Source organism: Gymnogyps californianus, unplaced genomic scaffold (genome assembly GCF_018139145.2).
Source record: "Gymnogyps californianus isolate 813 unplaced genomic scaffold, ASM1813914v2 HiC_scaffold_79, whole genome shotgun sequence".
Taxonomy (NCBI): Eukaryota; Metazoa; Chordata; class Aves; order Accipitriformes; family Cathartidae; genus Gymnogyps; species Gymnogyps californianus.
The window spans coordinates 17,910-162,088 of record NW_026114472.1 but is presented as its reverse complement, the minus strand read 5'-3'; the positions used below and the strand labels follow the sequence as shown (position 1 = coordinate 162,088).

At 43.3% G+C, this 144,179-nt stretch overlaps 1 protein-coding gene across 1 annotated transcript; it reads left to right on the top strand.

Moving 5' to 3' along the window:
- Positions 1–33,891: 33,891 nt before the first annotated feature.
- On the top strand, positions 33,892–107,975 carry LOC127029119 (CUGBP Elav-like family member 4; the record flags this gene model as incomplete). The annotated part of the gene is given in 11 exon segments (XM_050914765.1): positions 33,892–34,020; positions 40,179–40,258; positions 52,457–52,600; positions 63,403–63,550; positions 70,457–70,606; positions 81,467–81,513; positions 81,515–81,548; positions 82,564–82,629; positions 84,268–84,348; positions 90,431–90,574; positions 107,848–107,975. Coding segments are annotated over 11 exon segments (1,151 nt in total), but the record flags the coding sequence as incomplete, so codon positions are not given.
- Positions 107,976–144,179: the final 36,204 nt, after the last annotated feature.

Genomic DNA, 144,179 nt, shown 5'->3' with positions numbered 1-144,179 from the left:
ATACGTGAGCATCATAGCAAGGGGGCAGGTTTTGGAGAAATTTCAGGGAATATTCTGAACTAGGATTGCAGTTCTCTTTAAGGCGTTCCTACCATGCATGAAGGTGCAGCATGAGACAAAACAATGAGATACTTGTCTGAAAAATTCAATTACTGAGTGATAGAGGATGTTATCACAGGATAACCAAAGATGGGAGCTGGCATTTCAATAGTGTAGGGTCCCGATCTGTTTTCTGGCTCGGGAGAGGTTCGTAATGATCCCAAGAGTGAGATTAAGACACAAACAAGGTCAAATGCCACCAATCAGGCTGTTTTTTATTGAATGAGTACAGAAGAATGGAGCGACAGGAAAGGCAGGAAATATTAGGAGGAAACTAAGCAAGCATTCGGAGAGATAGGCAAAGGATAGTCACCACCATGGATCCAGCAGCGTCCCGTTGGTCCTCGGTCTTCAGTTTTTCGGTGGTGGGTGCACACCGCGGCTTTGTTCCCACGGTCTTTTATAGAGCACAGCCCGGTACATGCGCATACATCCCATGCACTGTTCACGCGCTTTAGGTCTCGCTTATCATGCGACCTTCACATGGCCATCGGCGGGAAACAGTGCACATTCCTGGCGGGCAGTCGGCCCAGCCCGGGTATCTTGTTTCAGTGGTGCCTGATAAGCAAAAGAATGGTCTGTTGTTTCAGACAAGTTTTCTTGAAGGCTGGAATGTTGCCGGGTTTGCTTCAGACAAGTTTCCTCGAAAGCTGGAATGTGCCGGGTTTCGCAATTCCGCCGTGTTTTATCAGGCAAGCATACACAAGCAAGCTTTGAGACAGTTAACAGATATCTCAGTTCCTCACAAATAGCAAATGAGAGATGTTAGGTAAGGGGGTAATGGGCTGTGAAGAGCCTTTCAGAGGTCCCTGTATGGACACTGAACCATAAAAGCCAGTCATCAGCATTATAAAACTACCAGGAGCAGTGTCCCCAAGCTGGGAAAACTCTTCTTGGCAAGGTAGTGTTGACACTGTGCTATCGGGGAGAGCCCGTCCTATTGAATACTGAATCCCTTTGAGTTCCCTGGAACCCAGCAGCTGGAGGGGAAATAACATTAAAATTCTATGGCCATAATAAAACACATTAGCCATCTGAACACTCATTTCAATCAAATAATGCAGCCTATTCATACTGAAAGAGGAAATATTTTTTAATGTTTATGGTAATGATCAAATCAAATTTTAAAAGTTAAACATTAAAGTGAGGTTCCAACATTTGGCATTTGGGACACTATTTCCAACCGACAGCTGATGGCTGCAATCAGCAGGGTCTACCCTCTTAACTTTGCTTAGTACAACTTCTTGAGGAGAATGCTAGAAGGAGGCTTTGGTGTCACACAAATGACCACAGCTGGTGTAGGGTAGCTGATCTGGAGTTGATCGTTGCAGCACCCCCTTCCATCCAATGACAGTTAATGGCTGTTGTGGGGGAAGTGGAAACCCAAAGGAAAAGTACTTTCATCTGGAAGAAGCTAAGTGTTGTTTTTCATCCAAGTGGAAAGTAGTCATGTGTTCCTATTGAAATATTTTGAACTCTAACTTTTTCCCCCAAAAAAAGGGAGAAGAAAAGTTACAGAGGCTTTTCCAAAGCACCATTGCAACAGTAGTAGAAAATGCCACTGTGAAACAGCAAGTCCTCAGACGTACATAATGGTCATAGGAGATAAAAATGCAAAATAACACCCAGTTGCTCTTTAAATACAGTCCCTTTAGGGTAGAACACAGAAACTGTTACACACCAGTAATATGCAGCCATTTCTGTAGTGGCAGTAACTGGTGTAGAGCTCCTGATTTTGAAAAAAAAAATGCTACTTTACACCAGTGGAGGCATCAGCTCAGCTGATTAATTTAAGGTTTTGACGGTGCTGGCCATGTTTGTGTTTAATGAAGACCTCGGAGTGATGGTTAGTAGTTAGGATATTGCTTTTAGACTATATCTTGTGTTACAGTAAACTCAGAGCCAGGAAACAACTTTCTCCCGCACCGAATCTGGAGTGATTTTATTGATACTAAGCCTAGCAGTTCTTTCCCAACTCTCTCCACTTGAAGTCAGCAGAAAACTAAAGTGTGAAAAAAAAAAAAGTTTGAAACAAACCCATTGTCTGTAGTAACCCTATGCATTTCGGCCATGGACCTTATCTGTGTTGTGAGCCTGTGTTTTGGTTTCTTGAGCTGTGCCGCGAGGTTAACCTTTTGCTCTAACATTTTCATCTTTCAAGGGAGTATATCCTCAGTGTAAATTAATATCAAACTACCAGCGAATTGCATGTTGTTCCTTGGAGTAAAAAAAGCTCATCGCAAAAGGTAGAATCAATTTGTCAATCCCCATTCTTATGTCGACTGCTTGCTCAAATTCATTATGGAAAGAGTATGCACAGAAATTTCCATAGTATGAAAAATAACTAAAAAGACTGAATAAATTATCTGGGAAAGTACAACAAAATGGCAAGATTTATGTTAACCTGTGTCTACTGCTCTCATCCCTGTACCATGCACTTTAAATTGGATTGGTATCCTATAAGAGATGTCAAGCATTTCATTTTTTCTGCTTGACATACAGATGTACTATTGGTAAAACTGCATCTTATCTTAGTAATTGTCTTTGCAGGTCCGTGATCCAACATCAGTCCAACCACCTCCAGCTCTATCTGTTCATCTTTCAGCTCACCTTCTTGAGTTAAACCAGCTTCCTCTTTGCAAATGCTGGGTTTCAGCTTTTCGTAATCAATCAAGACTGGGTTTTGAGGGTAGAGGAGTGAACAGGCTAGTTCCTTGTTTCTAGTAGCATCTTTGTATCCACTGTGTCTAAAAAAATTAATTGTGACCTGGTGCTTGAGAACTTGGTGAATATTTTCAGAGCTTTTAAAGCAAGAAGTGTTTTTCTAGATTTTTGGGGCGGGGTTGTTACTTTAGCTCCAATAACATTTCCGTTTACTAATGAAACTGTAGAGTTTAGTGTTTACATAGAGAAATTTCTGTCTGTCTGATGGTTTTTGAGCACATTGTACATATCCAGATTAGCATGGTCACACTAATCATTCTACAATGTGCTTTTTCGAACTTGCAGCAACCTTTCCTGTTCACAGACACATGCTGCAAGTAGACCTCCTTGTAAAACTGGCTATTTTTTCCAGTGCATCCAAAGAATTACTGTAGAAGTAGTTATTTATTTTCTACTGCCACCTGAAAAGAGCTTTGGCTTTTGAATTTTCATTTTTTTAAAAAACAAATAAACTGCCAGAATTTTTCTGGGAAGCAGACACTTTTGTGACATATTGTGTGTTAGTCTAAATACCTGGTGCTTTCTCTGCAAATATTCTTCATGGAAACTTTTTGAGCAACTTTTGGGAGGAGAATGACAGAAAAAAACCCAAACCCTGTTTTATCCACTTCTACCTCCCCCGATACATAGCAGTGCCATCCTGGGGACTGGCCTTGTCTTGCACCTGACAGCCCAAAAAGTGGATGGCTCATTCCCATGCCCTTTTCCTGGCAATGTGACCAAGAACTGTCATGGGAGGTGGCTACAAATTTGCCATTGTGAAACAGTCTGCTGGGGACAGGTCTCCACAGGGAGCTACAGTAATCCCCCATTCCTAACAGCACTGATTCACTCTTCCCAGGGAACATAGGACTATAATATAAGAACAATTATAGTTGGTCAGACCAACAGTTATTCTCACACATATCCCATCTCCTAGAGTAGTCAATGATAAACCGGAGGGAAAATTACAAGAGCAATACTTTCCTAGCTTCGTGCAATTGGCAGCTCAGGGATTTCCTGAGTCAGAGGTACTTTCTTTGTATCATTACTTTTCAATGGATTTTTCTTCCATGAATCGTCCTGTTGTTTCTGAGTTCATGGCAATGTTTTAGATGCTGGTTTTGCATCACTGGAATTTGTCATTGTTTAAGCAGGACCATTTGTCCCTGGAGAAGGCAGAAGTTAGTCAAAAAATCTCGAGACTGGCTACTTGTGCAATCATAAAATAATGCATTGAAGACTTTTCAGTTTCCAAAATGCTGCCAGCTAAAGGGTAGATGCATAGCATGGCAGTTTGATAGAGAACAGTCATGGGTCTTGGCTGTACAGGGTGATGAAGATTACCAGATGTCATTACCCAAGGTGGAATTCCAAATCAGTGGTGGTTTAATCTTTGTAGAAGAGCTGTAAAGCACAGGAGTTCAGCAGCTGTTGTATGAAAAACTGTAATAGCCCTGCAGCGGGGGGGACCTCCAAGGCAAAATTGGGTGGATGTAGAAGTGAACTAGTTTCATCCTCCAGAGTTAAAGCCACCTCCAGTCACAAGTGAGATCCACAAGACAAAGAGCACGAGGTTTTCAGCAAGTCCTGTGGCACCTTTGCCATGTGCAAATGATCTAGAAGCAGCATTTTCTAACAGTTGGTGAGCAATGCCAGTTATACGGATCGCAGGCTGTGCTCATGCCTCCTGAACAGCATGCCAGCTCAAAGCGAGGAAATTGTTCTGCTCTTTAGAAGGGGTGGATAGTTGTCATGTTTTGTTGGGAGATGACATGGGTTTTTTGTTTGTTTTTTTTTTCCCTATTTCTTTTCCATTGTTCACTTTTCAAACTGCTTTAGATGATCGGTATTTGCAGTAAAAATTAAACAATGCTAAACTAGTTGGAAGGATCCATACAAGGAGATACACTTGTAAACAAAGATGGTAATTAGAATAGGATGCAAGTGTGAAGTGGTGTGTTACATCAAGAGCTGTGTTTGTGTATCAGCTTTACTCCTCTGCCTTCTCTCTGAGGCATGCTTATTTCACAGCTTCCTGGGAAATGCAATATGGCTTTTGTTGTTTGCAATTTTTTAAATTATATTTTTTCTTCGCTTTTTCTTTACGGACTCCCCAGGTACCCACAACAATGTGGCAATCAACAGGGATATGCGCAGTAGCAGAATTTTCCCTTTACCAGTGAATCTATGCAAATATGGCAACTTACATCAGGGCATCTTTCAAACCTGGGGAAGAAATGGCAGGGAAGGAATAACATGATGCTTCAGACAAAGCTTGCAGCCAGGTCGCACCTGACTTTGAAGGCTTCTATTGCTTTTTCTCTTCTCTCTTACCCTCTCCCCTAAATATATTTCCAGAAAGATAAGTGAGTAAAAAGGGCATGTGCTCTCTTCACGGAGGCTGTGTGATGCCTAGCAGTAGAGGTCCATCCCCAGCGGGATGGTGTATGGGAGGGAGCTCAAGGACACGTCCTGCTTTCAGATGTGCCCACACATATATTACTGGCCGCAGCTGGAAACGCCCTGCAGGCACAGCTGACAGCTGGATTTGAAACTAAGTCTATATTAAAATAAAAAAGGAAGCATGGCATCTTTGGAAGAACAGAGAGCCCGGGACTGCATATGTTCAAGACGGTGGCATGGTGCAGAGCCCAAGGCAGAATTTGGCTTTGAATGACTCTTAGAATGTTCTGTCCTCAGGGCTTGCCACCCACACAACCGATTTCCTCAGGCAAGATTTTGCAAGGAAGGAAGACAAATCGTAACCTTCACAGCAAAACCGACTGGCTCTGCTGTCAGACTTAGGTGCCCAGGAGGAAATGCAGGCGGACAGATTCTGCCTCACTGACTTCCACTGTAAAGGGCCAAGTGTCTGCATGGGGTGAGCGGCGGGGGGGGTCGTCAGAGACTGCTGCAGAAGTGGCCTTGGAGAACATTTCACATCCAGCCGTCTCAGCTGCAGGGGAGATGCCTTCCTGGAGTGAAGTGGGAACTAGCTGTGGCCTTTGACGTTAGCTCAAAATGCCCCTATGTGATGATCGTTACAAGATCCAATTACGTTCTCAGAGGCTTGGGGAATGCTTTCTTTTCTTGTTCTCTGCCACAACAGAAAGGAGACTATTAAAACATTCTTATGGAGGTTAAGCTACCATGTACTGAGGGAAATGGGTGAAGTCTAGTATTATTTTGCATGAATATACTGGGAATAGTCTGAAAGAGTATGAACCTTCAGGATTCTCAGACAGATACCCAGACCCAGCATGGCTCTGCAGGGACACAGCTGGGATCTTACCAGGTGAAAATACTTTTCCAAATCCCAGGGCAGTAGAACATAATATTATAATGTATAAATATAGATAATTTTCAGCAAAAATAAAAATCAAGACACGCTGTTGGAGCACAGATTATCATAAACAAAGGTAGCCCATGGAGATGAGCTCCATATAAGGAACAGAGCAAAATGGAATCAAATAGAGCAATCTGAAGGAATTTAGATGAAAACAGCAAAGTTTTTCCTCTTTAAATGTTTTCAAAATACATTGCCCACCCTATGCAGTACCTTTATTACTTTAAGGAGAAAGCAGACCACCAGGCACCTCTGCAGAAGCCCCTCGGCTCTGACAGCCCGAGCACCTACACCATTCACAAGCTTACCACTGACTACCTACACTGACTGCAGCCTTTTTGTTCACTGCCATTTACATGCTGGCAGGTTGACTTTTTATTAGGGTAAGAGCAGGTTGAGGACTTCAGATATGGGCAGTTGAGAGACCTTCTCCTTCACAGTAAGCTCAATTTTCTCTGTTTCAGCTCAGGCTGACATTATATCAAACTGTGTTTCTCCCCAGTGAGGACAACCACATATTATTTACAAGATACAACAGGAATGTCACAATAATTGAAGATGAAACATGAACAGGAAGCGTGAGTGCTCTATGAACCTTCTTAAGAATTGCTTATTAAGGAAATCATCCTTTTAAGTAGCAAACAGCCACCAGAATTGGCCATGTTCGATACTGTGCATAGGATCTCACTTGCTAACCAACACCATCTATTGATAATATTCCAGTAGTAATGATGCAGATGCTAATGATTGTATTAATAATAAATAAGACTGCATGCATTTACGATGCAAAGGGTGGAAAATGCTTTACCAACAAGAAAGTGTGAAGTCCCAGAGCAGCTCTTTTCTCCGTCTGGAGCCTATTGTTACTGTAAGCAAATGGACTTTTGTCATTCGGGTTAGAAAAGAGAAGTGGCAGTGGACCTGCTGGATTCCAGTCACTACAGTGCTGCTGATTCATGGTGTGAACTTGGGGAAGTTATTTCAGTGCTCTGAGTCTCAAGTTTACCATCTGTAAAATCAAGATAATAATATTTTACCTCATAGAACTGCTGTGAAGATTAATTAATGCATATATATTTACAAAGTGCATTGAGATCTTCAGTTGAAACCTGCTGCATATGTGCAAAATATTACTTATCTAAAAAATCTTGAAACCTCAGGAGCTGCAAAGTCTTATTGGCTATCGCCACGTTTCTGAATGCTTTTATTCTTTGTTTAAGCAAGTTGTTTTGAAGGTAGCAGTTATATATTGTGTTAATGGTGGCGTACGTTGCAAATAATAGTTTTTCCCAATTCCTTTTGACTTGTTTTTCTCCTCATGCACTACGTGCAAGCAGATTATGGGTTCATCAAACAGTAATTTTAGATCGTTGGTAAGACACGATATTTTGAGCATTATTTTTTTTTTACTTCTGTAGATTTTATCACAAAGAAAATCCTTGTGTTTATTTCATATCGACCATTCCAGCTGTGTTGGTTGTTTGTGATCAGTCAGATAAGTTATGATACATATCTGTACCTCTTCCAGGAAGAACATACCTGGAGGAACATTTAGGGACAGAAGATTATGTGTGTTTAATTTATGTGCTATCAGCAGAATTGATCTTGCCTAAATTTGGCCATCTGAATATTAACTGTCAAGTCTAAAGTACTTGTTTGAACTTACGTCATACTTAGTTGAAAGACATAGGCACTTGCCCATACCACTTTGCCTGACCTTTCTTAGATAAGAGTGTTGATAGGATGAATCAGCCTTTGGAGGCACAAATACCTCTGTTGAGTCTGAAGGGACGTGGGAGTGATGTACTCAGATTTAGATGTCTGATGTGATATTAAAAGGCTGAATCCTGTTCTGTAGACCCTAGCGATGCTCCTTGCCCTGGCAGAAGAAGCAGCATTACATTGAAATACAGGATGGCTTGTTTGAGCAATAACACAGTGCCACATTAAGACACCTACCTGTAGGTTTGCAGATGTGAGTGTCTACATGACAGTGAGGCGCCTACGTTCCCATTGCAGTCTTGACACTGCAGCACGGGGTCTAGAGATCAATGCTGCTGACCAAATATAGATGTCTACCACTGGGTAAGTAAGTGGAATAGCATAATGAGCTCCACTAACTGTTCAACTATCTCTCCACTGGCTACGGCAATCTAAATGGCCAGTCTATCTGTAGATACAAAATGTGGGTATATTAATCTGCAATTTATATCTCACTCCAGAAGTATGGCTTCATTAAGAGGAGGAATACTGAGTTATTTGATGCAGGCATATATGCTGAGTGCCATACTTCTTACAGCTAAACAACAATGGCTTCTGCAATACTGAGTAGTCTGTAAGCATCTCAGTCTTTGTAAATCACTACAAAGAACAGTGGGCTTTGGTAATATTAAACCCATATACATTCATCTCTGCCTATTTCAGCTATTCCACAATTGTTCATTTTAGTTTTATTGTGTCTAAAGTGCTCGGACAGTGGTATTTCCACCTCCTTTCTTTTAAGACAATTCTTGAATTTTAGGAATTCCATGTCAGCAAGTCATTCAGTGGAAGTTTTCTTCCTTAATTTCTCTCTCTTACATGCAGTCAAAGCCCTATGAATCATTCAATTCTTCCATCTCTTGATGCTTATAGATATGTCTCCAGATAGCTGCCACATCCATACACACAAGCTTTCTTCTTAATCTTTGCCCATTCTAGTCACCTTTGAAAAATTTGTGTATCCAAGCTCTCTGAGAGAGAGAGTGTGAAAAGACTATATACACATTCACACACCTATATATACACATGACTTTGACTAAAAGTTTTCAACTCAGACATGCAGGAAGCAAAGAAGTGATGAATTTTTAAGCATGTTCATATACCTTCCCTACTTAAGTGGACCTTTACCATTGAGTACCAGCTGACAATCTGCCTTTATAGACAGATGCATACACAGATGTACAGATATATGTTTAGCTATAGATATATATATAAAAACTTACATTGCAGTCTTTGGGAGAAGAATTCTTTTGATTTTCTCTGGACATCTAGTGTTCCTTAAGGTAATTGTCATCCTATATTAATTTGTCTTGTTCTGCTGCAGCTCACTCTTTTTTGTCTTAAATGCCATATTAGAAAAATGTTACAAGCCCTCTGCCTCCTTTGGCTTACCCACAATCCACCTGCACATGTAGGGAAGCATGCCATGATCCTTCCTGACACATGTCAACAAATATCTCATCAGGGGCTCACCTGTGTCATCGCAATGATATTGCGTGGCAAGATCTGTCCTTGGATACATTACACCCTATCGTGCCCCCAGGGGAGGTAGGAAGGACTATGCTAATTGGTTCTGACCCTGCAAGATCGAGGGGGGGATTTCCTTTATCTGGTGCAACGTGCCAGATCTGTTTAATAGAAAGCAGGGTGCTGCAATGCGCATAAACCCTTCCAGTGCCTTTACAAGATGGCAGGAGCCCGTGTCTGTGCATGTGGTGAGATGGTACAGTACGAGAGTTACATGAGCAACTCACCTGAATTTCTTCCCAATACAAGAACATCTTCCCCCTCATAGTACAGGAGCATTTCTCAGCCTGGCTGAGGGGTTATAAAAACATGTGCTTGGACCCTGCTGCATAGCTGTTGCCTCTGTGCAATTCAAGGCCCCCTCAAAAGGCCTGCCTTCTCTGCAGACTCCTACTCTCCAGGCATCTCAGCAGTCAGTGGGGGTGACTATGAAATTGAGGAAAACCACAGAAAATCATTACATTTCAAAATACCCTGCCTATTCTTTACTTTCTTGAAAGAAGGGAGGTTTTCTAGAAGGTATCACCTATTCTGCACAGCCAACAGAATACTAAATATATGGAGACCCAGGAGTTCCTGGACTTGCCCTCAGCCTTTGCAGAGTTTGACTGTGAATCAGTTGACCAGCAGAACAGGAACAGAATTAAAGAAGCAGTTGTTCTCTGTCCTGGCTCTGTATGTCCACTTTAATCAGACACAGACACCTTCAAGCTGCTTGTCACTATACTAAAAGAAAATGCAGGACTGAGCACTGCAAGCTTTCCCCATCATGACTATCAAATGTTGGGAACAAGAGGGGAAAATATGCTAATGGTGCAGATTTCCAAGGGAAATTAGGAGAAGGATTTCCAAACAAAAAGAAAAAGAAACATGCTTCTAAGTGGCTGTCGCTCTCCTGAAGATTATCATTGCAGCTGATGAAAAAAGGGGGTGACACTCGACTCTGAGACTGCAATCAATATTACATAACAACAATAATAGAAATCATCTGAGATTTCCCACACAGCCTGAGAGAGTTCGTACTCAACTATTCCTGAAATAGGACCACATTCCACATAGACTCCTTTGCAAATACCCTATAAGGAGATTACTTGTCTGCCTTGCATTTAACCACTTCCCTCTCCAGAAGAGGTGTGGACTTGTTCCATCCATGCCTCATTTTAGCATGGATCTGTAATATCTAATGAGCTGGGATCTGTGGTCCTCTTGTCCAGCACCACTTTGCTAAGAAGAGACTGCATCAAACTTTCTAGAAGATGCAGGAAACCTCACAAATTTCACAGACATGGAAGAATATGCCCCCTTAAAATTCTCATTGGTTCATTGAACCTGAAGCTGAGACATCATCATGACACATGTGCTGCAAATACCTAAATAGATGAGCCCGCTGCTCAAAAATCACACCTTCTGACCTTCGTTATTTAAATGTTTCTATGCCTGAAAATAATTATGCCAGACAACTGCAATGGAAACATCTTCTGAGCCAGGAGACAGTCTAATGGGCAGCAGTAAATTAGCGGCTGTCACTCTTAGCTCCCAACTCTAGTTGTGAGGTTCCTGCGTAGTTGTTGCTTTAACTATTACTATTTCCAAACGAGAGTGGGGTGGTTCATATATGCTACTTGGTCTTCAGCAACATCAGGACAAGGTTTGCCAGCTAATGATGCCTTTGCCAGGGGAATACAGGTGCAGCTCAACAGCGCATGGCTTAATGTAGACTCTGACCCATTGAGTGTGATTAAATGAGTCTCGTTTGGCTGCAGCATAATATTAGACACACTTTTTTGCACTTTGGAAAGCAAAATATTCAATTAAGAAAAGACAAACAGTAAATGAATAAATATTATATTTCTGTGTTTTTCTTCTATCAGGTCATTCAATTGGGTCTTCCCAATAAACAAGATCCATCAAGGATCAACAGGTCTCAGAACCGGTGTTCTCTTATTATTATCAAGGGGAGACGGCTTTGTTGTTAACATTTCCATTTATTTAAAATGCCCTGGATTTCATATTCAATTTTGATGCTCCATGTTTCTTATTGTTTCCTTGAAATGGGAAATTGAAGGACTTTGATAAATTGATTGAAATGTTGCCTTATTTTTCTGTCACTTCTGCCTTTGTGTCCTCTGCAAAATGCTGTTTTGCAAATCATAAATCTGGGGATTGTAGTAAGTATTCATCAGAGTAAGGCACAGAGGGCTGAAGGGGCATAACAGATTAGATAGTCCCAGTGAGGGATCAGGAACAAGAAGTGATGCGAAAGAGTTTTGAGCTGAAATTAAGACAAAAGGCCATAGGCTGCATATCAGTGCCATGTTTCTGGTGGTGGTATCTATTAGCTGAAATTTGTTTCTACTGTTGTGGTTTGTGGTGGTCTGGAAGCAATGGAAAAGCAGCAGCTTTGTAAAGCTGCTGAAAAATTCATTTACTTAGCTGGAAGTCATTTACAGTGTTTTTATATTAACTCCAATAGTAAGTGTGCTGATACAGGTACGTGGGAGGCTGTGACAGAGGCTGATATTTTTCCATCGCTGCACAAATTGCCATCTAAAATGCAAATGACAACTCCTCACACCCCTCCCCCTCAAGATAAGATCACCATTGCTGGGGTATTCCTTTGAAGGATACATTGCAAATAAGTGTCTTCCCCAGAATAGATTTTTCCTGACATGAGTCACAGCTAACAGATTTAAGCACCTAGAGCCCCTAGCTCTATGCACCAAGTCAGCGGGAGTCCTGTTTTGGAATATGCTTTTCTAACAGCCCCGGATAAAACCTGTGTAGCCTGCAGCTGTGTGTCTGCTGCACCGCTCAGCGCAGCCGCCAGGAGGGTTTCACCCTTTGTCAGAGCTGGCATAACACTCACACTCTGATCATTCTCCTGATACTTGCCCCATTCAAGACACCAGCATACCCAAATTGCACCTCTCTCTAAACAGTCAAACTCAGGGCTTAGGTAACTGCAGACTGAGAAGCCTTAAGCGCTAAATAGGCTATTTCTCTCATGGATTAGCTGAAATTGGGTTTCTGTCCTGCATCTTTGCAGTCATTGCACTGGAGCCCAAACCAGGAGTACCTGGAGATCTTGTTGAATGGCACAGTAGCAGGCCATTTCGTAACGGAGTCAGTCGATGAGAAACATCCCTGTGTCAGCGCACAGGAGGGCTCCCTGCATGGCAAACACCTGAGACTGCTAGCTCTCCTGTCATTCTCGCGCTCAGCTTGAGCAAGAACCCCAGAGCCCCTCGCTCCCCTTTGCACCTTCTGAACTCTCAACAGCATAGCGAAGGGCATCTCACAGGGATCGCTGAGCGTGACTAAACAGGTGACTAATTCCAAAGCCCGTGGCACTTCACAAGGAGCTGCTTTCTCAGAGGAACGTGACTACCCTTCATCACCAGCGCTAACGCAGCTAGTAGTGACAGTGCAAAGATCTTTCAAATGATTCAAATGTTTGATTGTCGCACTTGTCCCTTCACACACCTCCATAATAGCAACGAGGACCCATGTTACTTATGGTTCTGTGCTTTTCACTCTCTTTTGCTGTGTTACTATGGCAAAAGAGGGAAATGTTCAGCTCCCAGCTCTGAATCATTGCTCTCCTCCCAAAAACAAAAGTGTCCTGGACTGCTCTTTCACAGGAGCTGCCAAGCACGCAGCCCAATATTCACCCTAGCTTCTTAAGTGGCTAGAGACTACAACTTGCAGCAGGAACCATTAATACTATTAATAACTCCTTTTTACATGAGACCTTTTCAGACTGCAGGACCCAAAAGCACTTGATGCATTTTACTACCTAAGTGTTGCAAATCCACAGCCTCCTAGGAATTTCACAGCTGTCACTGATGCAGGCTGAGCTCGTAACTGCAGAGCAACAGCACAGACAGACCTCAGGCTGTCCTGCCCCAAAGTCATAAATGCGTCACCATACAAAAGAATGACAGGTCTTCTTCAGCACACCAGCTACCTACCATGCTTTGATGGACCACCAAACAACTCCAGATGGGGCGGTGCTGAGCATTCCTGTTCACTAGCACATTGCAAGTAGTGTGCAAAATTCCATCTTCTCGGAACATTTGTCCTAGCAGCAAAATGCTGGTAGCTGTTCAGCTGAGACTGGCAGACTCACCGTGCAGGCTAACATTGCATCCAAATGGAAGTATCTGCAAGAGATTTCAGGCAAGCAGAATGTAAGAATATGACTACCTTCTGGAACTATGATCTCCTGTCTAGTCTGTTTAGCATTATATGCATCTATCTATCCATTTATCCATCCATTCACATAATCACCTTTATTCTCACTATAGGTGAGCACCTACAGTTTCACGGAAAGGGCAATGCACATTTGTTCATCGGTGGCCATGTCATCTCATTTTGATTTACTTAGAAGGCAGGCCTATTCTTTTCACTTGCTTTCACTTCAGATGCCGCAGCCATCAGTGACTTACCTAAGCATCTCTGACTTTTACTTGCCTATGATCATTTTCTGCCAAATACCTCCTCTGAAAGAGCTTGATTTTTTTAAAGACACCATTTGCTATAGGCAACAGTAAATTTCTTTGACTTTGCTTTCCCCACTTGTGTGCTGCAGAGAGGGGGTGTCGGGAGGAGCGTTCTGCCACACCCTGGGGTTTGAGAGCGAGTTGAGCTGATCTGCACTGGGGCAAGACTGCTTGTAAGGGAGGGAGGGCGGAAAGGGGGAGACGGAGATGCGAGAAACTGCGTCACTGCCACAACTGCTACTCCTCAGGAGAAAGGAACAGAAGAAATATATATCTGCCTGCCTATTAATTTAAATCTAGACCCAGGAAGAAGTCAACGAACTGTAATTTATGAGCAATCAAAGCCTGAAAAATTCCTTTTGACACTGTTTTCAGTTATTACGTGCTTTCCTGCAAGACAACAGTGTAATTCTGTAGGGAGCTTTCTAGTGAACAGCACAATGACAGAGGGAGGGAGGATTTATTATCTTTTCTTCTGCCTTTCTTCTTCTCTCCCCTCTCCTTTCAATCATCCCCCTATCCTACCTTGCCACTCACCCAATGAGTAGTGAGGAAGTAAATGAGCAGCACTCTCCATCCTGCCAGCCCTTCTGCACCTCCAATACAGCTGTCAGTGCCAGGCTGGATCTGGCACCATGCAGACATTTCTGAGGCTTTACTGGGTGATGGGAATAGAGATGAGTCAGTGACATCAACTCCACCAAAGACAAGGAAAAAATACTCTCACTCTCTCTGGCATTTTAAATAATTCAGTTGGTTTTCCTCTGCCCATGCTAGACACCCACCAATCTTGGTGGTGCACCTTTCGGTTGAGTCTTGCTCATTTGTATTAACATTGATTGACAGCTGTCAGCCACCTCAGATCCCCAGAAGTTGTCAGCACTGCCTGCCTGGCTCCCTGGTCCTCCATAAAGTGAACCAGAGCAGTGGAGAGGCCTGGCAGACTCCTGGGTCACACATACTCTTCTGGGGAGGGCGGTTTCTCCTCTTTCCCAAATCCTCCAGCATGTTTGCTCCATGGAAAGCAGTGCCAGGCTCTCAGGATGGAGATGCCATCACACACAGGGACCTCATGTAAAGCAGAAGGTGGAGGTGGCATTTTAGTGGTAGTGTTTGCTGGAGGAGAAACCACAAAGGGGCAGCGTGCCGACATCTCCCTCGAGCTGTTGTGGGGATACAAGTGGCTAGAGAGTGATGGCAGTGGCACAATTGACCAGTGGCAGTTAATGGGGGAACTCAAGCTAACACCAAATGAAGCTTTACCTGAAAATGTTTCTGTTGTCTGAATCCAATCTGAAGTTCCTCTGGCATCCCGCTCATTTCCTTATCACTTGATGACAGGAGTGGAGCAGGCATTTCACGACAAATATCATTTATGCCTGTATTTCCAAAGCTTTCTTTTTCTTACACACACAATTGCTTTTAATTTGAGTTTCTGGTGGTAGGAAGGTTGCCTTTTTTGCTTTATTTTTTCTTCCCAGATTTGGTTTCTCACTTACAGCTCAGAAAGCCCTTTTAAGGTCTATTCTCTGTGATAGCACTTCGCCTTGTATTTAGGGAATCACATCCACATGCTGCATGGATACATATGCAAACACACAGACACACAGGCATTTTTCTGAGTGAACTGAACTCCAAATCTTGTGCTTTAATATAATTTAAGCAGCCTGTGTAGAATTCTCTGGAATCAGGATTATGGATTAGGGCTCTGAAACAACTGTAGAAAAGTCCAGACCCAGAGGAAAGGACCGTGCTTTCTGCTGGGTTGTGCTGCAAGGCAGAGACACAACTCCCAGCGTCTCTGCCAGGCTGTGTTCCTCTTTAACTTCACTGTGCCTCAGTTTCCGCAAACCTGAATCAGGGCCAATACCACCACCTACTATTATTTGGGCAATATTTGAATGAATATGTTAGAGCAGCATTATGGCTCTGCTATCAATCATGACTGTGATAGCATGTTCTTTCAGAATTGAATATCAAAAGAACCAAGGCCAAAATTCCCCTGGATTGCAGATAGAGAGATGAAAAGATGAAAAAAAAGAGATTTGCCCAGAACTACTCTCACATTTAATAGCAGAAACAGAGAGATAAAAGCCTTCTCTTGAATGTAAGGTCACTACCTAGGGAGCTGGGGACAAATTGTTGTATCTTAGCCATGACTGGATTACTGATGGGCAAATTTTCAGGTTTTTTTGTTAAAATTCGGGAAAGCCTGCACCAAATCGTTCAAGACCCTCTTCTCTGGGTCCTAGCTTCCACTCAGACAAGGTGCGTGCTGCTACGTGAAAGAAAGATAAGACCAGTAGCTGCCTGTAAGACCAAGGACCACAATATCACCCAGGGCTAGACTTTCCTCAGTCTGGGAAAAAGTGAACAGGCCAAAAATGAGTCAGGGCAAGCCAGTAGTTAAACAGTGTAAGAGTCAAAGCAGGGTTCAGTGCATGTTCCCTGACTTTCTTTTGGTTAATATTACCTATGCAAAATAAATGTCATCCCAACTGGGACCTGGGCTTTCCTTCTAGCTCAGAGATGATGGTTGATAAGAATCCTAATGCCTTACATTGCTTCACTGTGCTGGAAAATCTCTGAGTGCATTCAATACAATTTCTTCTGCTCCCAGGAAAATGATGTTGTGGTGGGGAAAGGAAAAAAACTGTCCTATGTTTCCCCTTGCATGAAACACTCTTCAGAATTGTGACTTTGTTTTCCTTTAGTTGCTTGTCTCTCCAGCTCTCACACTCTCTGTAGATGTAATTTGTAGAGGTTATTTCATCCCAGGGTCCTGCAGACATAATAATGGCAGGGGCATAATAAAGAAGAACAGGGTTCTTCTTGTGGTAGTTGAGTCACCGTATTTGCAAAGATAATGTCTACACCTGCATAGCAAACATAAGCTGTGAATAAACCAGCCATTAGCCCAGTTTTTGTGACCATATCTGGAGAATGTGGCCCATACTTAGGAAAATACAATATTACTGAAATGCCAGTGTTAGAGAATGGTGCTGCAACAGAGGTGAAGGCCTGCTGTTCAAGCCTGCAAGAAGGAACAATGCCAGAGGCAACACAAGGGAGGAGAGGGGTGATGTGTGTTTGAGATCCTATCTTCCCCTTGGCAAAACCGACTGAGTTTTCCGTATCAGTAGAAGCAATTGTGAGCTGCAAAGGTTGGATCTCTAGAATTGGAACTTCCTTGTATTTCCTTCTGAGTATAGCATTTAAGAGGGCGGACATTAAATAGATTAAGAAGTGGGTAATGGACAATTCTCAAAATGCAGTTGTCAAAGAGAAAGTATGATAGACTGAGGGTATTTGTAGCAGGGTTCTGCACAGATCAGTACCAGCTCTGATGCTAGTCAGTATTGTCATGAATGATATGGAATTAAATATCCCGGCTGAGAAAAAACTGTGGATAAAACAAAATGGAAAGGACAGGACTGATACAGAGTCATCTGAGTCACTCTGAACAAGCTTTGGCTGGCTGAGGCATTATATGCCTCTTTCTGCAGAACAAAATCTTAGCTGACTCATGGAGGAATAAGGCTAAAAACCAGGCCTAAAGAACGAGGGGTTATATTTCATAAGACAGTGACCTAGAAATGGCAATGACCTAGAAAAGTAGTTAGCATGGCTGAAGAAGTCAACATTAGCTCCCAGCGTGGTGGTGGGCAAAACCATCTAATGGGACCTCTTGCAGTATAAACAAGGAAACTGGAGGACAAAGATGATTTTTTTAGTAGGTAGCGTTGGTGGAGAGTACTCTGGCAAACTGATCCCAGCCTGGCATTCACCTTTTAAAAATTGGAAAAGATTTTGAAGAGACCTGTATAAATGAAACAGTTGCCTCAAAGTGTAAGGCTTAAAGGGTTGTGCTCATCCTTGTCCGAGACAGCTCCAAGAGACTTGACTCTTTATGGAAGTAGCTTTTCTGGGAAAAAAGGCTATATACTAAAGAGTGCTTTAATCAGCTGGAGAGAGGATGAACTTTTCTCCAAAACTTTTCTAATTTGAATGTGACGCCAAAAACATTAAAGTGAGAAGTCGGAGACGGGCTGTTTTCAGAATAGGCTACGCATCAAAGCAGACCATGATGCTGACGGTTGCTCTGCCTGGTGTAGTAAGAATTGACCCCTCTCCAGGACACACATTTTAGCCAAAACACAACCTATGGGGATAGCTGTGGAGCACCAGCAGAATGGCTTCGGCATGGTGGTTTGGCCATAGGACGGGAGACTCCTGGGGGCAGCTCTGTGGACATCTCCAGTACAGAGGGGGAGAGACCAGACCACTGAAAATCTGTCTTTGACGATAAGCCCTGTGAACCTCTGACTAGCCTGGGGTTAAGGGGGTTTTGGGAGGAAGAAGGGGTCGTTGCTACTAGTTTTTTCTCCTGCACGATGCCCATCTGTGCTTACTGAGTGTTGTGGCAGATCACTGGAGAGGGTCTTTAGCATGGGGAGTATGCTGAGACCAAGCGCTGGCTCACAGTGTCAATGTTATCACTCACTGTCACATTTCAAAAGAGGAAGCGAGTCTGTGCTACACACACAGAGAACAAAGCCCTTGCAGAGATGAGTGAGAGTTACAACTTGTCAGCATGTCTCTCAGCCTGCGGAGAGCCAAACATGAAACACAAAAAAGTCCTGAAATGAGGGGAGAAAGGGGGAAAAACAGCACAGTGATCTCTCAATTTCAGAAAAGGCTTGCTATAAAACAGCACCTTTGCTCTCTGTCTCTGTGTCTCTGAGTGCTGGCTACTGATGAAGGGAAGAGATGACTCCCCTTAGCACAGTTACAGTATAGTTGCAGTAATAGTGACAGGAGTCAGGTTCGGATTTGGCTTTCACAGCCCTGCTTTCTCCACACAACCCAAAAAGCATTGTTAGCCAAAAAGCATTATTAGTGGTGACGAAATCTGAGGTGGAAAGAGCCTACTGGGCCTTATGTTTTCCTACATGGGCAGTGAATTTCTAGTGGCTGTAAATTCACTTTTCTGAGACTCAGATTTTACCCTGAATCAGGGAATGAATTTCTCCAGGTACTAACCTCATGTAGGAATGGGATAACTACTTTTTATATTTGCTGATCTGGCCATAGCTGTGTTGATGGGAGAAATAATTCTATCATTGCACTGTGTATGTCTGTATTGTTTATTTACACCTGCTAAAGAGCTTGTTTCAGGAAACTTTGCAGATTTATGCTTACTGATTATTTGGTCCAGGTGTATAATTTTCTGTTTCAAGTACTTTTGGCATGGATAATATACCATGGCAAGAGAAAGACAATATTATGATCAGCACTGTGCGGGGGTAAGACAAAGGACCAACCTCAGTCCACTGCTGTAAAAATAGAGATGCATCTATATAAAGTGAGTGGAGAAATTGACTGAAAACAAGAGAACAACATCCCCACTCGTACGGACTCAGTCCTATACTGCCAGTTGTTGTTAATAAATACAGTTGGCAGTAGATGCATCCTTCAGGCTCTCTGATCTAATTAAAATTAGATTAAGCAGAGTACTGACAATAGAAAATTACTTAACAAATATGTCTTGTTCCCATCATGGAATTGTGCTGCATCTCCTTCTTTTTGTATTTAAACTGGTAAGGTATTGAGTTCTCTTTTGTAAAATTCACTTGCTGTTAATCTTCTGTGTAGACTAAGACATGCCCCTCCTCTTGCAGTTGTTGTATGGAAGTGCACAGTCTCTGGTCCCCAGCTTGCCCTATTCCCTCTCCTTCATGAGTTGCATAGCACAGAGTCTCAGGTATGAGTGTGGGAATAGCAAATGTAGGACCAAGTTCTGTTTTAAAGCAAAGATTTTATCTAACTCCTGGATGAGCAAGGAGACTATTCATTAAGCCTGAAAGATGCCAGAAGGACAACAATGGTCCTTCAGAGATTTCAGGACCACCTAGCAATACCACTTTTACAAAAGCAGCGCCCTAAGCCAGTCAATAAGAGTTAATAGGTAGTATTGGGCTGAGCTGTGAAGGATTTCAAAAGACCACTGGAAAGAAGGACCTCAGAAAGGCGACAGGCAAGACAGGATTTGGCCGTGAGCACTCCCTGCATCTTGTGGAAGAAAAAGGTGGAGAAAAGGTCTGGTGGTATAAGACACTGATATGTCGTAAACATCTGCTACAGCCAATACATGTTTTCTGTGAGTTCAGATGACAGCAGCCAAGATCAGAATTGTGGGACTGTCCCTATGGGCCTGTCAGGCAAGGGCTGACTAAACTGTGTGACCGGAGAGGTCGTGTACCTTCTCCTGCCAAGCTCACCCCTGAAACTCACCTGCAAACTGAGCTACCAGTCATGCCAGCGCCTGGAGTAAACTGCCTCTGCAGCAGGAGCCTGTTTATGAACTATTCTTTACTGCTGGCATAGCACCCGACTTGTTTTCACCTTTCTTAAAGGTTAACCTCATTTCCCCTCTAATAGTTGGTTTTAGAGAATGCCATTTGGCATAGCAGTTAAAGAGCTCTGTCAGTGGATAGAAATGACAGTGGCATTTAAAGCCAGTCGGAGTTGGGGGGGGGTGTGTGTGGAAGAAATAATCTTCAATAAAACATTTATAGGAGATGCTAAGTGACATCAAAGGATTCTCACTTTCCCCACCAAGAGGAGAGATCTTCAGCTCAATGCGCTCAGTGGGATGGTTCTCTCCTCAGTTTGAAATGAGCCGAAATCCAGGGAGACAAAGTGTCTGGGGGGCTTCAGACCAGGGCACAGGGCATCCTACATCTATGGGTATCGTCTTTCTCGGTCCAGTAGGCCTTGCTTCCAGCCAGGTGTGTGCTGATTATAGATTTCACTAAGAGAAGGTTCCTCTGCGTCTGTGGGTCTGTTGGTTATAAATTTTATTGCAATCCCTGTGTCGTGTACTACTACTGCTGCCTGGCATTTCAGGCTACACTGCCTGGTCGCAGTTTCCTGCGTTCTCTCACTGCTCTGCACTGCTGTTTTAATACCTGCTGTCAGGAAAGTCTTCCACTCAGAGGATGAGTTTTGCCTGTGCTGGAGATTTCAAAGGGTTTTGATTTTCTTTTGCTTATTGCAACAGAGTCGTGAAAGGAGCCTAAGAAAAGAGGCTGAATCAGGGAAATACAGACTCTCAAACCCTTGCACACAAAAGGTGTGATTGGCATTGCTCAGGCTTTGCTGTCATTCTGCTCTGTCCTTACTAGATCTCCCCTGGCACGGGTGCAATATGCCTTTGTGCATCAGGGAGAGTCTGCAATACCCAGCAGTGGTAGGAACATACTGAGCAGCAGTTCAGCAAATTGGGGGTCTGATCCAAAGCCTTTGGATCTGTGGCACTGTTTTTCATTATCTTCAATAAGCTTCAGCTCTAACCCTGAATCCTCGATGTTTATTTCAAGTACTGGTGTAGCATCACTGGAATATAATGTTACTTGGCATTCACACCTTAGGGTAATGTCTAAATGAGTATGTGGATAAGTCAAGACAGATCCTGCTAAGGCGATATCCTGAAGCAGATCCATTCATTTCCTGGGTCATTTGTTGAGCTGGCGAAAGCATTTCAAGGGAACGGTGATCTAGCCGAACGAGTAGTTTTGTGAAAGGCAAAGCATTCCCCTGGAACAGGTCCATTTCAATGGGATTTTTGCCAGGGGACAGATTTTTAAGTTAATTCATCGAGTTCTCATTTCATGAGGTACAAACCTGTCATTTTAACAGAATCTCTTTAATTTTGTTTCAAACCTGTATTGTATTAAGTCATTAAGAACATAAGTGCTTCCGTTTTGGATTAGACCAAAGGTTTGTCTAGTCTAGCATCCTCTGCTCCAGCAGTGCCCATTAGAAAGAGTAAGAATAGGAGTTTTATAAAGACTGAGCTTTGTGTTATTATCCTTCGGCTTCCACCAGACACAGTTTTAGTGACTAAGATACATTTTGCGTCTGGCTCTTCATGTTTAATAGCTGTGAGTGGACACAACTATACCAATCTGTCTCATTCTCCTTGGAGCTAATTTATGACTTTTCCATTCAAAAATATCCCATGGCAAAAACGTCTTTCCTTTATTCATATACTTGAAAATGTACTCTCTTTTGTCTGGCTGGTAACCACAGCCATTCTGCTTTACATATTTTATGTTTTGAGGTTATTAAGACAAAGTGTTTTTATTCCTCTGAGACAATACCCTGTAACACTTCACAACTGAAGAATTTCCATTTCACAACAACTCTGGCCTCTCCAATTCAAAGTGGAAGCACATTTTTTGAGACATCAGTATTTCCCATAGAAAGAAAATTCTGTTTTTCATCCAGTTTCAGTCATTTCATTATATCAGTGAGGGTGACTGCAACAAAACTAATAATAAAAAAAAAGAAACAAAAAACCTACTTAGGCACCCTGGGAAGAACTGGAGAGCATGAATGAAAGTTTCACAACAGCAGCTTCTTCCTCCCAGTTGGGCTAGGTGCATCACAAGGACAGGTTGGGGGGGGGTGTCAGTCACCCGAGCCTCATCACACTGGCACAGTGTCATGCTCCCACCCTATAGTTTAAATGCCTAGAAGGCACATGGTAGTCCATATAGGGAAGGAGTCTGATTCTCACCTTCATTTTTATCTATAAAATTCCCAGACTGGGACTTCCACCCAGATAAAGTGGCACTGACTTAAGCAAAGATACACCTTCTTTTTAGGTGATCTGCCTTGTGGGGGGAAAAAATAATGTCACTTTTAAGGTCTCCTTGCAGTCAGTGGATGTCTGAAGCATTAAATGGGTGAATCCCATTTAAGTTCAGATCTTGAACTAATCACCTGCAACTGGGCATATGCACTGCTTGCCCAGCTCTCCTGCTCACATCCATAAATCCTTATAGAATTTCAGCTCTTGCTCTGTAAAGCATTGTGAAATTATATTTCTGTTTCCCACCTCCTTATTTTTCTGCTTATAGTTACAGGCAAGATGGTCTCTTTCCATGCTTAATACACAGCCTGGCACACTCCACTTTTGATTTTAGCTGCAGATTCCAGGTACAAGCGCCAAACAAATAATACACAAAACCTCTATGAAATACTGCTTCATAACTAAAGTGAGCATTAGGCCTGGAGCTGTATGATATAGGAAAGCTGTTATTGAGACCTATGAGACATGCTGCTTTGATTCCTTTATTATTATCATATTCTTTTGCCTCTCCTTCATTTTCTTTGTTTGTAGATGAGGGGATGGAGAGGAAGAAAGACAGCAAGTTTATAAAAGCAAGAGAGAAAGGAGTTGAGGCATTTTGTAGAGATCTTTAATGACATTCTGTATAACTTGAAAGTGGGGGAGGGAGAAAAAGGGAATTAGGAAAAAACCTGGTTAAAAAAAAGTGGAATGTAGAGAGAAGTGTGTGGATGAATTTTAATGCAATCAGAAAGCTGTAATAATGGTAATAAAGGAATATATTCAGACGTCAAGAGAGGGAGATGGGAACAGGACCCGCGATGCCAGAATTTAAATTAGACATAGGCGTATAATTCTCTTTTCTCCCCCCTTCTTCAAATGAAGGAAATGGAATTTTTAAGCACAGTGAAAGGGGCATTAAAAATTGGCAGGTTTTCAGCCCTTTGTCTTTTGGCGCATCCCATTTAATCACTCTCTTTAATATTAAGGAGGCTGTGGCCATGCAGGGCTGTCGCAGGCTTGGAGGAAAAGGGAAGATATACAGAGAAAAAGAGAGAGAATACTTAGGTTAAGGCAATTCTGAGGAAGTGTTTCTATTACCTCACTGAAGTCTTTAAAAAAACTGAAGTTTAATTTGATCTGAAATGTCATCACAGCTCCTGCAACAGAAAATATGTCCTTCCCACCCCACCCCCACCCCGCCCATGTCTTTGCTGTTCCAACAGTCCTCGGTGCTCAAGGCTGGAGTGCTACCACAGAATAATGTCCTGGCCTTCTAGGCTTCTGGAAAGGGTTTCAAAGCCCTGACAGGTCACCAGTGAGATGAGTTTAGGAAGTGAAACTTATTTTCCTGACATACAACCCTTGACACCACTGACCCTGTGGAGTTTGTCAAGAAGCTTCTAAGCTTTGCTCTGAATGAGCAAGAAAACCAAACAGCCCTTCAGGCTCAGCCTCAGAGTGAAAAGGGGATGTTACATGTAGGAATTAAGATGTGTTAAATTCCCCAGAAGCAAAGGCTGTAAGAGTTGTGTTCAAATTTGAGCTGTCTCTGAAAGATGAATGTAAAAGTGTGATGTAATTCAGTATTCGAGTTGTCATTTGGTAGTACAAGACAGTCTTCTCCTTCACCTCCTTCTTCTTCGGGAAATGCATCAAGCTCAGCCAGGGAGACATCCGTAGATTTGCAGGAGGAAGAAGCCCAGTCATGGAAAAATCCTGCAAAGTTTAGTTACAGCACAGCTGCGCGCCTCCGCAATTCGATGCCGGGTCTCCTTAGGGGCTTTTCTCCTATGAACATTTCCAGTGGTGTTCCTGGGAAATGAGAAATGTAACCACAGGCTCCTAATATCTAGGGAAAGAGGCATGATTTTTTTTTTTCATCATTGGAATACTGCTTTGAATTCAGACATTCTTCCTATTGTGGAGGGATGGTGAAGAGAAAGTGAGTGTTTGGGATTCAACGTATACGTTGAATTTAGAAAGATCAGATTTTGACTCCTGAGTCTTTTCCTAAAAAGCATCGCCTCATGAATCGTTCTCAGAAATATTCCAGTTGGGTGTTTCAGATAATGAATAAACTTGGAAGAATTATCATCTGCCAGGCACAAATCAGGCAGAGTCTTTGTGCTTTGCATGACACCAGGTTTTAGACTGCTCTTACCACCAGCTTTCCTAAGCAAGGGCTGCTAATAAAGTGAGTCATTGCAAGATGTTTTCCCAGCAAAATATCAAACACCATAAAACCTCTCATTTAAGATCTTCACAGAGAATAGCATCTCTTGACAATGGACAGTTGTGACGCCGCTGTTCAGCAAGTCAGAACTACTGATATTTGTCTTGGGGTTATAATATTCTCAGCTGTACAAGAAGAGTCTGCTGTTAAAAGAATCATTTAGGCTATGTCTTCATGGCAGGATTTGCTAGGCCTGTTGCCCAAGTTTTGTCCATAACCTACCTTGTATCTGCATAGAGGAAGGCTGAGTGTGCTTCCATCTGAACTGTCCAGATGAGGCTGTAGGTTTAAGTTTGGATTTTACCTCAATGCAGGTAGACAGCAGGTCTTGCCACAGGAGCACAGACCAGCCAAGCCCAGACAGCATTCATCCTCCTGGTCTGAACTTTCTTCTCCATCTTCTTTCATTTTTTTTGTCCTAACTCTACACTTTAGCCATGCCTGCTTTCCCAATTTCTGGACATGGTTTAGCAGCTGGTGCAGGCAGTTCCCTGTCAAGTAGGTCTCTCTGGTCAGGAGGATAGGACTGTAGTATGGATGAGGAGCCCAAAAAGTAGAGAATACACCCACAAACATTTAATTTAAAAACATAATCTTAGACTTTGTGTTCACCAGATGGCAAAATGTTAAATTTCTTTCCAGTTGCTCATGGGGCCAACAGCAGCCAACATCTGTGTTCTCTTGGACACATCCACCTAGATCACTGTGGTACTGTCTTTAGGGATCACACTGCTACAGGACATGAAAAATCTCTCCCTGTAAGACCACACCAAGGTCCACACTCATTGTCATTTGCAAAAGCAGGGCATGCCTTTCAGAACTAAACCCTGCCTTGACTTACCCCTATGATTTTGCCTTCCATAATATCCAGAGCACAGCTTGAGATGGGGCCCAGGAGTCCCAAATACCAGTGTGAAATGTACAGAGAAGAGCTTTGGCCAAATTCTTGCATATCCTTATGGGTCCACTCTTCCATAGCTGGATCAGGACTGATTTCCACTCTTTTCCAAAACAAGATCTAGGGCCTGTCTATTGAAAATAGTTTGTGTCATGTTCAAAATAAACAAAAGGAAGAGGTTCCCAACACAACACATGATTAAGCTGCAGAACGTCTTGCTGCAGGATGTGGTTGATGCTCACAGTTCGCATGGGTTCAAAAGTCCACTGAAAAATTACATCGAAGAAAGACACTTCAAAAACTACTACATATGAAAAAAAATGCTTCAGCTGTCCCTAAACTGCAGAGCACTGGAGTCTAGGAGAATATTTTTGGGAATTAAGAAAATGGTTTACCCTGTTCTTATACTCTTTCCTAGATATCTGCAACTGGCCATTGCCATAGGCAGCACATCGAGTCAGACAGACCCACTGTCTCTCATACAGCTGTTCTTTCACTCTGTATACAGGATAGCTCTCCAAGTCAAGGCCCAGAGTGCAGCCAAGCAATTAAATAGGAGAAATCCTTCAAACTAAGTTCTTCAGATGCAACAGTGGAGAGGAACACACCTGTGGGCTTAAGCATCCTTCTTTGTGAAGGAGAATTATGTGCCCACACCTGGGTTTATATTCCTCTGCCCTTCTCCCCATCACACAGCTGTTCATATTAGCTGTTATTCTCTCTCTCTAGCCCAGGTGTCTCAAACCTGCTCTCTCCAGCAGTCAGAGACCTGCAGCTGTGCAATCATATCTGCTAATGTATGGGATATAAAGAATCTATTCAGTAAAACCAAACTGGGGATGGAGGAGGCACAAAGCAATTGTTCATGCTAAGATGTGATTAGGGATGCCCCACAACACCCAGCTGCAAGGAACAGGTGAACTCAGCAAACATTTTTAAAGCCTGCAGCAGGATTAGCCCCTTGTGGGGGTTGTTGATATGGGATGGGGATGGGGATGGGGATGGGGATGGGGATGGGGATGGGGATGGGGATGGGGATGGGGATGGGGATGGGGATGGGGATGGGGATAGAAGTCAGTGCAGGTGAAAGGAGGATTCGGTTGCTATTGTTTGGACTTAAGTAGCGGTAGGTTTCTGTTGTTTCCTGGTTGGGCTGGGTTTTTGGTTGTTGTTCCCCCCCCCAATTTTTGAAACACCTCAATTTTTCAAAGTTCATGCATTTTTCCAGCAAGGTACCACGGAGAAGATAATTAGCCCATTTACAATTAGCTACAACAGAATTCGTAATCGCTTCCCCTGTGGAAAGGGCTGTAATCATCATCATGGAGCTGTAGGACTGCTGTGAAAATGGCAATAGGAGTGTGCAGCCCAGGCACCAGGAAATGCCCTGCTTTTAGCCTATTGATCCACCTGATTAGCACCAGTTGAGGGGAGTAGCAGGGCACTCTGGCTCAAGAGGGCAGCCGGTTTGAGCTTGCAGATTTGATTTCAGAGCTCAACCCAAACTTTCATAATGTTCGGGTCACTTGCGACTCACCTCTGTTCTATAGCTCCTCCTTTCTTCTTTGGCCTGAGGAGGATACCTTGTCCATGATTGTCCAAAAAAAAACCCCCCAGGTTTATAGCTCTTTTTCCCCACTGTGGCTTTGGAAGATTCCTGATCCCACTGCGCGGACTTGGGGTGGATGAAAAGCTGGACATGAGCTGGCAATGTGCGCTTGCAGCCCAGAAAGCCAACCGTATCTTGGGCTGCATCAAAAGAAGCGTGACCAGCAGGTCAAGGGAGGTGATTCTGTCCCTCTACTCCACTCTGGTGAGACCCCACCTGGAGTACTGCATCCAGCTCTTGGGCCCCCAACATAAGAAGGACATGGACCTGTTGGAGTGAGTCCAGAGGAGGGCCACGAAGATGATCAGAGGGCTGGAGCACCTCTCCTATGAAGAAAGGCTGAGAGAGTTGGGGTTGTTCAGCCTGGAGAAGAGAAGGCTCCAGGGAGACCTTATTGCAGCCTTTCAAGTCTTAAAGGGGAGCTTATAAGAAAGATGGGGACAGACTTTTTAATAGGGCCTGTAGCAATAGGACAAGGGGCAATGGTTTTAAACTGAAAGAGGGTAGATTCAGACTAGATATAAGGAAGAAATTTTTTACGATGAGAGTGGTGAACCACTGGAACAGGTTGCCCAGAGAGGTGGTAGATGCCCCATCCCTGGAAACATTCAAGGTCAGGTTGGATGGGGCTCTGAGCAACCTTATCTAGCAGAAGATGTCCCTGCTCATTGCGGGGGTGGGGGGGTGGGTGTTGGACTAGATGACCTTTGAAGGTCCCTTCCAACCCAAACTATTCTATGATTCTATATGATTCTATGGTGGACACCCTGAGCGCCGTCTCCTCTCCCCTCTCTGCCAAGGACCAGTCAGGAGAGCAGGCAAGGAAGATCTGCTCTGCCTCTTGCATCCTCTCTGGTAGATGTACCACTTGGTCCTATGCACCTGCATTTTTTTCATTCCCACACCTGCACAGAAAAATTCTCTAAGCTGCTCATTTGTTCTGTCATGGTGCCAAGGAGATAAGCTTAAAGGCCTTCCTGGTGCCTGGACCGAGGCTCTGCAGCTGATCCCTCACTGTGTGTGCAAGCAAAGTTTGAGGAGGAGGGAAATAGCAGCAGGGACAAATAATTATTAGCTACATAAATAATGAAATTAATTAGCATCTGGTTTCTGAAAAGAAGCCATACAGCAACCGGGTCCTGATGCTTAGAAAGCCAAAGGCATCAAGTAACATCAGAGAGCTGCTCTGGTGAATACCATGTGCGTACAGAAGATGCTTGTTCCCATACAGAAATATGCAAATGCCAGTTTTGTTCTTGCATGAACAAGCACACACACTATCTGTGTGTGATGCCCTGCAATAAACTTGGGATGAAATAGGGAGGCTCATAGGTTTTAGAGTAAGAGGTTTCATGGCTAGAAGGGACTGTAGTGATCTTCTGGTTCGCCCTCCTGATTAGTCTGGGCCACAAAGGTGGTAGATCTGTCCCTTTTTATTTCCAAGGCCTTGGATGCGACATTCTAGATGGTAAATCTGGCTTACACGTTCCTGAGAGAAGGATTCAACCTTTTTGTTTTGCATGAGGAATACGAGAACACAAGTGTATTTATATACTCTTAGCTAAATGTACCCCCACACATATACATTAGTGAGAGCTATCTGGATAAACACAAACATGTGTCGGCTCTCTGTGAGTGACCCTATTTTTCCCCCAGTCCCTCCAGAATTCCTGTGATTCTTGTTTTTGTCCTCTTGCTCTGCAGAGGGTCAAACATCCTGCATCTCATTGTCCCTTCTGTGTCTTTAAAATTAGTGCCCGTCCTCCCGCTCGCTCCTGTGTCCCCCTTCCCATCTCCTCTCGCCACTTGGTTTGGAACACTATTATTTCATCCTTCACATGTGCCACCTCCTTCACCCAGGCCCATCTGACACCTCTGCCTTATGCTTATCATAGAAACATAACACTTAAATACAAATAGAAAAGGGAATAATTTAACCCCTATTTGCACTGGGGAAGGTGCAGAGGCTTCATATAAACACAGCTGGGGAGATTTATAGGCACTGTATATTTATCTGACAAGTTACATTTCTTCACCACTGTGCCTTGCAGCCAACTTTTCCTGATGGGAGCAAGCCTCTTTGGCTGGCAGAGTGGCCAAGAAGAGGGGAGCCTGGTTTCATACATCACCAAGGGAACATCTCTGGGGAGTCTGGTTTGCCATTGCTGTGGCCTTTTTTTCCCTACCCATCTTCCTGGGAGGAACGGGGAGTGCTTATTTATGTTGTTGCTGCTGTTTGTTTATGGCAAAACAAGGTAGACTTGGGATGAACTTAATTTTCAATGATGGGAGTGCGTCAGGTCACTCATGGTGAGGGCATTGTGGTGCACCAGAAAAAACTCCTTGGGTCTTCTGGGCACCGCAGCACAGAGAAATAGCCATCCACGGTTATTTCCATGGGCCAAGCAGGCATGATGGACTCAGATTGTGGGTAAACAGTGATAACGGGGTGAACACTAATGAGGAAAAACAAAAATGTGGGGAGAAAAGATTTACATGGACACTGCACTCAGCCCCCCATACTGCGGGACAGTGTCACTGCTCAGACTGCTGCTGTTAATGGCTGCCTCTACAGCGAGGCTAGCGATCTTTCTTCACTAACATGTGAAATTTGGGATTGAGATAAAAATTGAAACTGTCACTTTGTTGTGTGTAATAGACAGAATTTTGGACAGGCCCTTCCTGAGAAATGCAAACGGGAGCAGCTCAAATGTGGATCAATACCTGACATGTGGTCAGCCTTGAAGAAGCTGCATAGAATATGTTTTCATCATACCTGTGCTTAGACATGCTAAGTAAGCTCACTGTCTCAATTTCCCTGGTATGGAGGAGATAGAGGCTACTCCTCATGGCTGCCCACCTATGTTGTGGAAGACAGAATGGTACTGTGAGGTCCCACTCCTCCCTTGGCCATGGGCCAGCTTAGGCTGGAGCACACGGTCATGCCCCCAGCTCACGTTGTGGGCATCCCAGATTATGGGCTCATGCTCAGCCTCTTTTTGTCCTTCTCTTCTGCTCCTGGACAATGATATTTCTGTTCTCCTTGACTGTGTGTTCACTTTACCCTGGGGCCCAGGTCTTAGAGGGTCTGGTCTGAAAGTTTTTTACCCCTCAGTCCCACAATCTGAAATGAGGATGATATAGCATCAAGCTTGGCCATGGGTGGCACGGAAGACAGAGTCTGCCCAGTACTCTGAAATTCAGATGTCGGTCCTGAGACGCATAGATTTGGGATGGTCCCTCGCTGAAAGAGGAGGAAGCATGGGACTCAGGGATGTGGTACAGGTGGACCTTGGGTGGTAGGGGTGGACCCTACAGCGTACAGACAGGCAGAGCTCAGGGACAGCTTCATCCGAGGACTGCTCCAGGCTTGTGTGCAGCCTAAAACTCTGGTTTCTGTAGGATATAGAGTGGCCTGAGTGACGGTACAGCAATGTACTGACCTCCATTCTCATTCGAGGACACTGGAAAAGTCTGGTGGGGAGTGCCTGTGGTGTATACACACTCAGACGTGTCCCACTGACACCAGCACATCCTCTCTTCATTTTATTCTGACAGTCTCAAGGCCTTATTCAGACATATTTACAAAGCAGAAGCAGTTGCCCCACTGTGTGGCTTTTTGTTTGGGACCTAGCAGAGCAGCATTCAGGGGCACTCAGGGTGTGAGAGGCTCATACAAGCCGATTAGAGGATAAACTCATTAGCCAAGATTGGGAATGTACTGAATGGTCCCAGCTGCTGGACCCTTCCCTCTCTCTTCCCACCCAAGATGTGTGAGTGTGTGAGGGGCGTTGTTAAAAGTGCTGCTGAGCTCCCTGGCAGCACCGGAACGTGAAAGGTAAATGCAGCACTTTTTGTTAGAAGAATCTCTCAGAGAAAAAAGGTTGTTAAACTGACTCTTTTTTTTTATCAGCTGAGTGTGTGATTGTGTAGATTTCAGAGATGGCAGATATGATAAATGATTCCCCTGACAACCCAAGGCACAGTTTTTAAGGAGGGAGAGAGGGCACTGACTTGAACACGGGGCTGGAGGTTATGTCCAGGCAGTGCTGGACCCTGGCTAACCGGGGGGGGGGGGGCCTTCTTGCCACCTCCCCTGGAGCAGCTGGACCAGCAAACCCTGGGGAAGGTCGTCCTCACCCTTGGCAGAGCCTGTTCCTGGTAGTCTGATGGCCACTTTGTGGGCAGCTCACAAAACACCACATCTTCTGCCAGCCAGCTCTAGGGACAGGTGTCACCCCTCCCAGTGTCCTGCAGAGATGCAGAAAAGGGGGCTAAAATAAAAATAAAATATAATATAATATGAAATAAAATTAAGTGGTTCCTAAAATACCTGCTTTAAGCTTTTCATAAACTAAACCAGACAAGGCAGTTCCAGGCCAGTTCCACACTAGAGTTTTGCTGACAGAGGAGGGATGGGAATTTTTTTAATGATACGTATATATTAGCAAAAATCCTGGTGAAAATACAGTTACACAGCCATAGGAGTGCTTTTGCTGATGCAGCTTATTTCAAATGGGGAAACTGTATAAAGTACAATATAACAGATGTGCTGGAAGTATTTACTAGACACAAACTTTCTAGGCAAAGCCTTTTGCTGGTGGTGTTCCCAGTTCTTTCCCACCACTCTGTCCCCTTCCTAAACTATATCCTGTCTTCCAGGACTGCTGGTCTCATTCTCCGGGTGGATTTTCCTCAGATATCTGGAGAACCATTGGAGTTTGGACTGGACTCTTTCTCCAAGGCTATGTCTAGCCCTAGACTGAAAGACATCCCACAGAGCACACATTCAACTTCAGTAGCTGCCTCTCTAAGGCTTATACATCACCTCCGAGAGTCTCTTTTGTACATCAGTTTGGCCATAAGAAAACAAACCTTTCAGATGTCCCTTGAGGTGGGGACAATCTATACAGTGTTAGTTAGGGCTTTGTGCACCATTAAAGCCTGAACTTCGTGTTGCCAGCAAAAACCTCAAAAAGTCCCTTTGTTTAATCAATTCCAACATGAAGTAGGCATATTTCTTGATTTAATGTGTCTATTGGAAGGCTATGCCTGTTTTTTTCTGCTCTATCAGAAATGCACACGTATCCTCCTCAACCTATTTTTCCTACCCTTTCAGCCGCCTAACTCAAGGCAACATAACTCATCATTATCTTTGGGCAGTACACCTTTCTTTCATGTGAATAACTTGACGGCAGGATTGAAAGCTCCTTATAGCCTCACTTGATATCCACTGCATGAAAAATTAGCCTCATCCAAGGCTATAAAGTAATTTGCCAATTTGCAGGTACATCTTGGAGAGGGGAATTTTGATCAAGCACTGGTTGAGCAGAACAGATTGCCTACACCAATGATTTCTTGGTGAACAAAATTGATATAAATTGCCCAACTAGTCAGCCAGAAAAGGGTTGTTGCAAACCAATGTTTTGTTCAACTTTAGGTTAACATGTGCATAAAAAATAAATAAATTTAAAAAATCAAACTATTTATTTACATATATTTATTCAAATTAGTTACAACTGCTCTGTAATTTGCTCTGAAAAAACTCTTAGTTCACACATTTACATAATGTTTAATGAATGATAATTTATGAATCATGTGCAAATGGCCTCTTTACATACACGATGTAAACTATGTAAATTTATTTTTTCTTGGTGTAATGGTACTAGTCTCTGAACATAAACCTGATCTAGAGGCATTGCTCGGTGCCCTTTGAGATCTTTCTACCAACTCAGCAATCATTAGTTTGGTCTGTTTTCACCAACATATTCTGAATGTGTTTCATTCTGGACTGAAGATCTTCACACTTGGTATAAGTCCAAGTATAGTCTTCCTCATTTGAAATACAATTATCTACTAGTAGACCACACCCTGCTTTGACATGAAATACCACCTGCTTGAGCTATCATCTCAGATATTACTAATCATATGTTAACTTTATGTTTCAAAAACCAATATATGTTTCAAAAACTTTGAGCTTATTTCAAATGAACTTTAAAAATATATTATAAACCTCATCCAAAGTTGTAGGTATGTGTCTGTGAGTGGTTATGAATGAGAAATCTCCATTCACAGGCTGTGGATTTAAAACAACTTATGTTAAACATTTTTTCCTGCAACTTATTTAGTATTGCGAGCAGTACTAACATGTTATTTTTCATTTGGACTTTATTTCTATATGCTATCTTTATCCACATTCCTCTTAGATCACAGTCTGAGCAATGTTGTCATTTCTATTACTGCTAGCTGACTGCAAAAAATGATCAGAAAAAGCTGATTTGGAAGACTTCGGTGCCTAGATTTTGAGAAGCAGTTAAAGATTTTGTATATTTCTGGGGTTTTGGACCTTTTTGGTTCATTTTTTTTTTTTAAATTGCCAAATTATTTTCAGATACTCCTTGAAAGTCAGATGCTATTAAGGTTTTTCGAGCCAGCCACCTGAAATGACTAGCAGTTTCTGAAATATGTCACCTCAATGAAATCATCATTTGTTTTGCACGTGATACTGAGCCATCGTGGCTTTCACATCCCTCCTGAAATATGGTAAGCATCTCCTTATTTTGTTCCAGAAGACAGAAAACTCTTTGTGGGCATGCTCAATAAGCAGCAGTCAGAAGACGACGTGCGCAGGCTATTCGAGGCATTTGGCAACATCGAGGAGTGCACAATCCTTCGGGGACCTGATGGCAATAGCAAAGGTAAGGTGATGGCTTCTGTCAAGCTAGACCCAGTCTCAGCATATATATCATTTTCTGGTGTGACAAAGTCACTAGGTAGCCTCCAGGACAGCAGCTCTTACATTAGGAGGGGGTCACATTTGCCAAGGGAGGCCATTGCTTTGCTGCTTGCTGTCTGCTTGTGCATGAGAAGAAAAAGCTGATTACACTTAAAAACACATGCCCAGGTGTCGTGGCTTAACCCCAGCCAGCAACTAAGCACCACACAGCTGCTTCCCCCTCCCCCCTCCCCCCCCCAGTGGGATGGGGAGGAGGAAAAAAAAAAGTAAAACTCATGGGTTGAGATAAGAACAGTTTAATAAATAAAGTAAAATAAAATACACTACTAACTAAGAATAATAATAACTGTAATGAAAAGGAATATAACAAAAAAAAAACACACTAGAAAAGACAAGTGATGCACAATGCAATTGCTCACCACCCGCTGACCGATGCCCAGTTAGTTCCCGAGCCGCGATCCATGCCTCCTGGCCAACTCCCCCCTGTTTATATACTGGGCATGACGTTCCATGGTATGGAATACCCCTTTGGCTAGTTCAGGTCAGCTGTCCCGGCTCTGCTCCCTCCCAGCTTCTTGCACACCTGCTTGCTGGCAGAGCATGGGAAACTGAAAAATCCTTGGCTTAAGATAAGCCCTACTTAGCAACAACTAAAACATCAGAGTGTTATCAACATCATTCTCACACTAAATCCAAAACACAGCACTGTACCAGCTACTAAGAAGAAAATTAACTCTGTCCCAGCTGAAACCAGGACACCAGGATGAGCCGCATGCAAAATGATGCCTATTATGGTTTGCTTGCAGGGCAGAGCCTCCCCTCTGAACTCAAGGCCTTTACATTTGCTCAAGATGTGCTCTCCCCACCCCGTTGAATAGGCCAATTCATTCTTTAAATAAAGCCAAGGGTGCTACTTTACATCTTGACTCACTGGCTCCACCACCATCTCTGCTTATTTGTCACCCACCAGCCTCAGGTCTTCCCCTTCTTCACTTGGTCTTTGCATAGATACACACTGGTCAGTGATCATAATTGCAAGGGTACAGGTGCTGATTTAAATATTACACTCTGTAGAACTTTACCGTTTGAAACACAGAAATGCTTCATTGCAAGACTAGGTGCCTTACTTCCTTTTGTCAGTTTTTGGTATCACTTGTTACCTGGATTACACAAAGGATCTTTTGCTACAGCCCAGGTGTAAGAATGAGGCTTCTCTCTTGAATAGGAGGGTCATTTTTTTTCCCATCACTCCCTAGACAAAGTAACTTCAATTTGAATAGGAAGCACTCTTCTCTTGACAGTATAATGTGTCCATTAAATATTGATCTGCGTATAATATATCATAAACTGTCCTGGAATGTGCAGCACTAGGGAAGAGACCAGTCCTGCTAATGCAGTTCATATCTCTCTAGGTATTTTGACATGTGACAACATCAACCAGCATATTGTTGCAACAGGGAGGCAAAAAAAATCCAAATCACAGTGACATACTGGAGAAAGATATTGCTATTCCATAAAATCACTGGCGGCCAAAAAAAAGACTTTACACCAGCATTATAGGGCAGCTGTTTGATATAAGTCAGCAAAGCTCAGCCTTCCTGATATAAATTGCTGAAAATAAACTGTGGGCAGCTTCCTTCAATTTTATGACTAGTTCAGTTTCATGGCAACCAAAGATGGGGGCTGCCCCACTGGAAAGTGGTAGGCTAGGTTGGCCTAGAAGAGCTCCAAACATCATAATGGTAGGCAGTTAAGCACTCCATTCACTGAACAAATGAGTAAATTGGGGAAAAGCAACAAAAATATATCTGTTTGTACAGAACAAAATCTAATGACAAAGGAGTTAGAGCAATAATAAAGGCAATAATGTCTGAGATCTATAAGAAATAGGTTCCAAAGGAGATCCAACCCACAGACTTTTATTCATACTTGCTTTTTTTTTTTTCTTAATTTCATTATGACTCTGAATGGCAGCTCCATATTATTAATCAGTTTAATTATTAGTGCTAGCAGGCTGCAATCTCAGGCTTGCATTTCACTGAGCTGATAGGATCAATACTGAGCCTTGCCAGAGTTAATATTACCAGCTTCCATTCTCTGGTGCTATTTACTGAAAATGTGAAGCTCCTAATTTACACACACACAGTTACATAGACGCATACAGAGGAGTTAATCCAACAGGAAACTTAAGGGTAGTGCCCTTATCTTAGGAGACAGTCAGGAGAGCCAAAGCTCCTACAAAGTTATTCCCAGTCTGTAACGTTTTCCATCTGCTAGAAACCAATGATGTGACACACATTGCTTGTGAGCTAGTTATTTTGGGTAAAACCCATAAGGCTTAAATTCCGCCTAAACTGAGATTTAAGCAGATTGTCTAAGTGCTAAATAGCAATCAGATCCCATAGACTTCAGTCCTACCCAACCCATTACGTGAAGTCCCACCAGGCATCCCTGTGGTGAGCCTCTAAGTCCTCCAGGTACCTTGATGCAAGCACTGCTCTCAGAAAGTACATCACAGCTTCCCACCTGAACACCACCACAGTCCAGTCACAGCCTGAACCTTGCGTGAAGCCATGGGTGACAGCCTATGCCATGACACATACCCTTCATGGGGCTACAGATAGATCTCCTGCATGAGCCACTCAGGGGCAACAGGATGGCTGGAGCACGCAACCAGGTGGCAGAAGAGCTGGGACTCAGGCATTTCTCTGCCCAAAGGGGAATGCAGAGCCTGTCTCTCCTGGGAGAGAATGGAGCGTTCCTGCACCCCTCTGGATAAAGCTCACCAGTATGCAGCCAGGAGTCCTCAGAAGAGGCCTCAGATGAGAAAGCTGAAGTGGATCCAGTTCAGCAAGTCAGCAGGAACCACAGGGTCTGCACTGCTGCTCTCTGGACAGCCTTTTTTTTTTTTTTTCTCCATTCAGCAGTTTTCTACTTCAGAAAGTAAAGATTTCACACAGCACCAGAATTTCCACAAGAGGAGTCTTAACACCCTCTGCAATTATAACCTTAGGCCCTGACTCTGCAGTCGCCTCTAAACTGACAAGACAATCCATTCAAACTCCAGATCTGCTCCTGCCAAATGGACACCATTGTTCTGAGGAGGGTGGCATGACTCACATCTTCAGCTCATGATGTTCTGGAGTCAGGTCTGTTGAAAACGGGAGGGAAGATGATTATGTGCACATTTGGTGTTGTGTACAAAAGCCATCCCATTGAACACACAAACAAAAGGGCCAAAAAGTTGGGATCTCTGCTAGTGCCTCGCTACCATACGCCAGTGAAAGCTGAGTTTTCACTTGCCCTGCTACCTCAAAACCTACTGGAAGCAGTAGGAGGAATTCCATTACCATCTTGGGCATTAAACAAGATAAATGCCTGCTGCTCCCTTCATTCCTACCTTTATCCAGCTCCACTGATCCATCAGGTTCCTCAGCATGGGGTGAATTTCACCTGAAGACAGTGATGCCTTCAACACGACAGCAACACTGCAGCCAAAAATCCTGCTCTAAATGCAATGGGTGACTGAAGCTGAAAAGCATTTGTATATTTGCTAATCAGCATCTTCTTTATAGAGGCAGAAAGTACAAAAGAATCTCTGCAAATAATTAAACACACTAATTCTTGATTATATCTGATTAATGAAGAGGAAGGTGCAGTATCTCAGGAGCCTGGGAATGCTGGGCTGTGATTATGTCATAATTGATCCCTATTGTTTGCAGCTGAAGTTTATCTAACTCATTTTCTCATAATTGTCTCCTCTCAGCTCCTTATTGTGTTGGGTTTGTGTAGCAGGGGAGGGGCTACAGGGGTGGCTCCTGTGAGAAGCTGCTAGAAGCTTCCCTGGCTCCAAGTTGGACCCACCTCTGGCCAAGGCTGAGCTAATCAGTGATGGTGGTAGCACCTCTGTGATAGCGTATTTAAGAAGGGGAAAGACTGCTAAATTGGAGTTGTAGTGAAGAGAGGAGTGGGATGAACAGCCATGTACACATTGAGGTCAATGAAGAAGGAGAGGGAGGAGGTGCACCAGAGCAGGGATTCCCCTGCAGCCTGTGGTGAGATGGCAAGCTGTCCCCCTGCAGCCCATGGAGGTTTAACGGTGGAGCAGAGATTCTCCTGCAGCCTGTGGAGGACCCCATGCCGGAGCAGGTGGCTGGGCCTGGAGAAGGAGCAGTTCATGGAGGACTGCAGTGTGTGGAAAAGGACTCATGTTGGAAAAGCTTGTGGAGGGCTGACCCCTGTGAGAGGGACCCCATACTAGAGCAGGGGAAGAGTGTGAGGAGTCCTCCCCCTGAGGAGGAAGGAGTGGCAGAAACAGTGTGTGATGAACTGACTGCAACCCCTATTCCCATCCCCCTGCACTGCTGGTGGGGGAGGAGGTAGAGGAATTGGGAGCAAAGCTGAGCCTGGGAAGAAGGGAGGGGTGGGGGGAAGGTGTGTTTCTAAGATATGGTTCTATTTCTCATTGTCCTACTCTGATTTGATTGGTAACAAGTGAAATTGATTTCTCTTTGCCCCAAGTTGAGTCTGTTTTTTGCCTGTGACCATAAGTGGTGAGTGATCCCTCCCTGTCCTTGTCTTGACCCATGAGTCTCTTGTATTTTCTCCTCCCTATTCTGCTGGTGGGGAGGAGTGAGTGTGTGGCTGTGTGGTGCTTTGTTGCCAGCTGGGCCTAAACTATGACACCTAGAAATTAGGTCCAATAATTAGCAACAATCATTGTGCTTTTCCTGAAATACAGTCTGAGCATGGTGGTGAGGGGATAATGCAAAGTGAAGGGCTCCTAACTGTAAGCTAATTTCATATGTGTGTATTATTTTTAGAAGGGGCTATCACTGCTTTCTTCAATGTCACTTCTATCAGCCTGCAGTGATGGTTTTGGGGATCTTTGAGGCTCATTCTTCTAGTTTGCAAGTGGAATCTTCTAACGCTGCAGTCTTCACCGTGCACTGTATGGATCCATAAGAGTGTGTGGACCTTCTAAAGATGCTGCAAAGGGAATAAAGGAGAGCTGTCCCGTTGTCAGGACTGGCATCCCCTGCACAACGATCTGCAGCCCTTCATGGAAACAGCTAGGGCTTTGCAAATTGATTAAAAGCTCAAAAGTCTTCAGTAGTAATAGAAGGGGATGGAAGCCAGAACTTCTCAGATCTCTCACAATCTGTTCCAAAAACCACCTTAGACTATGGAAATTATTCTTTCTCTCTGTCTTGTAGCTAAGAGTGTTAGCAATGCTTTCCCATACTGTAGTGGTGCATGTGACCCTTTGATGTGGTAATCATTTCTGCATGCTAGCACATAGTCATAAATGCACCTTTCTGCCCTAAAACCTTATGTAAGAGTTCAGTGTGAGATTCCTCATGTGGCAATGCAGGCTGGAGAAGCACTCCCTACCTTTTTCTAATGTCCAGAGGAGAACACCTATACAGGCACTGGCTCTTGCAGCTATGAAAGACCAAGATTCAAATTTTGGTGATACCAATCATCACATGCAGATATCTTCCACCCTGCTGCTTCATCAGAAGCATGTAGCTTGTGCTTTGTCAGACCAAAGCCGATTGGAGCCAAGACAAGCTCTGAGCAGTCTGTCATGGAGCTCTACCAGACAGTAATATGATAAGGTGCCTTGTGGGTTTGGAGTAACCTGAATGCCTTCTGTACATTTGGCCTGCAGTTGGTTGTAACAAGTATGTGTAGCTCTCTGATAACTTTTACACAGTTCCTTACTGTTTCTCATAACCCCAGAGGGAGGAGCATTCAGCATTAAGTCCAATGCAAATAAAAGAAAATTCATTTTTGCTCAATAATTTGTAAAAATGTGCAACACTGCCATGGGAAGCTATGGAGGTCAAAACAAAAGTGGATTCAAAATGTACTTGCTAAGTTTGCGTCCATCAGTGCCCATTACAAGCAGTGTGGGAATTCTGAATGCAGCTTTGCCTTAAGAGGTCCTCAGGCTGCTGATGACTGGACTTTGGAAAGGAATAACCAGGAGCACATTTGCTTGTTATACTTTCTCAACAACAATCTTTATTGGCCAGTTCTGAGGACAGCATATTCAGCTAGATGGACTCTCATTTTACCCATGCAACCTCTTTACCTTCTTTTTTCCTCTTCCAGGATGTGCATTTGTGAAATACTCTTCACATGCAGAGGCCCAAGCAGCCATCAATGCCTTGCATGGCAGCCAGACAATGCCGGTGAGTAGCTCTGTAACATGTGCAGGTGAGGATCAGTCCAGCCTTTGCTGCCCTGTGGCCTGATTGAGGAGGAGGGATGATTTATCTATGCTCTGCAACTCATCTTCCAGGAAGGATGGATAACAGCACAGGCATGTAGGGCCTTGGGTGTGCTTAACTCATTAGCGGAAAGGCCAGGATGACACTGTCTTTTTACACAGGCACAGAAACACAAGGGGTGCTGTGTTCTGTCACCAGCAGTTTTGATGACCTGAGAAAAGACATGGTTCACAGATGCCAAAAACATTGGGTCAAACTCACCATGAGTGTAACCTTTCATGTTTCAGAGGGCTGAATCAAGTAGAAACTTGTGTCTAAGGGCTTTTTTTTTCCCTTCCCAAAGAGTCCCTGCCTCCAGGTGAAGGATAAAGATCTTTTTGACAGCATTCAGCAGAGAGCAGCATGTTCACATGATGACACTAGAAGCTAGAGACAAATCACACAGTGATGGGTTCTTCTTATTGCTACTACAAAAGTGCCTACCTAGGCATAAATGTGGTCCCCTATATCCATGTTTTGAAAGACAGTCAGACCAACTACTGGATCTTCCAGGAAACATTTGAGGGATCATTCCACTTCAACAAATATCTAGTAATGTGGGGTTTTGAGCCTGATAGATCAGGAAAGTAGAGATGGAGATGTATTGTCTATGCAAAATGATATTTGTATACAATCACACAGACCCAGAGTAATGTAAGGTATTCCACTGTCAGCAAGAAAAGACAATCTGTTCCAACATGTTTTGGTTTATTATAATAGTATATTATTTTTCTTACTAATTATTCACAGTGTAAATCATGAAAGGCTAAGAAGCATGCCGACAACTTGGAAAGGATACAGTAAAGCTCAATAAAAAAATATTTAAGAGTGTAAAATCTCCCTTTCAGTAAGAGACTAATGTAAATTCATGAATTTATCCAAATAAGCTTAAACTGGGCCTGGCAGATTGTCTCTAGATCTTTGCAGGGACAAAAATGGAAAATTCTTTACAGGGGAAAAGGTTTCTAAAAGTAGCAAAGATCTCACTTTTTTGGAACCCTGTCTTGGACAAATCAGTTTAAAAATGGTACATGTTTACCAGTGATACTACTGAAAAAAATTCTCCTTAAAGATGGAGGTCTCAATTATTTGAAGTATTACAATGCTTTTAGGAGTTTCTTCCTAAAAGATTCCTTCTAACAAGACCAGATGTTGGGCTTGATGCTGACATCCTGTAGTGAAATATTAGGGGCATCTTTCCTGAGACAGGTCAAAGAGGTACTTTTAATGACTTTCAAACTTTGACCCAAAGTGATAATGTCTATAAACTGACACCAGGAATTGCAGGTGTGGTACCACAAAAAGGTGTAATAAAAAGTTAGTCCCTGTCCCAAAAACCTTGCAAACTCATGTGACCAGAGGCGAGAGTAAGACAGGAGAAAACAGACAAAACCCAAGGAGAGTTGAAGATTTTATCTAGATCCTTATCCTTCCCCAGCCCTTATCCTTCCTACTTTCAGCATACTTTAGATAAGAAAAAAATACTCATCTCTCAACCACTTGGGAGCAAATTTCTGTTCCATCCTGCTGATGTCAACTGAGCTTACAATGTGCAAAACAATAAAGAATATGGACATTTCATGGGTCAGTTTTTTATGGGTTCATTTTTCCTGTTGACTTATGACTCAAATACCTGTTATAGAAATGTTCTTGAATAACCAGATCTGGGCATCTGAAAAAGCATCATAATTTAACCCTTACTAGATGCACATCTCATGCTCACAATCAAGTTTCCATGGCTTGACAAGTTTCTGGGAATTGACTGAACCTCAGCAGCAGTCCATGTACCTACTCTTAGTTCACAGGAAAAGCAAGTAGAATATTATTAATTTCATCCTCTTCATTATAAGCTAAGTTATGTGGCTCCCATGAGCTACAGGCAGTTACCATGGCTCAGCAGACTAGTGAGGACTTGTTGAGTGACTGCCACTTGATCAAGACATGGAGCACACACTGTTTTTCCCACAGGGCCTCAAAATTTCTAAGGTGCTTTGAATGAGATGGGCCAAATCCTACAAGTGATCTCTGTTCCCATTCTCATTTTCATGGTGCTTCAGGGTGTGCAGCTTCTTTCAGGGCTTGGATGTTCACACAGAAATGCACCCACCTCGTGGTGAGATGGCCACGTAGCCCACGTCTTTAGAAAGGAGGGGTGCATTGCTGCCATCTTCCTTCAGCCCCCCCTCCCATTTCTGTCACCATTAGGACAGGCCTTGTTTGTCCAGCTGCAATGCCAACTCAAAGTTGTTCCTGTGGTTCAGCCAATTTAAACGTCTCTTGCCTTGTCCTTGTGTAGTACCAATGGAGCATCCATCATCATGCTCATCATGTCTCGAGCTGTTCATTCCTGCAGCAGACTCCTGTTTCTCCACAGCTGTCAGGATTATTGCTCTACTGTGACTTCCTGTTAACACAACATACGTTGCCTAATAGTTTCAAAAGGCAACTTTCTTTTATGAAAGTTTTTTCTTTTTTTTATTAACCTTTCCTTGGATAGGTGCCTGACCACCATCTGGCACAAGTCCACTTCTCTGTGCAAGGCACTTGTTTCTGCTAAGGGCCCACCAAACAGGTCTACAGCTTTCCAATTTTCACACAATCAATTGCTTTTAGAAATAACTTTCCCAAAATCCCTTGCTTTTGAACAGACTCACAGTTCCTTCTGTATCTACCTGCCAAGAGAGCTTTTTGGGGTCTTTTTAAATTATATTGCCTATCAACTCATCAGCTTTACTTGACCTCCATGTCCTTATGAGAGATCATAATTTTCATGTACTTTTGCATGTATTTGTAACAATTATATGCCCAGGTTTGGTTACTCTGTCCCCTCCTGTTGCTCTTCCCCATCCGTATGGGAGCATAACCAGGTCTCTTCACGTGATTCTCTTCTGTTTTTCATCCAAGCCTTGTCCCTAGCAGCCTTATCCACCAACACAAATTCAGTTACTATTTCTATTAATGACAGCTTGCAGATCTAACTTCTCTAGTGCAGGACTGTCTCTTGTCCAAACTAAAATCTTGGCCTGTCTTTCCAGCATCTCCTCGTGGATGTCTAGCTGTCAGATCAAGCTCAATATGTATAAAACAGAGCTCTTGAACTTTTCCTCCCAAACTCTTTCTCCTCTCTCCTCTGCCTCCATTCTCAATCACTGTGGACAACATTATCATCCTACCTGTCAGTCATGCTCCTACCTAGGCATCATCTTCTGCTTGGTTTTCTCCTTCTCTCCATGTCTTCATATCCGGGCGACAGCCAAATGTTGAAGAGTTGTTCTGCACAACACATCTTAGATACAGCCTTGTCCATCCACCCACGCAGAATAAATTCTCCTCCACACTTCATCATGCATACCTAAATTGCAGCAGCCTTTATCCTACCCAGAAAGTACACAAGGTTAAAAACTATACTACTGTTGCACCTTTTTCACCATCTTGCCCACTGTGGCACCTCAGAATTTCTTTTGTTATGAATTAATTCCTGGAAGGGGTAGAACAGTACTGTTATCTACATTTTCTGCATAGAGGTGAGAAGTGAAGAGTGTGATTCATTTGATTTAGCTTTAACAGTCTAAAAGTTTGTAATATATTCTAAACATCTTCTAGGCTTCCTACAGAAAGGAGGGGAGACATTTCTAGAGATTTGAGCATTCTTCCCTTTATCTGTGGTAGGATGGGATAAATAACTTCTGGGTGTGCCTGTCCCTTTCTTTAATTATAAAGATCTCCATAACGGCATTAGACTGAATACCTGAGGTGAGATTCGTCTCACCTAACTTGAGACATCCAGAAGCTAAGGAACTATGTCTGAGGTTTTCATCTAAGTGCTTGTCATCTAAGTTTCTGTTATAATCAATAGAGAGAAATAGATACCTCTGGATGAATTTTATTTTACAGAAATAGATTTTGAAACCTGTCAAACCAAAACCCAAATAGTAGTGTGCTTTTTAGCTAATTTTTAGGTGTTGGATTCCCATGGTCTGCCAGTTCCAAAATAGTGGTTCTTCGCCTGAAGTGCAACTTACAATAAAAAAGGACCCATACTGCTTAAAACACTTGCTTCCTGCAGATATCTCAGAGTCTACAATTGCCTTTGCTCACCAGTGATAAACCCTTGCCACCCTGAAGTCCTTCTGCTGCACTTGTCGCTGCCACAGTAATCTTGCTGGAGCTAAAAATCTAGGGTGACTCTATCCCAGCTGACTTTAGCCACCTACAAGTCAGATGTTAAAGCTGTTCATTTAGCCTCTCTTCTGATGGTGATTCCTCCTGCATACCTCAGATATGTACTTTAAGATTGCCTGACTGAGCCATGGAGGCATCCGCCTCCCCACTGAGTGTGCAGCTTAACTGGACACCTAACTTCACATCCAATGCGAGGGGAGCTGAATCCCATTCTGGGTGTTTGCTGCCCAACTAAAGCAATTTGGGATTTAGAAACCAGGCATCCCGCATCTGATTCCTCTGACTCCTGATCCGTTAGGTGTACTGTGAACTTTCCTAACACACTGATTGTCAGCACTATGTTCATTCTATATCTTTTTTTTAATTAATGAAATTTAAGGCCAAGTGGCTTCCCTATCACATGGGCCAAGTCCTCTTTTGTTTTACTATAGAAGTCTGCATCAGCTTTGTCAAACTGCAGCATTTCTTCTCCGTCCAGGCAATAGCATCCCTATCTATGTGTGGCTGAACATCTTCCGTGAAAAATTACTTTTCAGATGGAATATTTGGTTTTGTGAAAAGAAAGGAAAATGTGAGACTTCGATACAAGCACTGAACAGATGTCTGCCTTTCAGAGAGTCAACTTAGTTGAACTTAAAAAAAAAAGTACTGCAACCCAAAACTTTGTTAACTTGAGGGCTTTCATTTCAACATTTTTCTGTGCAGCTCTTATCAACACAAATGACAAAAAACAACTTCAAATCTCTGCCTATATCAAGTTATGCAATTATTGCTCAGTGTTGTTAGGTGACAGACCGATTAGTTCTCTAACTGATGTATTTACTATTTTTTTATTAATCAAGAAAATAGGAATGACACAACACCTTGAACAAGGTTGACTTTCAGCCTCCACCTACCATGTTCTTTGGAAGTCCTCCATGGCACCAAAATTCCCAACCAAACACAATTAATAGTCAGATGAAGGCATTCTTTTCTTGCCTTATACAATGCACTATCATCTACCCTCTCATACCGTAAGAGATTGCCATTAATTACGCTAGAGGAATTTTTCACCTATTTAGTTTACCAAGTGAGAGTGACTTAAATATGAGATTATAAAAAATTGCCCCGAGAAACATGTCATTGTCAATATGTCATGTGCAGTGGCCCTCTTTCAAACTCATGGCAAACGGGGAACCAGTTCCCATTTTCCTGGCTTTGGATTCTCAGGCACCCCATCAAAGAAACCAACCCCGGCTCGCATTTATGACTGCTATTATTATTGCTGTGCATTCCTATGGTGCAGTTATGACTTTGCAAAGCATTGTGAATTTGCCTTCAGATGCAGTCCTATTATGGAAACTGGCCGAGCAGCTGGTCTCACCCCTGTCAACACAGCAGAGGAATATTTAGGTGAATTAGGGATGGAAAGGAGAGCAGTGAGAGTCTGCAGAAGGAGCTCTGAGCAAGTGGAGGAGAGAAGGAAAATAGGCCTTTGTGCACATGATGAAGTTGTAGCCCGGGTGCCTCCCTTGCAGAGCGATGGGGAAGCAGCTGTTATTATGTGTGCACGCTGGCACCAAAGCACTGAGTTGGCAGAAACTCCCTGGGAGGAGCAGTGTGGCGGCTCCGGTGAGTGGGGAGGCCACAATGCTGTAGATCAGCTGAGGTATTTTTAACAATTATTTTTATATAAACAGCTCTGAACTTGAGGAGCTCTATGTACATGGGAAGCAGTGGGGCTTGTAATTAGATTTCTGTACACTTTCATAAATTGCTGGGAAACATCAAAGCCATGATAGAAGGCTGTGGTGCACTTTATTTCCTTCTGTTCTTCTGTTAATTGAATGGTTGATGTGTGGATAGGAAGTGTTGGCTTCGCGGAGTACTATTTACAGACCTGCTGACAGATCTACTGTGAAAATTAACAGGAACAGAGCAGCCTCTGTCACAGCTCTTCCCATGAGGGACTTGCTTCAAATTGGATCATTTCTTTCATAGGAGAAACTTTCCTCGTCTCTCCTCCCTTCTTCGCAAATATGCACACATAACCAGCTGCACACTCCCCTTCTCCCTTCAGGCTCCTGGCAGCCTTTAGTGCTCAGAAGGAGGGTTTGTCATTTCCACAAAGTTGGGGGAGTTCAACTGGAGTTCAAAACTTATAGCATATTCCACTTCCAGCAAGACACATCCTCAGGAAGTCAAACAAATCTGTGAGCTGGATGTGTGGAGCCACAGCTTCATGTTTGCAGGTCTCACCTCAACAGGAACATGCTCTTTACCCTCTTAGAGACTCTAGCAGATTTCGTCTCAGACTACTGCTGTTGGAAATGTGGTTATTCTTGGTCTTACATGGAATTGCTGTGTGCTAAGCACCATACAACCCTCATACAGGAAAGTTCCCATGCTCAGCAGCTTATCAACTAAAGGCCAGAGTTGACCTGGCTGAATTACATCAAAGTGTTGGTCAAGGTATAAAACTTCGGGGTCATCTGTAATCTTATCATCTACGCTTCTCTCAGTTGATGGAGAGAGACTCACCGCTCAGAGACACATCTGTCTAAGTAATTGATGGTTTAGAATAGATACCCAAAATGGCTGCAATTAGGTCATCCGAATGTCCCTCTAAGGGACAAGACACAAAAGATAAGCAAAAGAAGCAACAATACAATGTCTGGGAATGAACTGGTCTTATACACAATTAATCAGTATATTCAGCCAGTTCGTAGCCAAAGTCACAGCAATTCTTGTTCTTGGTCCCAGTAGAGAAGTAATAACCAATGGATATTTGAGCATCTAGATCTTAATATTTACTTAAATGTGGAAAACATAGAATTAAGAAGGTCAAACTTGAAGCCATCAGTCCACCACCTCACTTCCCAAGGGTGTCTTCAAAATATCCGGGTAACATAAACAGAAGCTTAGACAAACCCATAACACAAATAGATAACAAATAAACAGACCATGATTCAGAGTATCAATTAACAAAGAAAATTTACTCTCATTGAGATTCCAGCATGGGCTCAAGTCCTCAGTTAATAAAAGCCACCTTGTGACAGTCAGTAGAGGGATAGAGAGTCGCTGACCCCCTCAGGCTGTCAGGGTAAATAAAAAATGGGAAAGTCATTAGCCTTTAGTTTTACATGAACACAGAAACATAAAGGGGAGATTTTTTCAAGGGTAATTCCAGGTGAAAGTTGATGAGAGTCCAGCATCTAAGTGCCCTTCATGTGTCGCAGCTTAATTTGCCCTAAAGTTACTTGCCCAAAGTCACAAAGTCTAGGGTGGAGTGGGGTATCATCAATGCAAGGCTATCATCTGCTCAAATTAATGCAGAAGGCTGAGGCCTCATTTTACACTGTTGATGTTGGAGAAGCTGATGGAAGAGAATGGAGATGCAAACTCAAACCCTTTTTTTTTTCTCTTCATTGTTGATCTTCTGCTCTTTAAAAAACACGCACTCCATGCAATGTCTTTGTGTAACACACAGACTGGCTTGTTTAATTCAGGGCAAGACACAGCACAGCCATTCCTTCTATTAAGAAATAATAACACATTAGGAACCCATTCATAAGTCACCAGCAGCAGGCCTGGCCCTCCTTCCAGTAATGAATGATTTTTCTGACTATGCTACCTAAACACCATTTATAAAGTCATGTGTTGTCCTTTGGGATTAAAGAAGCAATGGATGTGTAATACCTAAATGTTAATTTGCTGTCATTTCTTCCATCAAAATCCAATGGCTCTTGATAGCTCAGCCTCACTTTCCTTTGGGCAGTGGGTTCTGCCTGGAGGGGGACTAAGGTTCATAGACCATCCCACCCCACTGCTGCCACCAAGACAGGTAATTCTACAACCTTTGGGCCAGCAGTTTTCCAGTGTTACCATAATTTCCCTTCATTCTTTCTATAAAAAAATAAAATCATAGGATTGTGTTCCCTACCTCCTGCCTTTTTCCATAAATGAACTAATAAATCACATGTTTCTGGGTCCCAGAATAGAAATCCAGGCAGCCCAGCTGCCTGACAGGGAGTATGAATCACACTGGCTCCAAAGATAGCCTTTACTTCTCTAGTCACATCTCCGTAGCCATGCAGGCATGTGGCAGGACAGCAAAGAGACCCATGGGACGTGACAGGCTTCACTCGCCGTCTTCCCCAGGCTTCCTTGCTCATTCTAAACCACAGTATTCATTGCCTCCAAATGGGATAAGAGGGATAACTGCTCATGAGCCGCACGGCCTTGCTCTAGACAAAAGGATTTAATTGGCACCATAAGGTCTCTTTACGTGTCCAAGGGGAGTTGGGAACGAAATCAACAGCCCTGGAGGCGGCCGAGGGAAAGCAGGAGTGGGACTGTGCTGCTGCCAAGCATTGCCCAAGTCCTGGTGCCGGCAGCAGACCCTGCAAGGCTCGCTGCACTCAACACTTGTCTCATCTGGATGAGATTAGGACCTGGGGGGGGCCCTCAAATAATTCACAAGCGCTGACCTTTCTGGGAGATCAGAGACATTGATAAGCCTCCAGCCTGAGATGCATAAAATGCTCCCTGCTTGGCAGTGGTGTTCCCAGCCTACTGGAGGGAGCTCCACCGGGCATCACCACCTTCTTCTAATAAGGATGTGCTCTTCCCACTGCAGAGAGGAATGAAGATGTCAGCGTTAGGTCTTTACCTCTCTGCTTGCTTTGGGGGGGGGAGGGTGTCTTTCTTCCCCCCTTCCCTTCCTCTTTCTTTTGCTTCAAAGCTCATTTACATCAGTGGGACCTTCCCTTGATTTAAGTGGGCTCTGGATCAACATTAAGTCACTCTGGATGCTTCTGCTTGTTTCCCTTTAATCCACTCCTTCCCAGCACTGCTCAGGTGTGTGGTCTAGATTGATAACACACATTCTTGTAAAGAAACCAGAAAGACCTTAGTAATTGGTAGATTGCTATCCCTATCCAAAACATAGCCGGCATTAAGCGATGCAGTAGCTACTAGCCATGTTTTCATGCTGCCATCTACAATAATAGCTTGGTTTTCAACAGTGTGAGGCATCAGCAATTTCCTGAGGCAGTTCTCTGGCCCTAAGACTTCCAGGGCAAGTAGAGATAGAAAGAAAATGGGAAGGAAGAAGACACCAACTTATGTACACTTCTTTGTCCTGCTAACTAGAGCAGGTCACATCTTCAAAACCCATTTGCAGAGATGAATACTTATTCACCTTATTGAGATTCAAAATCCTCCATGCTCTGCTCTGCAAACCACGACAGCAGCTCTGAACAGCCCAATCTGCTGTGGACCAGTGCCTCCCTGCAATACAGCTGCAAATAGGTTTAAAACATTAGATTCAGCTTACCAAAGAGTCTCTTGGATCAGGGTTAATTAAATGAGTGTTGAAATCTAATTAAGGACTGATCCAGGTGATAATTAGCAGAACATGTATGCATTAAAATATTCATTTGTTGATGAGCTGCAATTAAGAGTGTGATTTGGGGAAGGATCAATAAGTACATTATGTGATTTAAAAAAATGAAAAGTTGCCCAGCCTTGAGAAGAAATGCAGGGGAATTTTGGCTAGGTTTTTTTTTTTCTCCCCCCCCCCCCCCCCCCCTGTATTGCTCCTAAAATAACTTCTGAAGACTGCTCTCCACCCTTGAATAGAGCATTCATCTGTCTGTCCCTTTGTTTTCCTGAAGCACTTCTTTCAACCCCTTGCTCTTCACAACATTGTTCGACTGGGTTATAGATTTATTAGAGAGAGACTAACAGGTCAAAAAGAAAGATTCTTTGCCAATGAAAAATCACTTCCTCCCAGAACAGGCTGCTAAACCAGGGGAACATCACTCATTGTGAGACCTTAGATTTTTTTTTTAGCAAGTTAATCCCTCAAGTCTTTATTCATAACTGAGGATCTGGAGAGGCTATTGAATATGCATAGGTTGGACTTATATATATGTACGTCCATAGTTGTGGTTTACTACGCTATTCCCAATTTGTAGCAGAGCAACTCTGCTGTCACTGAGACTATTTTTTTCTGGTTACAGGTACATAGGGATGTGTGTAAGCAAGCCAGTTAATAACACTCCCCTGTGCAATCCCATCTCTGCTAGAAAAACAAGGGCCCCACAACAGCCCAGCTCCTCTGGTATGGAGCTGGTCTTCCTCTACTGCCACGGCCAGAGGCTTAGCTGGCAATTTCCCCACTCGTATTTCCATCAGTGAATACCAGTGTGTCAAAAGGGAAGTGTACCATGGGAGCGTGATGATTTCAGCTGCTCTTTGTCAGCCTCCTGACAGCTCACCTGCCCATCTCCCCAGGCTCGGTGGCAGCCCAGCTCCCAAGGAAACTGTCTACTTGCTGTTGGGGCTGCTGCTGGATCCCCCCTCCCCTGCACCCCTCTTCCCACAGGGACACCACGCTGTGGGGAATCAACCAACCCATGAAGCTAGGATGTCCTTGGAGCTAGCCAAAAAAATATCAGTGCTTCCTTCCTAAGCAGATCTATTTCTTCCCATCTCTGCCTCCTATCAGAAATTTAAGAATTGCAGTTACTGAGCTTTCATCTCATTTTGGGGAGGAGAGGGATTTCTTTCATTCCCAAAAGCTCTACATTTTTCACAGACTTCTGCAGCCAGCTCTGATGATCATCTGTAGTTCTGCACCAGTGTTAACTGCAAACATAACCCAAACACTGTAAAACTTGCCCAGAAAAGTGTAATATTAAATGTTCGTGGAGAGGAAACTCAGGTCCATCAGGTACTATTTTTGCTCCCTGTCCTGGTTTCAGCTAGGACAGAGTTAATTTTCTTCCTAGTAGCTGGTATAGTGCTGTGTTTTGGATTTAGTAGGAAAATAATGTTGATAACACACCGACGTTTTTAGTTGTAGCTAAGTAGTGTTTATACTAAGTCAAGGATTTTTCAGCTTCTCCTGCCCAGCCAGCAAGAAGGCTGGAGGGGCACAAGAAGTTGGGAGGGGACACCGCCAGGACAGCTGACCCAAACTGGCCAAAGGGATATTCCATACCATATGACATCATGCCCAGTATATAAACTGGGGGGAGTTAACTGGGAGGGGCGGATCGCGGCTCGGGAACTAACTGGGCATCGGTCAGCGGGTGGTGAGCAATTGCATTGTGCACCACTTGCTTTGTATAGTTTAATTCTTTTAGTATTACTATTGTCATATTATTATTATCATTATCATTGTTTTTCATTCCTTTCTGTCCTATTAAACTGTCTTTATCTCAACTCACGAGGTTTTTTTTTCCTGATTCTCTCCCCCATCCCAGGGGTGGGGGGGCAGTGAGCGAGCGGCTGCGTGGTGCTTAGCTGCCAGCTGGGGTTAAACCACGACACTCCCCTAATTTAACAGTGCTGAAGAGATGCTGCTTGGTGATGGCACATACGCCCTGCCCAGCATACTGAATCCTGTCTGCAACGCTGGGCAGGAATTTCTCACTGGACATGGGGGTTACAAGACATGGCAGTGTGAAAGGGTGATGCAGCTCAGGGGGTCTGGCATGCACAGAGCTAACAGATCCCATCAAAATAAATCAGTTCACAAATCCCACCACATACAAGCAAAAGCTTCTACATTTTGCTGCACTGAGTCCAGACCTTTGTCCTCTGATGAGGACAACCTCCTGGGCCAGAAGGTTTTCTATATGTTGAAAGAATAAGTCAACAACTTTTGCAGAGAGAACATTAATGACAGCCTGGAAGTTTGAATTTTGGAGGAAATGAGGAACTGGGCTGCTGGCCTCAGTTGTTCACCCTCCAGGGTCCTTTCCTTCCTTCCTGATACCCTCAGCCTCTTGCAAAGGTCCAATGCAAAAGGCCTGACAGATTGCGTGGGAAAAATCAGCGTCAGCTGGATCCCACACTACCAAATCTGTGTTAGTTGTATGGATTGCATGAGCCAATGTGCATCGGGCTAATTCCCTTGTGTGTCTCCTTTTCTCTCCTGTCCTGCAGGGAGCCTCTTCAAGCCTCGTGGTGAAGTTTGCAGATACAGACAAGGAGCGTACAATGAGACGCATGCAGCAAATGGCAGGACAAATGGGCATGTTCAACCCCATGGCCATCCAGTTTGGAGCGTATGGCGCCTATGCACAGGCAGTAAGTATAGACACTGGCTCTATGCATGTTCACAGGAACAGGGGTAGCACCTAGAATGGCACAAAGCACACGTGAGCAGAGGAACAACTGAGCAGAGGAGGAACCAGTGATTTCTCCATTAAACAGGTTAAATGATGGGAGCAAACTGAGCCATGCCATCTGGAGTAGGAGAGGACATCTTCCTCAGAAGTGCAATACCTGCTTCTAGCAGTAACTAAACCGTGGTCATGTGTGTATCCATGCAAGACACTTCCTGTGGGGTCTAAGTCGTTGCTGTCAAATGCAAATACAATTAGCATTTGAGTTTTGGATAAAATAGGCCCTGAATTCAGCTCATCCTAGTTCTCTATCCCACGTCAGCACCATCTGGCACTAGAGAAGGTTTGTGGCCCTCCTCTGCTAGAGGCCATGCAGACTGAGCTGAACGGGAGATGGCACTCTGCTCCTTTTGACCAGGCCCCTGCTGCTCCATGCATCTTTGTGGGTGTCTTTGGAGTGGTCGCTGGATAAAATGACAGCTGTTGATGGAAATGCTTTTAGGTTCATTAAAGCATGCTAGATAATACTAAAATGGACAAGCAGACATATGCACACATACATTCCTGGCTCCCCAAAACAGTATGATTTAAGCACACTGGGAAAACACATCAGCTATTTAAAGCACTGTTGCATTGTCTAACTTAAGGTATCCTACTTACATACCAAACCTGGACCCTGGGCCCCTTAGACAGTGTGACTGTACCAGGAGCTGGGCTCCTGACGTAGCCCTGAAACGGATGCCTCTGGCATAGCTACCTTTCCTTAGGCTACAATTAACAAGGACCTGCAAGACAAGATCAGGTTGATCTCTCTCTGCCAGATATTTCAGACAAAGGTAGAGGTGATCCCTCCAGCAGGCAGACACAATAATGCCCAGTGATGTTGGCTGCCTTCTCTGGAGCAGATGAAACAGGAACATTTGGAGGCAGTGACAGTGCATCTAGGTGCTTCATCCATTTGGTGGTAAAATGTAGCCCTCTTGTACTCTATGCTGGCTTTGCGTGCAGGAGGGAAGTGCCATTAATCCCACTTTTCCAGAGTAACATCTTCCTGAATGAGAGAAACCTTAGGTAATACAGGGCCAACTCAGGAATCACACTCCAGTGTACCTGTACACCCTCCAGCACACTGACCACAAGGCTCTACTTTCTTCCCTGCCTAGTTCCTTCTCATGCTTTGGCACCATGGACTTCCCATTACATCTGCATGTTCTTTTTTTAACTTGAGGGCCTAGAAATTTCTGTCCTCCACTGAGCGTCATGTGCCTCACTAAACACTTGGTACAACCCAGCCTACCTGTTGTATGGGCCATGTACAGTCACAAGGACATGCTGCAGAGCTCCATAGAAGTTCCCCCTCTCCTCCCAGATGCACCCCCTGGTGCTATTCTGGACTTTTTTTATTCTCTCCCTACTGGACAAATTCCATTTTTCCTTCCATTTTGCCCTCTTCATTTTCATTCCCAGTCAAAGAGAATCTTTGCCTCTTCCTTGGTCCCCTGCTCCCCTCCTCACACAACAGAAGAGCTGTCCCCTCCCGGCTGTGTTTAGCTATGTTTCTGGCCGGGGAAGGCTGCACAAAGAGGAAAAGGGACAGTAAATCACAGCTGAGCCCAGGCCAGTGGCCAGCAGCCTGGCAGGGGGATGCAGCATCTGTGCCGCCATGTACCAGAGGCATTAACAGGAGGCAACCCATGGGCAGCTGGGGACAAACATCTGCAGAGGTTATCAGGCAGAAGATGTGGCTCCACTGTTATGCTACAGGCATTGATCAGGCAGAAGAGAGGTGGTAAAGGCACCACTGTCCTGATGCTCTGGACCAAAAACTCTTCTTCGCTACATCATTTTTAATCTGGAGTAATTCTTCTAATTGCCATGATAATAGAGTCAGCCCAGGTTTATACTGATATAAAAGAGTATGAGGACTGTGCCTTTACACCACAAAAGTTCCCTCCATCTATTTCTCACCAGATAATATAGGACATTATGAGGGTAGGTGCTTGAGTGAAGATTTATCTCTGAAGAAAGAGTGAAAACAATTCCTGGGTCTGCTCCCGCTCCACTTGAAACCAATGAATATTTTTCCTGTTGATTTCTGTGAAAGCAGAATTGGACGCATCCTCTTTTTTTTCTGGTAAATATGCTAATAAGGGGGAAAGAATAAGTTTTAGATCTTGACCCATTGGACAAGCTGGTGACACCAATTACCCTGGGGACTTCAGAGCTGTCTAAATGATAGGATCACATTTCCATGTGGTGCCTGTACACCCAGAGCGTGCTCAGATGCTGTCTCTCAATCAGCCTCCCTAGCTGTGTCTCTCCCTATCTGCTTCACCTCACAGTCTCACACAAAAGGGAAGAAAAGGAGCACCGAGGCTGTGTGCCATTCCCTCCATCCCGATTAATCCACCTCGGACTGCTGGCTCTTAGATATCAGGGTGATTGGCACCTCGTAAATGCCAGCGGGAGACGGAGAGATCGATGGCGGAGAGGGAAAGGGGGGGACAGTTTTATTCAGCCCAAACTGAAGTTGAAGAGCTAAGGCAAGTCAAGAGGAGGGAAGGTGAAACAGTGAAAAATGCAAAGGCAGAACAGCGATGACAGCTGATGCCACTGCCACCAGCAACTCATGTGACCTTCTGTGAATCATTTGACCCCCCTGGTCTCATTTCTTCATGTACTAATAAAGCTTATGATCAGATTTATTTATTTTTCGTTCTCCCCCAGGGACACAGCTCTCTCTTGTGCTGTCTCTCCATGGATTCTCACACAGGGGTATGATGGTAACACAAGTTTAAGAAATACGTCAGTGCTTAGTAGTAAGGCCAGGACTAGCTTGAGTCACTAGGCGCTCTGATTTGTACTCGTCACCTGTCCTCCCAGCTATCCCACTGCAGTCCAAGCTTGACTAATGCCTCCATATAAGAGTTCACAAGCAGTCTCATGAGAGGTCCATAATCAACAGTTTCTAATGTTCCATCCCCATGGAGGAGGTTGTCAGGTCCCCTAGGCAGCAGTTGCTTGCTGAATTTCCCCCAGAGACGTATCATGCACATCACTGGGACTGCATTAGCTCTTGCAAAAAAGGTCTTCATGCATCAAGGTGGCCAGTGCAGCAGAAACCCACATGGTGCAGCTGTTTGAGAGATTAGTGGGCAGCCATGGATTTGCAAACCAAGCAGCACCACTGGGGAGAGGTGGTGAGGGTCTCAGTCCATCTGTGTTTCACTGATAGTCGTTAGTGTTGCCACCAGGACTGCTTTGGGTCCCAGCTCCTCTTTAAATTACCTCCTTTGCAGCTCAGCAAATGGCCATGTCACAGTTCACTCCCTGCTGCTGCCTGCTGCTGCCTGCCGCCAAGCCACTCAACCTCAGCTTAAGCAACTTTAACCTTGACAGCAGCGATGGCCACACATTGGCTAAGCAACTAGTCCTTGGGTTCAGCAGTGATATGACCTCAGCTCCAGAGGCAAAAAAATCAGGAAGCAAAGGGGGTTCTCCTCTGTGCGTGTGGTTTTTGCCTCCTCTCCTCATGTGTCACCTGCAAGCAGACCAGACAAAGCTTGGCAATAACTTTGTGTGCTGTTTCAGTGACATAGAAAGTCACATCAGACCCACCCCAGCTCTTTTGTATGCAACTCAAGGGAAGTCAGGTTTCATGGCTCCCTAAAGCTCCCAGATTGCCTATAATAATTTATTTCAGGTTTTTTTCTTTTCAGCAATATCTTCCCATATTCATTTATGTTCCCCTTTTATGGGGCAATTATTTATTTTAGTTCACGCATGTATAGGGCACCAGCCCTTTTTGTTGTCAGGTTACTGTGGCTCCACATGAGCTGCCTATCAGTAGCTGTTTCCACAGTCTTAGTCAAGGCCAGCTTCAGTTATAGATCTGAACTCAGCCTGGAGAGAAGGAGACTGATGCCAGGTGACACCACCTTTGATTTGGTGCCAGTCAAGAATGAACATGCAGGCACACACTCCAGCTCAGAGCAGCACAGCACACCTTAGACCCTGGTAAGCGGTGAGGTAGCCAAGCCCAAAATCATAAGCAGTAAAAATCAAACCAGACTATGAATGGTGGTAGTATAGTCCTGGCCCAAATAAGCAACAATGGCAAAAGTTCCTGCAGGTTTTCTTTCTATGAAGAAAGTGGCAAGAAGTTAGCGGCTGTCTCATGCCACTGCTGCCCCACCATGCAGAAATGGAAACGTGCACAGACCGAAAAGGGTTGGGAAGATGGGAAAATGCAGAAGAGCAAAGCAAGAACAAAGGAAGGAGACTTGGAAAGTGACAGATACTGTATAAATTATTTAATTTTTAAATTATTTAAAACAAGATCAAAGTCAAAAATCAACTTTGCATAAAAAAATGGGGTGGGAGTGTTAACCATGATCTCCTGGCCAAATTCCAGCCATGGGACTGATTGCATCCTGCAGCAGGGGACAGGCATAGAGTTAGTAAGTAAAAACAGACAGATGGGGACAGGGGTAACATAGGCAATGGTAACATTTGCTCTCCGGCCTGGAGCAAGTCCTTTCCTGTCAGTAAATCCCAGCTCCCCTCACTCTGAAAACGTACAAATGACTGCAGCTCCTGAACTGCAGACAATAACTGCAACAAATATGGACACATCCAGCACAGCAAAGCTCTCAGTTATCATCATAAGTGGTCACCTTGGGAAGCTAGGGCAGTAGTAACTACCATGCTGACCGTAAAAGCGTAGGTGCTCCTCTCTGCCTCCCTGTCCCAGCTCCTGTGGAGATGAAAGGATATTTCTGCTAAATGATCTGAGGTAGTAAATACTACCTGTTATGCAAATCACTTGTTTTGATCCGTTCCAGAAGAGGTAGCTATTTTGAAGCCATAATACTTTGAAGCAGGGCTAATACCATATTTCTGATTGTCAGCTCCCTAGTAATTCAGAACTAATGAACACTCAGATTTGCACTGTATATTTTTTTTTTTTTTAGGTTTTGGGGTTTTTTTTTCACAGTACTCAGGAAGTTAGAAATCCAAACCGTTGTGTATCAGGCTTTGGAAAGACCCATGAATCCAGGTGTTGCACATTTGTTTAGTTTTTTTAAATCTTAATTAAATTTAAATTTTATTTTCAAAGCAGAAATTTCTGTTTCCAAGAAGACATTAAAAAATGTCTGAAGGACCATTCTGATTTTTTTCAGAATATCTTCTGTTTGTTTGGAGGCTTGGGAGATATTTTTGGTTTTATTTCCCAATGACCAGTTACGTAAAACAGGCGTGAATTCGTCAGGTCTGTGATTTTACCAAATATGAGTCCTCTTACTGCTTGATCTTACTGATTGATCACTTTACTTACCTCTTCCTATTACAGGGATACCATGAGGATTAATTAGCTAAGTGTTTGTATAGATCGTTAGATGTGGGAAGTGTGGGATGCTGTTATTACTTTTTATTATTACTGAATGAAGACTACAAAAAGTCAAACAAAACACCATGTGATTCAGAGACAAGGATAGAAAATAACACTGAAAAAAATGAGAAGGTCATCATATCAATCAGATTGAGCCTTCTCCAAGGGCAATGATCATGCTATTTCAAAAAAGAGCACATCAGAAATAATCCTTCTCTCTCCTCCTCCTTCAGTTTCACATGTATTTCCTTTGGGGGCTGGGGAAGGCAGGCTGTAGCATCCTTGTCCTATTTCTAGCAGGAGTTTTTGGCCTTAAGTCACTTCATCTCTCCATGCACCTGTTCCTCCTGTAAGAAAAGGATAATATTTCCTTTCCTTGAGTGCAGTTGCATGATCCTGCCGTCTAACAGCCACCTGATGACAGAGGCGGCCATCCCATTCCCAATCCCACCTCTGGCCACATATCCTCACCCCATGCCACTACACTGACAACGCAGGGAGCCACTTCTGGGAGGAAAACCGGCAGTAAGCGCCACATTTCTGTGCTGTATGGTTAACACGCTGCTGGTATTGTTTCTGACCGGGTGCTTGGCAGCATCAGGCGTGCATCTATCCTGGTGCAAAGGTAGCGGCAAGACGTGGAGAGGGAGATGTGCATTGGCAAACTCTTGCTTTGGTTCAGGTGTGCTGCAAAACTACATCCTTCACTGTTTTTTTTTTCTTAATCTCCCATGCTAGGATAGGCTAGATAAGCCTGCGGAGGTGCCTATCCATCCATTGATGACAGAGCTGGCTGAAGTTTAGCTACCTATACTTGAGGTAGCAAAAAAGTGTGTGAGATGAATCCTTCCATCTCTCACTGTTGACCAACCATCACTACCACCCCTCCCCATGCTTTGAATGACCTTACCAGTTCTCAAGCCTTGGGATGGGGACTGCAGGCTCTTAGCTCTTGAGGTGCTGTCCATGGCCTTGAACCAGTTTGGTAGCATTTCCTGGTCTCCTCAGAAGATAAATATTTGAGCAATAATAATGGCCAGGTTGGAGGAAAGAGGGAACGAATCTATAAAATCATTTGGGAAAAAGCTCTAAATGCTGAGGCAAAGATCATGCCAAGGAAGTAAGAGAAGCAAAAGGAAATACGTCCTTTCAGCTGAGAAAGGGAAAAGCTCCTCTCTGTCCCCTTGGATCAGTCTGAGATAATAAGGCTGCCTTTCTGATTAGTGCTCTGTGGCCCCAGCCCAGGCAGGGAAAATCTGCATTTCAAATGGCATATTTTAAAGTACACAATACCCAGGGGCCCTGCTGCTATTGATTTGCCTCTGGTGGGGTCACTGCCTCACTTTCTACAGCTTTATTAACTGGGATCATACACTGGGCCTCTTTCAGAGTGGATGGGACGTTTGTCTTTGGGGGGGAGCTGGGGAAGGAGTGGGCTGACTTTTATTTGATCTCACTTGGGAATGCCCTGGAGGTTTTTATCAGGGAGACTGGTGACCCTTACAGGACTTGCCCTCCTTTTGTAAAGTACCCTGGAGCCACCCTGGGGGGAAGGAGGTAGGTCTATGCCATCAGCTTCTTTCAAGGTGATTAAGTTCCTGTCCTCCCACCCCCACGATGCTGTTGCACTCAGCTGGGCTGTGACCATCAGCTGCTGACCTGAGAGGGATGAGCATAAATGGGAAACATGACAGCAGAAGGGTGGCAGGAGTGTTGCCAAGGGCTGTGATGTCCAGACATGGTTGGAGTCCACTCTCTAGCCAAGGAAGCAAAGCCAGTTAGCCGGGGTACATGGCTGTGTCAGGTATGGATGCCATACTCCTTCCAGCTCTGGAGGAAACCCTGGTTTACCCCACAGGCTGGCTCTGAAGGCTGCAGTAAGGTGTACATCCTCTGGGTCATGAGGTACAGGGACCCAGCTCGTTTCACCATACCGGGGGGGGGGTCCAGGTATCCAGGGCATCTTGGGGATCCTCAGAGCACTGAGCATAACAGAAATGGGGTGATGGCACCCTGCAGGATGCCTGCTGTAGCAGAAGCAACTGAACCTAGTTTCCCAAATCAAAGGTTAGGGCCTTAATTACTACCTTATTTTTACTGCATTAGCTTTTTAACCCTAAGCTAAATTTAACCTCTTTGCTCCTCAAGCTCCTAACTTAGTCTCTGTGGGAGCATGGCCAGGTTTAACCAAATGTTTCACTGAAAGCCTCCAGGCTTTAGGCTACAGACCCTGCACCTTCAGCACTAATCAGCAGATTAGGATCATCTTCTCACAAGGAGAGAGAAAAATACCTTCTTCTTTCTGAAGATGTGACAGAAATGCATAAATTACATTATTGCAAAAAGGGGCATGCATGTAGCCAAGGTATAGTCTACAAATGCATCTTCCAGTGCAAATTTATAAGCCCTCTGAATACACAAGAAGCCACACACTCAGGTTACCCGGTTTGCAAACTAGGAGGAGCACCTGCCATTGTGGAGTTAACACTGAAGAGCTTAGAGACATCCATAAGCAGGAGAAGAAGTTGCATAAGCCATAAATAATGTCACAAGTGATTGCCTAGCTCTGCTGAGTGCAAACTGGAGATTGTCTTTGGAGTAACACAATCATTTGTACTACCATTGGCAACGTGGTATCTTTTAGATAGAGCCTTGTTTCTCTTGCAGCACAGGTTAAACAAACAAAAAAAGGATTAACACTTTTCTTTTAAATGGTTGGGAACCAAATTCTAAAAATATGCGCTGAGGGCCAAGTAAGGGATGGGAATGATTTCATCTGTGTTGGTACGTGCAGCTGAACTGATCACCTGGGGCTCCACATACAGTCAATAGGGAGAAACAAAGATGCAATTCATCTGTCCACAGACATTCAGGTACCGAAGGGAGAGATGAATCTTGGCTTAGATTCCTCTGCCTGTTATCACATCAACCGTAATAGGTGACCAGCTCAGAGGAAACCCCATCTGTTTACTGAATCTGACAATGGGAAATGCCAAAAACATAGTCCCCTGCCTGCCCTAGAAGGTCTCTGGTACAAATAGCAGGCTGTTATCTGCCAGCCAGACTGACCATGGACACACATGACCAACCACACGTCACTCCGTGTTTTGGGGTAGGTTGGTTCATGCAGTTCTGGTCAGCTTTGGAGGAGCACAGAGAAAATTCAGCAAAGGCCAGAGTGGGACTGTTCCCAGCCCTTGCAACTGCATCCATCTCAGAGAGATGCTACTTTGATCAGCAGCACTAAACAGGTCCTATAGGCACAGATCTTGGCCATCATTTCTGCAACCAGCAAGTTATATCCTCAGCTGTCCGCAGGTAAAGATACCCAGCACAGAAAATGAGATATGGGTCAGCATACCCAGTGCTGGAGTCAATCCAGTGTTGAAGATGGATGGATTCCCCCTTCCTCATTCACTTCATTGGCATACTTACTGAAATCACCTGCTCAGTGCCTCCTCTGGAGAATAAACTCAAACGATGCCTAGAAACAAATATACTCCTTAAAGGGGAATCAGCATTGTGCTATAATAGAAAAGATTGTCTAATCACTCCATCAGTAATTAAAAAGAAGAGGTTATCAATAATTAAAATGTGAAAGTGTCTTATGCAGGGTATAATAAAAAAGGGTAATTAAAAATCAAAGGGAAAGCCACCACCTTGCCACCAATCTGCATTAGGCTCCAAAAAAATAATAGTACTCAACTCTAGCATGGCACTTTTCATCTGTAAATCTGAAGGCACCCCTACATGGGGAGGCAGGTATCTTGTGCCCCATTTTATTGCTGGAGAAACCAAGGGAAGTTTACACAACTTGTGCACAGTTATACTGCAGGTCAGTGGCAGAGCATCCTTTACTTTTGTCTCTTCACAGATAGTGACAACAAAAGTTTCAGCACTTGAATGAGCGCGGCAATTTCAAGGATTTGTTTTAGTGTGTATGAACAGCTAATTTAGCTGATATTTCAGTATTAAACCAAACAATAGGGAACAGACTATCCATTGCCATGACTTTTGAGGTCTCTTTAATGCTGAGAAGCATGTCCTGTGTCCTTAAACAACAGCATCAGAGTGTAATTTCCTGATGGGAGAGTGAAATCACAGAGAGCAGCAAAACAGTGGTACTCATTCTGGAGACAGCAAAGACATGAGTCACTGCTAAAATCACTACAGAAAAACAGTTTCCTTCTCCACTATTATCATCAAGTCACGCATTACTAGAGGCTGGGGAATAAACAGAATGAGGTTTTGCTCATCTTCTTTCCCCCCCCCCAGTTTCTCTAAGCATCCACCACCGGTCACTAGTAGTGGTTGAATATGGATTCAGACATACCTTGTCTGGCTCTTCGTACAGCTCCAGGGAAGGAGACAAGAGGCAGCTTGATCCAAACTGTCTTCTCCTTCACACCAGGAGCATTTTACAAGCTCAGTGCAAACATACTGTACAAATGAACTGCACCAACTGTGTGCTAAGCTCAGAGTGTAAAATAATGATAGCAAAGTCCGGTTTTAATGTAAGAAGCATTTCCAGCATGCATAACCATTCACTACCCTTCTGCTCCAAAATTCTTAACCCCAAATACCTGAAAATATATCCCGGGTTCCTTGTTTCTGCCTTTTGTATGTGCCTTAAAAGAAGCAGTATTTTGATCACTTTCTGGAAAAAAAAATAAAATTAAGGAAGTCATCCCAGATCAAATCTACAGGGAAGGGATTTTTCCCACTACATAGTATTACTCTTGCTAAAGTAGGTGAGCTCCCTTCTCTTGTATAGCTCTTCCAGGAGTCTCTGCTTGGTTGTATTTGGAAATAGGTGCTGTAATCTGGTTAGAAGGTTTTGCTCAGTGCCCACCAGAGGCCTCCCAGCAGCATAAGAAAAAATGATTTTTGTCACTGACAGATTAAAACAAATCAGTTTATCCCCAAAGAACTAGCTAAGTTAAGGGATCCCCTCTCCCTACCACTCCACATACACTGGTCTCCCATCAGTAGCCACCAGAGCTTTGCTACAAGCAACATAAGCCATGAAACTTCTCTGCTCAAGAACGTATAAAGTCTTTCCTCTGCCTTTCTCATCAGGGAAGGGCCAGGGAGTCAGAGGGCTGAGTCCAACTCTTGGGAGACCTCCACATTGGGGAACACATGGGGGGGGTGGGGACCATAAAGACCCAAGACAAAATGATGCACTTTGCCTCTGGCCCCTATAGCGAGAAGCAAGACGAAGGCTGGGGGGTACCACAGGCATGGTGAGCTGATATTTCAAAACAGAGGGATGCCTCACACCCTCACCGGGTTCCCATCCTGGTGCCGGTGCCACGGGCTGCCCTGCCGGTGACCGCGTGATATTTTTTCCCCTGCTCTCTTTGTTCCAGCTGATGCAGCAGCAAGCTGCGATCATGGCATCGGTGGCGCAGGGCGGCTACCTGAACCCCATGGCAGCCTTTGCCGCAGCCCAGATGCAGCAGATGGCGGCTCTGAACATGAACGGCCTGGCGGCCGCCCCCATAACACCAGCCTCAGGTAATGGGCCGAGGGCGAGGGTGGAGAGGGCAAAGGGCAGGAAAATCTGGCCACATCCCAGGGGAGACCTGGAAGGACATGTTAGCTGACAGATTCTCCCTCAGTTGGTGTTTACTGAAATGCTGGTCTTGCTGGTGAAGGCCACCAGAAGTGAGGAGGGGAACAGACAAGGTCCTTTTGTGGTCTGGGAGAGGGGAAAAGGGGCAGAGAAAGGCTGTTACTCCCTCTGCCAGGGGTGGGGCCAGCTGGGGATCAGCATCTGTATAATGAAATAGTTGTAAGGGCAAAGTTAAAGGGCTCACCAGCAGTGCGCTGTTTGTCTAGCTGTGTCCCTCGCTGAGTGGCACTCGCTGGTGGGTGAGGAGAGCAAGAGGGCTGAGACCCACCAGAGCTGGGATGCAATGGGCTTGTTGGGGAGGAAGGAGGGTGCTGGCAGTGAAGGCACTGGAAAGGGCTCTCGGCCATGACCCTTCCCTCTCAGCTTTATCCCTTACACAATTTTCCTTTAGCTCTGAGCATCTTCCAAATGGTACAAAACATCCTCCAGTGACCTACACTGGTGCATATAGATGCCCAAGGGAGGGGGGGTTTCAGTGCTGGTACTGTCACAGCCAGGCTGGTCCAAAGACAAACAAAATAAGGTTCGTGGTGAGATGCACTATCATTAATGAGATGAGCTATGTCTCTGGGACACATAAGCCTTTTCGCTACTGTGAAATAGGACAGGAGGTACTCAGGGAAGACCTCTGGTGTGACTTGGAATGCAAGTATTTGGTGGGAGGGTTTTCTGGCTATTGGAGCAGAAACAGGTAGACAGTAAAGGGCTGCCAGGATCTGGCTAAGCTGTAAGGGATCACAAGAATCACATGATTCAGGATGCAGATAATTAAGCTGGGTTGAAACAGGACTGGCTTTCCTGGGGCTTGAAAGACATGGAAATCATTTGGGCAGGAACAGGTCAAGGAATCAGCAGGGCTGGTAGACATGCAGTGGCATGTGGCCTAATGTGGGGAAGTAGGGCAGCAGGGAAAGTGGGGCCAAACTGCGAGAGTAAAGAAGTGAGAATTTGGAGAGCTTTGCAATATACTACTGACTCTGGTAAGGGAGCAGAGGACTCAAGGGTGCATCTTCAGAGGATAATTCCTAAGGCAGAGTTTGGGATAGAAGGGTCCTGGGGTGACACCGGTTGTTCCTTTGAGAGGCACTGGGGATGGGACTGTGTTCAGAAAGACATGCCATACCAATGCCCTTGTGTGAGCCTTGAAGTGTCGAGCTGGCCTGGAGGACATCACCTTGACAAGGGTTTGGGGTGAGACATGGCAGGGGGGGTGGGTGGGTGTGAGCTATGCCTGAGCCAGCTGTGGTGCAGGCAGTGCTGGGCAGAGTAGCATCTGGGACTACTGCAAAGCAGAGTATTAAGAGAGGTGTCGTGGTTTAAGCCCAGCCAGCAACTAAGCACTACGCGGCCACTCGCTCTCCCCCCCCCCGCTGGGATGGGGAGGAGAATTGGAAGAAAAAGGTAAAACCTCATGGGTTGAGATAAGGACAGTTTAATAGGACAACACAAGGAGAGAAGAAGTAATAATAACAATAGTACTAATAAAAGAATTTATAAAGCGAGTGATGCACAATGCAATTGCTCACCACCCGGAACCCGATGCTCAGCCCATTCCCGAGCCACGGTCCCTCCTCCTCTCCCCGGACAGCTCCCCCAGTTATATACTGAGCATGACATCATACGGTATAGAATATTCCCTTGGATAGTTCGGGTCAGCTGTCCTGGCTGTGCCCCCTCCCAACTTCTTCTGAAAATTAACTCTATCCCAGCCGAATCCCAGACAAGAGGAAAGGGGCAGCTACATTGCCAAATAAGGAGAGGTCTGCACCAGCCCTGGAGCAGGAAAGGGCATCTGACAAAGCAGCCAGGAAAGCTGCCTCATGGCTGAGAAACAGTGGATGGCAGGGAGATAAGGCACCGCAGCAGCGCAGGCTTGGGGGACGTTCCTAATAAATCAAGTTTTGCTACCCTCTGTATGCCAAAGAAAACCTCCCTGTTCACACAGAACTTAGCAGCTCTTTGCAATCTGTAGCTGGGAAAAATGTCAGCAGCTACTGGATCAGATAGATACCTATCTTTTCCTTTGCTTGTATTAGACTATGGGGGGAAGGGAGAGAAAGACAGATCTCATTCCACACAAAGTTATGGAGAACCAAGGAAAAGCGCTTGACTCAAAAATCTTATACCACACATTTCGAAATATATGATTACACAACGATAAATGTATAAAAAACAAGTCCATGGAGCTACTGCAAATCCAAATAGAAAAGTGTCATTATATGTACAGCCTTTAAACCCACTGCTGGAAAGATTATCATATTTGCATTAGCTATATTTGTTGTCTGTTGGTGAGAGCAGAGAGACTGTCAAAAAAAGACTGCCTGGAATTCAAATGGTCTCAGGGCCTAGAAAGCTGAATCCAGGCAGTGGTTTGTGATGGCCTGTCGTGGTTTAACCCCAGCCAGCAACTCAGCACCACGCAGCTGCTTCCCCCTCCCCTTCCCAGTGGGGTGAGGAGGAGGAAAGGGAAAAAAAAGTAAAACTCATGGGTTGAGATAAGAACAGTTTAATAACTAAAGTAAAATATAATACTAACAATAGTAATAATGAAATATAATAATAATAATAGTAATGAAAAGGAATATAACAAAAAAAGAAGGGGGGGGGGAAGAAAAAACCCCAGTGATGCACAATGCAATTGCTCACCACCCGCTGACCGATGCCCAGTTAGTTCCTGAGCCACAATCCATGCCTCCTGGCCAACTCCCCCCTGTTTATATACTGGGCATGACGTTCCATGGTATGGAATACCCCTTTGGCTAGTTCAAGGTCAGCTGCCCTGGCTCTGCTCCCTCCCAGCTTCTTGCACACCTGCTTGCTGGCAGAGCATGGGAAACTGAAAAGTCCTTGGCTTAAGATAAGCGCTACTTAGCAACAACTAAAACATCAGGGTGTTATCAACATCATTCTCACACTAAATCCAAAACCCAGCACTGTACCAGCTACTAAGAAGAGAGTTAACTCTGTCCCAGCCGAAACCAGGACATGGCCCTACCACAAAAGAACTCTTTTGCATAAAAGTCTTGAGAATGAACGAGTTCTGTGACATAGGTGTGTAAATGCAGTACAACAGCCAAATTCTGTGCCTTCTGTGATATCCAGCACATGAAAAATATCCCAACCCTTCTTCTGTGTAAGCTCTGCTCCTCTTCTGATGTTCCTTTTGGGGACTGTTAAACTCTTATTGTCAGAATACAGGAGAGGAAAGCTCATGTTTTTTACATGCTTTCCAGAACATCCATGACTGGTCATTAGTGAAAATAAGATGCTGGTTTAGATGATCCTTGATCTCTTTCATGGTGGCAGATTTTGTACTCTCCTTATGACATATTTTCAATTATGGAACCTATGTACTTTGGCATTATAGCAGATTTAGCTTGAATAGATAGCTTCCTTCATGAAAAACGTCTGTAAATGGGTGGAAATGTCCATTGACAGTTATTCCTTGGGTGAAATTTTTAAACTTTGAAATGACTCCTTATATTACTACACCACTCACAAAGCTTGTGATAAGACGCATAGAAAATATTTCACATAATGTCTGAGCAAGCAAGCCTACAACACTACCAGTGATTTCTGAGTAGCCAGGAGATATCTGAAGCCTAACGTGAATTCTCCTGCTGGCTTTTGTTAGCATTCAGAAAGCCAAATGGAAAATGATCATTCTGCTTCATAGCAGGATTTCCAGTCATTGAAGTATATCTTTGTTCTGACTTGGAATGAAAAATGAAACATTTCAAAGTTCTCTGAAAAATAAGCATTAGAAAAAGTGTTTGGAACATTAAAAAAACCTGTTTTGATATTTCCTAAGCAAAAGAAAAATTGCGCTAGAAAAAGGACACTGGTAACCCAGAAGTCCTAGAAGCTTTGGAGACATTGGCTGAGCACAGTGCATCTCTTCAGGTCTCTTGGGTTCTCACCTCCCTGTCAGTCTAAACCTGCTTCTCCTGTGCTCCTAATCCAGCTGGTTTTCTGTGCATCCCGCCTCTAGGAGAGTGGGTTCCTCAGGACATGGCCACGAATTCATTCATGCTCATGACTTCTCACGGGACCTGGGAAATTAAAGAGTTTTGGATCCAGGAAAAACTAACACACTAGAGACAGGATCCATCTCATCTGGCTTTAACCATACAAACGTTAGATATCTAGTTAAAACTAGTCACCTCGTTTGCCTGCAGTCAATGGAGAGCAGTAGCCAGTCCCAGTGGGTAATTCAGACTATAAAAACTTTATGCTGTCTGCTGGCATTTTGATGGTTCCCCATCAAGAGTCAGGTTTATTTCACACAACAGTCTGTAATTGCAAGGCAATTAAATTGACAGCTCTGAACGTTTGGTTCAACTTTTGCATTTCTCCTGTCATTAGTATAATCTGGGTGAAAAGTTAGTCTGCAGTGGGTCTACCACTGTTAACTGCACAGGGGGGCTAGAAATGAAATTTCATTTAGGCTTCCTTCTCTTCTCCCTCCCTCCATGTTGTAACCCTGTACCTGGTGTAGCTGCAGCAAGATATCTCAAACCAGGGATGAAATCCACAACTGTCATGCATCACCACCATTTGTTCTCTGCGGTGGCATTATGCCAGTTTTACTCCAACTACAGATCTGACCTCTCCAGAGGGGGCTCTTTATAAGAAGAAAATTAAAGACTTGCAATGAATATGCCTAAACTGCCTTAGACATGCACAAAATAGCAAGCACAAATCCCTTGCTGCAATTTTAGAAAAAATTACTTAGATTGTCTATGCAAATAAAGGAGAGATCCAGAAAAGCAACTGAAATTTTAACTAGCCTTTGTGATTTGCAGATTTGCAAGCCAATGGCATATGCTAAGAGCATTGCCTTTGGACTTCTGTTGCCACCGCTGCCCCCCTGTACCTCCACAGAAGACATTTTTAAAGACCAACATCATTTAAATAAGGAAAGGGGAAGCATGATCTTGTCTGCTCAGGGTATAAGAAAAGAGCTGAAATATTGCCTTTTCTTTGGGCTATTCAAATCAGAACATATTAAAAGATCTCATGCATCTGTATTGGCTTTCTTAAAGCACCAACACAGATTTAAGCAGTCTTTAAAGTGTGTTCTTGCACTAAGCCATCATGGAATGCTGCTGTGCTGAAGAAAATTTCTGCAATTGGTTTAAAAATGGTTCTTTCAATCTGTAGTATGCCCTGACACAGATATTGCTGAAGATAGATTAACTTCCCACCCACAGCAGGCAAGAGAAAAATACAATTTCTTTCTTATTGAAAACTCATTTTTGGTCCCCAGAAACATCCTGCATATGTAGCAAGAAGCACAGACTGCCCAGTCATTTTAAACATACATAGCAGAGCACAATGAGGTAGCAGAGGGATTTAATTCTCCCCTCAGATATTTAGCAATGCTCTACCAGTGGATGATGGGATCCCACCCAAAACATAAAGATTAAATTGTTCTTCTGAAATAGCAACATTACAGTTCTCTGCAGGATGCATCTGGGAAGAAGGGGCGCAGTATGATTTCATGAAAGAAACAAATCTAGCTCAAATTTTGCCCCTGTTGACTGAGAGATCTCTGCTAAAACCCTACAAAGTCAAGTTTGGGCCAAACAATGACACTAAAAAAAGTATCAGTGGCTGACTTTAGGCTACAAATCAACTTGCCAAACCTTTTAAGGATCCCTTGTGCTGGGGAAGCTCAGAATGAGTTTGCACATGAAATGTGTATTCATGAGACAGTGCGGACAGAGTAGTCTTGTTTCGTGGTTTAACCCCAGCCGGCAACTAAGCACCACGCAGCCGCTCGCTCACTCCCCCCACCCAGTGGGATGGGGGAGAGAATCAAAAAAAAAACCTCGTGGGTTGAGATAAAGACAGTTTAATAGGACAGAAAGGAAGGAAAAATAATGATAATGATAATAATAATAATAATATGGCAATAGTAATACTAAAAGAATTAAACTATACAAAACAAGTGGTGCACAATGAAATTGCTCACCACTCGTTGACTGATGCCCAGTTAGTTCCCGAGCAGCGATCTGCCCCTCCCGGCCAACTCCCCCCCAATTTATATACTGGGCATGATGTCATATGGTATGGAATATCCCTTTGGCCAGTTTGGGTCAGCTGTCCTGGCCGTGTCCCCTCCCAGCTTCTTGTGCCCCCTCCAGCCTTCTTGCTGGCAGGGCAGGAGAAGCTGAAAAATCCTTGACTTAGTATAAACACTACTTAGCAACAACTAAAACATCAGTGTGTTATCAACATTATTTTCCTACTAAATCCAAAACACAGCACTATACCAGCTCCTAGGAAGAAAATTAACTCTATCCCAGCCAAAACCAGGACATCTTGGAAATTGGTTGGCTCACAAAGCTGACATCTCCAAAGAGAAACTGCTGTAGAAAGGTGGGACTAAGAATTTGCTTCTAGTGCTAAATGATATCTAGGAAAGAAATGTCTGCTTATTTAGCAATTTAAACACATAATACTCCAGGGTGAAAGTTGAGGAGGAAGGGTGATATTTCTATAGTCTTCTATTGTTTGATATTAGCTGTGGATCTAGTCTACAGACCATGATCACCAAGCAAAAGTTTCATTCTGTTGCAGAAAGTTTTGCAAGCCTTTCTTAAGTGCTTTTAAGTTGCTAGAGGAACAATGGCAAGTAGTCCCTTTCTTTGCACAACAGCTTGGGAGATTTTTCATTTCTTGGATTATCAGAAGACTTCTGAGTGATGGTCAGTAGTTTTCTCCATGTAGTTATTGCTTCCAGTACTCACCGGCTCTGATTTGTGTGTCCTCCCCACTTGCAGGTGGAAGCACGCCTCCTGGCATAACTGCACCAGCTGTGCCTAGCATCCCATCTCCAATTGGGGTGAATGGTTTCACTGGCCTCCCGCCGCAGGCTAATGGGCAGCCCGCCGCAGAAGCCGTGTTTGCTAATGGCATCCACCCTTACCCAGGTAAGCCAGACCAATGCTGTTCCCACAACCTGCTCCTTCAGTCTTAGGGAGATTGTCCACATCCACAGGCTTTGTCTAGCATGAGCCACCTCAGAAGGATTATACCCCACACCATCAGGGCTCACTGTATCATTGATGTAGTTAGGTCTTACCCAGCTACAGTTGTTATACTTTTAAATCTGGATGATAGACATCAAGGGCATGTTGGAGGTGGAAAATTTTTATGCTGAAGAATTGAGTGCTCATCTGCTGCATGCCAGGATGACTTGTCTGGTGAATACAATCAGGACAACCACCATGTTTTGCTTTAGCTAAAATTTGATCTGAGGCCTGACCAGTTCATGGTGGCAGATCTCACAGTGGTACTCCCCAGGTTGTTGCTCCTGGGAAGCCTTGAAGGATCTGTGCTAAGCCTGTTTGCGTCCCCTAGCACCCACCATTGGTATGTCCTGCTGGGATTCCTTTGCAGCCTCTGGGAGGAAGAGTCCAGAGGGTCCACATGGCTGCTGACCCAAATTGCTCCATGCCTCAGAGCATGTGCATAGGCAGCTGCTGGCCTCTAAAGCACTCACTTCATCCAAACCGTGTTGCCTTGCCAGGCCTGGAGACTGAAGCTCCTTTAATATAGCCACAGAACAGGCTCAGCTTCACCTTTTTGTGGCAGACCACCAGAGACCTGCTGCTGGGATTCATACACTGTGACTAGCTCAAAAGACACCAGCGCTGAAGGGGTGATTTGCAAGCCCTGGCAGTCAGGAATGAATGAGGGAGGTTAAAGGATACATACCTACCTCTATACCTAGTTACAGCTCAGAAAATGTCACTGAAAAAAGCCACTCTGTGAATGCAGCAAAGGAAAGCCCAGAAATACCAAGAGTATTAAAAATAATTGTCATCTTCCCCATTGTAAACATTTAGATATGAGTTCAACTTTAAGCAGAATTGAAATCAAGTGGCTTACTGGGCTAAAACTTAAGCATGTATATATATTTTTGTAGCAGCTTAGAGGGATGGAGAGCTCTTGGAGGCTTACGGAGGTATCAGAAGATTGGAGGGAGCCCTTAGTATGCTCAGTGAGGTCAACCACAGCAGCAAGAAAGCACCCTGTCTTTAAGGTTATATAAATATAGCCGTCTGTTCAACAATCCATCGATCTAAGTATCTACCTGTTTGCCGTTCTATCATCTCTCTGTTTATTCATCCATTTCTTTGTCTATCTTTTTTCTGGTTTATCTAGCTCCTTTTAGCTAATCTTCCATGATGCATTACTGCAGATAGCAGAGAAAAGATGATCTTTCTAGATGAAGCTTAATGACTTGAACTTTTGTTACTATGTCCAAATACCCCATAATTAAAGCAAGCTTTCAGTTAGGTATTTCATCCATGATTATATAAAAGTCAATGGCCTTAATCTGATTCTCTCTGAGTTTCGGAGAGACTTGCTCAGCCAGCAATTCACACTAAGTCCCTGCACAAACACCAACAGCCTAACACACTGAAAGGTGACAGTCAACCTTGCTCCTCTTTGCTGTAGGCAGAGAGGCTCCTTTCTGGCAGTAAAGCTGATATACAAATAGTCTGCTTTGTGTAAAGTTTGGCTTTATCTCGGTGTGTCTTTAGTGGTCTTTCCTGGTTGTCAGCTTCCCCATAACTTAGTGACATCTTAAGTTATAGCAGAGGTGTAAACGGAACAGTGGCAGGCAAACCCTCACCTCTCATTTTACTTCTGCCTGTCCCCACTAGCAATGAAACCATGAAAGCAAGATCCTTTGTAGCAGTTTGGGTGTAGGACACGTCATGTGTTTGCTCTGTCTTAGTCTCTTCCTTTCCATGAGCATTTATGCATTCTCCAAAACTATACTCCTTGCCACAGGCTTTATTGAGGCCTGCAGCTTAGCAGCATTAAAAAAAAAGGATTAGACATTTATGAGTATTAAGAACATCCACATTCACATTAGACTGGATAAAAATGTAGAAAGGACACAAACCTTCATGCTTTATGATATAAGCCAGCCAATAATTGCTTGGGGTTAGAAAGAAATTTTCATCACTGAGCAGATTATTCCATCATTGTCCGTTATGGGATTTTTTGCAATTTCCTCTGTAGCGTCTGTTACTTGCACTGCCCTATGGTTCTGCATGTCTGCGTTTCTAAATGCAATGGTAAAAATAAAATATTAAAGCTGAGCATGCAATTACACTAACATTATAGAGAAGAATATGCCAGTCCCCATCCAAAGTCAGCATCTTCCAAACAACTTACTTTTATGGTATATCTCTCATTCTGAAAGTGGCCAAGAGTGCTGCAGTATTATGTACATAACCATCGTCTTGCTATGGTTATGACATATATTGTTTAAAGCCTGAATTTTGCTCTCAGATACTCTTTCATACTCCACAAAAAACTCAGATGTGGGGGGGTCACACCATTATACCCTGTAGCAGAACGTGCTTTGTTGCCCAAAAATAGCAAAACAGGACAATCAAAATCTGTAGAGGCATGGCATCCACATCATTCAGACCCAAATAAATCCCATTAATTAGCAGTTTGTCTACACATCCACCTTTGTGTCTAGCTGTAATTTTGATATTTCATCTAAAGGACTCCAGAACTCTACAGTCTTTACACTATAAAAACAGGTCCATATCATGTAATTGTATTTGCTTTGTATTTTCACTCTTTTTTTTCCTGTCTTCACCTGTGCTCTTTTTTTTAAGATTCCCTTTGTCTGGAGCAGGGACACACAGAGTAGCATTTGAGTCAGACTACTGGACCATCCATGGTTTTGGTGCAAAGGCAAGACTAGGTTGAACGTCCCTACTTACCAGGTGTCTGATCGTAGCCCCAGTCCCTGCAGGAATTCACTTTTTCTGTGGGTCTGGCTAGGCTATGGATCCATGCAGTAGCACTAGAAAACCGTTCCTTGCAGGTATACTCTTTGCAAGCCATGCTCTCACATTCTCCAAGCTCGGCCAGTACATAATACCTCACAGTGCACTTTTTGGCATGGACAGAAGCACAAGGGAGTAAATATTTCCCCTTCCACTAGTCTGAGCCCCTTTGGAGATTTGGCCTTTTTGTGTATTAATGACTGTCCTTTAGTCTTTCAGCTTGCAGAGCTATTGAACATGGCAATATGTCACAACATATAGTGGGGACAAAGAGCATAATCTCTTGTGCCATGATCTTGTGAGTCATGTTGCATCAGCGCAAGAGCATTTGCCATTACCACATTAGCCATAGTAACAGGGATTGTGCTCTTCTAGCAAAGCTTCTTAGCCACCCAGAGCCCAGTGCCTCTCTTGTAACAGTGGAGACCATCTGCACTCTGCTCTCCGGTAGCAGGTCCTGCCCTACTGGATTGCATTGTGAGGGACTGGACAAAATGCTCAATGCAAAAAATAAAGCCTCCTTGGGAAGAGAAGGGGAGGGAGAGATGAGAAAATTGGGAGAGCAAAGGGCAGCAAATGAGAGAGAGGGGAATGGTTGTCAAAGGATCAGCAACTAGAAATGAGGGAACTGGAAGGAGGCACAGAGCAGAGCACCCAGAAAAGAGTGAGCATTGCTCTGTGGTCTTCTGCCCAGTGATGTGCCCAGGAAGAGGCAGAAATACACCCAATAGCATCCAAGCGCTCCCAAACAAGCTTCTTCCTCCTGGGCCAAGGGATATCCAGCTTGACCAGTGCCAGGGCTTGATCCAGTGGTATGGCAGCTTTGTGGAACTTCAGATGAGGAATGTTTTCCAGGATGCTGAGTTCTTCAGCACATTTGGTCTGGGCTTGGGTTACTGAGGAAAACAAAAGCAAAGTTCCCTCGGTTATTCATAGTTCATTATAAACGTGTCACTTCATTTACTATTCTCAGGCACACAGTGATTCTGTTTCTGACTGCCCACCACTGCCAGGACTAGCTCTCTCTCCTCTCTGCAGACACCGCAGAGGTCCCCCACTCCCCTTTGGTTACACTGTGGGTCTGGGCTAGCAAGAGAGCAAGCTCCACTTCATACCCTCTTTGGAGTCCAACCCTCTCCAGTGAGGACTAGCTGTCAGCACAAATGGGCAGCCAAGTCTTTATGCCCACATGTTTCCAAGCCACCGCTGAGATTAGCAGTAAAGTTGTCCGCACGGGTGAATTCCTGTGCTGTAGAAAGTCATGTCTTAGGAACTGAACCAAGACCATCAATTCATTTTCCTTGGCTCAACAAAAAGCTATCAGGCAGTAACCAATTTCACCCATTGCCAGCAGAGACAGGATTCAGACTCCATCTGTAATTATTATAATTACACAAGCTAATTTTGTAGGGGAGGAGTTGCCGGCATGCTAATATGACAGTCATCTATTAGCTTGTCAATTAGCTAGCAGCGCTGCTGATGGGCAGGCTGCTGCTCCAGACCATTCGGTCCCAGGATCAGTCCCGATCAGGACAGACACCATCCAGTGGCATTGGGCAAGATAAGGTCTTCACTTGTGCAGGCAGAGAAAGGGCCTGACTTACACCACATGTGACATTTCAGTCCTGAAAGATGTCAGACAAGAAGAGTTTAGAGAGGAAATGAATCAGGAGAACAGAAAAAGAGAGACCTGCCTGCATCTGTAGAAGGTCCAGAATGAAAACGAAGCCCCACGGCATTAGGTCCAGACATACACCATGCCCTAGAAATCTACCTGGTTCACTGGCCTCGAGGCTAACTTACTTACTACGGGAAATATTTGTCTGCATTTTGTTTGTCCACCCTAAATCTCCAGCTGAGAGCTTTCCCGTTCATATTTTGTATCAGCAGTTCCAAAAATGCAAAAGTGAGCACCTGAAACATCATTATGACAAGGAAGCATTTATTTGACCCATTTGTAACAGTCTGCCACATGCCATAAACTATGCTTTACCAGTAAAATAAATAAAGAATGCACTCATTAAAAATATACTAACAAGTTTCCGTCTTCAATTGTACTCTAAGCTACTTTAATGATGCCGTGTACTTCCAGACATCATGATGCAGCCATAATGAATGAGGTTGTTTAAGGTCTTTCCAGAGCCAAAGTATTTTCTGCTCTGATCTGTAAGAAGGTGCAAATACAAATCAGGCTCTATGCTGATGTTTTCAGAGGCACCTAAGTGAGTTAAGACCTTGAGCTTTATTTTCAAAGATGACTTAAACTAAGTTCCCCAAAAATATTAAGTGCCTTAATATCTTTTAAAACCTGACCTTGACATATTTGTTTATGATTTAGGCAAAGGGAGGGAAGTATGGTCCTGACTCTGCTGTTGTATTAGTATGTCACCTTGGCCCGCCACCTCCACCTCTCCGCATTTCTGAGTCTTCTGTGTCTTTCTTGCTTTGTGCACTGGAAGCTCTTCATGGCCAAACACAAGTCCTATCATGTGTTTGCACAGTACCCATCACAGCAGGGACCAGATTAGGGATGGGGCTTGGAGGTAGGACTATTAAGAAAATAATAAAGATAATCCTGATTTCCAGGGAAGAGCTATATCAATTTCATAGTAGGCCCATATGTTGTCCCAAACAAGCATGTACAATACCTGGGGATGCTAAGAAAAGGCTTTTCCAACTAACAGGATGGAGCAGAGGGCACAAATGTCCTGGATTTCATGGCTCCTTTGATGTGTAGGGGAAAAGACAATAGGACATCTTTGACTGAGTGGTGTCCAGCCCCTAAATGGTGAAAAGAGACTATAAAACACAGGATCAGTCTCCGTTTTCTGCCAAATCAGCATATTCTTTCTGTTATTGCACTTATTGTTTTGTCTGAATACCTAATTACAACAGTAAACATTGGCTTCTTCAATCACAGCATCAGCTGTCCTAATAAATCTTAATAATATGGAATCTGTACTATGGCACCCATGATTTTTAATCTACATAAATTTCTTGAGACCTTTTGCAAGCTTTCTGTAAGAAATTATATAATTAAGAATAGACATTAGGGCTGTAGAGAGTGATTTAAATTGGATTTAAGGAGAAGATTTAAGCCCTCGCAGTTATTTATTTATTTTAATCCTGGCCTTCATATAGATTTTTTTTTTGCTATCATTATTTTATTTAACCCCTGTCATGGTTTAACCCCAGTCAGCAGCCAAGCACCACACAGCCGCTCCCTCACTCCCCGTCCCCCTCCCCCTGCTCCCAGTGGGATGGGGAGGAGAATCGGGAAAGAAGGCAGAACTCATGGGTTGAGATAAGAACAGTTTAATAACTAAAGTAAAATATAATACTAACAATAATAATAATTAAATATAATAATAATAGTAATAATAGTAATGAAAAGGAATATAACAAAAAAAAGGAGGGGGGGGGGAAGGAAAAAAACCAGTGATGCACAATGCAATTGCTCACCACCCGCTGACCGATGCCCAGTTAGTTCCCGAGCCGCAATCCGCGCCTCCCGGCCAACTCCCCCCTGTTTATATACTGAGCATGACGTTCCATTGTATGGAATACCCCTTTGGCTAGTTTGGGTCAGCTGCCCTGGCCATGCTCCCTCCCAGCTTCTTGCACACCTGCTTACTGGCAGAGCATAGGAAACTGAAAAGTCCTTGGCTTAAGATAAGCCCTACTTAGCAACAACTAAAACATCGGAGTGTTATCAACATTATTCTCACACTAAATCCAAAACCCAGCACTGTACCAGCTACTAAGAAGAGAGTTAACTCTGTCCCAGACGAAATCAGGACACCCCCCCCCACTGACTGAAAAGTGCTGCCACTCTTTCATCACCCTCCTCCCCTATCCACCCTCCCAGAGGTGATAGTGGCCAAGCTGCAGCTCCTGGGAGAGGTATAAAACACCTCCAGGACAGAGGGAGGAATGAATAGATGAGGCAGAGCACAGAGTTGTCGATCTGGGCAATAACATGTCTTGTAGACCTGTGCAGGGAGCAGCGCTGCAAAATAGAGTGAAATAGATGGAATAAAGCTTGTCTGTCGGGAAATGCATAGGTAATCAGATGCAGAGGGTGAAGAGGATATCATGTAGGTGTAAAGTTTGCTGACTCCTTCCACCAAAGTCAAATCCCACGGTGTCTTATGGGCCCAAAATATGCCAGACCCTGCTTTTGTCTCTCAGAAGCACTGGACCTCTCTGATTTCAGAGAGCAGATTTCCTTGACTTTCTCTTACTTCAAGCTGGGACAGGAACACTGTCCCATACCCACGGAGAGGGATGGAGGGCCTCCTTTTGATGGCTCAGGCAGTAACCATCATCCTTTTTCCTCACACCTCCACTGGCTTCAGTGCAGCTCCTCCTGATTTACACCCCTGACCATCACAGCAGACTCCAGCCATCTGTCCCCTACAACCATTTTCATCCTGGGCGCCCACATAACAGCTCGTCTTGGCCAGACACCATAGCTGGGTTACTGCCATCTCAGAAGAGATCCTTTATAAAACATCACTTAAAATGATTTTATGTATTTTTAACAATGATGTGCTTTATTCTGCCACCTCCATCATTTCATTCTCTGACAAAAGCTAAATGTCAGGCCTAACACTAGCTGAATGCCCCTTTAAAAACTTGGATTTCAGTCTAGAGATATATCAATACTAAGAAAGCTTCCTGGTGTTAATTTTAAAGCACTAGTATTTCATGCTTACTTGGGAAATCATCCTTGGTTTTTGGCATCAGGCAGAGTATTTGGAAAGTGACATTAACGGATCTAATTTCTTTGAAGGACTTGGGAGTCATTTCTTGACTTCTGCCTAATGAATAAGTGCTGCCTTCATTAAAATTATATTTATGGCCATATAGTAGGTCATTGGCTTGTTTTATGTCTCCAGGTTTATGGAAATTTATCTGCCATGGTCACCTTGTGGCATCTTGGCCAGGATCGTCTTGCAAAGAGACAATTGTATCTGAGCAGGATTTTTCCCGTGAAGATATGGAAATGATCAAATGATAGAGGCAATGTCCAGGGATAAGGCTCTTGCCCTGAGCTGCCAAATGAAGTTACTCTTAGCATCTGTTTTCACAGTACACCTTTACTTTGCCCTGGCAAGGACAGATTCTCAGGTTCTGTAACGCAGCAAGGCTACACGGACTTCAGCAGGGCTGACATGACTGATACTTGTCCTCTGGCCTCTCAGGAGCCTCTCTGCTGCTTTCACTTCACTAGCCAATCCTCAGTGTGTCCAGTACATCACGTTTATTCTCTTAAATATCTGTACATTGGACGTAAGATCTCCATGAGTCTGACTACAAGGAATGCTATTTTAAATGTTATCTATGGGCACATTTGTACAGATAGTCACTAGCACATCCAAGGTCTTTTGAAGATGTTGCAACTTAGAGATGTGCTAATTCTGGTCCAAAAGCCCCTTTAAGGTGCTTTATGATATCCATGTCCCTCATCTAGTTTCTTCTACAGCCCTATAGTTCTTACCAGCCCTTACTCAGCTGTTTACCTTCTGGGCCACAGTGGGCTTACACCCACAGCATGCAGAGGAGCTGAGGTCTGTCCCCAGCCCCGCATGCCCATGTTCAACTAATATTTGCAGTAACAGAGAATGGCCAACTGGATGGGGAGAAAGGGTGGCTGATACAGGGTAACTCTCCTACCTTAGTGGAGCATGATCTGTATGAAGGCTACAGGGGTGCACGCTGTATTAAGTTATGTGTATCTTATGGAGGAATAAAGCAACCTTGCATCATGATCTCCTTGTGCTGAGACACAGAAATGATTCATGTCTCCCCATCAGTTTGAATTTTAGCACATGGTGTGCACCAGCCTACCGTCACATACAATCCCTGGGGCAGGTTGGCTCTGGATCGTGAGCCCCTCATACATCTGAGCCCTTGCTGAACTTCACACAGGTCATTAGTATGTAGGAGGGCTGTCACTTTACTAAAGACAGCATTGCCACAACTTCCTCAAATGTCTAATTTGTGTCTTGAGATTTCTGGATCGATACCAGCCGTTGGCTTTGTCCACACTACAGCTGGGAGCACAGGCAGTTATGCCCTTCGGTAGGTATAATTAATCTGGCAGAGTGAGGAGCAGCATGAAGACATGCTAATGGCTGCCCAAGCTACCTTGGCTTCGTACCAGGGTACCCAGCTGGCCCTGGAGTCTGTGTCCCTGCATCTTCATAGGCTGTGTTGGCCAGCATGGACACATCCACTGAAGTCACTCCATTTGCTGAGTAAACATGCTTTTCAAGCTAAGAAGGATGAGTTCTTCAATGAGCAAAGGTCATCACTTTTATTTTTGAGCTGCCAAGTTAAATCCCTGCAGGTGGTGACTTACCACGACTGCTTTTCCCAAACAGCCAAGGTAGGGTATGAGACTACGAATAAAACAGAGCCTCAAGGCAGGGGTTGCTGCTTCCCCATGTTGTCTAGTCCTACAGCCCAGGGATGTTTTTAGCTGCCTCCTTTTCAAGAGTGTCTAGGGATGGTTTGGTCAGTCTTACGGTCCTGTGTAAGGACCAGCCACCTTGCATCTTCTTTACCTATGAGTAAGTGATTTCCAGCTTGGAGCAAAGCTGACTGAAATCAGGGGAGAGTCTTCCCGCTGGCTTGCATGTGCTGTGACCCAAGAGAAAATTCTCTGCATGATCTGGGGCACAAGGCAGCCTCCTGAGAAAGAAACATCTGGTTAGATACTACTCTTGCTGACAAGTGATAAAGAGTCAGGAAAATAATGAACTTTAAAAGCTTTATGTTTGAGGTAAAAAGCCTGCATTTAAAGGCCTGTTGCTCCAGATCCTTTAAATAAAGCATTTGCCCATTTTTAATATTTAATCTTAAATGTGAACTGTGATTTTCAGTGTGTATTTCCTAAGCTGATTATGATGGGCAGAATATGGCTCCAAAGGCAGGTGAGATATCCACAGATGGGATGAGGAGAGCAACTCTGCAGTGAGCCAGGCAGCCCCGTTCAGGAGAGTCTCAGCTATTATCTGGGAGAGTGGGCAGTTCCCAAGTGTGCCCAGCTAAGGCAAGGAATAAAGGAAAGGACTACAGTCAGACAGGTACTGCTCAATGACTTCTCCCGTATCAATGGAGAGGCAGTCATTGCTAATTGTCAGCGTGTCAGAGAGAGAACGAGCGTGCCTGCGTCATTTTGGGGGGGTCCAAGTTATGATCCATTCACCCAAAGGGGTGCGGGAACTGGTGTAAAACTCAACCTTTCATAGCCTTTCAGTTTTCTTCTGGAGCAATAATCTCAACATTCTGGTTTTAGAGGAAAACAGTTTTGAGTGGAGGTTAAAAAGAATAGACTTTAGTTGCTTCCTTCTTCAAGAAGGGAGGAATAAGTTGAAACAGTTTTTATATTTTCCAAGCATTTCCTCCAGTTTCCTGGAGCATCTACTCTAAAAATATAGCTTTGTATCGTTACTATGTCTTCTACTGATCTCCCACAGGTTTTAATGTATTGTCCTCACATCCCTTTTCAAGGGATGAAAATTCTTACAGTACGGCAGTGCTTACACATTTCACATACACACATATTGAGGGACCTGCCAAAAGTCAGCTAGGAATTTAACCAAACAACTTCCAACCTAAGACTGCAATCCCACTTATTTCTTCCTGTGACTACCCCATCCTCAAAGTCCTTGTGATCCAGTAATGCCCATAATGAACAGGAGCCTCCAAGCCTCAGCCAGCTAATTGGGTTTGTCCCCTCGAAGTTTGGTCTTCTCACCATTCCTCCTTGTATTTTGGGAGCTAAGTGCAAGACCTTGCAAGCTTCCATCATGATCAATGGTGATCTTTGAATTTAAGGTTCAAGCTGGTATTTGCATCTGTAAGAAAACACTTTGTCCATGTTCCCTGGGTCCGTACATTCATGTTTGCCAAACTCCCCCACACTTTGGCATAGAGTCAGTGTCTCTCCTTGGATAGGTCAATGGCACCAGATTTCCTTCCAAGAGGCCCACACCTTTGTATCATGCGAGCCCTTGCCTCCAGCCACACCTCTGTGCTTGTAGGAAGGAAGGAGGTGGGATGGAGGCAGGGAAAGTGGCAGCTCCCTAAGGGATCATGCTACAAGTACTAAGCCGGAGGGTCTGCATAAACATAGAACTGTGCAGAACCAATAAATACAAATTACACTCATAACAAGAAGTGAAATATTAGGGCCAAGGTGACATTTGGACTAGAGGTTCAGCCAAGCTTTGCTTTAAATATTTTATTGCTGCAAATAAAGAAAGAGCTTATCCAACACGTTTCTCTCCCTATCAGCCAAAGGGGAAAAGGGAAAAAAAATAATCATCTTACCCAGTTTTGGTTGTATTTGAGCTAGACTTCAAAGTTTCACGAAAAAGAGGTTGGGGGGGGGGGAATGCACACTTGTAAAGAGAGAAAATGCACTTTAAAGCCAGCAAGGGACTGCATGCCTTATGCAGAGATTCACAACATCCTCCCTGGAGCAGACAGTGGTGTCCCCCTCCCCTCCAAGCAGCATCTCCTCTCACACAGGGGGCTGCCTGGCAGCAATGTGGTCCTTCGAAGGATTGTTGTGATGGCAGGAGACACTGCTTTGTTCTCTTCTCCTTCCTCCTGCTATGCCTCTGTTGTTTTCTACTCTTATTGAAAGTTTCATGCGACTGTAGCTGTCACTGAGATCTGAGTTTGCACAGCACCTAGCACAGTGTCAGTCCTGGCATAAGATGAGGGCTCTTTGGCGTTGATTACTGCAATGCCAAAAATTTGCATGATCAGAGGTTGGCTCCATAACTTAAGCTTGAGAAGGAGGGGCGAGATGTTTGTTTGCCCTTTGCTTCAAAGTCTCACAGGGTGACTGCTGGGGGACAGAGCCCTCTTGGACATCATGGGGGGCTCTGTGCAGTCCTGTCTGCAGGGTGAGCGAGCTGCTCCTCTTATGGGACCTTAAGCCCCTGGGTTTGTCTGTCCCACACCACATATTGATGAGGGAAGAGAAAGGGAGAGCGCTTGTCATGCTTTAATCCATTAATTACCTCTCTCTTGTGTCTCCACAGCACAGAGCCCCACTGCAGCAGACCCCTTGCAGCAAGCCTATGCTGGAGTGCAGCAGTACGCAGGTCGTTAGTATTAAAACTTTGTCCCAATAAACATTTCTCTTCTCTAAAGCCTTTAATCTCTGAACACATCTGAGGGGGTTGGGGGAAGGGAGGTGTTTGCTGATACAATGATCCCATCTGTGGTGAGCTGGGGGCCACAGACTCTCAGATTAAATTTGCACTTCTTGCACAAATATAAAGCCCGGGGTCTTCTCTCCCAAAGGAGGCAATGTCCTTCCTTTCCCCAGGGAAAGGCTCCCACTGACCTGTACCTCCATGCATCTTCATTGGCGGGACCAGGTCCGGTCTGCTTAGTACAGTGCAGAAGTGCAAAATCAGGCCACTGATTTGGGGGCCACTTTCTATAACAGGTCTCCTGAGTGCTGCAGCGAGGAGGGGAGATAGGCAACCAAAGCCTGTCAGGGTATGGAATGTTTGCTCATATCCATATTTTACAGTATGTCTGCACTGGCCATACCAAGCTAGTTAGTTTGAGGCTTGCTTAGGATCTATGCAGACATACTCCTGGCTTCCCAGCAGCTTTCTCCATGGCTCCCAACGGGTCAGCCTCTGCTTGCGTTGCCCTGTACGCTGAGCAACTCCTTTGCAGTTGATGGACTGACACCAGCCAAAGTGACCTAATGCAGACCACAACCCTGCTGTGTTCAGCCTCCTCTCGCAAGGTATCCATAGCCAACTTTGCAAGGAAGCTGCCACCCCAAAGTCATTATTTCCTGTGGTAACTGGAGCAATCATGGTCTCCTGCTGAGGAATGGCTATTATCTCATGTCAGCACTATATCTGGAAAGTTCATTTAATTCTCCATGTAGGGCTTCATTTGCCGGTGTTTTATTGTCATTTATTGCTTGTGAGGTTTGATAGATGGGAAGCAGCTCAACCCTTTGAGCTGTTAATTAACCCCTCTGCACACACATGGCCCCTATCCCCCTCTCTCTGGGCTCGCAGGTGACCCATACTCTATATTTTTAGCAGCAAGGCACACTATCTACCATTTGTGGTACTGAATGGCTCCCCTTGTCTGCTTGGTGGGGGAGCTGAGGTGGAGAAAATTGTTTAATTGCTGCACACTGTTTCCACTGTGTTTTTGTGAGAGAGAGGAAGTCTCTATGGACATGAAAGAAAAATGTATATCCGAGACTATATGTGCAGCTGTGCCTATACAGTGTGTGGGCATACGAAGGTTAGAGTAAGGGAAGAAACACACGTGAACTGTTTTTATGAGCATATGAATTATTCAGGGCACAAGAGCGATTACATGTGTGTGCTCTGTGCGTGGCAGTCAGCACGGGCATCAACACACTGAGCTTGTGAATGAATGTGCTTGTAGTGCCATATAGGATGGTTCTGCATCTCTGCTGGGGAGATCTCAGCAGAGACCTCCATTTACACCACGTGGCTGTCCCCGGTGTTACTGCTGATGAAGCTGAAGGGAGGGTGGGTGCTCAGGGCCATGTGGTACCTCCTGGAGCACCACTGTCGTTCTTCTGTCACATCTCACGCTGCATGAGATGGCCCTTCACAGAGGCAAAATACAGGAGGGGACCCACCTCTAGCTTGGTATCATGGTTTGGAGTGAAAGGTCCTTGCTTCCCAGCACTGAAATCTGTCCCTCTTTCTTCTCTCCCTTTCTCTCCCCTGTAGCTGCTTATCCTGCTGCTTATGGCCAGATTAGCCAAGCGTTCCCACAGCCACCTCCCATGATCCCACAGCAACAAAGAGAAGGTGAGTAAATGTGATGTCCTCCTTTCTGGCCCCAGCACGCCATTCCACCACATTGGTTCTCCTCCTCATACAGCTAGAGAGTATCCATTAAACACCCGATTGCTTTGAATCCCTGGTCCACTGAGTCTTTTCTCCATTTCCATATGTGGCACGGCATCATTGGCACTAACAGTAATATGCGGGAACATCCTCATGGGGAATCGCTGTGTCCCCAGGGATGGGAGCATGCTGATGTGGATGGGCCATGGAAAGACCTGCTAGCAACATAGGCAATAATGTCCAGTGGGGATCTGTGTTAGAGGCAAGCAACAAGAATGCAGATAAAAATGCAATTGCATTGGAATAAAAAATTTAATAGGAAACAAAGCACTGGTGGCCCTTCATTAGAAGCCAGTAACGTGATTTCAGACACCTCCTATTTAGAGAACGAGGACCAGCTATTTAGAGGAGCTGATCTAGTCCTTTCAGCCTTCATTGATAATTTGGAAACAGAAAACAGCCCTTTTAGAGCACAATATCTATATCAGGATGAGATGAATCATATAGTAAAAGTACTTATTTCTTTGCATTGACTTCGAGAGGAGTCGGGTTATCTAGTCCGCAGGACAGGATGGCTGCACTAGAGACGTGAAAAGTAAGGAGAGATGAATCTCCCACTATTGCATGTAAATGTTCTGGGAGGTATCCATGCCATTCTTTGCACCAAAAAACTTGCCTGAATGAAGAGAGTAGCCCCTTATCTTCCCTTTACAGTCAGTGGAGAGCAGTGCGATCCTCAGAGGCAACCCACTCAGGTAGTCCCAACTGTCATCCAGGGAGTCCACTGCTCTCTTTTGACAAGAAGAGGAGACTGCTTGTCTAAGTGAGGCATTTAAGTCAGGTGCTCCAGCTTAGTGTAAAGATCCTCATTTTAAATAATTACATTTCAACTTTTATCCTCTATTACATCAGTAATTCAGATATATTCTATGTTATGTGTTATTATATATAGTGACATTTAATATTTTAATATAGTGTAACAGTCAGAATGAAATGAATCAAGATTACACTATCAAAATAAAAAATTCTGATCTCCTAGAACTACTTTGGGGGAGAAATCTCATTCTGTAAGAAAATTAGAAATGTCGGCATTTCAATCTAATTTGGAATTAATTTTTTTCCGATGTCAAAATTTCCTGGGGAACACAACTTCCAGCTCCTGATTAGCTCTAGTACACAACCCTGCTGTGAGAAGAGATGCACAGACCTAACATATCATTACAGAGATGTCCCCTCATGCTGAAGGAATTTGCTTTTTATTACTTACTGGGAATAGATTAAGCACAGGACAAAATGGCGAGCAAATGATTGCTCAGCATAGCATTGTGCCAGAAACAATCAGAAGCAAGGGATAGCTGTTGTGCTCAATTTGAATACCCACTGCCCAAAGACCCCTGTGTTTGCAGGGCACCGTGTGTCTCTGTAGGTTGAGGGTGAGTGTCACCCAGTGGACAAGTTAGCTCATAACTCCTCGCTCCTTCCTGTAAGCAGCTGGTATTGAGGATGGTTCAGGCCAGATATATGAGATGAACCACCAGTCCGATGGAGGCTGCTATTCCCAGTGTCCTCCATTTTCCTGCAGTGTTTAGATGCTGTGGCTTTCTCTCCTGCTTGCTAGAGGGAGAATCTGTAAGGCATGACACTCCTTTTTAGCAGAGAGTGAACCTTTAAGCATCTGTAACCTTTAACAGGAAAATGCAGCAAGAGGGAACTCTAATAATAATGCTCAGTGCTGAGAAAAGTACTTTATGTTTCCAAGGATGTGCACAAACATTGATTCATTAATGAACCAGCCCACAGCAATAACATCGATGATCACATTGTTAATAACCACGTTAACTCTCTGCTCCCGGATCCCGGTTGGATAACAAGCCCGGAGCCACTTGGCTGCTGCAACGTTCCTGTAGAGATTAGTCATTACTTCCATATGAGTGCTGAGGCGGCTGCCGGCAGCTGACAAGGTGCATAGGATGGAGCACATCCAAAATTATCAAAGCTAGAGATGAAGTCTTGATTCAAACCATTTCAACCAGGCAAAACTTAGGGGTAATTTTAAATTGGTATGGTATTACTCATCTTGACGTAGTTTCTGAAACTCAGAAGTACACTTAGATATTAAAATAAAGTGGTGCAGGCTTGTGACTCTCATCTGCCCTATGCTCAAACATGCCATGGGCTGAATAGCAAGCAGATGCAGAAGAGGCAATGAAATTCCAGACTCTGAGTATTTGCTGTAGAGGTGAAGTGTGCAGCTGACCAGGGCTGCAGGCTAATTTCATACATCGTTACTGGATAGCACATTTTTAATTACTGTCGGAAGAGCAGTCCGACAGTAATTAGCCTTTCCTTATGACAGTGAGTCACAGTGTTGGGGATGCAATGATAGATAGCTGATGTCAGATCAGGTATGTAGAGTTTACTCATGTTGATAGTGGACACCCAGGGATAGGTTGGGTCTGCAGCTGTCCCCATGCTAAATAACTAACAATGAGCAGGAGGGTGAGGAGCATGGGCAGAGCAATGCCTTAGCAGCTCAGGTTCAAACAAGCCAAATCAACATGGACCCACTACAGATTTCTCTACCATCTGCTCCTCTGCCCTCAATCACGGGTTTTTTCCATTATCCAGCATGGTTTGCCTGTAATATACAAACCATTCATAAACTGAGCATTCCTTACAACTTTTCTTTTCCTGTTGTCCAAATCAAGGCTATCTGTGCTTGTAGTGTATTAATGAACAGAAATATCTATAACTTAAAGCCATAAAACCAAGAGCCACGGTACATGTCAGGGTAGGAATGAACTTTGATTCTTTTTTAACAAGTGTTGTGAAGGTTAGATTTCTAGCTGACTTACAGCCCTTTTGAAAACTAAAGTGTGCAGTAAATAATTTTAGTACTGTATTCAGCCCTGAACTGCCAAGTATACTGCTCTCCAATAATCCATTAACTCAGTCCAAAACAAGACCTTTCTCTCCAACAAGATAGTTGGAGTTTTCACTAAGGTTTTGCCATACCAGCTCTGGCCTTCCTCTTGCTGCACTGATCCTGACTGAGTTCATTAAAAGTCATTGCTTGTGTACACTAAGAACTAAGTTAGCTCTTCATAGCATTCTGAGCTGAACAACTCATGCATTTGGTTTCTTAAAAATATACACATATATACGAAGAGGTGGCCATACACATAGACTTCCATGGAGTGCCCAGATTAACTTGACTCAGGCAAAAAAAAAACCCTCAAGGTAGAAGGGCTGAGACAGAGAGAGCTTGTTTTGTGACTTCTTTACCAAGGAGTCTAACTGTGATAGGTAAGCTACAGATGGGTGGATTTAACAAGAAATTGCTAGTTAAATTCTAATGGCAGAATTTTCATATATGAGGATGGTAAAAAAAAAAAATCAAACTACCCCACGTTGTTTCTCAATAGCAGGTGGAGTTTTCAGCATTGGAAATTAGCAAAAACCCTCTGTAGTTGGCAACAGAGTGACTTTGGCCTTGAATATCTGAGTTGATATGGGAAGCTGCAGCATGGGTTTACCAGCCACATTTCAGAGCTGAACTGGGCTTTGAGGATGGTCTCAGCTTTTTTGCATCTTCCCTGGTCTCTTCCTCTTGGTCTCTGAGCAGTGTGAGGCAAAGCTGATTTCAAGATGAAGTAAGGGTTGTTCTCTCCTTGAACCCAATCTCTAAATCTGATGTAAAGTTGCGTGCCTCCTGATCTGCCTTATGTCTTAGTAGGTGTTTCTCAGCACACGCAGGCAGAATTCCTACTTATGCACAAGACATACAAGACCCCAGGAAATGCAGCTGGCATTTTTGAAAGAATTTGCAAGTTTTACAGAGCAAACTGCTGGCTCTGGTGATATCACTGGGGATTTTGCAACTAACTGCAGCAAAGCCAAGATTTTACCAATTCTATTATAGTATGGATCTCAAATCCCACAGCAGTAGTGCTCTGGGGCACGTTCAGATGAAGGAATGAATTTTTCCCTGCTATTCTGGACTGTGGTCTTCTCCTGGGTGGAATTTTCTCAACTCTAACAGACACCTAAGGGGGGGGGGGGGGTGTCAGTGTTTGTTTAATACTTTCAGACTGTTCATATGTAGTTTATCATGCCAATAACTCCACATTGTGTGGAACTGAACTACAGCAACGATTGGAGAAGGGATAATTGCTCAGTGAAGAGACTAGGAAGAGGCAGATGGGAGGTGAGGGGGGAAGATGGAAAAGCTTGGCATGAAATAGGGGAGCATGATTGTGGACCACTGAGGTTCAAAAGTAATTTGGCTAAGCAGATGACTGGGTGCCTAATTAGTTAATTATCCCACCGTACCACTATCCCCCCATTTGGAAGAAAGCCTGTTACCATGCTCATGAGGTCTAGGAAATGCACAAGATGCAAAGGATCAGATGTTCCTTCGTGACAGTCCTTTTAGCAAATTAGTGGGGAAAATTTTGCTTAGCAAATATTCATTAGGGCTTCATTTTCCATTAATCCAAAAGGAAATGTGGAGAGCCTGTGACTTCAATCATACTGAGGCCCAGAAATTTTAATGAGATTTAAATGGGCATCTCTCCGAATCCTGACTTCACTGTAGTTCTCCTGCCAGCGGAGGGGGTGGGGTGAGTTATGGCTAATAAAAGGTGGGAGCATCTAGGCGACCTCCTCTCCCTAACAGGAAAGGCAAAGTTGTAATTATTTGCTGTGTTATGACACTGTAATTATGCTCTGATGAAGAAAATGAGAGTATTTAAAAAAAAAAAACCAACAAAGAACCCTTTCCTTCCCCACATTGTGCTCCAGCCATAAATGGGGGAAAGTTGACTGAGTCATGTCACAGGGTTGTAGGCACATGGGCGGGGGGAGGAGGAAACTGTCCTTCCCTCTGTCCTCTTACCCTTGTGACAAGGATCACACACTGTTTCCCCTTCATCCTACACTCATCCCTACCCCCCCCCCCCAAGCAAACCAGAGCTGGAGTTACCTGTCGAGGTCAGTGCAGAGCTGGGCAGCAGCTGGAAGTACCTTTGGAAACAACTCCATGAAAAAAAACAACAACCCAATCCTTGCTTCATCAAACTAGTTTTCTGCTAGTGAGCAGTGCAAGTGGCTTAAATATTTATTTTTTTCAACAAAACCACTTGGACACAGCTGTTCCCTTTTGACATTTGCTCAAATACAACATGCTTAAAAAATAAAAGTCACATTGAAAAGTTCCATTCTAGACCATTTGACCAGAGGCAGATTCTCCTTCTGCCCCAAAATGCAATTTCAACAGAATATTTTCTGAGAGTGTCTACTTTAACAAAACTACATATTCCAACTAAAGTCTCCTCTCTGGATATTCTTCCAAGCACCCAAGTCTATAAGAGTATATGTTACAGCATTGAGGCAAAAAAGGCAATTCCTTTTGTAAAGTATTTTGGATATAAATCCATCTGTAATCTCTCTTGCAGAACCGTCTAGAATGGGGACATGGCCATACTGTCCAGATTTGGGGAAGCCTTTGGATGAGTTGAGTTTGGGGGCTGAATGTAAAATTCTACAAAAGAAAATAAGCCCGTGGGTTTGTGCATCTCTTTCTACTTATTATCACAGTCCTGTCACAGACACAAGAAGGATAATGAAACTTCTGCATGCAGACACGGAGAAGAGGCAAGGCTTAGTGGGGGGGTCACCTAAAACTCTACAGATTAAATGAGATTATGAGGAGCAAAGAAAAACTATGAACCGCATCTTTCATGCTTTTTGTTCTTATTCCTCCATTCTGTCTTTCCATGGCCACATGTGCTGCTGCATTCCTCTGTCTCTAGATTTTATCCTGGTGTCTGTCCTGGGAAGGTTAATGAAGTTACCATAGCTTCTAGGTAACTTTCTGATTTCCCAGTCTTCTGCTTTGTCCGTTCCTCTGACAGTCTACAGACTTCTTCCTAGAGGTGACCCCTCACCAGTCAGAGAGAGGGGATGCCAAAGTAAATCTCCACCATATGCTTTCTCATATCCTATTTACCTCCATTCATGGGTCTTCTTTTTCTCTTGATAGGACCAGAGGGCTGTAACCTGTTTATCTACCATCTGCCCCAGGAGTTTGGGGATGCTGAGCTGATGCAGATGTTCCTGCCTTTCGGTAATGTCATCTCCTCGAAAGTGTTTGTGGATCGGGCGACAAACCAAAGTAAATGCTTTGGTGGGTAAAGATAACAAAACAATTAGATTCATCTAGGAAAGGGCTTTCTCTGAATACTTTACCTTTCAAACTGCTTTCTTTCTGCTTAAGCTTTATGATTTCTCTCGATTTACTCCTGTTGATATTTCCCCCTTCCCTCTTTGTCTCCTAATTGTCTCATGCTCAGAATTGTGTGCACTGCTTAGAGGTGACGGTTTGGCATCTCACCAGCAGTGGGGTGCTGCGGCTGCTGGTGGTGGGGTGGAAAATATCCCCCCCTTGGAAGGGGAGGTGGGGAGGGTACAGAAAAGACTAAAGCACCTGGAGCAAAATCGAGGGGACTGAGTGGGTAGGTGAAATCCTGACGGTGTCAGCAGCGGCAGCATGTGGCAGAAGGGGAATTTCTGTACATAAGGAAAAGGAAAAACATTTTGCAGGGCTGAAGGGAAGACAGAGTTGTAGGGGCAGCTTTCCAGCAGCTGTGATGCATTAGACTGCAAGGGGACAAGGGCTGAACAACATCAGCTGGATGCCTGCTCTTCTGCGGGGATGGCTGCTTGGTGGACTGCAGGCAGCCATGCTCTGAGCCCAGTGAACCTGAGTCAGCGCCACAGTAGATACAGATACCCTGAGCTCAGCCTATGCCTCATTCGACAGGCCATGCTAAGAGGCTGGGTTTGAAAGCTGCACCATGCTCACACAGCTCTGGCCTCACTGCTGGCTCAACCCCACCAGTGGGAGCATAGACAGAGCACAGCCTGAGCTCCCTGTGAGCCACCAGCTGAGCTGCACCCACAAAGGGAGGGCTCAGCCAGCCAACAGCCATGTGGTGATGTGTGCATGGTGTCTCAGTGGGATCCCACTGTTTGCAAATGTGATGCTGTGAAGTGTCCCTTCTGGCAGTGTGGCAGCATGGGTTCTCTGCCACATTTGCTCCTATCCCACCTGGTGGACAGAGGATCTCCCCTATCCATGTGCCCAGCACTGGGATGTGCAATTTCTGGTTCCCCCATCCTGCGCTCTTTGCAGACCTTCCCTGAGAAGTGCAACAGGACAAACTATTGCTTCTCTTTTCCTGTTACTTGCAGCTGATCTGGAGTCTGTCTCTCAGGCAAACTTCCAGAGTTAAGACTTATTGGATTTTTTTCATTTGACTTTAAAGCCACTCTCAAACTCCACACTATGCTTCCCTTCCATGCTGCCTTCCCCTTTCCCCTCCTGGACAGCCTACCTCATCCCTTGCTAGCTATGGTGCATGTCAGACAGTACTTCCAAGAGTTCCATGCTCCTTCTCTATGCACAGTTCCTCCTGCCCATCCACAGAGGGTCTGAACAGGCTATTTTCCCCTTTGATTGAAGGAGCCCTATCTCCTGATGTGAGGGAACACAGCGTTCCCATTCGCCAGTATCATTGTGTTGCTGCAGTCTCAAGCATTAGAGGAAAGAAGGACAAAAGAGTTCGGTGTGAAGAGGCAGTTGGGAAATTCAAATGAATAATTACGAGTTAGCCCCATTCTCTCCAGAGCCCACCTGCTTTTTAGAGCTTTAGCCTCATAACAAAATGAGCAGACCAGCACAGCTCTAGGTGACATTGAAAACTAATGCTCCAAGGATACTCATGGATTAGAAATGGACCTTTGGCAATGAAACTGTTATTCCTATCATAAATATTTAGGGGACTACTGAGCCTGGTTCTCCACATATCAACAAGGGGGAAGATCAAAGGTAAATGGAGAAGTGAGGTGAGAGCCAAGTCCAGTAAGGGCGAGTATCTTCTGGACAGGTATTCACTTTATCTCCTCTTAGCTCAAAGGCTCTCCAGCTACAAGGCTTAATGAGGATAGCAATACATACATAGCTTGTGGGACAGGGTTGTGGGGATGGCTTTATTGCTGCTTCCAAGGTACTGTGAGGTCATGGCTAATAGCTGAGCAGGTATTGAGGGATCTTAGCAGCAATTTTTCTTAACTGTGAGTCTTACTGGGAGAATTTAAACATCAGCTTTTTTGATGAAGTAGCCTCCAAAACTAATGGTGGGATATTCCAGCCTGAAAACAGGATGGTGCCCTTTGGATGTGTAAACTCAAGCACACAGGCAAGCAAAAGCAGGAATTAGAGATTGCTAGTGGATCTTAGTCACCTTATATTAGTTTCTGAGACAAATATCCAAGTCTAGTTACTTTTGGGTCCCAGGTGTCAAGCCCCAGTTTTCTCTGGCTTTAACTTACTTTCCCATAGAGCTGAGTGCCTGCTGTGACTGTTGGTCTCAGACAAACATGTTGACTATGCTGCTATGTGCACCACCTCCAGAAGGAAAGAAATAGCAGAAGTACACTATTCATTTACAATCTATAATTAATTTGATGTTTAGATTAATTTCTGATGCACTCTCAAAGGTGCACTGAAAGCATTTTTCCTTTATTATAATGCTGATTGCTTAATGGAGAGATATATCTAACTGTCAGTTATGCACTGAATTACCAAAACTTTCAGACCAAGCAAGCATGTATGCGTAAGGAACAGCTGTTTCCAGCTCTCCAGTTAAAGGGACAGCTCTGTCTTTTCCCAATAACTCACATTAAAGAAAATCTATACATTGTCCACAGGGACTTCTGCTTTCCTTTGTAGCTTAACAATTTATTAGACAAGAATGTTAGAAGAATCTATCTTCTATTTATCTGTCTGTCCATGTATCTATCACTATTCTATCCATCTCCCCACACAAGTGATAGATATAGTCCATCCAGAATACTTTTAAAAGTTATGGATATATGCACACTTACACAATCATTTTAAATGTTTTTACTCATGATGTAATTAGATGGAGGAACTCATTACTGCAAGGTCTTTGTGGCTAGTCATTTAATGACATTCAAAGGGGGAATGGCCATTTATGTGACAAATAGAAATGACCGATGTTAAGAGTTAATGCCCGAAGAAAGAAAAGAGGAAAAAAAAAAGATTTAAAGAGATGAAAACTTAATGCTCTGGGCTTCAAATCAATCCATCAGCATTGGGACCTAGGAAAAGAACCTGACTGGGCTGTCATGTGCCTGCACAGTGTGCTATCTACTGCCACTTCCTCTAAAAACCTTTTGACATTGGATAGAGTAGATGAACCTGAATCCTATATGGCTGGTCCTACGTGTGGTCCAAGGATATTATAGTTTCAAATGTGAACACTCCCATGTGTAGAAATACCAGAGGAGGGTCTCTAGTGCTACTTTCATTCTGCCCAGAAGTTTCTGTTCAGAAGTCAGAAATAGTGACCCCCTCTAGCAGGCAGGCCCATTTCTGAACTCAAGGTGATTGATCTGCAGAGCACAGATTTACCGCATCCTGCTCTTGTGAGATTGCAGACCCACCACAGCAGATTGGCTTCCCATTACATCTGTTTTTATTTTTGTTTTCCCAAGATCTCTCTCATGCAAGGTGAATTCCAGCTGTAGAATGGACGAGTGTCTATAGCAATCCATCCAACCATCCATCCCCCAATATATGTATCTTCAACTTCTTTATATCCATCTATCTTGTCTCATTCACTGCACAGCACTGCTCTTCAGCATTTTGAAGTGTGTCAGCTACCTAGTTACTGAGCAGCTGTTCAATAGATCCTCATAGCTCTGTGCTTGGCCTCAGGCCTTCCTTCCCGCACAATATTCAAACCCTGCTCTGAATATAAATTTATTATTATTTCCTCATCTCTTTTTCTAAGGCCCTTCCCATTTGAGAGGTTCACAGAGCTAAGTAACAGCATTTTCACAGTGCTCATGGTGTCCTCATTTCAGCAAGGGGATGATGAGGCATAGAAAGATATTCAAAAGTATTGATTAATCTTGGATGCCTAATCTGAGATGCCATGAGCCTGATCAGTCTGTTTGCTTGTTTTCTCAAAGTATTTAGCACAATGCAGGGCATGCTATGTTTATGTTCACTTCAGATGCAGGTACAGGCAGCAGCCTTTCTGCCAGTGAAATCTCAGGTCACGCACCAAGCACCAAGAAAAGAGGAACACACAGTAAAGCTTCATTTTCACTGGCAAACTAAAGAGGCCTCACATATCTGCTCAAACACTGTGCCATAACTATCCATATCTTTTTAACATTTGTGTGCCATTGGCTCTATTTGCCCCATGACAATTAACTCACGGCTGGACATTGCTTGGGCATGGCTCAGCAGTGACAAGGGCCAGGGACTGTCCCTAGACAGAAGTATAGACAAGGCCACCCTTTTGGAGGGGTAAGAGAGTTTAGTCATGTAGATACAAGCCATGATGTACCATTTGCACTCAGAGCCTGCCCTATTTTATTTACTAGTAAAAAGTAGCCTAGGAGATCTTATTAAGGAATTTTGTGATATATGATTTCACCAGCATAACTGGAGTGTCATGGCAGAAATAGGGATCAATTCCAGTTCTCCAAGGCAGCTTTTGGCTGTACAACTACAAAACTATCCTTTCCTTGCCTTATTTACTGTCTACATTCCAACTCTTGAAATAATGAGTCGAATACATTGCCATTTTCCTCACCCTGTTATGTTATTCATTCTCTACAGTAATTAAAATAAGGATGCCATGAAAAAGAAAAATACAGCAATGTGTGGTTAGAAGCAATGTCTTAATGCATATACTAAACAATACAGAATTAAAATTTTATAGGTAAGATCATTTCTTGCATTTCTAACTTGAGTGCTTCATTTTGCAACCTTATAATTGTTTTAATATGTTGGTGTGTCGTGGTTTAACCCCAGTCAGCAACTAAGCACCACGCAGCCATTTCCCCCTCTCCCCTCCCAGTGGGGTGAGGAGGAGGAAAGGAAAAAAAAAGTAAAACTAGTGGGTTGAGATAAGAACAGTTTAATAACTAAAGTAAAATATAATACTAACAATAGTAATAATGAAATATAATAATAATAGTAATGAAAAGGAATATAATAAAAAAAGGAGGGGGGGAGAAAAAAACCAGTGATGTACAATGCAATTGCTCACCACTCGCTGACCGATGCCTGAGCAGCGATCTGCCCCTCCTGGCCAACTCCCCCCTGTTTATATACTGGGCATGACGTTCCATGGTATGGAATACCCCTTTGGCTAGTTCAAGGTCAGCTGCCCAGGCTCTGCTCCCTCCCAGCTTCTTGCACACCTGCTTGCTGGCAGAGCATGGGAAACTGAAAAGTCCTTGGCTTAAGATAAGCGCTACTTAGCAACAACTAAAACATCAGCGTGTTATCAACATCATTCTCACACTAAATCCAAAACACAGCACTGTACCAGCTACTAAAAAGAAAGTTAACTCTGTCCCAGCCGAAATCAGGACATGGTGCATGTGATATCTTCCCTGTTCAAACAAGCAAACCAAAACAAAAAAAATCCACTGATGAGATGAACATCTTCAAATAGTATATATTGACATCTTCAAAGTTTATCATCAGCATAACAACTTGCAGACCCCATAAAAATAGGTATGCCTTTCTTAACTATTTCTGGTTTCATCTATCTCAAATCCCCAACTAAATTCAACGTCATCTCCACTCTCCCCAGTCTTGATCTGTAATATATCACATATGTATAGGTATGTACATTATATATGTCTTTTTTATATATATATTTATGCAGTAGCAAATACGTCTGCAAATTATTAAAAACAATGAAAACGACTGACAAGTGGTTTGAATTTGGGCAACCTGCTCCAATGCTTACTGACCTTCAAGATAAAAAATCTTTTCCTTATATCCAGTCTGGACCTCTTTTGTTTCAATTTATGCCCCTTGTCTCTCATTCTCCTACCATGCACTGCTGTGAAGAGACTATCTCTCTGTTCTTGCTCTCACAGGGCAAGTGCTCCAGCCCTTGTCCATCTTGATGGCCATATGCTGAACTCACTCCACTTTGTCACTGTCTTTCCTATATTGTGAAAGGGGGTGCCCAAAACTAGATGTCCAGGTGTGGTCTAATGAGTGCTGAGTAGAGAAGGCTAATCACTTCTCTAATTGACTGGCTGTGCTCTTGTTAAGAGAGCTCAGGATGCTGTTGGTCTTCCTTGCAGGGCAGGGCACATCTCTAATGAGATTGTCAGTGATGTAACCCTAGGGACCATGGGACTATGTCCGTTTCACCAACTGAGCTTCAGTCCCCTTGATATTTAGCCAGGCATGTTTATTTTTATAAAAGGGAGGAGGTGCATCTAACAGCAGCTGCTATATTTGGCTACTTCACAGGCAACAGGTTTTCTCCCTTTTTGACAACATGACCTACAAATCTGATTGTTTTCTGACCATTTAAAGGTGAAATTATATGATTGTTCTAAAGATAGATCCCTAATTACCCTTTAAAATCCTTCTTTAGAAGGGTTTCCAGAAATTGTAATGTATTTACCCTGCTCATTGTCATGTCCTGACATGACTGAACAGGCTCCAGAAGGATTATTGTGATATCGGGCTTTTAAAAATATTTATGTGGGAAGAATTTTTCTTCTTGATTTTATGAGTCTGCAAGAGCCACATTTTTAGGAGTGACTCATATTTTTACCCCACCCCTTCAAACTAAGATCCCTGTCCAAATTATCAATAACCAGGTTTTCAGTTTTTCTAATCACAGGCATTTTCATAAATATGTTTTCCAGCAATATTTCTACTCCCCTTATTTCATTAATTAAAACACAAGCATATTTTCCCATCTCCCACCCAAGAGTGGATCAAGAGTTCAGACGGGTCATTGGGCAGGGGCCCCAGAAGCCAGAATTAGATCAGGCTTTAGGCAATCTATGATATGATTCAAATCTCACGGAGTGAATGTAACTCTTCTGAGGGACTGCAGAAGGCTCTTCACAGAGATCTCCAGGATTCAGGATACTCTTTTGAAGACCATTAATGGTGAATGCTCTGCTGGCAGACCCAGAAGAATTTATCAGCAGCCACACTATAATATGAAGGTATGTCATTCCCATTGATGTTGATGAGAAAAGAAGCCAGTTGATCATCTCCCTGTCCATTGTGGGTAGTTGAAAACACAGAGGTCTTACATGGACACTGAAAGGATGTAACAGCTGGTTGGATCTGGAACAGTATGTTATCTTCCAGCTTAAAATGTACTTGTATAACTCCTTCCTTTCTCCTCTTGGTACCCAGCATACTTCAGTGCCAGTTCACAACCTCCTGGTCTAGATATTAAGAGATTTTCTCTTTTCTATTTCTTTCCCAAATGACTCACTACATATGAGGAGGTTTTTTTCCTTTTGATTTCACTTTTTTTAGTTTTGTTAGCTGTTTTTTACACAGTGGCCTCCATACAAAGTAAAGTATTGGTTTGAAAATCATGGCCTAAAATTGTTCATCACTACTACTTCCTTGTGAACAGAATCTTCTGGACTGTCCCAGAAGAGAAGCTTCAAGTCTTTCTATATCTATTGGGTTGCCCCAACCTACCCATAATGAGGTATCAGGTGTGCAACGACATAAAGGGGAGAGATAGTTAATGTAAGTAATGATTAACAGGAGCAAGTTGTGGATTCTGTACATTGCTACAGCAAGAATGGATCTATTTCAGAGGCTCCCTAGGACATGAGAGAACTGATAAAAAAATAGTCACTAGTCACTAGTACAATTCACAGCGCACCTTCCTGATCTGTTTTCCTTTTTTTTTTCTTGATTAGCCCAGGAAGGAATTTACATTCCCACTATGAAATATTATCAAAAGGAAGGTCACCTTTTATGATGCTTGTCTCCGATAGACCAAGAAGGACAACTGGTTATTTCAGAAGCTGCAGTGTTCATACATGGCTGCTTTATCAAGAACCCACAAATTCAGTGGGATCCAAGAGAGAACCTGGGAGCAAAGAAATTAAGATTAAGATAAGAAATGGATTGTAACGTGGCTGGTGGGAGCTTCACTAGTTATTTTCATCTTGTTTATATTGTACAACTCCAACAAAACAAACGTAAGAATAGCCTTCATCTTGATTCATCAACACTCTCAGTGCATCTTTAACTGAGCTCCTACTTAGATAGCACTCATAACTTGTGTAAAACCTACACTAAGCTCATTCTTTTCTTCTGGTTTTACACTGGCAGAAGAACTTGTCTCCTCAAAAGTTCATCTGCTTTTTCCAACTGTGTACTTTCTCCATAAACCTTATGTTGGCCTATCATGATATCAAACCTTTACAAGAAAGGCTCGGAAAGCAAGTCAAGAAGAGTTACTTCCATTTCTGAAAGCAGTTACGAAATTGCTTCAATTCTCATCATCATTCAAAAAAAGACAAAATACCATTCACTTATCTATGACTGACTCCTCACTGGCTCGTTTGTTCTTTGTGATGAAGATCATCATCTGGGTTGGAACATTATGCTTCTTTTAGAAGAACCACAATGCTTCTTGTCCACAGCAGACATGTATGTATACTGATCCAATATTTGATTCATGGGGTCTCCAAAGAACAGCTGAAGCCTGAATCCTTCACTTCTTCCATCCATTCATTGGCTGAGTTCAACTCCTACTTAGCAGAAAGGGTAGAACCACAGTCCACAGCATCAGACAAATAGTTGATCATCCTTTATACAAGCTCTGTTTACAGGAAAAAGAGAAGTTTTTAGTGTTAGCTCCATTCTTAGGATGAGAAAACTGTTGTGGTTTTCTATAGCAGATTTTTGCTTCTTGTTTATCTCTTTTTAGAAAAAGTTGCTCCTGATCAGGTGCCCTGGTTCCAGATGTATGTATAAGTCAAAACTCCAGATCTAACCATGTAGTAATTTAAACTGTCCAAATTCTAGTCGAATCTTGAATCTTAACCTTGTGCTTTCAATGATGTGAGTCATGACAGTAATTTCTGTATAAAAAAAACCCGAAAGAGATTGTGAAAGAGAAGAATCATAGGAAGAAAAGTCCTTCTTGGTTTCAACCACCATATTCAGGGTCAGCATCTAGAGCCCTCGACCTTCTTCAGAGAAGATACTGCTTTGAGGCAGTATCTGGCGAGTATTCAACTGACAATGCACAATAACAGGGACCACTTCTCTGCACATTCCAGCTCACACTGCCTCAATGTATAGAAGTAGTTTCATGCATGGAAGACAGAAAGGTAACATAAGGAAAATGCATGTGTATTTCAAGCTACCTTCTGCACTGTGTGTTCTGACCTTTAGAGAAAGTTAATCATTCCATCTACTTTCACTCTTCATTTAATTTCCCCTTCCCATCTGTTCAGTTTCTCTCAGCTGGAAGCAAGATAAAGAATGAGTACCTTGTGAAGAACTCAGCTGTCTCAGTGGTCTGCAGCCCACACTTTGGGGCCATTTATTATAAGGCATTGTCACCTCTATCACAACTGTTACCGCAGTCCATGCCAGATTAGTAGGCAAGAACTGATTTTCTAAATATCTGAAATGTGAAATGAACAATAGACAGATATGCCCTATCAGAAGGGACTGTTCTGATCCTTTGGACTGAACTCTGAAATAACACATGCCAGATACCTCAGCTCATGTGACAGGTTCAAACCTTCTGCTTGAGTTATAGCATCCATTTTAGACAGTCTCTTAATCAAGATTTCATGTGATAGGTGCTCCACCCCTACTGCTAAACAAGATGTACCAAAATAGTTACTTACCTTCACTATTTAAAAAAAAAGCAGATTCAGTGTCTTATTTCCATTTTAAATTTGTCAAACGTCTGCTTCCATCCAGAAGAAATCATCAAGCTCTTTTTTTCTATATTAAAAAAACATGTTCTATTAGAAATTATTTATAGACTATGGTCAGAAGACTGTTTAACCTTCTCGTCGATAAACTATGGCAACTCATTACTTTTTCAGACCTAGAATTATTCTTCTAGTTCTGAATAATTTCTTAAACTTATTTTTTGTACAGAAATCACCAGAACTAAATGCAGAATTCCAGTAAGGATCTTTCCTGAGCCATACTCAGAGGTAACATCACCTTGCTACTTCTAAATGATATTCCCCAGAGATTGGCTTCATCCCAAGACTGTACTCAGTCTTGGGACTTTGAGTATTTCAACATAATCCTGGGAGCTCATGTATTTGGCTGTTATGACACCCATGTTCTTCTTAGAAGCAGTGTTTTTCTAGTGAAGATTTCCCCTTTTTATCAGTGACTCACTTTTTCCTGTGGATACTTAATTTTGCATTTTGTTGGATTAAAATGAACACTCTTTAACTGAGTCCAGCCTATGCAGTGGCCCAGGTCAACATGACTTGCTTCTGTCATTATTTATCGCTCCACCATTTTTGTATGATTGGCAAATTTTACCAGTAATTACTTTAGATGTCTTCCAGGTAATGTTAGAGAAACTGAATAGCACAGAGCTTTCAGCATGCTCCTGGAGGAGCCTACTAGAAACTCCTCAATATTGTAAGTCACAATTTACTTTTTTTTTGGTGGTCTATCTATTATCAAATTTTTATGAAGTTTGATATGGGCTGCTTTCATTTTCTATAAAGAAGGGCTCTCTCAAATACTCTAGAAAAGTTTAAGTATACACAATGAAAACTTACTTTATTAACCAAACTTGCAATTTCATGCAATCAGGTTAGATGCTATTTTCCATGAAACCATGATGATTGGTATTAATTGTACACCTTTTAATTCTTTGCCATAGAAGCTCATATCAAAATTTTCATAATTTTACTTAGGCTTATGAAAGATTAACTAAGTTTACCACGTCATCTAGTTTACATCCTTAAAAATCAATAATAGCGGGTTTTTTTTTCCTGGAACACTTTGAATGTTTTCTAATATTCCATAAATTTCTAAAATGAACATTAATGGTTCAGCAAATTTCTGAGCCAATTCTTCCGATATTCCTAGATTCCAATTATCTCATTCCATAGATGTGAAATATTTAATAGTAGTTGTTTAGCATAGTCTTCAGGTCATACATTACAAAATGGGTGGATGGATGGCATGGATAACTGGATAGACGGATCTCACCTGGACATGAGTAAACATCAGTGGAAGATTAAATATTCCAAAAAGTCATCCAATGGTATTAGACACCAGATAACAGCTGAAGTGCTCTGCCCTTGGTCTGCAGACATACTCCTGTATTGAGTATTCCAGTACCCATAAATCACCTTACAATACAATATGTTCCAATGCACACATACATTATAGAGCTACTTACATACAGATTTTATCCTGAAATTCTTTACAGCACTAAAAAATTGCAAGACAGAATCTAGTACATCATGTAAAGAATATAGCAAGGTAAAGACCTTGCAAGGCAATTGAAGGAAAAACCCCCATTCTCTGATAAGACTAATAAGCATAGAGAAAGTGGAACTGAGCAATCTTAGAAGTGAAATGGACTGAAGTAGCAGGGAAGTGCTGAGGTGTAGGTGGCCAGGTCCCGATGGGGGAAGAAGGGTGGGAGCGCCTCCCCAGCACCCTTCCTGCAGAGAAGACTCCTTTGATTTGAATGCCTTATCATTGCCTTCCCAGCAGAAAATGCCTCCCTGACATTCTTAGATCTCACCATTCAGTTGGTAAAAAAAGCAAGCAAGCCATGCGCTAACAGGACATTATATTAGTAACCAATTCCTTAATTTCTAACTCAAATGCTTGGGGGAAGGAAAGGAGTGGGGCCTCTGGTCTAACCAATTGCCAATGCTTTCTGCAGCTTCCTCCATCTTAGTAGTCTGGCCCAGGCCCCCTCTTATGTCCTGGGTAGCAGCACTGTGGATGCAAGGGAAGCAAGGGGCATGACTTCTGCACTAGTACCCAAGCCACATGCACGATGTTTCTTCTCTTTCACTGCATGGGCATTTGCCTTCCACAGGCTGAGACACATCCTTACTCCTCTGTAATTCTCATTTCCCTCTAGTGAGATGAATATGAGTTGAATGACAAGAGGGAAAAGTTCAGAAGAATGAGATCCTCTCCTTAGCTAGTGGCTTTAATAACAGAAGGAATAAGAAGTGCCAAGAAAGAGCCATCATGGCAGTCAGACAAATACACTGACAGCCAGAACCAGAAAAATGTATCATCTCTGGCCTAAAAAAGCTAATAAGCACCAATGTCTATTTGTTTCTTTTGCAATGTCTTGCAAAGTGCATCTCAGAGATGGTAGTTTTGTGCAGCAAGTATCTGGAACATAGATCCAATAACTCTTCTTAGTTTTAAGACAAGTTAAATATTTGTTTCTTTGAGGTTCCTCTTCTTTCCATTGCCTGAGACCAGCCTAGTTACATGAGTGGACCTGCTGTAGAACCATCTGCCCGCAATGCAGGAATCTAGATCAAAAGCTTGCATCTCGACCTGTCATTCATGGTGGTCTTCACTTCTGATTTAGGGGATGCTCAGTGTCGTTACCAAGCATTGGGCTCCATCTAAAGGAAGGCTTCTGCTGAAGAGAGACAACATGTTATTCACACCTGGTAGCACATCATCAAAAGGCTGGTTTGCACATTAACTGCTAATTCTCCTTGCAGCATGCAAAGAGAAACAGAAAACTCAGAAAGACAAATTAGGGATTCATGGGAAACTAAAGATGTGCTCATTCAGGATTGCACTTTGTGCACAAGCTAATTCATGGCCATGCAGAGACATTACTCACTGTGAATGAAAAGTTTACAGTTGCAAAACAGTTTTCAAATGCACTCTGAGATACATTGCTAATTCCCTTCTTTATCATCTCAGCGCATTAAAACAGAAAAACAGCCCTTAAGCAATATCAGTTACATAAAGCCATTGGGGATCATGCTGGTATCATGAGAAGGGCATGAAGCTCTCTCAGCATGCCGCACTACCAAGACTTCCTGTGGAAGAAATGGGGAGAAACCAAAGCACCCGCCAAGATGCTACCCCAGTTTCTGCCCACTAATCATTTACACAATCATGCAGAAAAAGAATAGGCCAGGAGAACTCATGGACTCCAATGTCAGTACCTTCCTGGAAGATGCTGTGCAGAATCAGGAAGATTAGATGTCCTGAGCTGCAGTCCTAGCAGATTTTTTCATTCTTTGCTGCTTTGATAAATCATGTATTAGAACAGCCTTTTTACATAATCCCTGGGAAAAAAAAAGAAAAAAACAAGAAAAAAACAAGAAAAAACCCCATCCCCCATAAAATAGATTTATCACAAAAGCCTGTTCTCCTACCAACCATCTTCAGACCAGAACATATATTTCTCTGATTATTAATTAACTGATGCACAGAAACAGCTTCAGGAATTTTAACCTCTCCCTTTCTCTTTTGTCCTTCAAGAGAGTAGATCACAATGCATGGGGTGGTGTTCAAAACACAGATAGCTTTTTGAGCAACTGTAGTACTAGCATCATGCTTTAAGCCCTATAGTCAAGGGTTCAAACATTAAAGCCATTCAGAAAGCAAGTATTTAAGCTTTTTTACCAGTACGCACATTCTGTTCCTAGTCATACATCTTTAAATCTGGCATAGCACCATTAACACTGCTGACATTGATGTGGAGAAACAAAAATAGTTTACTGCCAATAGTGCACGTAACAACAACAAAAAAGTCATATAATCTGCCAGTAGGTATTTAACCTGAAAAGAGAAAGGAATATGATATTGTTAGCACAGCTTGTCTGGCTATCTACCTATCCCTTATCACTGTGACATCTCAACTCTCAGGATAAGCCATAGCTTTTCTTCTTTTTGGAGTCCGTCCAGATACCTTCAACAATATGAAATACAACTCCACATAACATGAAGGGGGAGAGTCAAATGCACCAAAAACTTCTGAGCATATCAAGCCCCCTGAAAGTAAAACAGTCAGATGAAGCTAGAGGAATTAGCTGCTCTGTCCCTAGGATGTGCTCAGAAAGAAAATGCAAAATTATGGGCATTTGCTCTCCTCCTCCTCTCTCCCCAGCCCTCCCATCCCAGCGCCTCCACCCTCAGCAGCTAGCCAGTAGAGATTTTTATATTACAGCAGTGGATATCACCACAACTAGAGAGGAAAAAATAAACAATCCAAATCTGGTCCAAATCTGTAGGCAACTGATATACCAATAGCATCAGAGTACAACTCCCAGCTTCATTATCTGGTCTAAATGAAATATAGTGAGCAACTGCACTTGTGATCTCTCTTATTAGTCCCATTTGTTAAAAATGCTGTATTATTTACAGCTTTGCACAGAATAAGGGAATGGCCTTAGAATTCCATCTTAAAAGCAAAGTAATGATAAAAAGTAGTGTAGCTTTGTGAGCTTATCTAAAGGCAAGGTTCTTGTAAAGGTACAACTGTATCAGCATCCCAGCACTAGGGCTTATCACCTGACTAAAGGTCTAGTCTTGGCAAAAGTACACAAATAGTAGACTTCCATCATACTTGGCAGCATTTCTGGTGGGGTTTACATGCATTAGGAGTTTGATTCAGCCATTAACATCACTTTGGGGAGTCACTCACCCAGCCATTAGCCACTTAACATCTTACTTTGAGATGTCAGTCCCAATTGCAGAACCAGTTAAATCCCACAGTAGATGTACCTGGGTTTAAGCTAGGTGCCTTCCTTCATTGCAGTCAGCGCTGGTCCCTACTACATAGCTAGTGGGACTTGATTCATTTGAGTACAGCTAGGAGTGTCTAAAAAAAAGAGAGAAATTGTGTCCTACACTCCACTGACTATGTTGTCTTGGCCGCCACTGATTATTTTAGGATCCCAAAGTTATATTTGCTCACAAATGGATGCACGTATAGACACACTCTAGATATGCACGTTTAGTCAGTAGGAGGTATATTGCAACAGGACCAGTTACAAGAGTACAAATCAAAGTTCACAGGCAAGCTAGGTTCTCTAAAGATATGATATAAGCAATTATCCAACTGCAGCCAACTCACCTTTGATATTTGGTAGCTGTGTATATATTAGTAAAGTAAACATACCTGACACTTTCCTCTGGCACAGAAGAGCCCACGCACAAACTATTAAATTCTCTTACTTTCCAGAATATCATGGCCACATCCAATCTAACTAGTGAAAATAGCCTCTGTCCTGTGCTAATACTCAGACTTTGTCCAGGAATTGTTTGGAGTTAGGCACAAGCCATAACTATGTCAAGGACCTTTCTAAAAATTCAGTGGTAGAGATGATTGGGTTCCATTTTCTCTGAACTTCCCTGGCACAGTTTTAATTTACTGTTATAGATATAGCTGATGGGTCTTGGACAGGAGTATTAGCAATCCAGAGGTGATTTTTAAAAAGAACTGGCTTTCACTACATCCTATATTCAAAGATGTGAGGTAGCTAGACAGCAAATTTCAAGTTGAATCTCAAATAAAGCATTTCCAAGGGAGCTTCCAGCACTATTTAAAGACCGAATCAACTCAAGTGAAATCAGGAGGTGTTTAGTTTGTTCCTTTGCTGAGATCAAATCATAGGACCTTGTTGACTGATAGATTATTCAACTAGTCAAGTGTAAACTGGGAACATTACCAGGTGCTTACTGGCTAATAAGTGATTACAAAACCAGATCCATTGCCATTTAATAATACCCCAGCTCATTACTCACCATAACTCTCCAGTTTTCTGTCTAGAGATTGATGAGTGCTGTGAGGCTTGAGCAACACTTTTGCTCACATCTTCAGAGCTGCAGTGTTGGTACCTCCTCATCCAGGTGGTTGTGAGGAAAACTGCATGGAGAGGCCATTACTTGGAGCCTCGGCTTCAAGACAGGAGGACAAAGAGAGATGCCTGTTTATTCCATTGGCCTCCCTCTTAAAACCACATCTGCCACACTCAGTAAACCTGTTGTCTCACTTTGAGGCTAAGATCATATGTTTTATGACCTCTCATAAACTTATGTTATTAGCCAAAGGCAGGTAGTACAGCTTTAACGCAAGAGTGAGGAGGTGTCTTTGCATATATATGTGTGTATGCATGCGTATGTCTGTCTTTTTCAAATGCAAGTGACTATGATGTCATCTGTGAGACTTACTTTCGAAGAGTAACTAGACCAGGGAGGAGGTGCTGCTGAATGCAATCACAGTACAGCCCAAGGCTGTAAGCCATGCCTGGTGCTGTTGTCAGGAGCAGGTATATACCTGGCAGCAAATGCTGAACATTATCTTTTTGAGGGGCTTGCAAACTGTCTCTTCATTTCAGCCTGTCTATTGACACTGGGTTCCTAGGGTTGATTTGTGTTGCCAGAGCTTTGCAGGGGTGGCAAAACAGATGGCTTTGTCTGGAGTGCAGGCTGGTCCAGGCTAGTCTTACTCAGGGTTTGTACTCAGAAATGTTGTTGGCACACAGGGACATTTCTGGCAAAGGTAGCAGAGGCAATTCTTGTACAATGTGATGGCCCCCTGCCTCACTAATATCTCAGACCCATGGTCACTCCAGCTAAAGTCATATACAGTCTGGGCAAATGAGGCCTCTTCCTGGAGCTAATATAAAAAAAGAAGAAAAAAATAAACCCACACCAAAAAACGTCTCCAAAGCTGAATGCATTAGATGCATTTCATTCTGCATGGTTCTGACTTATCTTGGCACTTCTGATCCCCAGAGAGCAAGTCTTCCATTGAGACAGAGAATGTCATTTTAGGTGGCCTGTAGATACAATATTCAGTCACTATGGGTGTTTCTCCTGCTGGATGCACTCCATGGCTGAGTGGATGATTTGCTGGCAAGGTATGAAACTACTTATGGAAACCATGTTTGGAAAGCACTAGTGTTCATCTTTCTCAACTGCAGAGTCAACATAAAGTCTGCAGAAATTGCCAGTTAATAAAGCTCCTCATATTGCTTAAGTGGCCAACAATCAAACTATTCATGCCAATGAATACCATAATGGAGAACTTATTAAATTCACATTTTACTTATATGGCCATAATAAGGAAGTAGCAGTAGGTATATCAGGTTCTCTTCATCGTGAATATTGGAAGGCAGAGGAAAGGTTATCTTGGTCAGTGAAGGAGGGTCTAGAGGTTTACCCCAGTCATGATGGAGGGAAAAAGATCAAGACAGAGTGCCTTGAGAACATGCATCGTATCTGCTTATACCCAGCTCAAAGGTGAACCAAATCTTGTGTGTGCTCGTACTGTGGTACCAGCATTTGGATCTCCGTGCTTCACATAGTCTTGTGTCCAAACTGGCACTCAGACCAGGCACTGCGTCCTGGAACACTGATCTGTAACAACCCCTCCTACCCTTTGTCCCCCTTTGGCAACCATCCTCGCCTCACTTTCCTGCCCACCCACCCTCCTACCTACTCCCTCCCTCCCACTGCCCTCACCCCCTTCCCCATGTTCATTCTCAGTGGTCGTTGCATATATGTGCCTTGGCCCATTAAGCCCCCTGCCTTGCCTCATGTTTTGACAGGTTTTGTGAGTTTTGACAATCCTGCCAGTGCCCAAGCTGCTATCCAGGCTATGAACGGCTTCCAGATTGGCATGAAGAGGCTGAAGGTGCAGCTGAAGAGGCCAAAGGATGCTAATCGTCCCTACTGAAGAGTTGTGGGAACCACTGGATACAAAGTACTAGCACAGGTAACTGCATGGGAAAGGGGGTGTCAGCTGTGATTATAGCCTCTCTTTGTGTTGTAGACTCTCAAAAAGATTCAGCTCTGCGACTCTCTAGCTTCTGCCTTTTTCACTTAGGTCTTTGGCTAGAGGCACACTGCACAGACACGCACCCACACATAAACCAGAAACAGTTTGTGAGTGCGTCTCTTTAGAAAAAGAGGTGGAAGGATGCTTAACGAGGGATGAGCCAAGTTCCCCACCCCAGGGGCATCCTGCATCTCTAGAAAGTCTTCCTGGTCACTAGAGGAGAGCCAGCAGCTGTCCTGATTCCCCTTGCTCAGCCAAAGAGAGCATTTTTGGTCACTGAAGAAAAACTACAATTAAGAGATGGGACTGGGCTGCATTTTAATCCCAGGTGACTGGACTGGGACAGTGTCTGTCTCAATAGCTCTGTGTTGCAAATGTTTTAAAGCATTATTCATTCTTCATGCTGTATAGTCTGTATCCAATTTCATCCCAGCATAACTTTATGTAAATATGTCTCCCTGACAACTAAATAACCCCTAATTTCTTTCTTCCCAAGACCAAGAAATTAATAGAAAGATCCATGCTCACTTCTTGCTCAGTTACTGTTAACTTCTGTGTGTAGATAAACCCAACCAAAGCCACGGAAGCTTTGCTTAAGTGAGGACCTAGACAAATCTTAACAAGGGTCTCATTGTTAGACTCATGTACTTTGTGTTGTTGGAAAGGAGCCTGCTTGATGCTCCAAGGGAACTTCTAATACATGTAACAGTGTCAAAAATATCAGAAGCAGCAGCTTGTTTCGTTGGAATCCCAGCCAATCACCAACAACAAAAATGGAGCTGTTTCCAAAAAAATGGAAATATTTTCCACCACTGGCTGGCTTTTCCATTAGATAATTCTTAGAGAAATAGAAATATAAAACCGTATGTGTTTGTTACAGAGACAGGAAGTCTCCCTGCTGTTAAAACTGTTCCAAACCAGAGATTCCCCAATAAATCCAGCACCCAGGGTGGCCCTAAGCTGCAACAAGCAGTTTGCACTCCCAAATTAGTGATAGATGGATTAGGTGACCTTTCTAGGCCATTATAGCTGTAATATCTAAGATTCAGTGATTCTGATTCAGGCCTTTTTTGACCCATCTAAGGTACAGCCAGGAAATCCTTATCTTCAGCCTTCCCAAAGAACTTCCACAAATGAAGTGCTCTAATTTTTCACTGGTATCTCTAATATCTTTGAAAAAATATATTGTTCCAGTTGTCAGAGCAATATCCTTTCCACTGAGAATTAAGGAATGGGGTCAAAATGTCTTTGAAAGAGATGCTGCACTGAAGACAACATGAAGCGGATTAAGAAACCTTTCAATAAACATATTAGGTGCATCTGCAAGATACAGCCTCCATAGTTTAGACTCTCCTTTATATGTGACTACATGAAGATAACTGTCAATGCATTTTCCCTCTTCAAATACCTCTTTTCTTTTCCTTGCTTATGACAAGGACTCTTCGAAGCTTGAAACCAAAATATGTTTCCATATCCAAATGCTTTTTGCTTCATCACACTGGTCTTTGTTGGGGAGATTTTCAATAACAGCTGCAAAGGGATTGAGGAACACAAGTGTCTCCCTAGTTGTTTGGCACCAAGCAATAGCTTTATATTGTAGCATAGTTGTGATCACTTAAGATATGCTTGATTCTTATGGTTGTGTAAGAAAGTGCAGGGCTTTAGACCTCTGTGTTGTTAAAGAATCACTGGTATGCGTCTATGGTGTTTTCATTATCATGGCTCATTATGAAGTTCTCTGCCTCTACCTTTTCATGATCAGGGTGATGTTGAGGTCTCAGCTTATTTCCTATAAAAATATTACTCAGTAGCAGGACTAGGACTTGTTGTTTGGGGTTTTCCCCCCCAATAAATTATACAAAAAGGAATCAGATGGTAAAATGGCAATAAAGTTCCAAATCTCTGTTAGAGCATTTTTTTCTGTTGGTTTCTCTTGTTTCTGAGGTGGTTGTAGCAAAAAATAAAAGGAGGTGGGTGGGGAGAAAGCACAAGCAAGAGAGGAGGATCATTTGAGGCAACTCTGCCAAAATCTATATAATCTATTACAAATCACCTCTCAGGAGGAGGAAGCAAGGATTAAGAGGCACTTCATGTGTCTTTCAGATAGTAAATGCACAAAATAATGAAGAAAAAACCAACCCTCAAATCCACAGCTCCCTTGGCTGGCCATTCCTACAAGCCCTTAGCTACCCTGTGGTACAACAAAGTTGCAGGCAAAGCCTGCAGAGCCTGGAGGTGTGCATGAGCCCTCCACATGGCCAGCACCGCAGAGGACTGCTAGGGCAGGCAGAAAGACAAACTCCTTTGATTGTCCCTGTGGGAACAGAAATGATCTGTGTAATTCCAGCCCTCTGCACTCCACTAGCTCCCCAGTGCCTAGAAAAAACCCATAATTCACAGCTCTTCCAGTATTAAAGATTTAACAGAGCAGCACAGAAGTATCCAGCTGATAGATCAATAAAAGACATTGCACAGAAGAGCAGTGAAAATCCTGTCCATTCCCCTTCTGTGGCTTCATTTCAGCGACTGATCATTAGCAAAGTGTTATTTACAACCTCAGATGATAGATACTCTTCTGTTGAAGTTTTATTTAAAGCTAAACATGGAGAGATGTTTAGGTGGGACTAACATGGAGCCCTGACTGGCATGACAGAGTGAGTGAGACAAAGTGAGTGAGGCGAAAGTAAAGCAGAAGAGTGAAAAAAAAATGGTCAACAGTAAGATTTTTTTTTAACTGTGCTGCTAAGAGTAGTGACAAAACATAAAAAAGAATGCATTATCCAGGCAACCTGCTTCTCCACAATGCCAAGGGAAATAACATAGGCCAAAGCTCGAATACAAAAAAAAAAAAAAAATGTTCAGATCCTCCTTCACAGCTTCTTGAGCATGTGCTAATGTGTGGTTTATTGTAGGTGTGAGATGCTTGTTTTTGCAGCTGGTTGGAATAGGTGATATATTTTCCCAGAGGAAATGTCTTTTTTTTTTTTTCATTGGAATGTATAGGTTACCAAACTGGAAAACTTTGCATTTTTCCTTTTTCTGTACTCTAATAAGAGGAAAAAATCAAAACATCTCATTTTAAAGTAAGCAGACATTATCAGCCAAAAATAAAACAAAGAAGCAAAATTCCAAATGTGCATAAAAAAGAGATGTGAATGGAAAATTTCTGACTGTCTCTTGTCATTTCAGATCACTTCAATGCAAAGTCTAAAGAAAGTATATTTTTATGGAATTTTGGTTTGCTCATTTCTCTCAGATAGACTTGTATTACCTCCAGTGAGAAGCTATTCTGCAATTGCATTGATCTCACTGTTGTCTATTAGGCTGTTCATCTTGAGATGCTGACTAAATACCCTTTATCAGGATCTAATCCCATTTCTTGTAGTTATGCCTCTTACAAACATGCTAATCAATTCCTCTTCCTCTTGCACAGATTATTGTCATTTCCCTCCTTTAGTCATCACTTAGATCATTTAGGACTTGCTTACATTATGAAAATTTGCACTAGTATAACTACATCAAAACAGTACTCCAGCACAAGCTTTAATATAAGTGAATAAAGTAAGAAAAGAATCAGCAGAGCTTCATTTGGGAAAGTCTGTTTAGGTACTGGAAAAAATATCAGCTCAGCCAATTTTTTTTTCCTTTGGATTACTTTTGCTTTTAATTTCCACTGACAACTGTGATTATATTAAATGTTCCCCTCACTGTGTTTGTAACCCAAACTTTGCACTGTTGTGCTTAAACATGAGAGAATGGAAGTGAATGTTACTGGGGGAGTCTGAAACAGAACTACTGAAGGTGTTTGCAAAATTGAGATGGAAACCCTCTCATTTTTCTGTCTGATCATTTTTAACCCATCTGCCCATTTAAATTACTAATAACTTTATTATGGTAAAATTCTCATGTCTGTTCTATAAACCAGAGTTTCGATACCAGAGCATGCAAAATCCCATTTGCTAATTATTGTAGTTATTCTAAGATTGGCACACAATATAATGCACTGATGGAAAATGACAATAATTAATTACTGCCTTTACTCCAAAATTACAATCAGTAATTACTGCTCTGAGACTGAATTCCATTCAGCAATATTTGGAACTTGTTCTTCCTCAAAGCAGGGCAGCTTTTCAGGAGTATTGCTGTGTTTGCATTTAAATGACTCCATGTAGGTTACTAACGGATCAGCACTGTTTATCATGGGAGTGATAGAGCAGCACAATGCAATACCATAACACTTTCCTTCAGTTTGGAGCATGAATTCTTCATTAAAACCCATGTCCCCCTTTTTTTTTTAAATGTTAGATAAAGCAATTATTTATCAATTAAAAATAGATATGAAAGCAGCCTCCCATTTCTCATCCCACTGTGATGTAGTTGGTCCTGATACTCTAAAGTAAACTTTCTGAGGCTTGTGAGAACTCTTCCCAATGACCCAGCCAGCAAAGAGCCTTCTGAGTTGTCCCTACTGTGAAAACACCAGGAGCTTGTTATGGTTGTGCCACCTTTGAAGGCTTCCAACAGCAAAACCCCCAAAGCCCCAGGGTTGGCTGGAGGGGAGGTAGTGTTATATTCAGCCACTTGACCAACAGGATTACTATGGGATCTCATATGGACCATGTCATGCAAATTGACGGAGTAGGTCAGATTTAGAGCCTTTCTGAGCTGAACAGTGTGGGCTTTGATTGCTTCAGTTAATGGGAAGCTGCAGTAACCTGAAGGCAGTAACCTTTGAAGGAACTTTTTTATTAGGTTCAGCCAGCACAGAGATTTGCTGGGCCAGTGCACGAGGGACTGCAACGTGAAGAAAAAAACTGGGAAATGTAGACAAAAGAAAGGGCAGATGTTTTAAGCAGCAGTGATTTGAAATGAGAGCCAAAGAGATGGACAAACACAGGAGACACCCATAGCCAAAATGTTTGTTCCAGCAGCAGCAAACACTGACAGGATGCAATCCTCTGCTAAATAAAATAGGTACAAAGAAAATGAGAGAGAGGAAAGACCCACAATGAAAGAGGCTTGTGAAAATCCAGGATGAGGTTTAAAAACAAGTATGGTCATTTTCCTACAGCATCTTCAAATAAGTGACAAGTCAGCAAAATCTTTTGATACTGGGGCACTGGGGAGACCAGTACCCATGAATGAGTGGACAGGAAAGATGCATGTTATCAATTTGCAAATGCACATACTTGGGGAGAGAGAGCAAAGGGAAGTCGTTTGAAGCTTAGTGTATGAGACCACAAAGGTCTAGGACTTCAGGCAAGCAATGTTCTTAGACAGCCCTATGCGTCATATGCTTGAATACTGATAGATCTGGCTCTGGTGTGTTTAGTCAAAAGAAAACATCAGCATCACGAACACGCTTTTTTTGTCCAGATAAAGACAATATGGACAGTACTGGCCAAAGGCAGGGCACGGCCCTCTGGCCCTAAAGAAAAGTGAATTAGCGGAGAAGGTTAATGTGGGAAACTGGAAACTGCCAATAAAGTCAGTTACAAGTCAGCTCCAACACATGGTTCACAGGACTCTGGTCACTTGCGTAGCATTGATCAGTAGGCTGAAAATGATTTGATTTTTTTTTTTGCTACTGACCTTTGAGAGCTACTGCAGAACCATGAATTGAAGCTGTATGGGGTCGTGTTTGGCACTTACACTGTATAAAGAAAAAGGAGGCTAAAAAAACTCCGTGAAATTTAGTCTGCAGGGCAAAACTGCTACAGGAGTTGGCAAGAATATTAATAAGGGGTTGCAGAGTGCTCCATCAATGTGAGCACCTTAAATTGATGTCCTTATGATTTGGAAGGCATATACAATTAGCTGCACTACAATACTGTTTCTCATTCCCACAGTGATATACCCAGTGATATATCAAATGCAATAATTGCATATTTGACTAATTCATGGCTATGGTAACTTTGGCCAGATACAAGTGCATATCAAAACTCTGGTCTCTGAAGTTTTTGATTCAGCTGTAGCAGAGAATTGAAGGTTTACGGTGCAAATCCTGTTTCTCAGGTGTCTTTCGTCCTGCCCTGTGACTGCAGTTAGAGAAAAGACAGCTTTTATTTCAAATAGGTCATTTTTCCACTTAGCTGAGCTTCATCCAGCATTTTTGAAATATTTGGTAGAAGGCTGAGCTGGAGTAGAAAGGAGAACAGCAGTCAATTCATTTTCCAGCCAAGAAGCACAGTAAATGAAAACTCAATGCTCTGTCTGGAAAGGTACTAACCACATCCATGATCAGGTGAAGTTCTCAGGCAGCGTCAGTCACCAGCTCCTCTGAAGTCAGTGAAGTGACACTGATTTATGGCAGCAAAGGATTTGGGCCCACTATTACTTATTTAACTCTAAACATTCTCCTAGCAGAGATGTTTCAATTATTTGCAATTCTAGAGGGAGACACAATGTCACTATTCTGGCCACTCTGGTCTTATTAGAGCAGAAAGACTAGGAAATGAACATGCCTTTCTCCAAGCACATCCCTGTGGCTTATTTTAAAAACCCTTTTATATGGCAATGACTTACAAACAAAATAAATTCTCTTGCATCCCTGGAAAGCTGCAGCTGCACACAGAAGTAATGCTCTTTAGCAAACAGATTTCTCCCATTATTGGAAGAGATATTCTCCCTCCCTGCCTCTTCAGATGTCCCCTTTTTCCTGTGTAGGACAGATCCAGCAGCTGGTCTGTCTGAAGCATCCATTCCATGCAGAGCAGGGTAACTCTTTAAAATCCTCACAGGAACGAGATGTCTACCTTTGAGATTTCTGGCTATATGAGGCCCATCCTTGAAGCCAACAGACATCTTTTGGTAGCTTTGGGTGTGCTGTAGACCAGGGCCCTGGTTGTCATGGTAGAGTGCTGTAATACAATATCTGTCTTAAAAAGGAGGTTTTTCCAATAGAAAATAGGTTTTCATTACCTTGATTTCTAAGGATTTGGAAACGATTGGACCATGAAACCCACGGGCTGTGCAGTCAGCTACAAATTTGTCTTTGCTGGATAAGATTTTCTTTTTTCTCCCTTCTTGAAGCATTGCCACTCATCAGCAGACGTTGCATCCCATCTCCTGTGACATATGAGAAGTGAATTCTTTCCATGCTCTTTATTTTCCTCTGTGCATTCTCCTTGCATGGCACACATCGCTCCACCATGGCAGACTGGGCACTGGGAAAGGGAGCCAGACAGGCAGCCCAACAACTGCTCTAGGAAACTGGACTCTTAAATGTTAATTCTTAAGAGACTTGGTGCATTGAGAAGGGGATGGTGCATATTTGAGGGTTTTCTGTCTTCTGCTCTTAGCTTACAAGGGCATTATTTGGTACAGACCGTATACGGAGCTTGTTATACAAAATCCCATCAGGAATTTCTATAGGTCTTTTTCCTGTTCCCCATGAAGACCAGTGTAATGCAATTTAGAGAAAGGTGCATAGATCCTGTTCAGAATTAAAGGGATACCTCGCTCCCAGGTTCCTAAACTTAAACTTAAATGTAGGAATTAACTTCTCAGCAAATGGCTTTGTTGAGGAGCACACTCAAGGGCTGTTAGTAAAGGCACATGGACTGGCACCATGGTTGGCTTCGGGCTCTTTTCTCTTTCAGCACAGCCCCACTTTCTCCCAGTCTGACTTCTGGTACTCACCAATGATTCCTGGAAGTAAGTCCGGAGTGCTGCTTAGAATTAAAATGAAAATAATTTCTTCCTTCAGAAATGAGTTGTCCTGAGGATCACAGGTAGCTGGAGAAGTGCTGGGCCTGCTCTTCACCTGGAAAAAAAACAGGCTTTAACGGAGCAATGATGATTTGTGCCAACTAAAATACTGTTGTAGGATTTGGCCATTTATGCTCAGGGAGCAGAAATTTTCTGCTTTTTCTCTTCTGTAATTTTTCCCCAAGTTATGTGTTCTGTCAATCTGAGAACTGGTAATGTCACTCTGCTAGGAGTATTATGGTTCACAGAAGGTAGGATTTATATTGAGAGAGACAAATAGCTGGATGTCTGGTGCCTGAAGACAATGTGTTACAGAGATTGACTCAAAATTTTCAACACTAAAATCCCAAACGATAGATGGAGGGGATGTCTCTCTGGGAGATTTCAGGTGGATTTTTATGTCTTTTCTCTGACTAATACAAGCCTTTAAAAGCATATCATCCCTGTCCCTTTGCCCAAATAATTGGAAAAGATCAGAGTAAAGAAGGATCAATAGCAAATAAGTAGTCTATATTTTCTCAGATGTCAAAGTAAAGGAGGTCAGACATGGCACACTAGGAAGGGAAGAATACACAGTTGGGGGGTGGTCTGTTTTGTATTCAGATAAGGACTGTTCGTCGTGACAAAGAAGGTGAATCCTATTGCCCATGCAACTGGTAAACACAGGAAAGGTAGCAGTGATGCTAGTGTCCCACTGTCAAGCCAGGCTCAGGGCCACGCTATCTGGGCTCTCTCTGTATGTGAGGGGGAATGGAAAGGAGCAGAAGCACCGGCTGATGGGAGGGGTAGGGACACCAAGCTGCCTGTGGAGCGTGGAGCTGCCTCCTACTGAACGCGAGCAGCTGGTCACAACTGGAGTCCAGCTGTTCCCCATTTGTTTGTGCTCCTCGGAGTGGCGGGGATCCGCTCTCTATCAGAATAATCCAATTGAACAAAATGATTCATATTACCGGGCACAACTGTCTGAGGCCAGAGCAGAACCCTGTTGTTAGTTTAATAAATGGCGTTCATTAAACTCAGCTGAAAATATAATATGGAGAGACTGATGGGGTGAACAGAGCAAAGAATAAGCAAAAGGTGTTAGCAATTATCAGATGTCATTTGTTCTACTGGTACCACAGAATTGGGGCTTGTTTGCTGAAATCTTAATTTCATTTTGCTGAAGCAGAATGCATCAGAGAAGCTTATGCTGCAGCTATGATTCCTGTTTGTCAGACCTTGGTAGGGAATGGGGCTTTTTTGTTTTCCCCTTTGTTTCCCAAACAGAGCGACCATATGCACTGAAGTAGCACAGAGCCCAACAGAGAGCCTAAGGACATGAAAGATGGAGGGAGCAGCCTTGCCTTTGCCACTAAAAGACTGCCGAGTAAAGTTCAGTGCAGAGAGCACGGGCAGCGCCTTAAGACAGGGATCCTCAACATTTCCAATGAAGCTCCAGTCATAGATATTTCCAGATCCTCTGCCATTTTCCCTCTATACCAAGAGGGTTTATAAACACTCCTCATTTGGCTTAAGGATCATTTTACACTCTAGGTTTTAGTGGAAAAGACTCTACAAAGGCTGGGATCTTCTTGGTGGCCAGGTCAGGGAAAGTCCTAGCAGCTCTGCACTGGTGGCTGCCTGAGATGGCTCAGCAGCATTTTGTGGAGCACAGGGGAGGAGGCACAGGCACTGAGGAGCTCCAGGCAGCCCACACATTCAAAGTTCAACCCTGATGGTCCTGGCTGCCTCCTTCAGGCACAGCTCACACCCCGCTGCCAGACTTACTAATTGCTTGGCATTAACATTCCTGGCCAGAAGTCTTCACACAAAATGCTGAATCCAGAGGGCCTGCTCTTAGGAGGGAGACCTGCCTTTCCCATTTCATGTTGAGCAGAGACAAGTTTCTTGGGCCTGACTTGCAGTAATTTATGGTCAGCACTTGAAGATTGGCTGGATAAGCTGTTTTTTACAAGTTGCTTTGGTTTAGTTTTAACTTCTCCCCACAGGAATTCAAATGGTCTTCGGTTTGCTCCAGAGGAAGGCAAAAAAAGGCTTTTATATTTTTAGACTTGCCAGGGCAGAGCTCAAGTCCCAGCCAGTCAGAAAAAATCAAAAGAATAATGGAGGAGAAGGGCAACCTTGACCTCATAAACTTTCAGCATTGATTAGTTTGTTGGTGTCAGGAACTTTCTTGTTCAGGGCAGACTAGCTGTGAAATGATTTTTTTTTTTCTCCCTTCTCTTTAATCTGTCTCCTGTATTCCCATGGGGAAGGAGAAGCCAGTACCTGCCTGCCTGGAGTTCTGCATCAGAGTGAATGGACTTGCACACCAGCAGTGAGGAGCTGGGTTTTTTGGGTTTTTTTCTTTTCAGAGACACATCTTCTCAATGTGCCCTTCGGCAAGAGGCTGAGCACCTTTAATTTCCCTCAAAATTGTGTAAGAATGAGTTGCAGACATGAGCTGCTCCAGAGATGGTCAGAGGTTATTCTTGCCCTGGAGAGTGCAGGAGAGGGAGAGAGAGTTGCAGAGATGATGGGCACCAGCTTTCTGACATTTCCCGTGGACTCCACCATCACTAGCAGGCTTCATTCACAACCATGGAAGTGGGTGAGACATGCACTCAATCCCACCTCTACCCCACCACCATTCCTCACTCAGGTAAATCCCTAGCCCTTAGGCACAGGAAGGAGTGTAAAGGCTTAGGCTAACATGAGCCTGTCATTTGTACGAGACTGGTGAAAAACTTGCTGAATTCATTGCAGCACAGAAAGACTCATCTGACATCTCACTGGTGGCCCATGTGGAATGAGCTCTTGGGTCTCAGCTTGGTTCATGCTAAGCACATTATAACATGCAAATCCCAAGTGCTACCCAAGCTGGCAAGTGCATGTAAGAGCTGAGGACTAGAAGAGGGAAGAGACCTGAGAACCTGCTGCACCCCTGGGAATAGCCTCTCTAGGAACACTGGCCAGTGAAAACTCTCACTGCCAAAGTCTATTCATGATCAGCTTTCACAATGTCTTTGTCATGTTGGCACTAAAAAATGTAAAACTGTCGTGGTTTAACCCCAGCCAGCAACTAAGCACCATGCAGCCGCTTCCCCCTCTCCCCTCCCAGTGGGGTGGGGAGGAAGATCAGGAAAAAAAAAGGTAAAACTCGTGGGTTGAGATAAGAACAGTTTAATAACTGAAGTAAAATAAAATACACTACTAAATAATAATAATAATTGTAATGAAAAGGAATATAACAAAAAAAAAAAGAAATAACGCCCAAGAAAAGACAAGTGATGCACAATGCAATTGCTCACCACCTGCTGATGGATGCCCGAGCAGCGATCCGCCCCTCCTGGCCAACTCCCCCCTGTTTATATACTGGGCATGACGTTCCATGGTATGGAATACCCCTTTGGCTAGTTCAGGTCAGCTGCCCCGGCTCTGCTCCCTCCCAGCTTCTTGCACACCTGCTTGCTGGCAGAGCATGGGAAACTGAAAAGTCCTTGGCTTAAGATAAGCCCTACTTAGCAACAACTAAAACATCAGGGTGTTATCAACAGTATTCTCACACTAAATCCAAAACCCAGCACTGTACCAGCTACTAAGAAGAGAGTTAACTCTGTCCCAGCCGAAACCAGGACAAAAACAAAACAAATCAAATTTAGATATATAAATTATAGTCTTAGAAATAATGAGCATCCTTTCTGCAGTTCTTTTGATGTCCTTAGACAAAATTTCAGGACCTCAGATGACTACAGTATTTTTCTAAATCTCAAACCAATGAGACCATTAATATTAACATTAGGGAATGAAATTACCATGCTAGGATGTGAGACTGGAACATCAGACACCACTCTACAGCTTATGGTCATAGCCACGTGTCAACTTCCAGCTGCACCAAGATCAAATGGAGGGGTTTCCATTTCCAGCTGCTCAGTGTCTCCCCCACCACCTCACTTCCAGCTGACCAGCTCTGTGATAGCTTCCTGACATGTTTAAAGTCAGCTAGACCAGCAGTGACCTGCTGTCTCAGTCATTTAAGGCACACAGGTTGATTTAGAATAAAATGAGTTACATGGAGTGGTCCCGTGCAAAGCTCAGCAGCAGAACTAAAGGGGTCCAGCCTTGGGGTTCAGCTCTGTGGATCAGGGGATGATAGTACTCCCAGCCAGCACAGCTGCAGGCACAAGGGGACAGGCTTCTTAAAGACAGGCTGTCTGAGGTGACAGTGAACCAGAAACCCAAAAGACAGACTGATCAGACTCTTCACTGCCTGCAAATTTGGGGTTTATTTTTTATACTTTTTTTCAAAGTACATTGAAGTAATCTTATGCACCAGCCATCATGGGAATGAAGAAATCAGCTCATTGGTTCTCAGTGCTTTCATAAAATTGCTTTGTTTTAGATTTCTTTTTAAATTCTCAGACAAAAAGTTTTGATTATTTTTTAAGCAATCATAATGTTTGACTGTTCACCTGCATTTTCCAACAAGAAAGGCTTTGAACAAAAAATGTGATCCAGCTCTAAATTAGAACCATATAAATTCTTCAGCTATAGCAGTGAAATGAGTCACATACATGAGTGACATACATCAGTCACATACATAACTCTTTTCAGAATCAAAGTCTGAGATACTAAAATTTGCCAAGAGCTGTGAATTCTTCAGATGGAAACCACTCCAACTATATAGAGGAATTCTTGTCTTATCTTTCTCAAACTCAAAAAGAGTTATCATCTCCTTAGCGAAAGTATCTTGTTTCAGAAACATCATACAGAATGTGGCTTCAAGAAGTTTTTTTTTAACAAAAAATTAATAACATTTAGTAATTAATAGAACTATGTAAGCTTATTGAGTCATCCTGAGCTTTAATCAATTTGAAATATTTGGGGCACCAATTTCCACCTTACTGCTCCTCACTGGAGGTACATTAGAGTTTTAGTGCAATTAAAACAAAGCAGGAAATATTTTTAGCTAATTGCACTGTGCACCTTGAAGGTAATTTGACGCTGCAGGCAAAAAAAATAAAATATGAGAAGCAGTAATTGAGTGTTGCAAGCTGGGAGTATGTGTTCCTGGCTGTATTCTGATTTAGAGGGGTACGGAGGCTAGGCGAGGTGCTGAACAGGCTTGGCAGAAGAAGGGTGAAGTCTCAGCCCTAGGGAATGCTCCCATTATATATATCACAGAGAAGACGACCCACAAGTGCGAGGCTTCACATGGGAGATGCTGCAAGGTACAAGTCCTGCCATGCAGGGCAGGAATGCACGTGGATGAGTATTTGCTGCACTCAGGCAGTCTTGCATGGTCATGGGGCACAGAGTGCCCCTGCCACCCCAACTATGGGCAGGCCAGGCAGCTCCTGAGTCCAGCCCTGCCTCCTGCCACTGGCGCAGGACCAGGCTTGGGGGAGTCACTGGGGATCCCTGCCAGGGATTTCAGCTGGGAAGAGAGCTGGGGTCTTCTCCTTCCCTTGATGCAACCCCCACACAAGCACCACCCCAACAACTCCTTCCTGCTCCTGGTGAGCAATTACAGATCAAATTCCTCATCCCCAGCCTGGCAGACAGCTGTGGGTTATCTTGTCTCGTGGCAGGGACTTGAGCCCCAGTTAGGATCTATAACCTACTTGGAGGTCACAAGCAGCATAACCTACCTGCTGAGATCCATGAGCTGGGCTTGATTAGGGGTCTTGAGATGATCCTAGGAGGTGCCATTTTCTGGTGGGGAAAAGGAAGGGGGAGTGGGCATAGCATCCGTATCTAACCCTCAGCAATAAGAATGGGAGAGTGAAGCATGGGGTTCATCAGCATTTTGATAAGCTCTAGTCAGCCTACAAAGGGAAAAAAAAGCAGAACCAGTGGAGACTAGGCACAGACGCTTGCTCATACCTTCCCAATTAGACTTGATTCTCAACCATGTACTTTTTTTTAATTAAGCTGTTGGTACAATGCTCAGGAGATAGCAAACTCCTTGAGGCCCCCTTGTAATAAAGAACCTTTCATTATATGCAGAAAGGTAGCTACCAGACAGCTTAATTTCAACTCCCACCTAATGTTCACCAGCAGCAAAAGCAGGAATGAGTGCTGGAACGAGCAGGAATGAGGCAGGACACATGCTCATCAGGGCACAGGACCAACTGAGCTGGCCAACGGGAGTGAAAGACGCTACAGGCTTTGCTGGAAAAGTAGCCACATAACGTACATTTGACCTTTACCATCACTATCACCCTGCTTTCCAAAATGACGTGGCTTTATTTCACTGACCTTTGCCTGTAAAGCTCTTGGTTGGTAAAACACAGCTGAGAGAGGAATAGAGAGCCATGGCTATGTTTGCATGAGCAAGTAAATTCTGGATGTTGCTGAGGAGGGTGACCAGGGCTGTGACCACTTAGCCCTTACGCATTGCTCCCTACTGCAACCCTGGTGCCAGGCAGAATGGAGCTCCCTCCTGCACCAGTCCACTCTGCATCCCCGCTCTGTCCCACCCCAGCCCCGCTCTCCCTCCCACCACACTCCTCCACATCTCCTTCAGGGTGTCTCCACCACGCTGTGATCCCCCTCACGTTGTGCCACCAAGATGTCACCACTTGGGGACAAGGTGAGAAAAGGCAGCACTGCACAGAGAACCAGTGACATTTTTTCTGACCATCTGGGCTGGCTTCTCCAGGACCAGCCACTCCGTTGCGGTGCTTTTTGATCCACTGCTTGAGACTAATGGCTCTAGAAAAATAGAAAAATCAGAGGTGACACAGCTATTGCTGCTTGACATTTTTTCATCAAACTGGCTGGGGGAGGAGGGAGTGACCAAAAAGTGACATTTTGATGAAACTGGATGTTTCCGCAGCAAATTTTCATTCTAGTAGATTAAAAAAGAAATGCCAACAGCACAAAAAATCATAACTGTCCTGATTAAAAATGTTGGCCTTCAAAACACTAAATTTCTGTTAAAAATGGTGTGTTTTTAAGACTGATTAAAAAAAGACAAAAATTAATCTATTCCTCTGGCCACCTCCCCCATCCCAAATTTGTTTTGTTTTTTAACTAAAATATTCACAGGAAAGCTAGCCAAAATAATGACAGTTTTCCCTTGGAAAATAATTGTCATTTTTCAACCAGCTCTTAATGTAACATAGTTAAATGAGAACAATCCTAGTAACAACACTGAACAGCAAGTCATACGATTATTTGAAAGAAGGGCATTACAATTTAAGAGCTAATTTTTATCATCACCTTTAATTTATAAATGGGAAAAATGAGGCAGGGCCATCAAGCATCTTAAAAAAACCACAAAACCACAGAAAACATTAGCATTCGAAATGCTGGACTCCCATCTCCCTGTTAGGTCACATTAGCTTCTTTGTCTGTATATGTGTAATTGTCTCTGTTGATATGTATATATAGTACCTCTGTATGTATACATATGTATGATATGTATGGCTGCATATTCATGTATATAAAGATTCATATATAATATCTGTCGCCTTTTTAACCTTTGGATGTTAGAACTGAAGCATTTGACAAAAACATTCTTTTTTTTTCCCTTTTTTTTCTCCTCCTTCCTAAAAATAGCACCCCAAGAATCCAGGTAAATGCACTGATTTCTAGTGTAAATGATCAGGCTTCATTTAATCCCAGCATGGATGCAAAGTCCCCTTCACCGCACTGCCCTTCCCACTCTAAGACATTTGGGCTCCTAATCTTGGACTCCCCACAACAGGCTTAGCAGCGGTTGTCACAGGGATGGAGCCCGTTTTGGAGAGCTCTGCCTCCTTTCTCTACCTCTGCTGGGCAGTCCGGGCAGGGGCTGGGGAAGGGGAGATCTGTGCAGATTAGTATCTGGGTACAGTGAAGAGGAAGGCTGAGACAGAGGGAAAGCAGAGCCGTGTAGCTTTGGAAGAAAGTTGGTGCAGAGGCATAAAACACAGAGAGAAATTTCTATAGAAACAAGAAGAAAGGCAAGGGAGAAAAACACAGGTTGGAATTTTAATAATATTGATCAGCCTTAGAGGCAATAGCTGTAAAGATCTGTCACCCATAGGAAAAATATCTTCACTGCTATAGGTGTGCTGGGGCACAGGCTCCAGCAGATGGAAGGACAGGATCCTGACTGCAGTTTTGGATGGGCTCACAAATACACGTTTGTGTGTAAACAGAGACTAACATGTATTGCATAAAGGTAAAGAAAACTACATATGTGGTGGGTACATGAGCAATGTTCAGACATGATCAGAGGCTTAGATGTGAGCACAGGAGGTTGACACTTTGGTGCTAGAAGAAGTGATGGCCTCTGAGTTTCTTCGGGGAGAGGTTCCTTGCCTACAAGACAGCACAGAAAACGGGATATAGAAGATGATCCATGGAGACTTGTCTAGGAAGGACTAGGGGGAGGACACAGTAGAAATAATGAGGAGTAGGAGGCAGTAGGTTTATGGACTGGAAGAAAGAGCACTTCAACCTGGTAGCCCAAAATGATGGATGTAATGATGGGCCAATTCTGTGGTCCTGTGAAGACACACAGAGCAATCTTGCACCTGTAGCTGGGTGTATTGCAAGCTTAGCAGATACATTCATACCCTGACAGAAGGTAGATGCCCTGAGAGATGTGTGCAAGATGCTGCACAAGCCTAGCAGTCCCTAGACTATATGGTGAATGCTACAGAGCACAGGAGCTGTATACTTTTAAAGAAGATCATCTGCACTTTCTTAGTTGATAAAGTCTTTGGGAAAGGCCTGTCCTTCTCTTGCTTTCAAAAGTTTGTTGTACAGCTGGACACAAATCTTGTTCTACATAACAGCTTGACTTTGTCACAGAAATATTCACTAGCAAGATTAGTGATCCTTCTCCCATTGACACCGGGGTAGTTTGCCATTAGCACCAGCAAGAGACAAGGCAGAATCCTTCCTGCTTTGCACAGACCTGGATTCAGGCCATAACTACCCACCAGGCTGGTGGTGTAAATGGGAACAAAGCTTCCTTGGCATCCTCTTCTCAGTGCTCTGGTAAATCCATCCTTGGAAAATCATCCAGCAGTCTTGGCAGTACAGCCTAGTCTATCTCCAGAGCCCCACATTTATGGCTGTCAGGTCTCAGTAATGACTCAGCCCTATGTGGAGCAAAAGAAATATAGATGAAGAGCTGAAACATTAGAATCAGTTGCAAGGGACATCATTGCTCTTTAGCAGGGCCATGTGCATAGAAAGTAGGGATGGAAGGTATGAACAGATGGCCATTAAATGTCTCAGTCATCTTCTGGGGTAACGACTCATGCAGTTACTCATGCAGAAACAGCGAAAGAAAGCAGCCACAGAGAAGCCTTCCATGGATTGCTCACTTGGCTTAAATGACTTTGTGGCCGTAGCTTTCCTTTCTAGTCTTTGGAGAGTAAAAGAGACACCTTCAACTCCCATTCATACCTTAGCTAAGCAGACTCATTGTTCCTCTTCACCTTCATGGACTTTGCAGAGTTTAGGGTAAATGGACTCCTAAGTTGAGTCTCCCACAATGCAGATCTCATCACTACAGTCTGGTCAGAAGCTGCTGTTAAAAGCTTTCCTGTGACAAAGGTGTTTGTAGCATTAGGACTACTCTGCTGACAGCACAGGTTGCAAGGACATGAATAAACTTATGTTTGCTCTAACTGAGGTTTTGACTGAGATTCATTTCCCCTCATGTTATAGACCTACAGCATAACTATCTCCTTCACAGCTAGTCACTCAAGGTCCTCATTATAACCACCAGAGAGATATAGGCTCCTTCTGGCCATGGTTCACAGTCTCATCTGGAGCGGTCCTTTAGGACAAGTGAATTGGAACCTACAAGCCCTGCCTGTCTCCACTAAAACCGGCCTGGAGTGATTTGCTCAGATGATAGAGATGTCTGCATCTTGAATCCTATCATTAGGACTTTAAGCCATTATCAATGGCTATTCAATGTTCAAGGAGAACAGTCTCAGTCTCCACTTAGATGCTTCAAAGAAGAAGCTGGGTTGCAGGAATATTGGCATTTACCAGATTTATTTGGCTATGGTTTGGTCAGTGGAGCAAATTCTTGGTCAGTGTTACCTGCAGCAAAGTATGCTCCTTCTTTATCTCCAAGGCACCACTTCTGAACTTGACTGTATATACTTGTCTTCATAACCTTAACACTTTTACTCACAAATTTACTTCAGCAATACCTAAAGTTTATACCTTTTCCCAGCAAAGTGAATTGCTTTTCTTAAACAGATAAGTTTGGCTGGTGTCCAGTCTATCTAACACAGATGCCTAACTTGCCTCTCAATTTCAGGCAGCTGATGAAGCAGTCCTTATAAGATAGGTATCTAACTCTTCTGCCTAGTCAACAAAGGCATTTGCCTCTGTAGCCCTGCAGAGGGAAAGTCTGTCTGCCCAGGTTTAAGACCTGAAAAAGGGATTGTGCACTTGAAAGCCTGTTTCATCTAAATCAATTGACCTAAATATATTACTGCTTATTACAAAGCTTGCCTAAACTCAGATAAATCCACTGTGTGGTCAGGATATCTTCCTAGAGACCTTCAAAGGGTCTTCTCCTCTCCACTGACTACGTAGGTGCTGTAGACCCCTGCTGTAGAAGGACAGCTTCATTCGGTGCTTGAAATACAGACCCAAGTTAGGCAGACAGGATGACCACATGTGGCTTTCATGTGAAAGGACATTTTCTGGGTGGTTTGGTTTTTTTTTAGCCTCAGCAAGTCATAATCCTTCATCTGTACATAAATATGTTTGTGTGTGTGTTACATCCACAGTGTCTTAGGGTGTGTGAGGAGGACAGGCAGAGGAATGGTACTACCTGCTCCAAAGCCAGTGGTGACTGGCAGACCAACCTCATCCTTCCTGCTCCACCCAAAAGGGAAAATATTTTCCTCAATCAAGGTTATGTTCAAGAACCTCTCCTCAGCTTAACAGTTGCCTGGGGCTAGCATATGAGGGGTGTGCCAGTGCCTGTGGTCAGCCACAAGTATAGGCATTGCCCATGGTGCTGCCACCCCTGACCCTGCAGCCGGTGCCATCCCATACTTGTCGTGGTTTAGGCCCAGCCGGCAACAAAGCACCACACAGCTGCGCGCTCACTCTTCCCCCCGGCGGGATGGGGAGGAGAAAATACAATGGAAAGGCTCGTGAGTTGAGACAAGGACAGGGAGGGATCACTCACCACTTATGGTCACAGGCAAAAAACAGACTCAACTTGGGGAAAAAATCAATTATTTCATTTGTTACCAATCAAATCAGAGTAGGATAATGAGAAATAGAACCATATCTTAGAAACACACCTTCCCCCCACCCCTCCCTTCTTCCTGGGCTCAGCTCTGCTCCTGATTCCTCTACCTTCTCCCCCGCCAGCAGTGCAGGGGGATGGGAATGGGGGTTGCGGTCAGTTCATCATATGTGGTTTCTGCCGCTCCTTCCTCCTCGGGGGGAGGACTCCTCACACTCTTCCCCTGCTCCAGCGTGGGGTCCCTCTCACAAGGGTCAGCCCTCCACGAGCTTCTCCAATGCGAGTCCTTCCCATGCACTGCAGTCCTCCATGAACTGCTCCAGCGTGGGCTTTCCCACAGAGTCACGGTCTTCTCTGGGCCCAGCCACCTGCTCCAGCATGGGGTCCTCCACAGGCTGCAGGGGAATCTCTGCTTCACCGTTAAACCTCCATGAGCTGCAGGGGGACAGCTTGCCATCTCACCACAGGCTGCAGGGGAATCCCTGCTCTGGTGCACCTCCTCCCTCTCCTTCTTCATTGACCTCAATGTGTGCATGGTTGTTTCTCTCACATCCTACTCCTGTCTTCGCTGCAGCTCTTCCTTTTTTTCAGCAGTCTTTCCCCTTCTTAAATATGCTATCACAGAGGCGCTACCACTGTCGCTGATTGGCTCGGCCTTGGCCAGAGGCGGGTCTGCCTTGGAGCTGGGGAAGCTTCTAGCAGCTTCTCACAGGAGCCACTCCATTAGCCCCTCCCCCACTACACAAATCTCCACCACACAAACCCAACACAATACTTGAACCCCAGACAGGAGATGTGTGTTGCTGCCACTTCCTAGGGATATAGCAGGATATTATTTGTTCCACCAGATCTCTCCCATTCCCGCTGCCTCCTTGCTCCATTCAGGGGAGCAAAGCCTGTTAGCCCTTTTCCTCATAAAGCCTAACCCATGCTGCTGACATGGTTGAGGTAAGGAAAGAGTCAGGTCTTGCTATGATGGTGCTGCCAGCTGTCTTTCCTCCCCCACTCCCCCACCTGCTGTTTTTCTTGTGCTATGACATAGCCAGAAAGCCTTGAGGGGTAAGAAGGATGCTAGAGGCCTTTTCCTCTTCCTCATGCACAGCCTGGACTTGTACAGCTGATGCTACTTGTCCTTGGGTACCTAGGGACACAAGTGACAACAGCTCTACCCTGGGCCATCTTCAAAAGACTGTTTTCAACCTCTTGGCTTGTGAAATAACTGTAAACCCAGATCTTGCATCTGCCTTGGGGGTACCAGTCTATTGCCTTCACTCAAACTCCAGGAAGCTCAGGTTGACACTTCCAGCTCATCAAAGGGCAGGACTTTGGGGCCAGGTCATCAAGAAGGTGTCGGCTCCAACCAAGACAGCAGCCGACTGTGGGAAAAGCTGAAGCCAGTACTCAGTTCAGGGGCTTAGTTCAGCATCGTCTCTTGTCAGCTGAGCATAACTGCTCTAGCCAGAAAGCATGTTTCAGCTCAGGAAAAAATACAGAAACAGTCAAAAAAAAAAAAGAAAAAGCCAAAGTAAGAATTTTCTGTAGCCAGCATGCATGACTTCAGGATGAGAACTGCCAACAATATTCTTGTGACACCCAAACGGAAGGTGAAATTTCAGTCGTGTGTGGTGACTTTTCAGAAATAGGCTGGGAGGAGAGATATGAGCCCTGCCAAGGGGATAGAAAGGCAATACCTGAAGAACAGGGTGCAGAGCTGCTGACTGAGACAAGTGTATCATTGTGTGCAGTGATTTCTGGTGTTTACTGAGGCAAAACTCCCTGGGCCAATAAATGTACATTTTCCTTTGTAGGAAAGGCACAGGGTGTTTCTGGAGATTGTAGCAACCAGCCCCTGGCAGTTTCTTTTTTCTTTTTCTTTTTCTTTTTTCTTTTTCTTTTTCTTTCTCTCTTTCTTTTTCTTTTTCTTTTTCTTTTTTTTTTTTTCTTTTTCTTTTTCTTTTTCTTTTTCTTTCTTTCTCTTTCTCTTTTTCTTTCTTTTTCTTTTTCTCCTTTTTATTTTTTCTTTCTCTTTTTCTTTCTCTTTTCTTTTTCTTTTTCTTTTTCTTTTTCTTTTTCTTTTTCTTTTTCTTTTTCTTTTTTTCTTCTTTCCCTTTCCCTCTCCCTTTTTCTTCTTCTCTTTCTCTTTCTCTTTGTCTTGTCTTCTCTTCTCTTGTCTTCTCTTCTTTTCTGTCCTTTTTTTTTTTCCCATTATTTTTTAAATTCAGGCCAGAGCCAAATGCCAAAGGAGTAAAGGTCTTTCTTTTAATGATGCTGATTTAGGCACCATCATATCATCCAAGTCCTCCTACAAGTCTTCTTCCCATGCCATACCAGCATTGCTGTGTTTCGGAGCCTGCCGTCCTGTGAACCACTAAATGGACATGCAGCAACCAGCAGTAGTTGCTTTTCTTTTTCTTTTTTTTTATTCTCAATAGTCAAAGCAGCTCTTGGTCTATTACTCCCCCATGATTTTAAACTTGGGATGTAATGGAATTAGAGAGGTACCTGCTCCAGAGTCCATCCAAGGAAACGGAAAGGCTCCCGGAGGACTTTGACTACCTGTCCAGCAAAGCCCAGGATGCTGGAGGTGGTGCAGGAAAGGCCAGTGCTAACGAAAGCATTCTGGTTGGCAGCGAATATATTTATTTTCCAGACTTTGCAAATTGATCTGTGTCTGTGCTCATTCATGCAAGTGCATGCTCTCCTCAACAGCCACTGCATAACGTTCTGTTACTGTTCACTGTTGACTGTGTGTCTACATTTAAGTGTATGTTTTACGTGTTTGTCTCTGGCTAGGCCTCCTCCATCCTTTTTTCCTTCCTTTCTTTCTTTTCTTCTTCCTTTCTTTTCTTTCCATTCAGTTAGCTTGTATTGCTCTCCTTCTTGTTTCATTTTCTATAGTTTAATGGCAAGTATTTCCATTAGATCTTTTTGACAGATACTGTGTTTGTAACTTTTTTTAATTATTATTTTTATATATATCTTCTTTCCCCACCTTTCCCTTTTTCCACACTATATATAAATATATATATATAAAAAAAATCTTTTCTTCTTTTGTCATTCAATCAAATTCCAACAAAACCAACCAAGAGCCAGTCAAATCCACCACAGTCTCGCGCTGAGCTAGGAAAAAAGTTCACGTAATGACATGAAAGTGGAGAATACAGTCCCCCCAGGCCGTAAGTTCAAATCAGCTCGAAGTTGAAAGTGTGACATGATGGCGTCATGTAACAAGCTAAGAATTGGTTGCATGACATGCCGTCAAGTTTCGTGCAGGTGCCGTGATTGAAGCATTTTTCTTGGATGTTGTATCAGTTGATGATTGGCCAGTCATGATCACATGTGCCTTTTTTGACTTTGTGCTGCCACAATTTTTTGCTGTGCTCATTTTCGTTTCGTTTTTGGTGCTTGCAGTGGTTTCTTTATTTGTCGTTTGATTTCTCGTCAGCGTTTTATGCTTCTTTAGATGTTCCATAGAAGGAAAAAAAAAAGATGGATACCTAATTCTTTAGAAAAAATGAGATTGTTATAACTACAGATAATTTGGAAAAAAAAGAGAGAGAAAAAATGCGTGGTTAATTTTTTTGCACTGAAAATCTTGTGATTTTTTTTTTTTTCTGGAGAATCGAGGGCCTTTTTCAATTGACACCTTTTTTTCCCCTTAGGATATTTCAAATCACTCTCTAAAAATTAAAAAGAAACCAAAACCCAAAAAGAGTAATGATAGTAACAGTAGTTTGAAAACTATAGCAATCCAAAAAAAAGCAAGCCCAAGAAAAACCTCATTGTATGTTTCAAGAATTCCTAATTCTAAGGTTCCGTATTACACCAACTGCAGCCAAAATTAATTGCTCAGGGGGAGGGAGGGATTGTTTTGAGTGGGAAAAAAACCCCATCCCACTCAAAAAGCAAAAATGCATCTTTTTGTTTACAACTGAAAAAGGGTCCTTGACGAGTTTTTTTGGTTTTTTTTTCTATTATTATTTTTGGTGTTGTAATTGTTTAGACTGCTGTGTACGGTTTGCTGTTTGTTGAACCAACAGTGTGAAAACCTGCCAGCATGGATTGATATTCCGCATGACACTTTTCCACCAGAGTGGACCTTTTGCAGTTTCTAAGTTTCTTGATGTAATAAATCACCGAGTGTATAAGAAGAACCTGCTTGCTAGAAAGAGATAAGAGCTAATCCTTAATGATTAAGCATCCTACTTAAATGTCAAGCCTAGTCGGATCATGATTACTTTTTTTTTAAATAACATTTTTATTTAAGAAATGTTAGCTTTACCTTTTTTTCACAAAACAAAAAGTTTATTCCAACAGTCTTTTTTTATTTAACCTCCTATAAATTGCCTGTTCAAAGTCCTACTTTCTGACATTCACAAAGGAGTAGATGTTATTGGCAGCTATGTCTCCACAGGAAGCTCATACACTGTCATAGATGGCACCCTGTTAAAATGTAGAACAATTCTTTCTCGATGCCTTTCACATTACAAAAGCCCACCAAGCAAGATTGTGATCTGGCATTGTAAAGTGGCACTTAAAAATAATTAAAATGCAGCTATCTGCACATACATAGTGATACAGATTTACATAGACATGCCCTACTATTATTTTGATTTATTATTATTACTATTAGGAAGAATTGTATTTTTCTCTATCATGATCATGACTACCTTGCTCACTTTGGGTTTGATCCGGTTCTCACTGAAGTCAAGGGGAATCTTTCTGTTGATGTTGAGTGGGAGCAGAATCAGAGCCAATGCCTCCAAAAGCAAAACACCAAACCAGAATCCCCATCCTGTCTCAATTGAAGGGAGAAGAAAACACCCATTATTTTCAACAGGAGCAGGATTGGGCCCAAAAGAACAGGCTTGTTTTTAATTTCATTTTCATTTTTTAGGTCTTTTTTCCCCCATCCTAAATACCCCCACACACCTTCCCTACTTCCCTCTCCCCTTTTTGATTTAATTTGCAATGATCTTCTTCATTTTTTTAGGGCAGCAGCTGAATGGGCCACATTTAGGAAAAAAAAGTATATATATATTAAAAAAAAATGGGAATTGTTGGATTACACCTTTGACATATCAGCAAATATCAATCAAGCTGAAGACTTCAGACTTACTCTCTCTTTGATGGTTTAGACTGTAACATTTCTTCAAGAAAAGTATCACATCTGCTGACTTTGAAGGACATATGCTTGAAAACAAACACATAAGTAAAATCAGAACAGGAACAAGATCAACCAGGATTTCTGAAGAGACACTGATATCACCACAGCGGCTTTTCTTCAAACAGGAGATGCAAACCTGGATACTGACAAAGGAGTGCCTGTTTGCCACCAAGGATGCAGTTACCATGCGTGACCCATGGTAACAGTCACTGAGCATCTTTATCTGTCATTCCTTAGCTATATAGGGACCAAAGGACAAAACTTTTTACCGCAGACTTGTAGCTGTATGTAAAATATGGAAGTTCTTTCCTTTTCTCTGAGCTGTTCCTAAAACAGTTTTTGAGAGTAATTATATGAAATATGTAAAAAATTAAAAAAAATGCTTAAATGCTTTTAAAACAGCAAGATAATAGTTCTTTGATACTTTGGGAGGTTCTTTGGTTATACATTAATTAGAGTCTATGAAGCTTTCATATGGTTTTCTGTAGAATATGTAAGGATCGTGCTGTTAAAGACAAGTAAGATGGATATCTATGAAAAGCAAAAAAGTAAATAAATAAGTACATAAATAAATACATAAAAAGGCATAGAGAAGAGAAAAGAAAGATGGTTGATATTAAATGGAAAACAAAAAAGGTTTGTAAATGCTTCTAACTCTCCCCATTTAAAATCCTAATAGTTGTACAGAATTTAAAAAAAGAAAGTTTAAAAGACCTATATAATAGAAAAAATTAGACAACATTAAAAAAATTTTAAAAAGCAAAAAAAAAAAACTACATAGAAATTAGCGTTAACGCTAAAAACAAAGATGTTGTAGAACTGTAATTTTTGTAGAGTTTAGATTGAGCATAAATTCCTACTCTCTGCCAATTGCTGTTGGATGCTGTTATTTATCGAGGAGAAAAAGGAGAGAAATGGCCATTTTGGCAGCTTTTTTAACTGCAAGCATTCCAGGTATTAAAAAAAAAAAAAAACAAAACTCAATTCTGTAGACAACATAAATGGAAAACAAAACAGCTGTCTTTTTATCAGACTTTAGTTCTAACTTGAACAACAAAACACAGCTAAATGCTTCATGTCTTCATGATCTGCTGTCTGCAAAATTCCCATCATCCTATGCTTCAGTAGCTTCCATATTTGCTCTAGAAACCTTCAGGGCAAGGGGTTAGCCTAGAACCTTAATCTTAAGAAAAAAATAAAATAAAAAAATAAAAACAAAAAAATAAAATAAAAAAAAATCTCTTTGAAGAATTTCTGAAACTGTTTACAAGGAATTTTGAAAAACAGGGGGATGTTTAAAAAAAAAAGATGCTGGCTCTGTTTTTCTGTAAATAAATTTGCATATTTTGTAGGACTTTTAATTGTAATGATAGAGAAAAAACAAGGAAAACTATTTAATGAAAGCACGATATTTATCTTTGGTAAATGACTTTAGAGCAGTTAAAATAAGACATTGCTTTAAAAAAATTGACTCAGAAAAAACAGTGAATTATTTATGAACACATATATTTTAAAGTATATCATATTTATTGTAATTTATTTTCACAATCTTAAAACTTGATTTACATCATTCTCACACTTGTTTGCATCGATTGAGCAGTGTGATAATTATTTCTGATTCTTTATTTGGTTTTACTCTGTTTTAATGTTCTTGTTTGTTTTTCTTAGGTTTTTTTATCTTGATCTCAAACTTTCTTCCTTTCTCTTAATTTTTTTTTTAATTTTTATTTTAATTCCCTATTGGGCCTGATCTTACAGTCCTTACTCTTTCAGAACTCCCACTGGGATGTAGCGGGTATTTTGCCCAGGTAAGGACAGCCAGACTGAGCCCACAGCTAGGAAGTACAGATGTGTAATGCCGCTGCACTTCCATATAACTGCTCTTTCACTCTCAAGTCCCTAAAACTCCTTGTAATCTTCTGTAATTATTGAATGACGCTTTCCAGCTTAGCCCTAAATAAAGCACAGTTTAAAAAAAAAATACCATGTTCTTTACTTCTCAATGGCTTTCCTTAATGTGTTTTTTTTGAGAACAAAATGAATCTATTTCGACTCTTTCATTAATATACATTGTTCGAGTATCAGAACAAATCCCTTTTTGTTATATAAAACATATCTCATTGGATTGAATTAATGACACTGTTTCATTTAATGTTTGCTTCATATTCCACTGTGGTTTACCTTAAACCTAGTAGGTTAGAAGATCAAATAATGGTACATACAAATTAGAGTCATTGTAGCTCCCGTTTGAAGCCTGTTGTTTGATTTCATGCTCATGATTTTTTCATGCTGATAAGTATGGAAGCCAAAGCTCGGGACATTGCTCTTTTTGCTGCTTTGGGACAACCTTGTGAAATTCAGCAGTCTCCAGAGATGAGGTTCAATTTCTTCCTGAGCATCCCTCACATCTTGTCTTTTGAATGATTATATTTTTTCCCCCGAAATGGCTGTACCAGATCAGCTGAGCAGAAACCAGGGCTGAAATTAGGAGCCTTTGTATTTTCTTTCCAGTTGTTGCAGCTGCATCTGCATTTGGACAAGTTGCACCAGCTAAATCCATCTCTAAATGGGGCTAATGGTGCTTGTCCATAATTTGAACTCCATAGATGGAAGGAGTTCTATTAGTAGAAACTCCTATTATTATTATGAGTTACTAATGTCTGTTCAGGGCTATAGAAATAAATGAAATGTAAATCAGGTGATGAATACAAGGAGGGAATATGGTCAGTATTTTCTTTTTATCTGAAGGTAAAGGCAAATACAGAAGAGCATATACATCAATCCCATCTCTGCCTTCGGCAGAGAAGATGCTCTGTAGAGGTCTGAGTAGGCTAAAGATGTGGGAAGTGGCCTCAAACGTCAGTGAGCTAGAATATGAGGACTAGGTCTCCAGTAAGAAGAGGTTTCTGCTCCAAAGGCTATTCAGCATCCTGCCCTGAGCTGTGGGGACACAGAGAACAAACAGAGACACATCCTCCGACCTGGGCCAGTTTGAGAACTGGGGGGGGTGGGGGGGGGGAAGCTGGTGATCACCCTTTGAAGAAGGAAAAATCTCACAAAAAATAGGGAAAGCTCAATTTCCCACAGTAGCACAGAAAAGGTAGCGCTAAAAGGTGTTGCCTGATTCCCTCCCCATTTCTTGGGCTGCCCTCCCCACTCTCCCTTGTGACCGCCAAGCTCCCCAGAGACCTTCCTTCCCCCCCTTGAGGTAGATGCTATGTCTCTGCAGTGGATTTGGGACAGTGAGATATGTCCTGGTATACGTGCAAGGACATGGCTATATGGTCTGAGTAGGATAGGCTGCATCCCTGGGGCATCCAGCTGGGGACACCCCTGGCCACAGTTGGGGGCTGTTGGCTGATGATTGTGAGACAAGATTTCAGAGTCTTGTTTCAGGTACCCTGCAATACACAGAAGATAAAATATCCAGTGCAGGGGAGCAACCAGCTCCCAAGGGGAGGCCAGAAAACACTATTAAACCTGCCTCTATAGCCCACGTCAGTACCCCTAAAAATATTTGACTGCACAGAGACACCATTGGGGTTACTGAATTGAGGAATCTGGCTATGAGGACCAGCAGGGACAACCAGTGAAACAGGAGAGACCATGCATGGTCCTTGCCTTTCTCCCAGCACTTCTTCATGCATTACACTGCAAGCTCAAAAAGTGGGCAAATCTCCAAGCCCAGTCCCCAAAAAGAAGGGAGGAACAACAACACTGTCAGTCCACTAGAGGTTCACTTACACTGGTGTGCTGGGGAATAAAGCACTGCTGTGACCACACTGCTGCCTGAACTAAGTGATGTTTACTTGTCGCTCTCAACTCTGGTTATGGTGGAGACACAGGCTAAAATAGGATGGGCTGAAGCACAAATGTAGATATGGCCTTATGGTTGATTAAACACCCTTCTCTGGGTTGTCCAAACATACCAGTCCTGTTTTAAGACTTACTTGCTTGGCTTATGGAGACTCCATGCTTTTTTCCAAAGGAAGTTCACCCCTTTACACTGTAGGTGCTGTAAACCAAAACAAATAAAACTTTGCAATGTGGGCCTGTTTCAGCATGGGACTGTATTGCTGAGGCTGGCAAGTAGCCAAAGAAAAGCCCCAGTCTGAAGCAACGAAAATGAAGAGAGAGGCCAAGCCAACCTGAAAACCTGTAGCTGCCTGCCCACGTGCACCAGGATACAGCAGATCGGGAACAGTCTATCACAGAGATTCAAAAGCTACTGGCTGGTTGATGCTGACTCTTTCTTATTTGTAGCTGCTAAAACACATTACATGAAACTAAAGGTTTATTAAAGGTCAAACATCCATCCTTTGCCAAGGCACTCCTTGGCACCAGTGTGATTATAGTAAACTGCAATCCCATCCCCATGAATAGCCAGGGGCAACCTTTGGTACAAGTACAAGGCATGGCTTGTGGTCACTCTTTCTGGAGTCCCATGGAGACACCTCAACCACTAATCACATTTCTGTGTCTAAGAAAGCAGTAAATCCCTTCCTGGAGTCACTTTTCCATATCAGCATTTCCTGACGTAGCCACAGAGCCAGTCTTCTTTTACACACAGAAAAGGAAACAATTCCTCTCCCCACTTCCACCCCATCCCCACTCCAGGCAGATGTCCATTAGACAACTTTATTTTATTAAGATATGATCTGGGCTTTGAATGAGGCTACAGAGCTCTGCCTGTTGCCTCTTCATGTAAAAAACATTGTGATACCATTTGGAAATGTCCTTCTGAAGCAAGGTGAGGACTTTTCCACCTTGAATATTCCAGTTTCCAGCAGCACATTTCCCCCGGTCCCGAATACACCAGGGCAGTGACTGCCCCATGGGTCTAGAAGCATGCAAGGTACTCATATTTGTGGTCCCAAGAAGAACTCATACATCACAGGGATTTGGCAGATGGGGAAACACATATCACTGGGTGCTTCAGTGCAATGTGCAAATGCTGCCCAAGCAGCTTGCGCAAGCATATGCACAACATCACTTGGAAGCTGCTGATGCTGTTACCTATGAAGGTCCCCAAGCAAACACATTTTGAAAATACCTGGCTTGTCCTATCACCCCAGAGCCAATGAAACAGGAATAGGCCACAGTCTCAAGTTAGCCAGCTGTGAAGTCTGAAAATGCCTTTTGGAATGGCACTGCTGTCCTACTTGTTGAGGAAATCAGCCCTTAAAACAGATTTCAATCCCAGAGCTTCCCTCTCTCTACAGTAAGCACTCGCAATAGAGCAAATACATCCCCAAAAAACATTCGGAAGTTACCAAATCAGAGCCCTTGTGCTCCATTTATTAAGGGAATAACGTCTCTCTCATGTCTGCACACTTGCACTCACCGCTGGTATTGTACAAACTTTTGTTAGTGCTCACCCAACCTTAAACATTCCCATATTGCTGCTGAGGAACCTGTATAGCACTGTTACTAGTAAACAGACAATGGGTTCTTGTGTCAAGAAACACCTTGGTAGCAAACATCCTCTTGCCATGGCATTCATAAATCATCCTGAAGTCTGGGTCTTGATCTGGTAAGTTCTGAACTTGGCATGGACTACCTCCAGTGAGCACAGACTGGGGAAGGAGGTTTCTTGCACACATACAGGTAAGCATACCCTTTTCCTGTAAGCCGCAGCCTTGCGGAGTGCAGTGCATTGACATGAGATACAATAAGCACAGGTTCAGATCCTTCCCCTGTCTGGCTGGAAGCTGGGATTTGTCCCCTGAGACTCCCATGAAGCAGAAGATGGCCCTGTTTATACTATCGTAGAGCAGTCCAGGGAGGTATTCACAACTCCTCTCATTGATCTGCCTTGTTTTGTTTAAAAGGTGGAAATAGGAAACAGGGAGCAAATGACTCCATAACCTGGCCTAGGAGACGCAGGCTCCTAACACTGCTCCAATGAATGTGATGCATATTACAAAACACACAGGGCACCTCGCTGGGAGAAAGGGACACAGACTTCCCCCTCAGTACACCTTAGTCTGCTGTTTAGGGCACTGTCGTGGTTTAACCCCAGCCAGCAACTAAGCACCACGCAGCCGCTCGCTCACTCCCCCCACCCAGTGGGATGGGGGAGAGAATCAAAAAAATAAAACCTCGTGGGTTGAGATAAAGACAGTTTAATAGGACAGATAGGAAGGAAAATAATGATAATGATAATAATAATAAAATGACAATAATAATAATAAAAGAATTAGACTATACAAAACAAGTGATGCACAATGCAATTGTTCACCACTCGCCGACCGATGCCCAGTTAGTTCCCGAGCAGCGATTCGCCCCTCCCGGCCAACTCCCCCCCAGTTTATATACTGGGCATGATGTCATATGGTATGGAATATCCCTTTGGCCAGTTTGGGTCAGCTGTCCTGGCTGTGTCCCCTCCCAGCTTCTTGTGCCCCTCCAGCCTTCTTGCTGGCAGGGCAGGAGAAGCTGAAAAATCCTTGACTTAGTATAAACACTACTTAGCAACAACTAAAAACATCAGTGTGTTATCAACGTTATTCTCATACTAAATCCAAAACACAGCACTATACCAGCTACTAGGAAGAAAATTAACTCTATCCCAGCCGAAACTGGGACATGCACTGTCCTGGGAAGTATGCATTGCTGGGTTGCAGCTATTGCTTTCAGCTCTTAAAAAGAAGAGATACAAACATGCAAGTTTGCAGGCAGCTGGTGAGTGGGTGGGTTAACTCTCCCCAGTGGCGAACCACAGCATGACATCCCAAAAATGGGCACCTCTCGTCCTCGAAGAGACAGAGGCCCCAAACTTCTCATCCTTTGAGGCAGATCAGATCACGTGTTTTACTTTTTTCCATACACTGCACAGAAAATGCAATTGCCTAATTCAGTGTTGTGAGTCCTACCAGACAGCAAAGCATCTACAAATTAGGCATCACGACTGTGATGCCTCCTTTGTGAGTCCCTCCAAGAGGGTAAGGGAGACGATTCCACTTCAGTGAACTACAGAATAGACTCCAAAAGTGGAACGGTTGTCAGAAGGTACATTGTACACAGATCCTCCTACCAACTCCTACAAGAAAAGATTACCTTCTTTCAGCTAGAACAAAGAGCTATTAAGTGAGACAATGGGCCTAGCAGTATTGGTGAACCATCTGTCATCAGGTGTTAGACATTAGCAATATCTTTTTTAAGCCAAGCCAATAGAAGCCCCTAGCCACTGTTACAATGGCATATAAGCACAGATGAAAATTGTCAGCCTAGTTTTTCCTCATTTTAACTCCTTCTGCTCGGTCTGTTCTGTTATTGCTGCTTTCTGGAGCAACCCCAGAGCATACTGGAGCACACGCATCTCACACAATAAGCATCGAACTAACACTTTGCAGCACATTTCATGCAAGTGCACTAGAGTGAGTTCTGGGGAGCAGCCTGGTTTGCTTCGAGGGCAGGCAACCATGAAACGAATGACAAAGAGATATTTGTCCCTCTGGACCCAACTCTCCCGACCCCAAGGGACTAGAACATCTGCATTAGCGCTCCACAGCCCAAATGTCAGACAGAGGAGGTCTGAGTCCCTGAGTACCTCTGCTAGCTGATAAGCAGCAAGCAGGTAAGTTTAGGCTATGAGAAGAAACGTGTGATTAGACTGAGACACACATAGCAACTTGAGAAGAGCAGGCTGGCCCTATGTGTAGAACCAGTTATTAGCCTCCTCTGCCCAGTATGAGCACCCCATTCAGGAGATGGTTTTGTGGGTGAATGTCAAAATCCCTGTTCTGATGATTGGGTTGCACAGAGCAGTCCAAGCCAAAACAGGATAAAGAACTAGAGAGCTACCTGGCTCTGCAGATTAATCTCTGCAGTTTAAGCAGGAGTTGTCCTATATCTGACTTATTTATACCTTTCAGTTTCCAGCCCAAAAGCCTGATCTTAAAGCTTTACTAAGTAAATATTTTCGCTCCTTGACTACCAAGCTTTTGCAGTGCTGGGAGAGAGCTGAGTTTGACTGAAATACTGTACCTTTAAGGTGTTTTATTTTCCTAGAGGTAGGTAATCCATGTAAAGCAACACAGTTGCCTGAAACACTTACAGTCCAGATCCCATTTAATCGGAGACTGGTGAATTTTTCCTTCCATGGCTGATACCAACAAATGCTGAATTTTAGGAAGGGTTTTCATCCATCAGATTTAAAGGAGCACTCCCTCCCCACTAACTGCAAATGGTGAAGAAACATGGGCAGAAGTCTGTGCAGCTGGGGACAGCTGGGGTGAGAGGACAAACTGGCAGACTGGACCTTGCTTTGCCTCTATACCAGATCACTAGTGATAGCTACTTGCCATCCAGCTGGTCACTAAGCCTTCGTATGTGAAATCTTTTGACAATCCTAGATCAGAGGTGTCTATATCACTGTTCATTAGCCCAGCTGGTGCTTTTGTTACACTTTTAGCAGAGAAGCCAAGAAAGCACGGCTTACACAAACTGAGGCTCCCGTCAGGTACTGCAGCAATTCACGTGGACCCTGACACATGCAACCAGTAAGAAAGTCCTTTAAGTCCAGCAGACCCAAAATGAAATTGTTTTCTTATTAGTAATTACCAAGGAGGAGAAGGATGGAGGAGGAGTCAAAATTGACCTTTCTTTGTGGAAAATATTTCAGCAGGAAAGATTTGTCCTTCTCCAGTGGCCATAATCTGACTTGTCACACTGTATGGGTGCCTAAAACCCTTCATTGCAGGAACAGAGACCAAAAGATGCTGCCTGACCCACAACATTTAACCAAGAAACAACAAAAAAAACCAACCCCAAAACCCAAACAACAATAGATGCAAACTGTTCAGGTGAATGGAGGAAAAGCCTTTGACAACAGATACAATATGCTGCCCACCTCTTCGCTACCACATTTCTACAGAGGACAGTTAGTTTATTAGAGGAAGGATGAATCAGAGGAACAGAAATATGAGGTGGAGATGGGTAAGCAAAGTTCCACGGGACTTGCCTTCCTAGGTCTGGATGTTATCTTCATGTATTTCTTATATTCCTGCACCTATAAATTTATACACAAATCCAGCATTCAGTCAGTCTCTGAAAATAAAACACTCAGCTTAAGATATGTGTCCTTAGTTGTCTTGGGCATAGCCTTCTTGCAGATGGTCAAAACTGGAGAGCAGCAGAATTTTCTTAGTGACAATGTTTAAACAGAGAAGATCTTGGACTTACCCAAAATGCCCTATATTCATTTGCTGGGCCGGTGTTAGCTGGAGTTGACTCCTCGTTACATACTGTCTCTAGAGCAGACCGAGCTTGAGGCATGATTTTCAAATTCATTACAAATTCATTATAGCTCTGGTGGCTGCAGAAACTCTTCACAGGGTTCCTAGGGATAACTCTGTCAGCAAAATTCAGAGCTACCTTATTCCAGCCAACCTACTTCTTAAAACTCTGTCCAGTCCAGGCACATGTGGACAGTGATTGCCAGAAGTACTTCTTAGGAAAAAGATTTTAAAGGAGTTATTAAGGTTACTAATACAGGGCAGCCTGGAGAGCTCATGTCCAGCCCCTCTTGCCATTACAATGGAGGCAAATAGTGCTAGAAAAGCACTTTGCCTTAGTGCCAGGATCCCTGACACATTCACAAAACATGCACGTACTACGCAGAGAAACACTACCATCTTCATGAGAGTGCAGGCTCTGATGGGTGGACCTGAAATGCAGGAAATGGCATTAAGGAAGACGTTAAGCCCTGTAACTCAAAATAAAGGTTATACCAAACAAAATCCCCCATGCTAGCAGCATAGGAGTCGCTTTCCTTCCCTCTCTTTAGCTTTTTCCTCATCTCCAGTGCACTCATGGAGCAAAATTCTCAGTGCAATTCTCTCTGTCTCTGTAGGTATTCTGGTTTCCTCCATTGCATGCATCCCTCCAAGGACAGCTATGGTGGGAATGGTCCCATTTAGATTTCAGTGCATAGATCTGAGCCTGAGGTCTACGCCAGAATTTGGGTAAGTAGATCTCTAGTCATCGGACCTAGCTGCCTCATCCGATAGCATGCGCGAAATCTTCACATCCTTCTTTAGTGCTGCAGCCATGAGGCTGCTCCCTTCTGCTCTTCTTGGCTGCAGGCTGAGCTACAATGTTGAACTGTCCATCTGAACTGACCCTGGCTTGGAGGATTCATCACCAAGCTGGCCCATGCAGTGTAAGTCTGCATCCAAGCACTTCCCTCTACGCACTTCCCAGGGAGGGCAGTGTTGGCAGTAAAGCAGAGGGGGGGCAGAACAACTATGGCATACAGAGGCGAGGAGGTCCTCGCCCCTGGCATCGAGGACTTAACAGAATTGCTCTGGGTCAAAGTAGATCCAGTAAACAGTTTAAAGTCCCCTACTGAAATTCAGACTGAACTTATAGACCTCACTGGTGCAGAGGAAGGAAGCAGAAGAAGGGTTTTGTTAGGACTCACCTGTACCTAAATTCTGGTCAGCGAATGAAGGAAATGCCTAAATTTCCTGTCTAGTCAATAGGGAGGGACAGGTGTTTTTCAAGGCTTCAGAGACGCTTCTGTTTTACTGAAGCTGGCAGACAGGATCTTGAAAAAAAACACCCTCTCAGATGGCTGGAGAGCAAATGTCAAGGCCTCTGCCAGGGCAATGGCTTCACTAGTGTCGTGGTTTAACCCCAGCCAGCAACTAAGCACCATGCAGCCGCTTCCCCCTCCCCCCTCCCAGTGGGGTGGGGAGGAGGAAAGGAAAAAAAGTAAAACTCATGGGTTGAGATAAGAACAGTTTAATAACTAACTAAAGTAAAAATAAAAATACACTACTAACTAAGAATAATAATAATTGTAATGAAAAGGAATATAACAAAAAAAAAGAAGAAATAACACCCAAGAAAAGACAAGTGATGCACAATGCAATTGCTCACCACCCGCTGACCAATGCCAGAGCCGCGATCTGCCCCTCCCGGCCAACTCCCCCCTGTTTATATACTGGGCATGACGTTCCATGGTATGGAATATCCCTTTGGCTAGTTCAGGTCAGCTGCCCTGGCCATGCTCCCTCCCAGCTTCTTGCACACCTGCTTGCTGGCAGAGCATGGGAAACTGAAAAATCCTTGACCTATGATAAGCGCTACTTAGCAACAACTAAAACATCAGAGTGTTATCAACATCATTCTCACACTAAATCCAAAACCCAGCACTGTACCAGCTACTAAGAAGAAAATTAACTCTATCCCAGCCGAAACCAGGACAACTAGCTACCTAAAATACAGATGCAAGCCTGGTGCCTAAGCTAGGCAGACCTGTTAATACTCAGCTTTTGTATTTTAACCTCACCAGAAGCTCCAGTTATGGTGAAATATATGGGGCAGCAGAGCATGGCAGCAGAGCTAAAGCCCATAGATCATGGATTTAAATATCCTACTGTGGGCTAAGAGTGAGTGCGCACAGTTTGAGCCCATGTGTTGGTTGAAGTTATGAACACGCAAGAAAAGAGGATTTATAATGAGAATGGCAATTCGACCTCAATTACAGTGTGCGACTGTCTGCACACTATAAACTGGAGGTTTAATAATGAGGCAAGTAGGCTGAAGGAGAGAATTTCATTGTGTCTGTTTCACAGCCCGGAATTCTTACTAAATTCATCAGATCACTTGAGTTCTCCTGACAAGTGTAGCAGTATAACTAATTTTAAACGGGTTTATTTTACATTAAGACTGCAACAAAAGATACAGGCAGGGAAAATCTCATAGCAAAAGAGAACTCCAGATTGAGGACTATAATGTATATGAGATTTGAAAGAACTAAGTGCTAAAAGATGTAGCCAGCAGTTTTTCAGGGTTCTTAACCTTGATGAATAAATGAATAAAATGCCTTAAAAAATTGCAGTGTTTCTTTGAAGTGATTTCCAGCATGTTAATGATCAAGAGAAGCTGAGAAAATTGCTGGGAAAGGAGATGACTTTCCTCAATATGCTCTTACCACAGAGACTATGAGACAGACCTGAATTGTAAGCAAATAATATGCATTGCAAAATATGACAGAGGAAGTGAA